Source organism: Mobula birostris, chromosome 24 (assembly GCF_030028105.1).
Source record: "Mobula birostris isolate sMobBir1 chromosome 24, sMobBir1.hap1, whole genome shotgun sequence".
Lineage (NCBI taxonomy): Eukaryota > Metazoa > Chordata > Chondrichthyes > Myliobatiformes > Myliobatidae > Mobula > Mobula birostris.
Window position 1 is genome coordinate 54,181,296 of NC_092393.1, and position 139,895 is coordinate 54,321,190.

Genomic DNA, 139,895 nt, shown 5'->3' on the forward strand with positions numbered 1-139,895 from the left:
GAAGGCAGGTGTATGGGTTGAGCGGGATCCAGGATCAGCCATGATGGAATGGTGGAACAGACTCAATGGGCTGAATGGCCTAACTGTGCTCCTATGTCTTATGGTCATGGTATTTCTTTATTTTCCTGTAAATTATTACAAGAAAATGAATCTCAATGTTCTATACGGTGACATAGATGTACTTTGATAATAAGTTTATTTTGAATTTGCCTTTGGTTTTTGAATGTATTGACTCACACACCCAAAATCATTTAGAAAATGTTAAAAAATGAAGAAAGAAAGCAACGTATCAGGTCAGATAGGCATGGACTCGATGGGCTGAATGGCCTTTTTCTGTGCTTTAGCACTCGGCATGCCACCTTGGCTGAACAGAGGAGCACTTTTAGTAATAGACGAAGACAACTGTGCTGCTCCGAAGAGCGCTATATGAGGACATTCTTACCCTCGGCCATTAGGCTCTATAATGAGTCAACCTATAGCTGGTAATGACCCCATCCTGTGAGACTGTTTGAGCTAACTTATTTTTTATTCTTTCTTACTTCCCTTCTTTTATTTATGCCTGTGCACTTATAATGTTATAGTGATACTGTAATTTCCTTTGGGATCAATAAAATATCTATCTATCAATCTCTATGACTCTATAATTTAAAAATAAAAGGAAAACAATTTGGGAAAATTGAATACCATACCCTGGTAGTTTTTAATTTTACTATCTAGAAATAAACAGTGTCCTCATCAAATGCCAGCACTGACCAGTGCAGGCAGGTGTTCATTGTAGAACTGTCATGTTTGTAACTCCAGAACGTAAAACTGATGGAAAGAACGCGGGATAACTCGTGCATGTTTGTTTTACGTTAGTGAGGTGCACGACTATGACATGGTGACGTAATAGGGTGTGCCATTGACCTACTTTTACACATAACCCATAATGAATATGTAAACAACAACGAATGCTGAATCAAACAATTTTTTATAGGCATCTGTTAGTCTCGTGAGACCATGGATTTGCGCCTTGGAAGGTTTCCAGGGTGCAGGCCTGGGCAATGTTGTATGGAAGACCAGCAGCTGCCCATGCTGCAAGTTTCCCCTCTCCACGCCACCGATGTTGTCCAAGGGAAGGGCACTAGGACCCATACAGCTTGGCACTGGTGTCGCCGCAGAGCAATGTGTGGTTAAGTGCCTTTCTCAAGGACACAGCACGCTGCCTCAGCTGAGGCTCGAACTAGCGACCTTCAGATCACGAGACCGATGCCTTAACCACTTGGTCACACGCCAACACTGAATCAGACAATATATTTACAATATTACTCAAATATTATTTAAATAGTAAATATGCAAAAAAGAACCCATCATAATATGGCCGCCCTGGCACTCTATATAAAATTATGACAGGCTAAAAATGATTGGTTGGTGGGATACCTCTTCCCATAATGGGAAAATCTACAACCAGAGAGCCTAAGTTTACATCTTGATGTCACAATCTACCTCATTGGGATCTTGCACTTTATTGTTCACCTGCACTGCACTCTCTCTCTCTAGTTTTTACACTTTATTCTGAATTGTTATTGTTTTACCTTGTTCCAGCTTAATGCACTGTGTAATGTATGAACAGCATGCAAGACAAACCTTTCACTGTATTTCAGTACCTGTGACAATAATAAGTACCAATTCAATACCAGGCTCTGTGCGTTTGGTTTCTCACTCAGAGTGTGTTTGCAATCTGGACGTCAACATTGCCAGATTTTAGAGGAATACACTGTCGTATATTTAATATTTCAGAAATATTTGAGTAGTCTTGTAAATATATTGTTTGATGAAGCATTGTTTGTTGTTTATATAATTCATTACGGTAATATGTAAAAATACATGAATCGCATACATCATGGTGTCACCAGGTGATACGTGCACACCTTGCTTAAAGTGAGACATGCATTTTGGACGCCCATGACTTCCTTTGAATTAGATTAATGTTTTGAAGTTACAAAACATAATGTACACTTATATGTCTTTAACAAATATGAACATGGACACCCATAACCCCTCTGTAATACGTGCATTTGGGCAATTGAGCTGTGCACTACCTGCCGACCTTCCTTATGCCCGTGAAATTGTTCATAATTTCATAGTTCATATAGAACATGGAACAATTGTACAATAGTTAATTTGTCAAAGACAATGTACTGCTAATGATAATTGGCCAAAATCCTTGGTGGTCTTTTCTCAGTAGGGCAGAGAAACAGGCCCTTCAGCCCAAAATGTCTGTTCTGACCATGGCACCAAATAATTTTTCCTTACAACACAGATCACTCAGCCCATCAAGTCTAAAGCCATCTTACAGAGCAGCCCGAATTTCTGTTACTTATTATCATCACTGTAGCGAAATGCACCCGACTGCACCATCCACTGAGCTACTGAGGTTTAGATACTCCGGCACTCCAGAATATGGATAGCTCCCGTTAAAGGTTCAGGCCCACCCTGCTAATTGCTGCCCGTGTATTGCAGCTGGGATTTTAATATTTAAAAAGCATCTGAAATGGGATTCAGTGCTCAATCGTCAGCTCTACTTCGGTTTCTTGTCTAGCGTCTAATCTAGAAACCTGTCCTTGTTTCAGTCTCGTGTTGTGCCTTGATTCCAGCCTCGGATACTCTAGCACGTGGGTCCTAATCTTCCTTGCCTAGGTCTCAACACAGTCCCACTTCCATCAACTTCTCCCAAATTCCTACCTTCCACTTGGACACGACGGGTAGGTTAACTTACCGAGGCTCGATTCTTTGGGAATGTGGGAGGAAAAATCAAGAGTCCGGGGGAGGTCACAGAGAGGAGGTGAAAACTCCGCGCAGACAGCACTTGAGGTGAGGATTGTGACTGGTTTGCTAAAGCAGTGAGGGTGAAGCTTGGTGTATTGACTCCAGACCCCCAGAAATGTATCTAATGACTTCTGACACCTTTATCCAAAATCTATTGTGGGCAAAGGCTCCTGGCACCATTCCGAGTGGACATAGAGTCACACAACATGGAAACCTTTCCTTTGACCAAACTGATCCATAGCAACAAAGCTGTCCGGGAAAGTTCTTCCTATTTGCCCATGTTTGGCCCATGTCTATTTAAAGCTTCCCTATCCCATCCCCTGAGGAATTCAAGATGAGTTTATTGCCATGTGGACAAGTATGATGAGATACAGTTACAACAAAAACTGTGCTTCCAGCATCATAGGCACAGTTAACACACAGAATCTACACTCTATTGGGTACATTAATGCAAAAAGCATGCAGACGCAGTCAAGAGATTCAGTTGTTCAGACTAGACATCAGAATGGGGAAGAAATGTGATTCTAAATGACTTTGACCATGGAATGATTGTTGGTGTCAAACAGGGTGATTTGAGTAACTGCTAATCTCCTGGAATTTTTATACACAAGAGTCTCTAGAGTTTACAGAGAACAGTGCAAGAAACAAAAAAAAAATCCAGTGAGCAGCAGTTATGTGGGTGAAAGCTCCTTGTTAATGAGAGGTCAGAGGAGAATGGCCAGGCTGGTTCAAGCTGACAGGAAGGATTTGGATTCTGATGTTTTTAATCCAAGGTTCATTCAGAAGTTAGGGAATAGGCACAAAACTTTGTGGCTTCACGAGCACTTTATTAAGAGTTAACAGAACGTAGAAAATCTAAAACAGTAACAGGAGCAGAAGGGAGAGACAATGAAAAAAGACAAAGAAGAAGATGAATCAGCCTGTCAGGAAGCCTATTTTCAAATAATGCAACACCAGAAAAACTTCCAGAGCTTTCCAGAATCATACAAGCATAACTGCTAGGGCACACACCGAACAATTCCACATACATACTATGACCACTAGGAAGCATACTAAGCATTTGCTTGTATATAAATTGTAATATGAAATACAAGCAGTTTATTCATTGTTAAAGCTGCAAAGAAAATAAAAATTAATCAATGGGAGGATTGTCTAATCTGACAATCCTCCCATTGATTCTAAATCACACATTTATAATCATTATATCTGAATATTCAGAGGCAGGAGAACTTATGATATCTACATTTAGATAAAATAATCAAAGACTATCTAAGTTATGGAAATATCAAAAGGTGTATATATACTCCAAAGTATTCATAGAATTATATTACGGTTAGGCAGATTAGTAGGCACACTTAAACGGGTTTGAACTGTTCTATCAATGATTGCTCTGAAACAAGTAAAAAAGATGTAAATTCTGATAAGGCATATTAATATGAATATGACTTGTAATATTGAGTAACCTCAGCTTCCAAGACTTAAACAAATCTACTCGAAGAAAGCCTATACGTCAGATTGATATATTTTAGGTGATTCTTTATGGATATAATCAGCCAAATCAATTACATCTTCAGTAATAGAAGTACAACATTCCTTGCCTATAAATACAGAATTTGCCCTGTTACCTTTGCGCTGTAATGTTGGATCGGGGAGTCTGTCTCATTCTCATGATCCTAAAGGCTGCCAGTTTCTGTGTGTCCCAAATAAAGACCTTGATGAGTTTTGTATCTACCTGCTGCGTCTCTCCGGTGAGTTCGTTCAGTTACAAAATCTGGGGGCTCATCCGGGATATCTCTGTGACCCATCATGTGGCCAGCAATCTCAGCAGTCTAAATGGGTGAGTATTTTTGAAATTAGCATTCACGCTTGGAAATGTTTGGGTCAATTACTATGGGATCATGAGATATCACGAACACGGCAGAGAGCCTGAACCAGCAGATATAAAAGTAGTGTGGTGTGTGTGTGTGTCTATGTAAGAGACTAAACATTTGTATGTTAATCTTGTGATATAGGGCCACCAGTTGCAAAGGATGGTTACTTACCACTTGGGACACCAGTGGAGTGCGTGTACACTCATTCAGATTCTGACATAGCTTTCATGATTCGTTTCGTCACTGTCATTCTCACTTGAGTCGCCATGGGCTGCTGAAGAGTCCATGTCATGTCCATCCTGTAATTCTTTGGAGTTCAGATAGTGTCGCTGTCTGGGGGGAACTGTCCGATGTAGTGGGATTTTCCCAGCATCACTAGCTGGACTGGAGTCCCTGTCCAGCTGTATAAAATTGACTCTGTTTGCATTGAAGCTCCATACTCTGCACATCGAGTATATCACATTGTTTTCTTGCCCGTTCAGTTAATGCAGAGATTTGCTCCTTAGACTTTTAACTGTCCGTATGTTTTGCATTCCTTTCTCAATCGATTAGTAAAAGTTTTTATTCGCCCCGTTAACTTTTTCATTCACTTGCACATTCTATCAAACCAATCACCCAGAACCCATCTCTAAGTCACACGTTCCAGGTCATCCCTTTCCCTCGGGCCTTCTCTGGGTCTTATCGCATTTCTTCTTATTCTGAATAAACTTACCATTGTTACTAAGTTTCATCCAGATTTTTTCATTAATTTGATCAAACTGAGAAAGCTTATTCACAAGTTTGGCCATTGTTTTAATTGTACATACTTTTTATTACTTTGACCGTGATCTCCAAGCATTAATAATAACCGAAATCGCAATAGGTTGTCCTGCAGCCCGAAGTTTTCTCATGCTCTCCACTGGCCTCTGTATTTAATTAACCCTCCACCAGCTTGTATGTATTTAACTTTTTTCTGTGCTCCACTAGCTTGCAATTATCTCATTTTTTCTCCATGCTCCACTGGCTTTTTTGCAAATGGCTCCACCGTTTGTATGTATGTACTAACACTTTACTGGCTACCAATTAGCGCTCTACCAACTTGTACGTGACTCCACCAGCCTGTGCATTTAACTTTTACAGATCCATTTCTTTCAAAATAACAACTCAGTAGTTTCCTCACTCTGAACTCCAATCCAATGATGTATTGAAGGCAGAACAAGGTTTACTTGCAGACAGTTTGCAACAGAGGAAGTTCTTACCCCTTTCATTGTGCACTAAGAATCCTCCACACTTGTGTGCGATTCTTCCAAGTCCTTAAGTCTTTGCAACCATTCTCACCGACCACGCCAAATTGTTTGATTCTGATGTTTATAAGCCAAGGTTCATTTGGAAGACAGGGAAGGGGCACAAAATTTGTTGCTTCATGGTAAGTTTTATTAAGCGTTAACAGAACAAAGGAAATTTAGAATGGTCAGTAACGGGGCAGATGCTGGAAGCAGAAGGGAGCAAACGACAAAGAAGAAGACAAAGGTGGCGCTGCTGCGGGGTAAGCTTTTTTTATACTCACGGATAAGAAACATTCCATTCAAATTCATAGATAAGTCACCCAATCAGGAAGCCCCTATTCAAATAATGCAGCACCAGAGAAGTTTCCAGAGCTTTCCAGAATTATACAAATGTAACCACAAGGGGACAAACTGAACAATTGCATATAAATATGGTGGCCACTGGAAAGCCTACTAAACAGTTACTTGTATATAAGTAGTTATATGAAATACAAACAGATAATTGTTTAGCTGCAAAGAAAATCATCAATTTTCTAATCTAATTATCAATCTAATCCATCAAATAACCACCTATTACAAGTGGTGTGCAGAACAGCCTCTCTGAACCGCGAAGTGGATGGGCTACATCAGAAGACCATGAATGTATACACAGTGGCCACTTTATTAAGTACAGGAGATTAACTAATAAAGTGGTCACTGAGTGTATTTATATTTATTATTTTTTTATTGTGTTCTTTATGCTTATTGCATTTATTTTTGACACATCTGATCTGGAGTAACAATCATTTTGTTCCCCTTTACAGTTGTGCAGTGAAGAATGACGATAAGCAATCTTGAATCTTGAGTCTTGAAGGGGTGGTCTGTGGTGTCCCATGTACTGAGGTAGTTTTAGGGTTGTGCAGCAACTTTGCCTCTAACTTCAGTTATAGCTGCGCAGATCAGCCTTTGCTCTGAGCAGGAAATTTATACATGGTTTGAAAACTGCATGGCACTTTACATTAGCAACATATAAAAGGAAATTCCAGCTGCGTGGCAACAAAGGCTATGTGCGAGGGAGCATTTCGGTTACTGTGCGGCCGCGCAACTTAGAACAGTGTTGAGCAGGCTGGTTCAAGGGTCAATGTGGAAACTACAGACACTTGAATAGTTGGGTTAGGTAGTGATGGATGGGGTGGGCAGGTGGGTGGTTACTGATCTGGTGCACTCTACCCAATATTTACGCCAGCTTACTGTGTGCTGCTGATATGTGGACTTGAGGTTCTCACTCTCACTCAGAGTGCTCTCTCTGCACTTTGAGTACTCACTGGCTTGAGATTCCGGGGATCGGGGGAGTGGAGGAGCTGCTCCCCAGTTTTCCTTGCTTCAGTATCTATTTAAATTTTTATTCTATTTAAAGATTCAGCATGGTACCAGGCCCTTTCAGTCCACTCTGCCCATCTACACCCATGAGACCAATTAGCCTGCACATCTTTGGAAACTGGGAGGAAATCAGAGCACCTGGAGGAAACCATGTAGTCACAAGGAGAACATACGGATTCCTTACAGACAACAGCGGGATTTGAACCTAGATCTCTGCTCTGTGAGTGTTGTACTAACCGCTATGTTACCTTGTCATCCAGAATTGTCCTTGATCAGCAGGGACTTCTGAGGAAGTAGAAGAAAAAAAAATTGCAATAGGGCTAAAGACATCTATCATCTAATGAAGTCATTCTGCAGGTTGCAACTTTTCAATTACAATTATTTCATAAGCTCCCAATACACGTAACCAATCTGTAAGTTTGTTCAAAGAGGGAAAATATTTATTACCGTTTACTATTAACATCTTCAAGTGTCCAGCATTTCGAGTTTTAAATGCCTTTCACATAACTTCGTGTAACAATATTTTCAAGCCAACAATAACAATGCAGATGCTAGAACTCTGAAATAAAACTCTGGAGGGTGTATCACCATGTAGTCCCATCACCCACCACTTGGTGGCAGCACAGGACGTCGGATTGAGCTCCAATGCTTTTAAATGCTTCTTAATGAAACACACACACTTTCAACAAATTGTCCTTCAAAGGCGCTGGCAGGGACAAGAAGGAATGGGTAGCCTCTTTATGCTGTATTAACTTATAAACGATGTAAAAGTTAATTAAATCTGTTTCCCATCCTCCCCATGTATGTATGGTGCAGCCTTCTCGAACTTTAGCCCTTGACCAAGATTCTCAGCCCAGTGGTCCAGCCATAAACATTTCCTCAGGCTGATCTGCGTTAATGGTATCAACCCCGTTATCTTCCACGCCTTCCTGTCACCACATCCCCAAAGGACTGCACAGCCAGAGAGGTCATTTTAAGGCGCTGTCCCTGTTGTGTGTAGTAAGGAATGCAAATCCAATGTTAGCATTCATTTCCAGAGGATTGGAATACAAAAGCAAGGATGCATTTTGAGGCTTTGAAAGGCTGTGGTCAGACTGCACTTGGAGTATTGTGAACAGTTTTGGGCCCCTTATCTAAGGAAGGATGTGCTGACATTGGAGAGGGTCCAGAGGAGGTTCATGAGAATGAAAGGGTTAATGTATGAGGAGCATTCAATGGCTCTTGGCCTGTACTTGCTGGAGGTTAGAAGAATGAGGGGGATCTCATTGAAACCTACCGAACATTGAAAAGTCTAGATCAGGAGTTCCCAACCTTCGGTCCATGGAGCCCTCAGTCAATGGCATAAAAAAGGTGGGAACCCATGTTCTAAACAGAGTGAACATGGAGAGGATGGTTCCAATAGTGGGAGAGTCTAGGACCAGAGGGAACAGCCTCTGAATAGAAGGACATCTCTTTAGAACAGAGATGAGGAGAAATTTATTTAGCCAGAGGGTGGGTCATTGGATATATTTAAAGTGGAGGTTGATATGTTCTTGATTAGTAGGGATGTCAAAAGTTACGGGGAGAAGGCAGGAGAATGGGATTCAGAGGGGTAATAAATCAGTCATGGAGACGATTCAATGGGCCAAATGGCCTAATTCTGCTCCTATATCTTATGGTGTGGGAACATGGCATTCATTATACAGTCAGCCAGCTCCTGTTGTAAACGTTGTGCCCCATAATTAGCTCTTAGACATTTAGCAATTTTCGTCAGTGAAGGTTTGGATCCTGGTAAAGGAGGCATTGATGATAAAAATGCATCACTGCCTTCAGGGTGCTGATACAGCCTCGATCAATAAAGGAAAAAGAAAACTGAAGACAAGGACATAGCATCAGACTCACGGTCTACCAAATGTACGGGCCACACACAGTCAAGTGGGGCTAGCTTCCTGGTCTTCATGGACGAGTCGGACCTGTCTCTGGACCGTGTTGCTCTATAACCCTTGAACGGTAAACTGGGCAGGATTAAGGATGAGCTGTTTTTTGTCACATGTGCATTGAACTATACGGTGAAACGCATCCTCTGTGCCAACCGTCAGCACGATGTAAAGATGTGCTTCCTTAGCCCATACCCACAGTCTGTACACGTTTGGAATATGGAAACCACAGCCCACCCATTCGCGGGGAGAACGTACAAACTCCTTACAGGCAGCGGCGGGAATCGAACCCTGATCTTCTGGTCACTGGCACTGTAAAGTGTTTGTACTCACCGCCGCGCTACTGTAGTGCTGCCCTGATCCGAGACGACCCCTGGTCTCCCGTATGCTTGTGATCCCACAGACACCTGAAGGCTGGGGGGGATGGGTGGTGTGGGAGCATCAGCCACATTCGCTGGGAAGAGAAATGAACCAAGTATCAGTGGCTTCTCCCAGCCAACAACCCAGTGTGGAGACCCTGGTCAACAATGCAGGGTAGGACACAGCTTTCCCATGCCTGGCTCTAGACTCCAGAAACAGGCCCTCGATTCCAAGTGGAGTAAGAATGCACATGCACCGAGCAAGATACAGGAGGAGCCCAACTCTTTCTACACGACATTGACAAATGCATTGGAGATGCTTCAGGCACCCATGCTGAACTCATCAATTTTGCCTCCATTTCACCCTGCCCTTAAATCCACTCAGTCCATTTCTGACTTCTCTCTCCCCTTCTCAATCTCTCCATCCCTGGAGACGGACTGTTTACCGCTATCTTTTAAATCTCCGACAGGAACTCGGTGGGTCAGGCAGCAGCTGTGCGGGAAATGGACAGTTGATGTCTCAGTTTGGACATGGTGGAGGATTACAAATACCTGGGGATATGAATTGACAATAAACTGGACTGGTCAAAGAACACTGAGGCTGTCTACAAGAAGGGTCAGAGCTGTCTCTATTTCCTGAGGAGACTGAGGTCCTTTAACATCTGCTGGACGATGCTGAGGATGTTCTACGAGTCTGTGGTGGCCAGTGCTATCATGTTTTGTTGTTGTGTGCTGGGGCAGCAGACTGAGGGTAGCAGACACCAACAGAATCAACAAACTCATTCGTAATTCCAGTGATGTTGTGGGGATGGAACTGGACTCTCTGAAGGTGGTTTCTGAAAAGAGGATGCTGTCCAAGTTGCATGCCATCTTGGTCAATGTCTCCCATCCACTACATAATGTACTGGGTGGGCACAGGAGTACATTCAGCCAGAGACTCATTCCACTGAGATGCAACACTGAGCGTCATAGGAAGTCATTCCTGCCTGTGGCCATCAAACTTTACAACTCCTCCCTTGGAGGGTCAGACACCCTGAGCCAATAGGCTAGTCCTGGACTTATTTCCTGGCATAATTTACATATTACTATTTAATTATTTATGGTTTTATATTGCTATATTTATTCTCTATTCTTGGTTGGTTCAACTGTAATGAAAACCAATTTCCCTCGGGATCAATAAAGTATGACTACGACCATGAATTGAGGTCTTACATCTGGACTCCCCGACCTCATCTTCCATCTGCCTATCACTCCTTCTCACTTGGATCCACCTGTCACCTGCTGGCTCTTGCTTCAACACTTCCCTTAATCTTCTTACCTGTGTATGGACTATCTCCTCTTTACCTTTCAGTTCAGAAGGTGAAGGTGTTCATAATCAGTATGATGTTCCATCCACAACACTTACTTGAGGTCTTCAGTCCCTGTCTTCCATTTTGGTATCACAACTGTGCATGGATCATCATGGTCAATGTCTGTATCACTGGCTACATGTATGCCCATTGTCTTCCTACTCTTCTCAGAACTTACTTCTTCACTCGGGCAGGGTATTGTCTGCCATCCGTCACGACTCGAGTTTAAGGTCAGCACTGAGTCTACTTCACTCCGAGTACCGGGACTGCTGCCTATCCAGCCTGCACTCCGGTGACCTCACCTTCCCCAGAGAAATGTTTTGCAATAACCCTGTGGTGGAAATGAACCCTGTGCTGAGGCAACATTGCGCACAGCATTTTGTTTCTGTGCCCATGTTGTAAGGAGTCTTCTGAAGGTCCAGTGAGTGCCCAGGACAGTGTACAGCACAGTGCTGCTTCAGGCACGGTACAATTACACATCAGCCTACCACTGTCTTCAATCATGTTACGTAGAATTTCAGGGGACTGTTATGCTCAGGCTGATCTCAGATCCCCCAGCACCAATTGACAATAACCAACAACACCCCCTAACCCTATACACCCCCAAATCCTACACAGCCACTAATCCTAAACACTCCCTTATCCAAAACTCCCTTATCCCTAAACATGCCCTAATCCTAAATATCCCCATAAACCGAAACACCACCAAATCCTAAACACTCCCTAATCCAAAACTCCCCCAACCCTCAACACCCCCAATCTTAAATGCCCCTAATCCTAAACACCCCACGATCCTAAACACTCCCTAATGCTAAACATCCCCCTAATCCAAAATGCCCCCTAATCCTAAACACCCACTGTTCCTAAATATCCCCTAAACCCATCAATAAACACAACTGTGACAATCTTCCCACTGTGTGCAAACTAACACTGCAACCATAGTTTTTGTGGAGCCCAGGTTATGTCTTTCAGACTGAACTGTTCCAGATCTTACTGCTGATAATAAAGACTTCTGGATAAGTGTAACTTCAACATTTATAGACCTCGATCAAATCTCCCCTCATTCTCCGAAACTCCAGGGATTAAGGTCCTAACTTGTTCCACCTTTTCATATAACACAGGACCTCAAGACCTAAAAACATCCTACTTATTTTCTGCTGTACTCTTATTAATATTGATATCTTACCTGTGGACAGGTTACACAATATTCCAAATTTGGCCTCACCAATCTCTTATACAACTTCAATATTACATCCCAAATCCTGTACTCAGGAGGTTGATTTATGAAGGCTAATTTCTAAGTAAATGAAATATGTGCAAGAAGGGGAAGTGGGGGTGTGGGGGGGGGGGTAGTAATTGAACAAAACCCAACTCTTGATCCATCTCCATCCTTCCATAACCCTCCAACTTTCCAAGCTCCAGGCATTCAGGAGCTGCTACGTAAACCCGTTGTGACAGTATCATCATCATTTCAGCATTTTAACCTCAAACATTAAACTGGTAACGGCAATGAATAATAGATTTTGGTTCTTCCAGTCGTGGCCCAAAACCCGAGAGCTGAAAGATAAAATAACTTTAACACAGGAGATTCTGCAAATGCTGGAAATCCAGACCAACACAGACACTAATGCTGGAGGAACTCAGCAGGTCAGGCAGCATCTATGGAAATGAATAAACAGTCGGCGTTTTGGGCTGAGACCCTTCATCGGCACTGGAAAGGAAAGGGGAAGATGCTGGAATAAAAAAAGTGGGGGGGGGGAAGGAGGATAGCTAGAAGGTGATAGGTGAAGCCAGGTGGGTGGGAAAGGCTGGATGGGAAGGAATGATAGGAGAGGAGAGTGGACCATGGGAGAAAGGGAGGGAAGGGGGGACCTGGGGGGAGGTGATAGGCAGGTGAGAAGAGGTAAAAGGCCAGAGTGGGGAATAGAACAAGAGGGGAGGGCGGAGGGAATTATTTTTATTACTGGAAGGAGAAATTGATATTCATGCCATCAGGTTGGAGGCTACCCAGACAGTATGAGGTGTTGCTCCCCCACCCGAAGGGTGGCATCATTATGGGACAAGGGGAGACCATGGACCGACATGTTGGAACAGAAATAGGCTGGTAGGTAAGGACAAGAGGAATTCTATCACTATTAAGGCAGCGGGAGGGATGGGGGCGGGCACAGATATTTGGGAGATGAAGGAGATGTGGGTGAGGACAGCATCAATGGTGGACAAGGGGAAACCCTGTTCTTTGAAGAAAAGGACACCTCTGATGTTTTGGAACTGGAAGTCTCATCCAGGGGACAGATGCGGTGGAGATGAAGGAACTGAGAAATGAGAATAGCATTTTTACTGGAGGTAGTGTGAGACGAGTTATAGTCAAGAAGACTGTGGGAATCAGCATGCCTCTAGCAATGGTGCCAGAGAGATCGAGGAGGGGCAGGGAGATCAGAAAAGCACCAAGTGAATTTAAGGGCAGGTTGGAAGTTAGAGGCAAAGTGGATGAAATTAACGAGCTCGGCATGGGTGCATGAAGCAGCACCAAAGCAGTTGCCAATTTAGTGCAGGAAGGGTTAGGGAGTATTAAGAGTGAGGGCTTAGAACGTGGGCAGGCATAGCTGGCCCATGTGGGTGCCCTGTCTGTCCCTCGAGTCTGGAGAAAGTGTGAGGAGCCAAAGGAAAAATTCTTGAGGGTGAGGACTATTTCGGCCAGGCAGAGGGTGGTTGGTGGAGGGGAAAGAGTACAAGCTAGAAGGTGGTAGGTGAAACCAGGTGAGAGGGATAGGGGTAGGAGGGATGAGGTGAGATGCTGGGAGGTGATTGGTGAAACCAGGTGAGGGCAATGGGGGTAGGAGGGATGAGGTGAGATGCTGGGAGGTGATAGGTGGAAAAAGTAAAGAGCTGCAGAAGAAGGAATCTGATGGGAGACAAGAGTAGGCCATGGGAGAAAGGGAAGGAGGAGGGGAACCAGAGGGAGGTGATAGACAGGTGAGGAGAAGAGTTAAGAGGGGAGCCAAAATGGAGAATGGAAGAAGACAGAAGGGGGAGGGGGAGAAATGATCAGAATGGAGAGACAGAGATGTTCATGCCATCAGGTTGGAGACTGCCCAGGCAGAATGTGAGATGTTGCTCCTCCACCCTGAGGGTGGCCTCAATGTGGCAGTAGAGGAGGCCGTGTTGAAGTGGGAATAGGGAATAAACTGAACCCATACAATCTAGAATTGGGGAGAACCATACTTGCCAGGAGACTTTCCAAGTTCTTTCCAAGAGGAGGAGGAACTGAGGTGAATCAAAGTGACACCGTTATGGGAAACATCTATGCTGGGCATGAAATGAGAGCTGAAAGGAGAATCAGTAACAGACTGAACTCTTCTACGCTTTACAATCGCAAGAAGTGTTGGATCTGACAGCAGCATGTAACGTCTCAAAGTGGTTGTCAGAAGATGATTTTAATTCCATTACAAAAAAAAAACATGCGATTAGGAGACAGTATTTACAATTTATAAAGAAACATATCTAGCTCTCTGCCTGCTTAACACTTATAAATATGATTTACATAATAAAATAAATATGTAAAATTACCAACTCAGCATGGGTTTTAGTTTGTTAAAAAATACACAGCATTATAGTTTGTGGCACTTTTGACCTGAATCCTGCTGTCCCGGTTCTACACTGTTAACGGGTGGGGAAAGGAGTAGGTTTATCTGCATTGCATCTTCTTTGTGTTCTGCTGTCCAATCCATCATGACAACCAGTATTTATTTCGAAAGGCTGCTCGACCTTCTTTCTCCTTTAATTAAACAATCCAGTGCTTTCCACCATTTTTGAATTTTAAATTGTGTCCTTGCAGGTTTTTGTTGTGAGAGGTTGTGAGGTTCCAAAAGATAAAGCCTGCCTGCTTCTGCTCAGTGTGGGCTTTGACTTCTTTTCCTCGTCTAAAGTCTCGTCAGTCCCAAGGTGGGGATGTCTTAGCTCCCGCTGCTTAGCATCCCCAGAAGTTTACTAACCTCCAGCCCCTGCTGCTGGGCCATCTTCTGTATATCGAACCCCATGTGCATCAGGAACTGTATGACAGTCATCTCCTGCCCTGTGTACTGGTCTCTGATGGTGGGGCAGGTCGGGTTACAGTGTGGCCACTGACAGCTGTCCGTCAGGTGGACGGGACATCCCTTCAGGGAACTCTTCCCGTTTCGGGTACTGTCTTGAAGGCTCCGGTCCCAGCAGTGCAGTGCCCGGGGGAGGGAGACTCCCTTCACTTGAAGGTTCAACCAGTAACTGAAAGCAAGAGGAAAACTGGCAGTAAGCATAAAGGCAAATGTCATGTAGGACCGACCGTGAGATAATACGATTGAACGTTTCTACTGAGTTATGTTAGTAACTGTACCCATTGGGAGCTACGACCCAGGCTCGCAGGGACGAAAGAGAAAGGCGCAGGCGCACTCGAAATCCCGCGCAGAAGGGGAGAGCCTTCCGCGCGTAGGAGGCCCGATCAATTCACTGGGTGACCGATCGGCCACATTATCGCAATCGATCCAATATGGCACAGGAAACACTTCGCCATCTGTCAGCCACAACGAGAAGGGTGATTCTCAGTTCCAGCTTCAGGCTCACCCTCCCCCAACACTGTTCCATTCGATGGATGCTGAGTAAACATCTCACACATTTTTAAAGAGATGCTCACCATTGGGCTGGCCTGTGTGTTATAGGTAGGCCTTGTTTCTATGCTGTGGTGCTCAAAAACTAATTTACTAAACAGTCATGGCCCACAGGTTATCTTAACCTCTGGTTATTTTTATACAAGATTCCTGACAACATTTTTTCTCACCTCATTAACATTTCTCTATTTCTTTCTCCCTTACGGACACAGGTCCCTCTTCCATTCTGATGACAGGCCTTGAATTGAGCTGTTAATCCTGTTCCTCTCTCCACAGATGCTGCCTGACCTGTTGAGTGTTTCCAAAATTTTCTACTTTTGCTATGAAAGGGATAGATAAGATAGAGGCAGGAAGGTTGTTTCCACTGGTAGGTGAGAGTTGAACCAGGGAACATAGACTCAAGATTCAGGGGAGTAGATTTAGGATGAAGATGAGGAGGAACTGCTTTTCCCAGAGAGTGGTGAATCTGTGGAATTCTCTTCCCAATCAAGGAATGGAGGCTGCCTCAGCAAATATATCTAAGACAAGGTTGAATCCAGAGTTGGAATTAAGGGTTATGGGGAAAAGGCAGGTAGGTGAAGATGAGTCCATGGCCAGATCAGACATCATCTTATTGAATGGTGGAGCAAGCTTGATGGGCCAGATGGCCCACTCCTGCTCCTATTTCTTATGTTCTTATGTTCAGATTTTCAGAACCTGCAGCTTTTATTATTTTACCCCTTTTCCATTGTTGGCTAATTCAAATCATACTTTCATCAGATCTTACAATACACTCCTCTCTCTTCTTAATATCTCCAGGTATTAACACTTGATGTGGCACGGTAGCGTAGTGTGCTTTATAGTACAGGCGATCCAGATTCAATTCCCACAGCTGCCTGTAAGAAGTTTGTACGTTCTCCCTGTGACCGCGTGGGTTTCCTCCCACAGTCCAAAGATGTACCCGTTGGTAGGTTAATTGGTCAATGTTACTTATCCTGTGATTGGGCTGGGATTAAATTGGTGGATTGCAGAATGGTGCAGCTCGGACTGGAGGGGCCTATTCTGTGCTGTATCTCAATAAGTAAATTAATAATCACGATTTACATCCCCTGATTTTAATTTTATTTAGGGATACAGCATGGCAACGGGTCCTTCAGGTCCAACGAGCCCGGGCCGCCCAAATACACCCATGTGACCAATTAACCTACTAACCAGCACAACTTTTGGAATGTGGGAGGAAACGGGGGCACCCGGAGGAAACCTACGCGGCCTGGGGGAGATGGTACAAACTCCTAACAGACAGTGGCAGGGATTGAACCCGGGTGGCAGGTGCTGTAGTACCGTTAGGCTGACCGCTATGCTGCCATGCTGTCCAGCAGTTTCCTTGACCCTCACAGAGCGCTGAAGAGGCAGAAGTACAATTTACAATAGGACTAAAGACATGAAGTCTTTCAGCGGATAGCAATGGTGCTACGATAGTGTTCTGCTAACATGCCACCCACCGTTTACCTCTGCTCTTATGCCTGTGGGAGGACAAATCTCGGATCTGCATTCCGCATACATACTCTGATAATAAATGTACTTTTAATCCCTGAAGGAATACAATGTGGTCTTTCATCTCTTATTTTTAAATAGAATGCTCCACAGATTCCAGGGAGTGTAAGATGCTGCATAAATCTTCAGGGACGAAGTAAGGTGCCCTGGTCAGCAGAGATGAGTTGGGCCAAAGGGCCTGTTTCTGAGCTCTGTAATTTTGTGCCAACATATTGACCCTAATCTGTACGCTTTAGGATTGTGCGGGGAAACCGGAAAACCAGGAGGGAGGCCACACGATCACGGGGAAGACGTACAAACTCCTTACACTCAGTGGGGGAGTTGAGCCCGGGTCACTGGCGCTGTAACAGCATTAGGCTACCGTGCAGCCCGAATTTTATCTCTGCTTTTATGCAGAAGGAATATAATAACAGAGTGCCCCACTGATTTCCAGGGAGTGTAAGATTCCAGAGCTGCGTAAATCATTAAGAGCAAAGTAACCCACCCTGGTCAGCACGAACACACTGGGCCAAAGGGACTGTTGAGCTCTATAATTTTATGCCTCTATGACAATGATTAATTATATTTCATCCATTTGCTTTTATTTGCTCTCTGGTTGCTCTACTTATTTAATTTGTTTTTAAAATATATAATAAGAAATATATTTTTTTTGGAAATTTATTATCTATTGCACTGTACTGCTGCTGTAAAACACCAGATTTCATGATATACAGTACGCCAGTGTTGTTAAAGCTGATTCTGAACAAGACCCGGCTGTCAGTAGTCTACTTCCCAGCCAAAGCAGTGCAGTCTTAGTCGCGTTGAAGAACGAGAGACTGCTGCAGTGATTGAAAGTTTCGTACTGGAATCATAGAGTCGTAGAGAAGTACGGCATGGAAATAGGCCGTTCAGTCCATCTAGTCCGTGCTGAACCATTTAAAGAGTGAAAGAGTGCCGAATTGTTGCTGGCACACGTTTGAGCAGGATGTTAACTCAGCAAAGTTGATCAAACTCCCTTGTTAATGAAACAGCTCGTTAGGTAAAGGACTTTCCCCTTTCCCCGTCTTACCTTTTTGTGATAACTTCATGAGACAAGCATGCAGGCGCAAAAACAGCCCTAAAACCAAAAAAAAATTTGGAATCAATTACATTATAATATAAATATCCTGCACGTATCATACCATATAAACACACACAGTGTAGTTAGCCTTATGTCCCACGGACCCACAGCTGGACCATTGCCCTCCGTACCCTTCCCATTCAAGTACAAGGGTGATTGATAAGTTCGTGGCCTAAGGTAGAAGGAGTCAATTTTAGAAAACTTAGCACATTTATTTTTCAACATAGTCCCCTCCTACATGCACACACTGAGTCCAGTGGTCGTGGAGCATACAGATCCCTTCTTTGTAGAAGTGGTCCACAGCAGGGGTGATTGATAAGTTCATGGCCTGAGGTAGAAGGAGATGAGTTATTCAAACTTTCTGCATTATCACTCAAAGAGTTAAAATGCTCGTGCATGCAACGAGAGCGTCTTGGACCTCCAGGTGGTCCACAGCAGGGGTGATTGATAAGTTTGTGGCCGAGGGTAGAAGGAGATGAGTTATACAGCTCTCATTACATGCACGTGCAGTTCAACTCTTTGAGTGAAAATGCAGAAAGTTTGAAGTTAATAACTCATCTCCTTCTACCTCAGGCCACAAAATTATCAATCACCCCTGCTGTGGACCACTTCCTGGAGGCCCAAGACACCGACTTCTACAAAGAAGGGAACTGTATGCTCCACGACCGCTGGAATAAGTGTGTAAATGTAGGAAAAATAATGACTCCCTCTACATTAGGCCATGAATTTATCAATCACCCCTCGTATTTATCCACACAACAAGAACGAAAGAAAGAATCTTGCAGCAGGATCTGGACCAGATGAGAAAATGGGATGAAAAATGGCAGATGGAATTTAATGCAGACAAGTGCGAAGTGTTGTGCTTTGGGTGGACAAACCAGGGTAGGATTTACAGTGAATGGTAGGGCACCGAGGAGCACAGTAGAACAAAAGTATTTGGGAAGACAGATCCATTAGTTCCTTAAAAGTGGCATCGCAGGTAGATAGGATCGTAAAGAGAGCTTTTAGCGCATTGGCAGTCATAAATCCAAGTACAGGTACTTAGTACAGGGGTTGGTACATTTTGTTGACATTGGTCAGGCCTAATTTGGAATATCATGTACACCTAGCTACCAGGAAAGTTCAGTAAGATTGCAGAGAAAATTTTCAAGGATGTTGTAGGACTTGAAGACCTGTATTATAGGGAATGATTGAATAGGTTCGGGCTCTTTCCCCCTGGAGCTTAGGTGTAGGAGGGGATATTTGACAGAGGTATAGAAAATTAAGAGCAGAATATAGGATATATGGAAGCAGATTTTTTCCATTTATTTTGAGGAGACAGGAGCTAGAGGTCATACATAGATGAAGAGTGGAGGGTGGAATATAAAAGGGAGAAATTCTTCACTCAGAGTGAGATGACAGAAGAAGTGGTGGATGCAGGTTCATTGGATAAGTACGTGGACGGGAAGAGTATGGAGAGCTATGGTCCAGGCGCAGGTTGGTCGGACTGGGCTGAATAAGTCTGGCGCAGACTAGATGGGCTGAAGAGTCTGTTCCCATGCTGTAGTGTTCCTTTTCTCTTTGTAACAGAGGGATTGTGGGGTGTAGGTCCACATCTCCCTGACAGTGACCACACTAGTAGATAGAGTGGTAAAGAGGGCGCACTGCATACTCGCCTTGATCAGTCGGGGTATTGAGTATAAAAGCTGGCCAGTCACGTTTGGTTAAAACTATGGTTTGGCCACATTTGGAGTATTGTGTGCAGGTCTGGTGGCAGCAGTACAGGAAGAATGTGGAGGCTGGGAGAGGGTGCAGAAGAGTCCCACCAGAATGTGGCCCGGGCTAGAGATGGTGACCTACAATAGACTGGGTGCTCATCTCCTGTGCTGTGCAGTCCTATGATTAAGAGAGCTTTTGGGGAACTCACTGAGGATGCCGGATACAGTAGGTGACCCTGACGGACTTGCAGGTGCTCCCGGTGTGGCCTCCTCTGCATCGGTGAGACCCAACGTAGATTAGGGAACAGCGTCGTCGTTTATGGCCTTCTCTACTGCCACAATCAGGAGCAGCACCTCATATTCAGTCTGGGTAGCCTCCAACCTGATGACGTGATATCGATTTATCTAACGTCCAGTAACAGTTCCCCGCTCCACCTTCTCTCTTTATTCCCCATTCTGTCTTTCCTCTTCTCCTCATCTGTCCATCACCACCCTCCAGTTCCACTCCTCCTTCCCTTTCTCTCATGGTTCACTCTCCTCTCCAATCAGACTCCTTCTTCTTCAGTCCTTTACCATCACTTCCCATTTCCTACTTCTTCCCCCCACCTCACTCACTCACCTTCATTCTCTCTCACCTAGTCTCACCGATCACATGCCAGCTTGTACTCCTCCTACCCGCACCTTCTTATTCTGGCTCCTGTCCCCTTCCTTTCCAGTCCTGGTGAAGGGTCTCGGCCCAACTATTGACTGTCTAGCCCCCTCCACGGATGTTGCCTGACCTACTGAGGTCCTCCAGCATGTTGTTTGCGAAACTGTTTTGAACCATTTACTGAAGCCAACCGCTTCATATGTGGGCTTGGTTCACGCAAACAACTGTGGTGACGACGCAGTGTAGGAGTTTTGGATTATCTCCCTCTATTTGCTAATGTAAGTGATGTTTGTTGGCACAGTCTTCTGCCAAACAAAATTGAGGCTGAAATAACCAACTCGTTTAAGAAGAAGCAAGATAAACACACATTGGGAGTGAATTACAGATGCTGGAGAGGTGTAGGCAGGGAAAGTGGCTCAGTCCTTTACACAACAGCTACCTGGAAATGCCTTCTGGCAGTCTCACCCCAACAGTAGATATAAGTTTAAATTTATATCCCGTGATTAAGCAGTCATTACGAATTTGGTTCCAGTTTCGTAATTTTTTTAATCTTAAAAAATTTAAACTTTTTAGTTTAATTTATCGAAATTATTTATTTAAACCTTCATTAAGTGATCCTACCTTTCTTCTTTGGAGGAATAAAGGAGTTTATTCCTTCATGGATCTGTTCCAAGAAGGTTGATTGATGTCTTTTGAGAAATTAGTTACTAAATATTCTCTCTTGTACTCATATTTCCTGCAATATCTTCAGGTCAGACATTTCTTACAAGAATATTTAAGTAATTTTCCATTTATACAGGATTCTGACCTGTTAGATATTATTTTATTACAAACGGTAAATGAACCCTTTAGTGAAAGGTTTTATTGGGAAAATGTATAATTTATTGTTACAACGGCATAATTAACCTTCATTTAAGATTAAGCAAGATTGGGAGAGAGAGCTTAACATGACCTTGATGACAGAGGATTGGTTGCGGATTTTGAAGTTGGTCAACTCTTCTTCGATCTGTGCCAGTCACTCTTTAATTCAATCTAAAATTGTACATTGTTATTATTTGATGAAGGAGAGATTGTCTAAAATATTTCCTAATGTTGATAGTCAGTGTGATAGATGTAAAACCGAGACAGCTATATTCACACACATGTTTTGGTCCTGTTCTGTATTGAAGCATTTTTGGAAATCTATTTTTTCTACAATTTCTAAAGTTTAAAAAATTTAATTTACAAGCTAATAAATTGACAGTTTTGTTTGGTATAATCCCTCAATATATTCATGGTATCTCTCTATCAGACCAACATGTAATTGCATTTGTTACATTATTGGCCAGAAGGGCTATTTTGTTGAAATGGAAAGATGCCTCTGCTCCCACTTTGATACAATGGTTCTCTCAGGTGATGTTATGTCTTAGTTTGGAGAAAATCGGAAGTCGAACTTTTGATCCTCGATTTGATTTCAAGAAAAGGTGGGGTTCATTTGCCTGCTATTATCATCTGATTTGAGTTAATTAATATGGTTTCCTTCCGATTTTTGTTTAAATGGATTTGAGTTGGTGGATTGATGTTTTTCTTTTATGGAAGCTTGCATGGAGTATAGCTTCAGGGTTGTGCTCCCAATGGGGTTTTTTTTTTTGTTTTTTTTTAGTTAGTAGGGGTTCTTCTTTTCTTCCTTTTTTTCTTTCAAAAAAATATTCTTAACACTTTATTTTTTCTTATTATTATTGATATATTGCTTAACTTTGCTAATTTAATTCTTTATTGTACATATTGACATATTGACTTGATTATCTTAATGTATTTTTGTTGATCTTTAATAATAATTAATAAAAAAGATTTTAAAAATGAGAAATGTAATGGAGCCAAACTCCACTAAAAGCAACTACACCATCCAAGCTCACTGGGATGACCAAGCCCAATACACTCAAAATGGCAGAAGTGATTCACTTTGAAAGGTCACACCTGAAGGCAGAATACAGGGTTAATGGCAGGACTCTTAGCGGTGTGGAGGAACAAGAGGGATCTTGAGTTGTTACGCAAGCTGATAGGGTGGTTAAGAATGCATACGGTGTGTTAGGGGACAGAGTTCAAGAGCCGCGACAGAAATGCTGCAGCTCTATAAAACTCTGGTTAGACCACATTTGGAATATTGTGTTCCTTTCCGGCTGCCTCATTATAGTAAGGAGGTGGAAGCTTTACAGAGGGGGCTGAGAAGATTTACCAGAATGCTGTCTCAATTACAGAGTATTTTTCATGAGGCTGCTGAGCAGCGACTTTTCTCTTTGGATTGAAGGATGAGAAGTGGTTTGACGGACATGTACAAGATGATAAGAGGCATGGATGGAGTGGACAGCTGGCGGTAGGTCGAGAGGGTGCAACAGCTTTTCCAGTTTAAAAGCTCCCTCACAGGCTCCTGTCATCGTTGGACACTACGGATAACCACCATTAATAGCTAATACGGTAGGGGGCATAATTTTAAAGTGATTGGAGGAAAGTATAGAGGGATGTCAGAAGTAGGGTTGTTACACTGAGAGTGGAGGGTTCGTGAAACACTCTGCTGGGTGTGGTGGTAGGGATACATTGAGGACATTTAGGAGGCTCTTAGATAGGCACATGGATAATAGAAAAATGGAGGGCCATGTGTAAGGAAGCATTAGATTGATGTTGCAGAAGGTGACAAAGTTGGCACAACATCTTGGGCCAGATTACTGTACTATACTGTTTAATGGCTCTCAGTGGCTTGAAGACAATTTGTAACGAGAGAGCTATGGGCGGTGGTGAACCCAAGTGCAAAGTAATGCCTAGAATTAACTCAGACTCAGCCTCAACCTCAAACTAAACAAGACCACACAAACAAAATCCAAAGGCGAAATCACAAGTAGTAGTACTAGAAATGCAACTCCTATGATTGAGCACTGAGTGCTCGGTACAATGCCTTTAAGTAGACACTTTCCATGAAGGGATGTGGCAGGCAATAATTGGCCATCTGAGTCTTCAAGGGACAGTAGAAGCAAACCATATTCCGGGGAATTGGAGTGCCAGAACTTGGATGCCTGCCACTGTTCGGTCAGGACCAGGACACAAGTGTCCCGTTAAAAGTCTTGTGCAGGAACTCCCAGTCCTCTGGATCACAGGATATATTACATGCGTACCAACGAAGTCCTACAGCTTCTGAGAGACTCACCAAAACGCTCACCTAGTGCCTGCCCCATTTAGTGGATTACAGGACAAAATCCTACGCCATCCCGCCAACTTCCCCAAAGGCACGGGTGTAAGATCTTGTCCCTCTCCCTTGGAAGTTTAAGTGAGGTTTTAAACAAAACAGACCCTGCTTCCATTTCTCCAACCCAGGAATCTGAAACTCTTAACAAAACACACAAACATTTGGAGGTCAGCAGAGCAGACGGCGCCTATAGAGAGGAATAAACAATAGACATTTGGGACCTGAGACCTTTCATCAGGACCGAAAAAGGAGGAAGAAGCCAGAACAAGATGGTGGTGGAGAGGGGAAGGAGTACAAGCTGGCAGGTGATTGGTGAAGCCAGTTTAGGGGGCAGGGTGGGGGGGGGGTAGAGAAGGATGCTGGGAGGTGAGAGGTGGAAAAGATAAAGGACCGAGAAAGAGGAATGTGATAGGAGAGGAGAGTGGACAATGGGAGAAAGGGAAGGAGGAGTGGAACCAAAGGGATATGATGGGCAGGTGAGGAGAAGAAGGGGTAAGAGGAGGCCAGAATGGGGAATGGAGTAAGAGAGAAGGGTGGGGGAGAGGGGGGAAGAAACTACAGGAAGTTGGGGAAATTGATGTTCATGTTGTCAGGTTGAAAGCAGCCTATGGGATATCCTGTTCTGATTTAATGGGAACATACAAAACTTCTGGAGCTTTACTACCTGCAAAGTGCACAGGTTCATTCAGCAGACAGTAAGATAGATAGAAGCCCCAACCCAAACTCCCACCTCCCACGTCACCCACCATAATGTATGTCTTGCAGTTAGATCAGGAACTGATAAAATAGCCAGTTCTTTCCTCAGATTGAAACCGATGGATCTGGCACAGTCGTAGAACCTCAAAGCTGACTTGAACTTACGGAACGTCCTTAAGCGTGTTCTTCAGCTCACGCCCAAGGTTCTGTATGTAGTTCCACTGGCCTTCTTGAACTGGTTGTCCAGTGAGATGTACGTTATCGACCGTAAGCTGTGCTTCGTCAAAGAGCCACTGAACCACGAACAACGGGCCTGTGGTCACAAAACTTGGTCAGGCTTACTTGGGACTTGACCCCACCTCTCCTCCACCAGACTGCACTGAGTACCTCGCCCTCCATTGGGGAGACAAGGAAAACCCGGGGGAGAGACTGGGCTGAAATCTCACCATCCCCGCTCAAGTGTAATTCAATCTCCACGCATTATTTATAAATATACTGGCTCTCTGCTACCAAATAACCAGATTTCTTGGACTTTGACAACTTTATAACATTTGGAATCATATAAAATAAAATGGGCCAGTCAGCCCATCATACCCATGCTGTCCCCTTCCCCCAACATTGCCTGTATCTTTACAGACTGGATTGGAAAAAAGCTGTAGAAGGGTTGTAAACTCAGCCAGATCCACATTGGCATTGGCCTCCCCACCATCAAGAACATCTTCAAAAGGCGATGGCATCCATCATTAGAGACCTTCGCCATATATCTCCTCTTCTCATCAAGGAGGAGGTACAGGGGCCTGAAGACACACACTCAAATAGCTTCTTCCCCTCACCATCTGACTTCTGAATAGTCCATGAACCCATGAACACTACCTCACTCTTTGCTCTCTTTTTGCACTTTTTAAAATTATATATATATATTTCTTATTATAACTGATTTTATGTATTGCAAAACTGCAGGAAACAAACACATCTCACAATATATGTCAGTGCTAGTAAACCTGATACTGGTTTTGATTTGGAAAGTATAATTGTAAATTTTAATTCTGATTCTGGACCAGTACCGTTTCAGGAAGTATATTCCAGTTTGAAATGTCTCATATATTAATAAAAGACCTAATTCCCCTCTGGTTCCTTTGCTGATTTCAGTATATATATTGTATACATTTCTTTGACATTATAAGTACCTTTGAAACCTTTGGTTATCTGAAATCTCTGCCTTCTGCTGCCAGCCCTCCATTGAAAGCAGTTTAGCATTACGTGCTAAAAAAATGAACTTTTGATCTCAGAATCTACCTCACCGTGGCCTTTGTACTTTATTTGTCTCCCTGCACTGCACACACACTCTCTGTAAGTGTGACGCGATATTCTGCTCTTTGCTTTTCTTCTTACTGCCTTGATGTCCTTGTGCGTGTGATGATCCGTTTGCAAACTAATGTTTTTCTTTGTATTTTGGTATGTGTGACAACGCTAAACCAATTCCAACTCTAATTCCATTAATCTTTATCAGAACCCCTTATCATCTTCAACAATTAACTTACAGGGTCATAGATTACTGCAGTACAAAACAGGCCCTTCGGCCCATCTACGCTGACCTGATCTTCTGCCTTCAGCGGAGACATATACCTCCAAACTGTACCTATATATGTACTTATCCAAACTTCTCTTAAATCTTATCAACAAACCTGCATCCACCTCTTCTTCTGTCAACTCCACACTCACACCACCCTCTGAGTGAAGAAGTTTCACCTCAGCTTCCCCTTAAATATTTCACCTTTCACCCTGAACCTATGACCTCAAGTTCTAGTCTCACCCAACCTGAGGGGGAAAAGCCTCCATGTACTCACTGTCTCTATACCCTTCCTAATTTGTATTCCCCTCTAGAAGATCTCAGTTCATTGCCCTGTGCTATATGGAGTAAAGTCCCCACCTATTCAATCTTTCTCAGTGTCTCAGGTCCTCAAGTGCTGCAACATCCTTGTAAATTTTCTCTGCAATCTGTCCTCAGCTTGAAGATCTGGACCTTCAGGCATCAAGTCATCAAATTAGAGTCCAGAACTTGCGGGCCGTATTAATAGAATCAAGTTTCTACCCATTGCTTGGAATGTTTTCTTTCAATGATGTGGCTATTTAACAGACCTCAAGTCAATCCCATCATACTAACACCAGTCAGGGAACAGGGACAAGAACATTTCTGTCCCCAAAGTAGTTTCATAAACCAGACACATTTCAACGTCAATCCAACATTTCTAATGTTGACCTGCTAGGTTCCTCCAGCATGTTGTGTGTGTTGCTTTGTATTTCTAGCATCTGCAGACTTTCTAGTGTTTATTATTCCTAATCATTGGCCAATTGGTTCAATTTCCAAAGATGGGATTTGAGCTCGCTTGCAGGTTATGAGGTTCCCTAGAGTGAAGGTGTCAATCTGTCTAAACAAAATAGGATGATATATCTGGTTGAATACGACAAAGAGGAAGTTCAAAGCTAGACATATGCCAAAGACGTTTTTCCTCCCTCTCTCTGATTCAAAGTCTAAGGGCCTGCTTTTTATAGGAAGTTCTGGGGCATTTCTGGTCCTTCCTCCAAGAGGACCACAACCTTGTCATGGTTTGGAGGCTGGCGTGCCTCAATGACCCAGAGAGCAATGTTGGCTGGAGTCAGGGCTTCATGCTTCAATTCTTGGTAGGGTCACCAATGCCAAACAGGACAAAACAATAGAACAAGAGTGGTTCACTGGTCCTCCAGGTTCGAGGGCTCAGCTCAGGACTAACAACCCTGGTAAAACAAAATTGTTACAGGAACAACAACGAAGAACCCTTCTATGTCTGAGTGCAATGGTATTCCTGAGTTTCCATCTGGAACTTGCGTGACTGGCAGTAGTGAAAACCGAGAGGAAGTACTGACATGATGAAGGAAGCCCTCAACACCACCAGAGATGGAGGACCTTCATTGCCGCCCTAAACGCCAGTGGCGTCATGGACAGTAAGTAATTCTGGTCCTTCCTACCAGACTTAAGTTACATTTTCTACAGTGGGGTTCAAGGCACGTGAATGTACAGGGAATGGAGGGATATGAATTATGTGGACGCAGAAGGGATTAGTTTTATTTAGCACCATGCTCAGCACAGATACCATATGCAGATGGGCTTGTTTCTCTGCTGTACTGTCCCATGTTCTGTACTCAGTGGCCACCTTGTGTACTAAATGAATTGGCCAATGAGGGTATGTTCATGGTCTTCTGCTGCTGTAGCCCATCCACTTCAAGGTTTGACATCTTTTATGTTCCGAGATGCTCTTCTGCACACCACTGTTGTAACGTGTGGTTACATGAGTTACTGTCCCCTTCCTGTCAGCTTGAACCAGTCTGGCCATTCTCCTCTGACCTCTCTCATTAAAAAGCACCGTTGCCCACAGAACTGCTGCTCACTGGGTGTTTTTGGTACTTTGCACATTTCGCTGTAAACTCTAGAAATAGTTGTTTGTGAAAATCCCAGGAGATCAGCAGTTTCTGAGATACTCAAACCACCCTCTCTGGCACCAATCATTCAATAGTCAAAGTCAATTAAGTCACATTTCCTCCCTTTTCTGATGTTTGGTCTGAACAATTGAACCTCTTGACCTCGTTTGCATGCTTTTATGCATCGAGTTGCTGCCACATGATTGGCTGATTAGATATTTGCGTTAACGAGCAGGTGTACAGGTGTAACTCATAAAGTGGCCACTAAATGTATGTTCTATTCTTGATACTCGAAGTTGGTGCACGGCGTTACATTGATGCTGTTTAATTTCTTAACTTACTTCTTAACGTTGGGTATATTTTGTATCCGAAGAAGCAGTTCCACTCTTCTCCTTCTTTGAACTGTTGCTTGCAACGTTTCGGCACAACTCCGTTCCAATAGCTGAAAGGGTAAAGAGGGTTCTAGTCACTTCGGACCAAAAAGCTCCCATCTTACTGAACCAAGAGGGAAGCAGAGGGCTTTGTGTTTACGTAGTGCTCTACAGAGCCCATTGAGGTCCCAAAGCATGGACTAAAAGAATTCGTAATGTGGGAAGCTCAGTAGGAGGTCTGCACACAGTAAATCCCCAAATTGTCAGAACCAGCCAATCTGTTTTAAACAATACGATATTGACCCTACTCCACCTCACTGTCATGGGTATATCATCATGAGGTAGGTTAAGAGCAGTTGAGAACACCAAAAGACTTTAAAACAGTAAGATATAGGAACAGAATTAGACCAAACGGTCCACCAAGTCTACTCCGCCATTCCATCATGGCTGATTTATTATCCCTCTCAACCCTATTCTCCTGCCTCTACCCATAACCTTCGATACCCTTACTAATCAAGAACCTATCATGTACCCAAAGGCTTGGTGTCCACAGGTTCAGGTGGCCATGAATTCACAGGTTCACCACCCTCGGGGTAGTAAGGTTCCTCCTCATCTTTGAAGAAGCTGGGTTAGGAAGAGGTCCAAAGGACACTGCAATGCCCCGTCAGTACTACACCTAAGTTTATATTGTCCACCTATCACCTCCCAGCTTCTCACATCACCCACCTTACCACCCCGCCTCACAGGGTCTCACTATCACATTCTAGCTTGTACTCCTTCCCCACTCCCCACCTTATAATTCTGGCTCCAGCCCCCTTCCTTTCTAGTCCCAATGAAGGGTCTCAGCCAAAAACTTCATCTCCTGGTTGCCCTCCGCGGATGCTGCCTGGCCTGCTGAGTTTCTCCAGCATTTTCCATGTGTCCCCTGAGTACAGCACTTGGTTTCCTGGGGGTTTCCATGTAGAGCCTTGCACTGTGCTGAGATGCAACTCTTGAAAGCCAATCTCCAAACCAACGCAGCAAATGCATCTCCTGCTATGGTTAGGTCTACGGAGGGATTAGAATGGATATTTGGGGGAGCAGATTTAGGAAAGAGATAATGAGGTATTACTTTTTACGGGTGGCAGTGTGGTGATACTTCCCTACCAAAGATACAACTCTGTAGAAAAATTTGCCAAGGGCAATCATGGTCATGGAAACCATGATCGCCTACGCCATATGACACGGCACATAATGATGATGTCATATGACATGGCGTATAATGATTATGTCACACGACACAGCACATAATGATGATGATGACTTTTCCCAGGGAGTAGTGAATCCATGGAATTCTTTGCCCAGGGTGGCGGTAGAGACTACCTCAGTAAATATATTTAAGACACAGTTGGACAGATCTTTGCATAGCAGGGGAATTAAGGTTTGTGGGGGAAAAGGCAGGTAGGTGGAGCAGAGTCCATACTCAGATCAGACATGATCTTATTGAATGGTGGAGCAGGCTCGACAGCCCAGATGGCCGACTCCTGCTCCTATTTCTAATGTTCTTAAGTTTTTTATATAGCAATTGAAAGAGAATCATCAGAAGTATATATTCATGTTACCTTTGTTCATTAGGAATTTGGAGATTGTATGTGATAACGCTCATTTTTTAGAAGAATCATGTGCTGTAAATCAGACAATCTGATTCATGAGATTGACAGGGGGCCATGAAGCAAAAGGTGCTCAGTTAGATTTGGAATCAAGCCACCATGCACTGGAATAACTCGATATCGAAGATATGTTTCCCCTACAGGTTTCTATGGTAAGTTCAAGCCCGCAACAGAAAAGTGTAAGCAGCGACATGCCTTACCTTATCCCTTTCTTGATCGCTTCTGTGGGAGCGCAAGATATTGTGTCGATGCAGTCCGTCCTCTGGTATTGCTTGTTGTCCAGGAACCAGCCTGAATCAGCCAATCCACGGACCTGCACCCCGTGCAGTCCCAGCTCCTCAAGTTGTCGAGCCACGCGGTCCACGTTCAGCAGGACGCCAGTACCTCCGGCACTAAACAAACACGGTCAGTTACACTGTGAACGCAAGAAACTGTTTACACAGCTTCACAACCTCAGGATGTTCACAGCACTTTATAGCTCAATAAAGTGCTTCAGAAGAGATCAGCTTTGGAATATAGATACCGCAGACAGAGATGTGATCATGTCCAGAGAGACTCTGTCTACATTTCTTACTGCCTCAGTAAAGCAGCCAGCATAATGAAAAACCCCCACTCACCCCATACATTTTCACTTCCCTCTCCCATCAGTCAGAAGATACAAAGCCTGAAAGCATGAACCAACAGGGTCAAGGACAACTTCTAACCCATACGAGAAGATGGACCTCCCCTTGACCTCACAATCTACACCAGTCCTGTGCAAAACCCCAAGGGACATATATATGGCTAGGGTACCCAAGACTTTTGCACAGTAATGTAGTAATTTCATGACGTGTGTGAGTGATGGTAAACCTGATTCTGATATGGGTCTCTATTGTGGACTGAGAGTGGGAAGGGGAGTGGAGAGGGAGTGGGAAGCACCAGAGAGACATTCTGTAATGATCAATAAGCCAGTTGTTTGGAATCAAATGACCTTTTCTGGTGTCTCAGGGCTGGGTGTGTCTGCACGCACACAATCTCCCTGCCCTGGCACTCCTTCTCTACCACCGGTCCGACACCCCTCCCATGGCGCTCCACTCTCGCCATCCCCAACATACTTTGCTCCCACCAGATTTACAAACTTGCTCTGTGCTCCGTGTTGAAAAATACAGTACTGTGCAAAAGCCTTTGGCACCCCAGCTATATATAGACCTAAGACCTTTGCACAGTACTGTACCTCATTGTGATTTTGCAATTTATCGTTTATCTGCAATGCTTTCAGTAAATATTAGAATTTATTCTGCATTGCTATTATTTTACCTTGTTCTGACTTAATGCACCGTGTAATGATTTGATCTATGCACGACAGGCTTTTCACCGTACCTTGGTACACATGAAAACAAGAACCAATTCCAAGATGAATTAAAGCTCAATCACAGACACAAGAGATTCTGCAGATGCTGGAAATCCAGAGCAACACACACAAACTGCCAGAGGAACTCAGCAGATCAGGCAGCATCCATGGAAATGAATGAACAGTTGACGTTTCGGGTCGAGACCCTTCTTCTGGACCGGAAAGGGAGATTTCCTTCACTGAACCAAACGTTTTTTTTACAACACTCCGGAAGTTTCAACATTACTACAGTTGGCCTATTTTTTTCCATGGGTGCTCTGGATTCCTCTCACAGTCCAAAGACGTAGCAGTTAGTAGTTTAATTACTACTACTACTACTACTACTACTACTACGTCGACTCAGGCCTAGGGGGCCGGCGTCGGGCACGATGACAGACTCTCCAATTCTCCCTCATCAGTGTGTTCAGTTCATCTACATTAGCTGCGCCGCTGTCTTCGAGGAACGTGTTGACCATAGTCTTGGGAGGGTGCCCAGGGTTCATCCTCCCGTGCTTGGGTTCCCATATGATGACTAGGCTGGCAGGTAACTCGGGATGGCGTAGACAGTGCCCCACTAGTCTTCTCACCTCGATTTTAGTGGTGAGCATCGGTAGGTTGTTATAAAGCTCGACGTTCATCATGTGCTGTTGCCAACTCATGTCAAGAGTCAAGTAGTTTAACTGGTCATTGTAAATTGTCCCACGATAAGGCTGGGGTTAAATCAGGAGTTGCTGGGTAGCGCGACATGAAGGGCTGGAAGGGCCTATTCCACTCTGTATCTCAATAATTAAATAAATATTTTGATTACTTGAATTTAAAATTTCCCATCTGCTATGGAGGGATTTGAACTCACATCTTCAGATCAATAGACCAGCCTTTGGTCCAGTGCCTCAACCACTCTGCTGGTTTTTATTAAGGATGATTTAATGCTGACATATAGTAATCCTCATATGTCAGAACAGCCTATGGTGATGTACGCAAATGCACAGACCTGTTCTCGATGAGACAGCCAAATGGCTAGATTGACAGAAATAACATATGTCTTTGAGTCATTGTTAAAATTGCTTCTTTTTGGTCGCTCCAGGGATCGCTGGATGTTTCCCCTCCAGAGAATTTTAATTAGGAACAAAGAAGACTGAGGAGAGATTTAATTGAGGTATAAAAAAAAAACTCGAGAGGCCTAGTTGTTGCAGGAAGGAACTGTTTCCCATGGCAAGAATGTCAATAAACAGGAAGCAATGGATCGTCTTCCAGCCACGGGATGGAGGAAATCTGAAGGAACAGGAGAGATGGAACACTCAAGCCGCAAAAAAAAACCCAGCACGTTAACAGGCTTTGCAGACCAACGAGCCCGCGCCACCCAATTACACCCACGTGACCAATTAACCTACCAACCCGTGCAGCTTTCGAATGCGGGAGGAAACCAGTGGTCACGGGGAGAAGGTGCAAACCCCTTAAAGGCAGCAGTGGAATTGAACTCGTGTCACTAGTGCTGTAATGAATGATGCTAACCACTATGTTACGATGCCACCGCAAAATGCTGGCATTGTCGTAGTTTGTAAGGGTACTTAATTATTGCAAAACCACCCCCCCAATTTAATCCTAGCCTAATCACAGGACAATTTACAATGACCAATTAACCAGCCAGTACATCTTTGAACTGTGGGAGGAAACCAGAGCACCTGGAGGAAACCTACACGGTCACAAACTCCTTTATGGGCTGCAGTGGGAGTTGAACCAGGGTCACTAGTACTGTAAAGCGTTGGGCTAAGCACGGCACTACCATACGAATGATGCTCGTAGTGATTCTTTAGCTAGCAGGAATAAGATGGGCCAAGTGGTTTCCTTCTGTCTGCTTAATAATTAAATTAATGGTTAATTAAATACGCCTAAGTGGATCAGATGTGAGCACGTTTGATTTAACTGTCAATTTGATCCGGTCTTGATCCTGAATTGGGATTTGGCAGCCTGTTGGAGCATCAGATGATTTTAAACTCTTGGGCCAGCTGGCTGGCCTTCTCTTGTGAGACATCATAGATATTGCAGGAGACATAAGAGACTGCAGACGCAGGAATCCGGAGCAAAAAACAGTCTGCTGGAGGGGCCCGGTGGGTCGTACAGCATCCGTGGGGTGGGGGGGTGGTGGGGGAACGTGCAGTCGACATTTCTGGTCGAGACTCTTCATCATCCTTGCGGGATCGATGGTAACTCACTAAAGAACTCTATTGTCTATCTACATCAGGGGTTCCCAAACCTTTTTCTGCCACGGACCCTTGCCCTTAAACCGAGGACCCCAGGTTGGGAGCCCCTGGTCTATACAGAAGATGTACAGCCAACGTAAATGTCTTCAGTTGCTAAATTGGTTTATTATTGTCACAGGTACCAAGACACTGCTTGTGTTTTGCATGCCATCCATACACCTCAGTATTCCATCAAGATAATACAATAGAGAATTTATATCATATGTTGTATTTTATATACTTAGATTTACATTTAAAGATACATTGTTGTAAGAAAGCCCTCGTTGTCCAATTATACCCACGTGGTCAATTAATCTACTGATCCTGATGAAGGGTCTCGGCCAGAAACATCGACTGTTTACTTGTCTCTGTAGATGCTGAGTTCCTCCAGCCTTTTGTGTGTGTTCCTCTGAGCTTCCAGCATCTGTAGAATCCCTCGTGTTTATAACCTACTTGCTCGTACATCTTTAAAATGAGGGAGGGAACCAGGGTACCTGTAGGAACCTCTACGAGGTCACAAGGAGACAATCTCTTTGCAGAAAGTGTTGGGTTGCTGGTGCTGTAACAGTGTTACACTAACAGCTATCCTTCTGTTTTGCTCTTCACCTATACAGATCTTTGCTATATTTGTCCGCCACCATCAGGGAGGAGGCTATGTAGCATCCACGCCAGGGCCACAAGACTCAAAAAGAGTTATTCTCCCCACAGGCCGTCAGGCGAATCAACACCTCCTCCCCACCACCACCATCATTAGTTCCTGTCGGTCACCTTACGTACCGTACAGACACTCCTGTGCCTGACGTCCCTTTATGTCCATACAATCAGTCTGTGTAAATATACAAGCTAATCTTACGTATTTACATTTATTGCGTGTGTTAATTGTGGGGTTTATTTTGAGCTTATTGTGCATTGGATTTAGAGTAGCAATCACTTTGTTCTGCTTTACACTGGTGCACTGAAGAATGACCATAAATGACCTTGAATCTTGAGGTGGTACTAGAGAAAAGCAGCAACAAACAGAATGCAGAATAAAGTGTAGTGTTTTCACAGAGCAATGCAATTTACAAGTGTAGAAGGATTATAAGAAGCTGCCCCATCCAGGCCATTCCCTCTTCGTGCTGCTGTCACCTCAGGTCCCACACCACCAGGTTCAGGAGCAGTTATTACCCTTCAACCCTCAGGATCCCAAACCAGAGTGGATCACTTCACAACTTCACTCACCCCAACACTGAATTCGCTCCACAATCTATTGCCTCACTTTCAAGGACTCTGTTCTTAATATTATTTATACAGGAACCCGTTAGTCTCATGAGACCGTGGTTTTGTGCCCTGTAAGGTTTCCGGGGCGCAGGCCTGGGCAAGGTTGTATGGAAGACCAGCAGTTGCCCATGCTGCAAGTCTCCCCTCTCCACGACACCAATGTTGTCCAAGGGAAGGGCACTAGGACCCATACAGCTTGGCACCGGTGCCGTCGCAGAGCAGTGTGTGGTTAAGTGCCTTGCTCAAGGACACAACATGCTGCCTCAGCCAAAGCTCGAACTACAGACCTTCAAATCACTAGACGAACACCTTAACCACTTGGCCACGCGCCAGCACTAATAATATTATTTATTACTTACTTATTAATTATTGTTTGTTTTTTTTGTATTTGGACAGTTTGTCTTCGATTGTATATTGGTCGTTTGCATGTCATTGCTTGTGTGTGGTTTTTCATAGATCCTATTGTGTTTCTTTGTATCTATTGTGAACGCCCACAAGAACATGAATCTCAGAGTACTATATAGTGTGATATATGTAGCATGTACTTTGATAATAAATTTACTTTGATGTTTGAACTTTTAATAGAAGTAATGAGTAGATTGGCAGAGAGCAGCTTGCAATGATTCACCATGAGCTGATTACTTGCAATCCCAACCTGCTTGTATTAGGCCCGAAAGATGTACACTGTGGCCACTTTATTAGGTACACCTGTACACCTGTCATTAATGCAGACACCTAGTCGGCTAATCACATGGCAGCAACTCAATGCATAAAAGCATGCAGCCATGGTGAAGATGTTCTGTTGTTATTCAGACCAAACATCAGAATGGGGAAGAAATGTGATCTAAGTGACTTTGACCATGGAATGGTTGTTGGTGCCAGACTGGGTGGTTTGAGTATTTCAGAAACTGCTGATCACCTGGGCTTTTCACGCACCACAGTCTCTTGAGTTTGCTGAGAATGGTGCGAGAAACAAAAAAAAAATAAATTCAGTGAGTGGCAGTTCTGTGGCTGAAAGTGCCTTGTTAATGAAGAGAGGTCAGTGGAGAATGGCCAGACAGTTCAAGCTGACAGTAACTCTAATAAACACACGTTACAACAGTGGTGTGCAAAGGAGTATCTGAAAGCACAACATGTTGAACATTGAAGTTGATGGACTCGAGCAGCAGACGAGCACAAGCATATATTCACTGGCCACTTTTTTAGGTACAGGAAGTATCTAATAAAGTGGCCACTGGATGTAAAAATATTGCAAACATATTACTTTTAAGGTACAGCCACCATTCTAAAGTCCTAGACTACCTCTCCCTCCTCTCAGCATAATGCCGATAGCTAATGCCGGCTAGTGAAGATGTCACATGCATCAGGACAATTGGCTCTGCCCCTTGAATGGGTGCTACAAAGAGCTGGAATGTCAATTGCTTGGGCGGGAAGAATGGGAGGGAGATGGCGAACAGCTTCAGGCTTCATTCAATTGGACGGCGTTTTCCTTTTAATCCACATCTGGAGACTCAGGGGACCCACAAGGAGGTAATTAGGACCACATGGACCATAAAAGAAAATGGCAACAAAGATACATACACACACACATACATACATACAAACAAACACACATACACACGCACCAGTATGAAAAAGTGTAACTTAAACTATGGACAAGATCGCTATCATTATTTAGGCAGCAAAGAGTTATTTAAATACTACTTATACCACACAGGGAATGCAGTTGGGTAGCACTGCTCAGGGGTTGTAGACTTCATACTCTGTACTAACGTATTCAGCATTAGTTCGTACTGAGTAGCTCCCAATTTGGAAGAGCTATCTTGTGGAGTGCGCTTAAATCTTCAAGCCAGGTTAATGCTCTTGGAGTCTCTGGCTGGCATCACACCATTTGCACGTTATGCTAATGTCCAGAACTGGCACAAAGCAGAGGCTTTGATGAAGATGTGTCTTGTTAGGAGGTCTCACTGTGCAGTTTACCTTGTTCAACGTCTGAGGTGGTGGCCCAATCACAGCTGGACGCAAAGCGGCAAGCTGGACCACAAGTTCTGCCCCCACCGCTCACAGGCCATTAGAAATGGGAGCAGGAGCTGGTTACATGCTCCCTGAACCCACTCCACTGGTCAGGGCAAATCCAATTGTGGCCTCTAATCTCTCCATTCCTGCCAGATGTAGAAGATCCTGGATCCCCTGATAATCTGGAAACCTATTCCATCTCAATAAACTCATTATCCACAGCCCTGTGGGGTAAAGGTTCCGTAAGGTTGTCATAGCCAGGGGTGGTATTGGGGATAAGCTCCCAGTACCTATTAAATGCCCCGAATGGCGAGCGTCTCAGATAGCCTCTGACAACCAACTCCAGCCACTAAGCCTGGCAGAACAATTTCTACTGACAGGAGAAGGGGCAAGGGCGGGTTGCTGGTGCCTTAAAACCAGTTGCTTCGGGCAGATGGGGCTCATCAGCCGTGGTCGGCAGCTCATCTGGGAGAAGGAAAACTCTGACCTCAAACCTCCGCTGCTTTGTGGCTGTACCCACTCATGGAGAAGGCTTCAGGAGTAAACCCCAGGGGAAAATCCCCAAGGCAGTCTAATGTTGAGTTCAACGCTGACAGGCAACTCCTGCGACACCGCTGGTGCCAAACTGTATCGGTCCCTGCCGTTCCTTTGGATTCATCAGCTGTGTGGAGGGGGAGCTTGCTACAAGGGCAACAGATTGCTCTCCGTATCGTACTGCCCTGCCTTGTGCAACACATAGACAGCTAGGACACAATATCCATGGTTGACCCTGACCAATGGAGAAGGAAAGATTTCCAGGCATTTACAACCCTCAGGTGTGAAGTCCCTCTGGGTTCCGGGCCTTCTTGTGGGCGAATCACAAAAAGTTAACAGGGAAAGTTGTGAAAAGGACAAATGACATGTTGGCAAGGTGGTTGGAGTTATAAGGAAATTTTGTTTTGAATTGTAATTGTTGATTATGTTACACCTGTAGTACTCTGCACAAGTTCCCTTTCATGAGCAAGGACGTATAGTCCTGTGTAAAAGTCTGAGGCTCATATATCGCTAGGGTGTCTTTTGCACAGTACTGTAGTAATTTTATGTATTGCACTGTACTGCTGCTGCAAAAATATCAAATTTTGTGACGTACGTGACTGATGATAAACCTGATTCTGATCTGGGTGTGTATTGAGAACAGAGAGTGGGAAGGGGACAGGGAAAGGGCAATCATGGTTGGGAAAAGGGGAGAGGAGAGGGAGCAGGGAGCACCAGGGAGACATTCTGTAATGATCAATAAACCAATTGTTTGGAATCAAATGACCTGGACTGGTGTCTCAGGGTTGGGTGTGTCTGCACCCATGCCATTCCCACCCCGCCCCCCCCCCACCCCTGGCACTCCTTCTCTGCCAACTGTCCCACAACACGGTGCCCCAGCCTCACCACTCCCAACATCCTTTGCTCCCGCTGGATGTACAAGCTCGCTCCCCACTCCACGTTGACAAATACCGCACTGTGCAGAAGTCTAAAGCTTCCTGGCTATGGTCTGTATATACGCCTCTGCACTGTACTGTAGAGTCACTGGAGGCAGACAATAACCTGAAAGCAAGTTATTCCAATTTCTGTTACCCTTTGAAGGGCCCGACTTTGAGAAAAGGTTCTGATTTACAGACTTCATTTGTCCAAAGAATTTAATCATTGAAAAAGTACAACAATTATTAGAAACACGAGGGTCTACATACGCTGGGACTGGGAGTGAGAAACAAACGGCTGGAGGAACAGTGGGTCGGGCAGCATCGGTGGAGGCAGAGGGATGGCTGAGGACATCTTCAAACAGTGACACCTCAGGAAGGTGGCATCCATCCTGAAGGATGCTCCCCATCCGGGACATGCCCTCTTCCCATTGTTACCATCAGGGAGGAGGTACAAGATCCTGAAGACCCACGCTCAGTGTTTTAGGAAAAGCTTCTTCCCCTCCGCCATCAGATTTCTGAACGGTCCATGAACCCATGAACACTACCTCGCTATTTTGCACAGTACTGCTGCCACAAAACAACAAAATTCACAACATATATCAGCTTGTGGGCATGCTCTGATGGTTGTTGGCATCCGACGTTGGCACTGGAAGAGTGGCCACACCTGTGGGCTGGCTATCCAGCACAATCCTCACTGATTTGATTTCAGGCAAACAACACATTTCACTGTGACAAAAAAAAACTAATCTTCAACCTTTATCTAATGTTTTCTTTTTTGATAAACCCAGTTCTGTTTCTGATTCTGGCGATTTGGGTTGAGACCCTACCTCCGTGCTGAGAGTGGAGAGGGAAGACGTCCTCTATTAGCGAGGGAGAAGCTGGCAGGTGATTGGTGGAACCAGAGAAGTGATGGGCAGATGGAACAGGTGAAGGAGGGGGGAAGGGGGAGTGTTGTGACAGGGCTGAGTGCTGATAGGTGGAACCAGATGATTAAGGTGTGATTGACAGATGGGGGAGGGGATAATTCTGTTTGACACTTGACACTGAGTTCTTCCAGCATTTATTTTTAGCAACAATGAATTATTCTGTTCGATAACTATTAGTTTCTTTAAATGAAAGAGGGTATAACCCAGGTGTGCATTTATATAGAGTGCATCACAATATTCCAAGCTGCCACACTGTGATTCCACCGTGGACAGTCTAAATCCCGGCTGCGAAAGGAGGAGGGTTGGGCATGGAGACAGCAACCCCATCCTGTAAAAACCCAGAGCTACAGAAACGCCAACAGAAGTTCCGGAGACCTCATTCCTGGGGAGAGGAAGGATCTTCGAAAATGGGCTCCACCTGGGGACAAGTTGGAAGACTGGCCCAGGACAGTGGACTCTGTTGGCAGCTGATGCCCCAGTGGGGCTGACGGGTTTAAGTAAGTACACAGTCTGTGATGAAGCCTGGACTATAAAAGTGATTATAATTTAAATAGTTGCATTTCTTAGCAATGCAGCGGACGGGGAGGTTCTACAATGGGTAGTTGAAACTGCCCAGTGCATCACTGGCAGCAGCCTACCCCGCCAGCAAGGACATACAGTGTATACAGAAAGGTGCCGGAAAAGGGCCAGTAACTTCAGGAAGGACCCCACCCAACCTCCTCATGGACTGTTTGCCTCACTTCCATCAGGGAAGAGGCTACACAGCATCACGGCAGAACCACCAGACTCAAAAACAGCCACTATCTCCAAGCAGTGAGGCTGATCAACTCCAACATCCACTAACCCACCCCTCCATACCCCCAACCACTTCCACTTATCATTTCCTGTCAGTCACCTTATGTACGGACACTCCTGTGCCTAGTGTCACTTATGGACATACAAGTAATCTATATATATAAGCTATCTTATGTATTTATGTTTATTGTTCTTTAATTATTATTCTGTTCTTCATCTTCAGCTGTTCTTTTGTGCTGAATTGGAGCTGGACTAACAACTATTTTGTTCTCCTTTGTACTGGAAATGACAGCAAATGATCTTGAAGTCTTGAAAAGCAGACTTATTGTATCAAATCCACACCGTCCATCACTCTCCCATCTATATTCCTCACATTTTATTCTCCACACAGTCCTTTCAGATTCTCCCCGAATACAGGGGCCAAATTCACCTCCCAACCAGCACACCTTTGGGATGTGGGAGACACTGTTCCCTCTATGCTGCGTTACCGTGCAGTAACTGAAATGCTCTCATGAACATACCCTTTGGTGCCGTGCAGCTGGAGTTTTCTTTCATGTAATGTTAATATAGTTTTGGAATTATTTTAATTATGAAGTACCCTGTCATTAATTATGTGTTAATGAATATAATCCACATTTCTTAATTTGAAACATTTTAAAGCTCCAACGAATAGTATTTAAATTGTCAGTTTTCAAGTTACAACACTGTTACAAATTGTGACAATAAACACAGAATGGAAGTCAGAAGCTCATTCTTAATAAACCACCGGCCTGCTGAACACCGACACCATCCAGTCAATATTCATACTATGCATTTTACAAAAAAAAATTTTTAAGTGCCATGTAATTTTCAGGCTGGGCAAAAATGTCATGCTCAGACCAATCAACACACATCAAGGTTGCTGGTGAATGCAGCAGGCCAGGCAGCATCTCTAGGAAGAGGTACAGTCGACGTTTCAGGCCGACGACTGTACCTCTTCCTAGAGATGCTGCCTGGCCTGCTGTGTTCACCAGCAATTTTGATCTGTGTTGCTTGAATTTCCAGCATCTGCAGAATTCCTGTTGTTTATGCTCAGAGCAATGGTTGGTCCGTGCAGCTGTTAAAAAAAAAATCAGAGGGAACATTGGTGGGAGGAGACCCCAGCACCTATGGGAAACACACAGAGTCTCAGGAAGAATGTGAAAACTCCACACAGACAGCACCCAAGGTCAGGATCAAACCCAGGTTGCTGGAGTTTTGAGGTAGGGCTCAAACCACTGAGCCACAGTGCTGCCCCATGGTTCTATGTACCGTGAAAGGTGATGAAAGTTACCGTTTCAATGCATGCTTTTATTTTTCAACGGAAGCAAGTTTACAAATAGTAATTACTTGGCAAAAGTTCTTTTCTCAGAGCTTTGTAAATAAAAATCTCAAAGGATATACTTTGCTACCTTAGATTTCCTAGATTAGTTGTGGGTACTTATTTATTTATTTAGAGATATCGTGCAGAACAGGCTATTCCCGTACAATAGGCCCCACTGCCTAGCAACCCACCTAATTAACACTAACCCAATCACAGGACAATTTCCAATAACCAACCTAGTAACCGGTACATCCTTGGACCGTTGGAGTAAACTGGAGCACCCAGATGAAACTTAGGGACTCACGGGGAAAACGTAGAAACTTCTTACGGGGTACTGGAATTAAACTCCGAACTCCGGGACGCACCAACCTGTAACTGCATTGCGCTAACCGCCATGCTACTGCAGGATTGGCTGGGAAAGTGAAGGTGAGGTACAGGATTAACCGTCATCTCACTGAAGGATAAAACAGGCTCAAGGGATGAAACAACCCAATCGTGTTTCTGCTTCACATGATCTAATAAAACACAGGCACAGTCCCAGCTTTTGGCACCAGCAAGACACATCCACCAACCGTACCGTCTTCCGAGCGCATCAAAGCGGCAGGGCCCGAGTCTGAGAGCGAGGAATGACCCGAGGGTTGGACGATTAAACGCCAGGCCAGATTGAAAACATAGGGGCCAGAGGTGAGGATGGGTCAGTTCCGTTCACTGCTCAATGAAGTTTACTCATCTTTGCACTGAACTAAGGCAACTTATGGGCTTCTGTGGGCTCACCTTTGTGAAATTCAGCTCGGAGTGCTATTTTGCTTACTTTTACTGTTCGCACGATTTGTTTTTTATTTTTCTCTGTGCACACTGGGTGTTTGACAGTTCCTCATTTTCAATATGGGGCCTACAGGGTTTCTTTGTTTTGTGGCTACCTTTCAAGAGACGAGTCTCAAGATTGTATAAAATTTACACACTTTGATAACAAATCTAATTTGAACTCTCCTCAGTCCAAGCACTTCTCTTCCCAAAGTATTTCAGAGTAATAATAGCTGCAAATTAAAAGTAAATTTATTGTTGAAGAACATATGTCACCAAATACTACCCTGAGATTGACTTATGTGTGTTCCTGGTGTATCTTCTCTGCATTCTTTAAAGCTTCCACATCCTTCCAATGAGGCGATCAGAACTGAACACAATATTCCATGTGTCTAACCAGAGCCTTATAGAGCCCCAACATTACCTCATGGCTCTTGAACTCAGTCCCCTGACTAATAAAAGCCAGCACACCATGATCTTTCTTAACAACCCTATCAACTTGCACAGCAACTTTGAGAGATCTATGGACACTGGGCCCAAGATCACTCTGTTCCTCCACACTTCAAAGTTCAAAGTAAATTTATTATCAAAGTACATACGTCACCATTTACAACCCTGAGAGTCATTTCCTTGTGGGCATTCTCAATAAATCCATAATCGAATCAATGAAAGATCGGACCAACTTGGGTGTTAGACAATAGACAATAGGTGCAGGAGTAGGCCATTTGGCCCTTTGAGCCAGCACTGCCATTCACTGTGATCATGGCTGATCATCCACAATCAGTATCCAGTTCCTGCCTTATCCCCATAAACTGTGATTCCGCTATCTTTAAGAACTCTATCCGTCTCTTTCTTGAAAACATCCAGAGACTTGGCCTCCACAGCCTTCTGGGGCAGAGCATTCCATATATCCACCACTCTCTGGGTGAAAAAGCTTTTCCTCAACTCCGTTCTAAATGGCCTACCCCTTATTCTTAAACTGTAGCCTCTGGTTCTGGACCCACCCATCAGTGAGAACATGCTTCCTGCCTCCAGCGTGTCCAATCCCTTAATAATCTTATATGTTTCAATCAGATCCCCTCTCATCCTTCTAAATTCCAGTATATACAAGCCCAGTCGCTTCAATCTTTCAACATATGACAGTCCCGCCATCCCAGATTAACCTTGTGAACCTACGCTGCACTCCCTCAATAGCAAGAATGTCCTTCCTCAAATTTGGAGACCAAAACTGCACACAGTACTCCAGGTGTGGTCTCACCAGGGCCCTGCATTGCAAAACAAAAAAAAGACTGTGCAAGTACAAAAAGAAAGAAAGAATAGTAACAAATAAATAAGTGAAAAATATTGAAAACGTGAGATGCAGGATCTTTGAAAGTGAGTCCATAGGTTGTGGGAACATTTCAATAATGAGGCAAGTGAAGTTGAGTAAAGTTATCCTCTTTGGTTCAAGAGCCTGATGGTTGAGGGGTAAAAATTGTTGCTGAACCCAGGTGTGAGTCCTAAGGATCCTATACCTTCTTCCTGATGGCAGCAGCGAGAAGAGAGCATTACCTGGTGATGGGGGCCTTGTTGATGGATGCGGCGTTCCTGTGACGACATTTCCTCTAGGTGTGCTCAGTGGTGGGAGGGGCTTTACCCACAGTGTTCTGGGCTTATCCACTACTTTTTGTAGGATTTTCCGTTCAAGGGCGATCGGTGTTTCGACACCAGGCTGCGATGCAACCAGTCAGTGTCCTCTCCACGACACATCTTTAAAAGCTTGGCAAAGTTTTAGATGTCAAATGTTTGCCAGGAAGTAGAGACACTGTAATGCTTTCTCCGTAACTGCACTTGCGTGCCAGGCCCAGAACAGGTCCTCTGAATCCTGCCGTTAGCGACTTTTCTTACATCTTTAGGTGAGTGTTCTTGTTCAGTCGTTAAGTCGTGTCCCACTCTTCGAGACCTCATGGACCATAGGGTTTTCATGGCAAGGTACAGAAGTAGATTGCCAGGACTTTCTTCCACTGCTGCTGCCCAGGTTGGGACCCTGGCTGGATTTGAACTCAAGACCATCTGCCTTGAAGCCCGGTGCTGATGCCACTACACCACCAAACCGGCCTACGTGAGTGTGTCTTTGATGAAATACAATTATGCGAAAACGATGAGATACATGCAGCAATAGAGCAGAAAGGGAGGGTCAATGGATACTGTACGAACAACCAGACGGCCAATGTCTGCCGGGAAAACGATCAGTCAAAGTGGGATGCATTGTTGTTGAGTGATCACCACAAGGTTATGCATGTTTCGATGTAGGTGTGATAAGTAAACCTGAATCTGAATATGAATCTCCATTTTTTTTAAAATGCTCATTTGACATGACTCAGTGACTGGATGTTCTTGATTGCATGACGCCATCATAGTTGCTAGAGAAAATGAAAGGCTGTGCAATAAAAGGGGAGAAGAATGAAAAACAGCTGAGGTACGTTCCCAGTAGTTGAAGGAAGGGCTCGAGCACTGTAATGAAAAGAATGACAACTGCTGTGCACCAGTTCCCCCTTCCAAGAAATATCAAAACAGCTCGCCTGGCTTCCTTTCAACGTGTGTGAACCAGCTGTTGTGGCAAGCATTCGACTGGAAAATCGACGCCAACATCAATCAGTTGCTGGAATGATGTCACGTATTGCATGCGCACGTGGAAATCCCATCACGCAGGATTAAAATATTTTATGCGTTCTGCGATGATTTTTTAAAAAATCTGAATCTAAGGAAGACTACAGGACCATGGGATGGAGCTCAGGCTGGTGTTGCAGGGACAAACCTTCCCTTTCAACAACTTGTTGCCTTCTGCTCTGGATGAAATCAAAGTGGTCCTCCTGTGTGCCTCTCACTTTCCTCAGTGCTTTTACTTATTATTGAAGTGCTGAATGTTAAATAACAGAGATTTCCCAGGATCTTCATGAAAGTTTACCCCAGTGTAAACACTTCAAATCACACTTTATAGAGCTGTTTACATTGTTAATACATATGGTATTTCTGTATTTATACACATTTTTATTCCATATCCATACTTTTCACTTAGACACGCTCTCTTCTCGCTGCTCCCGTCCGGAAGAAGTTACAGGAGCCTTAGGTCCCACCAGGGTCAGGAACAGTTATTACCCGTGAATCATCAGGTTCCCGAATTGGTGTGGATAACTTCACTCACCTCAATGCTGAACTGATTCCACAACCTACAGACTCACATTAAAGGTCTCTAGGATCCCTGCTATCAGTATTATCTATCTATCTATCTATCTGTTTACCTATTTATGTTATTTGCATGGTTTGTCCTCTTGTACACATTGTTTGTCAATCTTTGTGTGCATTTCTTCATTTTACTGAGAACGCTTGCAAGAAAATAAATCTCAAGGCATTGACATATACGTACTTTGACAATAAATTTCCTTCGAACTCTGAACTTTATTTTACTTTATTCTTTTTTCTTCATAATTGTTGAAGATTGCTACTCCTAAAGAGTAGTTCTGGTCTTACACAGGACGAGAGGGAACAGAAATTCCATTGATAACACTTAACCAATAAGATAGCCAGATTCAAGTAATGTGATACCTACTACTAAAACTGTAGACTTTCAAGAAAAATACTAAGGATTAAAGACCAACTTTATTCACCATATACATTTACATGTATTTGGAATTTGCTGTGGGTCTGTTGGTCAGGTTGCAAAATGCAACTTCAAGATCATAAGACATAGGAGCAAAATTTAGATCATTTACTTATCTTGTTGGTTAATTGCTATCAATGGAATTTCCACCATCTCTGGTCCAGAATGAGAAGGTTACCCTAATTTTTAATCTGCTCTTTGTTCTCCTCCAAGAGGACCACAACCTTGTCATTGGACTTTGAGGCTTGTGTGCCTCAATGACCCGGAGAGCTATCTTGGCTGGAGTCAGGGCTTTATGTTTCGGCTCTTGGTAGGGTCACCCATATCAAACAGGTCAAAGGGTAGAGGCCAGAATAAGAGTGGTCCACCAGTCCTCCAGGTTTGGGGGTTCAGCTCAAGGCTAACAACCCCAAATGGCAAAACAAAACTGTTATAAAAACAACAATGAAGAATCCTTCTACATCTGAGTGCGATGGTATTCCTGAATCTTCATTTGGGACTTGCGTGACCGACGGTACTGAAAACTGAGGGGAAGCTACCGACATGACGAAGGAAGCCTTGAACACCACCAGAAATGGAGAACCTTCATTGCTGCCCCAAATGACAGTGGCGTAATGGGAAAAAAGTAAGTTCTTTAAATTCTCTCAACACTTCTTCTTCTTTGCTCTCGAAACACTTAATAAAACATCCGTTCTTGAGTCTTTGGTTCGTAGAGTGCAACACTTCCCAACTGCATGTCTGTAACTGTGCGTGTCACTGCTCTACGTGCTTATCCAACTTTACGGTAATAGGACCCACAGTGAGCCAAGGATGCAATCAGGGCCTTCAGTGACTTCAACTAGACAAGGCGATCAGAACATCAATGTAATGGAAGCTATTCTATTCTGGCTATTAGTACCATAGAATACTACAACACAGAAAGAGGCCCTTTGGCCCATCTACTCTGTCCCATCCTGGTCTTATCCCTAGTCCCATCTATCTGCACCTGCACCTGGACATAGCCCACCATTCCCCTCTCATCCATGCACCGATCCAAACTTTTCTTACACGTTACAAATGAACATACATCTATCACTTCTGCTGGCAGCCCGTTCCACACTCACACCACCCTCTGAGTGAACAGATTTCCCATCGGATTCTCCTTAGATATTCCACCTTTTATCCTAAACCAATGACCTCAAGTTGTAGTCTCACCCAACCTCAGTGGAAAAAGCTTGCTTGCATTCACCTTTATCTCTACCCGTCATAATTTTGCACAAGATCTCTTCTCATTCCCTTATGCTCCAGAGAATTAAGTCCTGACCAATTCAGCCTTTCCCCAGAACTCAGCTCCCTGTGTCAGCAACATCCTTGCAATCTTTTGTGCACTCTTTTAAAGTCATCAGTATATTTCCTGTAGGTAGGTGACCAGAACTACACATGAAGCTCCCAATTCGCCTTTACCAATATCATGTACAACTACAATATAACATCCTAACTCCAGTACAAGATTTCCGTGTGGTCACCCATTTCAATTCAGCTTCCCATTCCTATTCTGACATGTCGGTCCTTGGACTCCTGTCACGATGAAGCCACACTCAGGTTGGAAAAGCAACACCTCACAGTCCAACCTGATGGCATGAACATCAATTTCTCTAAACTTCCTCGTCCGTTCTCCATTCCGGCTCCTCTCTTCTCCCCACTTGCCCATCACCTCCCTCTGGTGCTCCTCCTCCTCCTCCTTCCCTTTCTCCCATGGTCCGCACTCCTCTCCTATCAGATTCCTTCTTCTTCAGCCCTTGACCTCTTCCACTGATCACCTCTTAGCTTCTTACTTCATCCCCGGCAACCCACCTTCCCCCTCACCTAGTCCCACCTATCACCTGCCAACTATGCTCCTTGCCCTCCCCTCACCTTCTTGTTCCGGCTTCTGCCCACTTCATCTCCAGTACTAATGAGGGTTTCAAAACATTGACTGTTTATTCCCCTCCAAAGACGCTGCCTGACTTGCTGAGTTCCTCCAGCATTTGTGTGTGTGCTCCTCAAGATTTTCAATGTCTGCAGAATCTCTTTTGTGTGTATGAACTCCTGTACTCAATGCCTTGATTTATGAAGGCCAATGTGCCGAAAAACTTCCATTACCACCCGATCTACCTATGATGCCTTTCTTTAACATAAGGAGGCTCCTGCCTCCATCACCCTTTCACGTCATGAGTTCCAGACCCCCCTTGCCTCGTTGAGTGGAATATTTTCTCAAATCCCCTCTAATCCTTCGTCTAATTATGTTCAATGTATGCCCTCCAGCCATCGACTTCTCTGCCAGGCCTCTCATAACTTTAATGAACAAAACCATTCTGTACTATTTCAAAAGCCTTTGTATGCGAAGTGTGTAATAATAGTGATTTTCAGCACAGCCACATAAAGCAACATTTACACATTGAAAGGATAAGCAGAACGTAAGTGGCAATTCCACAATAAAAGCATATATAATCCGAGACTGGGTAGCAGAAATTCCTTTAATCTCCAAGACCTCACTTTGAAGCAAGCCCACAATACAGGAGCAGCTCCTCATTCAAGGTCCCATAGGAAACCTGAGGGGCCTGAAGAAATCACCTCCCAACTTATGAAGGGTGATTTTTGATAAGTTCATGGCCTAAGGTAGAAGGAGTCAATTTTAGAAAACCTAGCACATTTATTTTTCAACATAGTCCCCTCCTACATTTACACACTGAGTCCAGCGGTCGTGGAGCATACGGATCTTGGACCTCCAGAAAGTTTCCACAGCAGGGTTGATCAATAAGTTCGTGGCCTAAGGTAGAAGATGAGTTATTAACTTCAAATTTTCTGCATAATCACACAAAGGGTTGACCTGCACGTGCATGTAACAAGAGCTGTATAACTCATCTCCTTCTACCTTAGGCCACAAACTTATCAATGGAGGTCCAAGATCCATATGCTCCATGACCGCTGGACTAAGTGTGTAAGTGTAGGAGGGGACTATGTTGAAAAATAAATGTGCTAGGTTTTCTAAAATTGGCTCCTTCTACCTTAGGCCATGAACATATCATTCACCCCTCGTATGTCATTTCAGCTATGGTCAAACCAGTCAACATCAAGGTCAAAGTAAAATTTATTATCAAAGTATGTGTATGTTACCATTTACTACCAAGAGATTCATTTTCTTATGGGTTTTTGCAAAAGAAATAAAGAAATACAATAGAATTTATGAAAAACTATAAATAAAGACCGACAAATAACCAATGTGCAAGATAAACCAAAGAGCACAAAGATAATATGAGAACATGAGTTGTAGAGTCCTTGAAAGTGAATCTGTAGGTTGCAGAATCAGTTCAGTGTTGAGGTGAGTGAAGTTATCCACACTGGTTCGGGAGCCTGACGGGTGAAGGGTAATAACTGTTCCTGAACCTGGTAGTGTGGGACCTAAGGCTCCTGTTCTTCCTTCCCAATGGTAGTAGTAAGAAGAGGGTATTGCTCTACCAGATGCTTGCAGTTTTGATGGACTGAATGCTTCCCTTCTGTGTAGTGACAAGAGGCCAGTTTATTAGGTACACCTGTACACCCGCTCGTTAATGCAAATATCTAATCAGCCAATCATGTGGCAACAACTCAATGCAGAAGAGCATGCAGACACAGTCAAGAGGTTCAGTTGTTGTTCAGATTAAATGTCAGAACGGGGAAGAAATCTGATTTAAGTGGCTTTGACTGGGGAATGATTGCTGGTGCTAGATAGGGAGCTTCGAACATCTCAGAAACTACTGATTTCCTGAGATTTTCATGCACAACTGTCTCTGGAGTTTACAGAGAGTGGTGCACAAAGCAAAAGCAGCCAGTGAGTGTCAGTTCTGTGGGTGAAAATGGCTTGTTAATAAGAGAGGTCAGAGGAAAATGGCCAGGGCCAGGCTAGTCAAGCTGACAGGAAAATGACAGTAACTCAAATAACCATGCATTATCACAGTACATCTCTGTAGAAGAGCGTCTCTGAATGAACATGCCGTACAGTAGGTACCTAATAAAGTGGTCACTGGGTGTAACTAAAATTCTGAAAACAGCTAAGTCAGGTGTTTGTGAAACTGCAAAGGGAAGGTGGGATTCACATCTCCAGACCACAAACTTTCATTATAACTGACTTCCAACACCTGCAGTAATTCGCTTTTTATGATTGTCTTAAAAGGATAAAGCATTCATTGTCCACAGTGAAACCCAACAAAGCTCCCTGTAATGAGGAGGGGGAGTCAAGGACTAGAGGGCACAGCATCAGAATACAAGGACAATGATTCAGAGCAGAGATGAGGAGAATTTCTTTAGCCAGAGGGTGGTGAATCTGTGGAATTCATTGCCATGGGCGGCTGTGGAACCCATGTCATCGGGTATATTCAAAAGCGGAGGTTGATAGGTTCTTGATTAGTAAGGGCATGAAAGGCTACAAGGAGAAGGCAGGAAAATGGAGTTGAGAGGGATATTAAATCCGCCATGATTGAATGGCAGAGCAGACTCGATGGGCTGAATGGCCTATTCTGCTCCTGTGTCTTATGGTCACACTCCAATTGCTAGTTGAATTTTGAAGAGTTTCAGGATCTAACCCTTTTATTGAACCCATTAAGTGAATTAATCAGGATTGCTTTGATGTGTTGGCTGAAGTTTCATATCAGGGATAAAAAGGATCAGTTATTTCCACTCAGGTGCTGGTACCTCAGAAGACATACCAAGCAGAAAGGTAACGAGGTGGATTCCCTGACACATGACCATTTAGCACCAACACCATCCTCCCCCTCGCTCGGGAACTAGAACTGCTTTTCCATAGCAGATTTCACACTTTCAGGACCTCTTCCAAAGCACTTGAAACACAGCAAGAGGTAGCACAGTTATGCTGGTGCCTGTCTGTGCAAAGCAAGCTCCCAAAAACAGCAGTGTCTCTGCAAATTTGTGGGAGATGCAAATCTGGTAATGGATGTAGGGGAGAACCCTTCCCCACACCTCCCTCCCCACACTTCTTCAAACACTCCATAGGATGTTTTGCTCTTCTGAGAGGGCGCTGTCTCGAAACAAAACCATTGCATTCTGTAAGACTATAAGACAATCAGACATAGGAACAGAATTAGGCCATTCGGTCTATCTAATCTGTTCCACCATTCCATCATGACTGATTTATTATCCCTCTCAACTCCATTCTCCTGCCTCCTCCCCGTAACCTTTGACACCCTGATTAATCAAGAACCTGTCAACCTCCACTTTAAAAATACTCGATGACTTGTCCTTCACAGCCACCTGGGGCAATGAATTCCACAGATTCATCACCATCTGGCGAAAAACATGGCTCCTCATCTTCATTCCAGAGGGGCGTCCTTCTATTCTAAGACCCTGTAGACACCCCCATTATAGGACTCAACCTCTCAATGTCCACCCTATCTTGGCCTTTCAGTAATCGATAGGTTTCAATGAGTTTCCGACTCATTCTGAAACTCTAGCGAATACAGGACCGGAGCCATCAAACGCTTCACATACACTTTTCATTTCTGGGATCATTCTTGTGTTCCTCTTCTGGACCCCCTCCTTTTCTGATAAGAGGCCGAAAACTGCTCACAATGTTCCAAGTGTGGTCTGACCAATGCCGTACAAAGCCTCAGCATTACCTCCTTCATTTTATGTTCTAGTCCTCTCGAAATTAATGTTAACATTGCATTTGCCTTCCTCACCACCAACTCAACTTGTAGGTTAAGCTTCAGGAAATCCTGTATGAAGACTCCCAAGTCCCTATGCACCTCTGTTTTCTGAATTTGTTCTCCGTTTATACAATAGTTTGCACCTTTATTCCTTCTGAGACACTCTGTGCAATCAGGCAACCAAACAGAACATCATTCCCATCTCCAGTTCCCCTAATGGCTCGATCATTCCACTACCCAAACACCACCATCACTCATATGGGCACTTAATATAGATACACACCCTCTTGAACTTTTTCATCTTTTGTACTGCAGGATCGTACATTACTTATACTCCCTCTCTGCATTCCATTTCAGAGAGTCAGAACAGTTGGGAATGGACATCAAAAAGCGGGTAGATCTATTTTCCTGTCTTCAAGCTCAAACTCGCCTGGACTGGACAAGCTATTTTGCTCCCAATTTTATCTAAGAATCATTGTTGACAATTGTTCATTGTGTTACCATAGAAACTATATTTCCTCATTTCCATTCATAGTCCCATTCATGTACAGGCAGCTATCTTGACCACCATAGCTCAAAGAGTTCCAACATGATGAAGGCCGAATTAGGACTTCTCCCTGTTGCTAACTTGTAAATATCTCGGTTCAAAACTTCCTTTGTTTGGTGTGACAGCATGAACATAAAGAACGTGTTTACCACTCCAATAAAAATAGTCAGCAGGCAAACCCTACATGAGCGTGTTTATGGTATTGCTACAACACTCTAACACGAGATTTCCCACTTCAGTGATGCACAGAATAGGACAAAACCCAGGTTGCACGCGCTTGGGACACTGTGTTCAGTTCTGGTCACCTCGTTATAGGAAGGATGTGGAAGCTTTAGAGAGGATGCAAAGGAGATTTACCAGGATGCTGCCCGGAATAGAGAGCATGTCTCTTGAGGATCAGTTGAGTGAACTAAGGTTTGGAGTGAAAGAGGGAGGGAGAGAGGTGATTTGATAGGGGTGACAAGAGGCATGGATAGAGTGGACACTGCGCGACTTTTGTTCCCAGGGCAGAAATGGCTAATGTGAAGGGACAACATTTGAGGGTGATTGAAGGAAAGTATAGGGGGGCTAGCTGTCAGAGGCAGGTTTATTTACACAGAGAGTGGTGGGTGTGTGCTAGGGATCATGGTTAGGGACATTTAAGAGACCCTTAGACAGGCACATAGAGAGAAAAATGGAGGGTTGTGTAGGAAGGAAGCATTGGATTGGTACTGGTTGCTCTAGGCTTCGTGTCTATGGACTCACTTTTGTTCTGTGTGCTATTTGCTTACTTTTATTGTTTGCATGATTTATTTCTCTCTCTCTCTGCACACCGGGTGTTTGACAGTCTTTTTTGGGTCGTTTTTTATGGGTTCTTTTGGGGTTTCTTTGTTTTGTGGAGACAAATCTTAAGGTTGTTTAATGTACTTTGAACTTCGAACTTAAAGGTCAGTACACCAGCGTGGGCTGAAGGGCCTGTACTGTGCTGTATTGTTCTCTGTTATGTTCTATGTTCTAAATACAATCTGACAACTTATCGTCCCATCGTCCAGCCTCTCATGGACAATACAGAGCAAGGTGTGTTGATGGTGCCAACAACCTTCAGCCATTCACCAGCCGAGTTCACCAGAGGTTTTGGTGAGGCCTCTTGGCTCCATAAGTCACTACAAACATGATAAGGAGCCAAATTCCAGAGATAAGGCCAAAGTGTCAAAGAAAATGAAAATGAAGTCAGCTGAGAGAATGGGAGAGAGACTCTCCACTGGCCAAACACAAAGGAAGATGGTTAGTTTGAGTAACACACACAAAGTGCTGGAGGACGACAACAGGTCACTCAGCATCTACAGTGGGGTAGAAACAAACAGTTGAGGTTTCAGGCAGAGAAATGGGGCAGAGGCCAGAATAAGAAGGTGGGGAGCGGGATGTGGGGAAGGAGTACAAGTGATAGGTGAGACCTTGGGAGTGGGATGGTGGTTAGGTCGGTGAGGAGGGTTGGGGATGAAGTAAGAAGCAGGGAGGGGATAGGTGGAACAGGTAAAGGGCTGAGGAAGACATAATCTTTGTCACCCCAGTTACCAACAGTGATGACTAGGGCTGAAAGAATTTTAGTCTCCACAGATTCCACCAGTCATCTACACACTAGTCAAAAGCACCCAAGGGCAGGAATGAGTCGAGGTCTCATGCACTATGAGAGAGTGTCTCTGCAAGCTGTGCCATTGTATTACTCCTATAGTCCAATTAGGAATGAGATAGGTGATGCACTTCAAATATAATTCCCCAAAATTGGTTCGGAAGGTAAGTTAAACCAGAGATCAGAAGGGCAGGAAACTTGTTTTTTAATGTTCCCATTTTTTTTTGGAGTAAACACTTACTGTCAGATATTAAACATAAGGGATTTTGCAGATGCCAGAAATCCAGAGGAAAGCACACAAAATGCTGGAAGAACTCCACAGGTCAGGCAGTGTCTATGGAAATGAATTGACAGTTGACGTTTCGGACCAAGACCCTTCTTCGGGACTGGAAAGGGAGGGGAAAGCTGCCAGAATAAAACAGTAAGGGAAGGGGAAGGAGCACAATATAGAAGGTGATAGGCGAAGCCAAGTGGTTGGGAAGGGTACAGGGCTGGAGACGAAGGAATCTGATAGGAGAGGAGAACGGACCATGGGAGAAAGGGAAGGAGGAAGGACACCAAATGGTCAGCAGGTGAGAAGAAGAGATAAGAGGCTGGAGTGGGGAATAGAAGAGGGCAGGGGAGGGAAAAAGAATTACCAGAAGGAGAAATCCATCCCATCAGGTTGGAGGCTGCCCAGATGGAATATGAGATGTTGTTCCTCCTCCCTGTCAGTGGCCTCATCGTGGCAAAAAAGGAGGTCATGGACGGACATGTCGGAGTAGGGAATAGGGATAGGAATTAAAATGGTCAGTTATTTCCTGGTTTTATTTGTCCATACAGGAACCAGCCCAATTCTACAGCACAACAGAAGTGCTTGCAACGCTCCAGAAAGGCAGCTCAGCATCACCCTCGCAGAAGGAAAGATAAGCAGCATACACAAAGCCTCACTGGCAAACCACAGAATGAATAAAGAAAATAAAAAACATTAAAACAATTTACCAGAGGAAGTGGTTGAGGCAGATACAATAGTATCATCTAAGAGGGGCTTGGATAGGTACATGGAAAGGAGAGGTCTGGAGGGATATGGGTTGAAATTGCGATGAGCTCTGTGGGCGCCATGGTCAGCAAAGACTCGATGGGCCAAATGGCCTATACCTTTGCTGCACTGTTCTGTGATTCTGTGAATTCTCTTGTGCTGCTACCTACATTTACCCTTGCACCTTCTCGTTAAAGTTCATATTGACATCAATGGATCTGGGGTTGAGAGGGTGAATAGCTTTAAGTTCCTTGGCATACACATCATCAAAGACCTCACTTGGTCTGTACGTACTGGCTGTGTGGTGAAAAAGGCACAACAGCGGCTCTTTCACCTCAGACGGTTGAGGAAGTTTGATGTGGGCCCCCAGATCCTAAGAACTTCCTACAGGGGCACAATTGAGAGCATCCTGACTGGCTGCATCACTGCCTGGTATGGGAACGGTACCTCCCTCAATCGCAGGACTCTGCAGAGAGTGGTGTGGACAGCCTAGTGCATCTGTAGATGTGAACTTCCCACTATTCGGGACATTTACAAAGACTGGTGTGTTAAAAGGGCTCGACGGATCACTGGGGACCCGAGCCACCCCAACCACAAACTGTTCCAGCTGCAACCATTCGGGAAACGGTATTGCAGCATAAAAGCCCGAACCAACAGGCTCCTGGACAGCTTCTTCCACCAGGCTATCAGACTGCTTAATTCATGCTGATACAATTGTATTTCTATTTTATATTGACTGTCCGGTTGGGTGTGAAAATCCCAGGAGATTGATCAGTTTCTGAAGTACTCTAACCACCCGTCTGGTACCAACAATCATTCCAGGGTCAAAGTCACTTAGATCACATTTCTTACCCATTCTGATGATTGGTCTGAACAACTGAATCTCCTGACCATGTCTGCATGCTTTTATGCATTGAGTTGCTGTCACATGATTGGCTGATTAGAATCTTGCATTAACAAGGTGTACCTAAAAAGTGGCCACTGCCTGCATAGTCCTGTACTTTACTTTCTACTGTTTGTACTGGGTCCACCATTTATTCCCCTTTTTGTGTCTATCAGGAAATTCCAGTCTGCTATGCTCTGTTCCTGACACATTTGAGTTCGTTCTGTAAAGCAGGGCACACCATGTGGAACATATCTTAGCATGTTTTACCAGTTACGGAAACTTCCCTTTTACCTGCCCCCCACTCTCCTCTTCTTGACTGGTTGCCCTGTTCCTGTGAATCCAAGCCAATTACTTCAATGTGTCAACATCGTTGCCGTAGATCTCCATGCTTTCATGGAAATTCACATGAACTATGTTCGCTGCATTTCCTGAAGCTAATCTATCTGCCGCTTCTTCAAAGAGTTCTGTACATTGCCAAGGATAATCAGTCACTCGTGGTTCTGACCTGAGTGGTATTGAATGTCTATCCAGTATCTAATAAGGGCAGCTGGTAGAGCCGCAGCCTCACAGTGCCAGAGACCTGGGTTCATTTCTGGCCTCCGGTGCAGTCTGAGCCCACTCGGGTTTTCTCCGGATGTTCCGGTTTCCGCCCAAATCCGAAAGGCACACAGGTCGGTCAGAACATAGAACAATATTCCACAGGGACAGGTTCATCACTGACCATGACATTGTTCTTAACCAGTTCATCTCGCTGCACAGGCTCTGCATCCCTTCATTCCCTGCCTGAAATTGCACCTGTCTAAATGCCTCCTCTATTTACCAGGACGCTGCTGCCTGGGTTAGAGAGCACATCTTATAAGGACAGGATGAGTGAGCTAGGGCTTTTCTCTTTGGAGCAAAGGAGGGTGAGAGGTGACTTGGAGGTGCACAAGATGATAAGAAGCATCGATTGAGTGGGTAGCCTGGGACACTTTCCCAGGGTGGAAATGGCTAACACAACAGGGCATAATTTTCAGGAGATTGGAGGATAGTATAGGGCAGGGGTCCCCAACCTTTTTTGCACTGCGGACCGGTTTAATATTGACAATATTCTTGCAGACCAGCCGACCATGGGGGGGGGGTGGTGTTCAAGTAGGGTTAAACTTACCTCAACATGTCTTTCACAGTTAGGGTTGCCAACTTTCTCACTCCCAAATAAGGGACAAAAGTACCAGTCAAATCCCGGGACACTTTACCCCAGGAAAGACTACCATGACCATGAAGCCTTGCGCAGGCACCTGTGTCTGCATGCATGCTGTGCGCATGTGATGTGCGCATGCGCATATGTGCTCATTTTTCCCCCCACAAATCGGTTTTGTCTTCATCTTCCTGACTATACTGTACATACATTATTTCTACTTTATACAGGTTGTGTATTTATCATATCATTCCTGCTTTTACTATATGTTAGTGTTATTTATTTTTGGTTTTATGTGTTATTTGGTATGATTTGTTAGGTTATTTTTTGGGTCTGGGAACGCTCAAAAAATTTTCCCATATAAATTAATGGTAATTGCTTCTTCGCTTCACGCCATTTCGGCACGAAAGGCTTCATAGGAATGCTCTACCTTAGCGGGGGAAATACGGGACAAATTAATTTAGCCCAATATACGGGATGTCCCAGCAAATACGGGACAGTTGGCAACCCTATGTTCAAGTTCAACAGTGCGTGACAGGGGATGAGGAAAGGTGCAGCTGACTCATATCGTTTCCTCACAGCCCGGTAGCGCATGCTTTGCAGCCCGGTACCGGTCCGCGGCCCGGTGGTTGGGAACCGCTGGTATAGGGGGTTGCAGGGGTAAGATTTTTACACAGAGAGTGGTGGGATGTGGAGCACGGTGTCATAGAGGCAGATACATTAGAAGCTCTTAGATAGGCACGTGGATGACAGACAAATGGAGGGCTATGTAGGAAAGAAGGGTTAGATTGATCTTAGAGTAGGTTAAAAGGTCAGCACAGCATTGTGGGCTGAAGGGCCTATACTGTGATGTAATGTCCTATGTTCTAAACACTGCTATATCGTACCCATTTCTAGAACCTCCCCTAGCAATGCATTCCAGAACCCACCACTCTCCATGCAAAAAATACCCTGCCTCACATGGAAGGTGAGGGACAAAGAAATGGCAGATGAACTTAACAAGTATTTTGTGTCATTCTTCACTGTGAAAGACACTAGCAGTGTGCCAGAAATCTGAGTGTGTCAGGGGGCAGAAGTGAGTACCAAGGAGAAGTTGCTTGGGAAGTTGAAAGGTCTGAAGGTAGAGAAGTCACGGGGACCAGATGGACCACACCCCAGGGTACTAACTGAGGTGGCTGAAGAGATTGTGGAGGCATTAGTAATTATCTTTCAAGAATCACTAGACTCTGGAATGGTTCCAGAGGACTGGAAATTTGCAAATGTCACTCCATTCTTTCAGAAGGGAGGGAGGAAGAGGAAAGGAAATTATAAGCCAGTTGGGAAGGTGTTGGAGTCTATTATTAAGGAAGAGGTTTCGGGGTACTTGGAAGTGCACGATAAAATAGCCAAAGTCAACATGGTTTCCTTCAGGACAAATCTGTTGGAATTCTTTGAGGAAATAACAGACAGGGTAGACAAAGGAGAATCAGTGAATGTTGTTTATTTGGATTTTCAGAAGGTCTTTGACAAGGTGCCACACGTGAGGCAGCTTAGCAAGATAAGAGCCTCTGATACTACAGGAAGCATACCAGCATAGATAGAAGATTGGCAGGAGCCAAAGAATCAGAATAAAGGGGGTTGCAGGTGACTAATGGTGCTCCACTGTAAACTGCCCCTGGAATGAAGATAAGCGATAATATACGTGGGAAGTTGATGAAACGAAATGGGATTAAAGTGGGACGAGTGGCAGGTGTGTGGCACACACTCAGGGGGCTGAACCTGGTGGTGTGGGATTAATCGTCAATATCTTTCCTTTTTCCCTTGCTGCTTTCTGTTTAGTTTTGCTGTTAAGGACAGTCCTGTTTGCCAATTGTTCACACCCTTTAATCTAGACAAGGTCCTTTTTCATCTCTCAGTATAAGTAGCTATTTCCAGTCAAATGAACATGCCTCTCGCTTTTCTTGTTCCTTGCTATTCTTACATTGAGCGTAATTATGTTGTAGTCACTGTTTCCGAAGTGTTCCCCTAATTTAAAATGACTTGCACGTTCCAATTCAAAAGCAGCAAGAAATAAAATAGCTCTTTGCTGCGTCAAATTAGCAATGTACTCCCTGTATAAACCAAGCTGTAAACTGCCCGTTCACACTCAGATTTATTTATCACACGGACGAAACGCACAGTGAAACACATTGTTTGCTTTAGCAACCAGCATGCCCAAGGACGTGCTGGGGACAGCCCGCAAGAGTCGCTACACATTCCGGCGCCTACATAGCACGCTCAGAATATTCGGCAGAACAACACAGACACAACAAGCAACAAAACAGTCCCTATTCTTCCCTACCACTCACTCACACATGTGGGCAGCCCTCCATTCTCCAGTCTCCAGGCCCCAGGTGTTTCCACTATCACATCAAACCCCCCCCACCCTACTTTAGGGAAACACCGATACTGTTGCTACAAACAACAGATTTCCTGTCGTATGTCAGTGAAAACAAATGTGATTTTGGTTCTGATTCTGACAACCAAAACCTCCAACTCTTCTACACTTCTAGGAGTTTAAGGAGATTTGACATGTCACCTGGATGGCAGGGTGGAGATACGTCCCTACCAAAGGAGGGGTAAGGCATCCCTCCCTCCGCAAGCCTGCAGGTCACCCTTGGGCAAGGTGAAGCATCTGCTTAGACCCCGCCCCCACCCCCACCCCTTGATCAGGGTCATATCAATCACGGGATCAGGTAGTGGACGGCCGTATGAGTAGCCGGTGCATATCACAAGTCCTGGTTATGTGACCACTGACACCAGACAGTCAATCTCTGACCAGTATTGATAATGGCTGGGGTCACCAGTCTTGTAAAGATCCTGCCCAGAAGAAGGCAATGGCAAACCATTTCCGTAGAAAAATTTGCCAAGAACAATCAATCACGGTCATGGATATGTCACACCACACGATACTTAACGAACGAATGCTATGTCACCAAAGACTAACGATTTTTTACAGGTGAACGATGGAGAGCATTCTGACTGGTTACTTCACAGCCTGGTATGGTGGCACCAGTGTTGCTGAGGGTTGCAGTATCAACCAGCCCCATCACAGGCACAACCCTCCCCATCACCACCAGCATTTTCTAGAGGTGAAGCGTCAATGAGGCAGCATCCATCGTTAAGGATCCTCACCATCTGTGACATGCCCCTCTCCTCATTACTCCCATCAGGGAGGAGGTACAGGAGCCTGGAGACACACACTCAATGATTCAGGATCAGCTTCTTCCCCTCTGCCATCAGATTTCTGAACAGACACTGAACCCATCAACATGATCAATATTTCTCTTTTGCACCATTGATTTATTCATTTGTACTTTGTAGAGCAGCAAATTTCACGGCCCACGTCGGTGATAATAGACCTGATTGTGATTCTGACGTTGCAGTACATCGACTCGTATGCATCTGTGTCAGTAATCTACGCGAGGGTAATGGTTTCCATGCAAAGGAATCGGAATAAGAATCAAGTTTAATTTTGTGAAATTTGTCGTCTTTGTGGCAGCAGCACAATGCAATATATGATAAATGTAGAAATAAATAAATAAAAACAACAGTAAGGTATATATGTATATTAACTAGTTAAATTTAAAATAGTGCAAAAACAGAAATAATAAAAAAAGTGAGGTGGTGTTCGAGGGTTGAATGTCCATTTAGGAATTGGATAGCGGAGAGGAAGAAGCGGTTCCTGAATCACCTAGTGTGTGCCTCCTTCCTGATGGTAACAATGAACAGGGGGCGCGTTTGGGGTGATGGGGGTCCTTAATAATGGAGCCACCTTTCTGAGACGTTGCTCCTTGAAGATGTCTTGGATACTACGGAGGCTAGTACTAATTTTGCAACTTTCTGTAGCTTCTTTCAGTCCTGTGCAGTTGCACCCCGCCCCCATACCAGGCAGTGATGCAGCCTGTCTGCAGAAGTTTCCGAGGGTTTTCAGTGACAAACCAAATCTCCTGAAACTCCGAATGACAATCTGTATAGCCACTGTCTTGCCTTCTTTAGGAAGAAAGGATTCTGAGTTTAGCAAATGTGATAGAAGGACTAAAATATCTGTGACAGTGGTGATGTTGAACAACCAAACTCATTAATACAGTGATGGGGGTTGTAAGTGGCAGATCTCCACAGAAAAACAAATATTACTCTTTCTATTCTCCCCTTATTCTTATGCTTTCCCTGGCAGTTTAGCATTCAAGGTATATTTAGTTACTGGTCCTCAAATTTCCACACTCAAATTTCAGGTCCCGGTTCACGCCTATTTTAATCTGTGAAGTTTGTTTCCCAATTTTATACTTGGCCAGGCAGTCAGTAACTGATCTCACATAGCAATGAACATTCCAACTCTCCAAAGAATTACCATCTTACCGACCTGTATTCTGACCAATCACAGGCTGAGGAGTACACAACAAAATCACATCTTGAAATATAAGAAAATTATATAGAATATAACATGTGTTTCCTGTGTTTGGGCCATGAAACCTATGGACAATACCTCACTTTTTGCTGTTTTTGTTGCACTACTTTTTTAAAATATATATTTCAGAATTCAGAATTAGGTTTAATCGGGTTTAATATCGCCAGTATATGCCATTATTGTAACTTACTGTAATTCTTATGTTCTGCTCTGTACTTCTGCCCCAAAGCAAATTTCACAACATAGCCACTTTTTTGGGTACAGGCATGGAGCCCAGTGTGGTCTTCTGTTGCTCTACCCCTTCCACTTCAAGGTGCAACGCGTTGTGTGTTCAGAGATGCTCTTCTGCACACCACTGTTGTAACGTGTGGTTATTTGAGTTACTGTCATCTTCCTGTCAGCCTGAACCAGACTGGCCATCCTCCTCTGACCTCTCTCAGAACTGCCACTCACTGAATGTTGTTTTTTCCCCACACCGTTCTCTGTAAACTCTGAAGACTGTTGTGTGTGAAAATCCCCGGAGATCAGCAGTTTCTGAGATACTCAAACCACCCCATCTGGCACCAACAATCATTCCACGGTCAAAGTCACTTAGATCACATTCCTTCCCCATTCTGATGTTTGGTCGGAACAACAACCGAACCTCTTGACTGTGTCTGAATGCATTGAGTTGCTGCCACATGACTGGCTGATTATATAACAATCTGATGTACAAGTGTATCTAATAAAATATCCATTGAGTGGATGTCCGTGGTAATAAACCTAGTTCTGATTCTGACACTGAGCAAGACAGTTTGGGGCAATGTTCAAGACAAAGATTAGATTACTTTTATTTGTCACATGTACATTAAAACATTGAAACGTAGACTGATGTGCATCATTTGAGTCAGCGACCAACACAGTCTGAGGACGTGCTGGGGACAGCCTGCAAGTATTGCCGCTCTTCCCACGCCAACATACTAACCATGGTATGTCTTTGGAATATGAGAGGAAACCCACACTGTCATGGGGAGAATGTACAAACTCCTTGCAGACAGTGGCAAGAACTGAGCCCCTATCACTGGCGTTGTAAAGCATTGCACTAACTGCTGTGCCACCAAGCCGTCAGACACTGCATTATCTTTCCACTTTCTACAATTAAAAAAATACTGCAATTTGTTGTAGTCTGATGGCAGTGTCACACACAATTACATTCTTTAATTTCAATAGCTCCTTTAAGTTGTCTTCTGCTTCATTTTGTACATGTGCATCAAACCATAACGTGCTTGGCCATAGTGTACAAACATATTGAGGTTTTGAAACGCTCCCTTTTCCTCTGACGTAGCAGAGAACATAAAACAGCACAGCCCATGATGTTGTGCCGACCTTTTAACCTACTCTAAGATCAATCTACACCTTCCCTCCTACATAGCCCTCCATCTTCCTATCACCTATATGCTATCTAAGAGTCTCTGAAATGTCCGGAGTGTATCTGCCCCCTCCATCACCCCTGGCAGGGTGTTCCATGCACCCACCACTCTGTGTGTAAAATACTAACTACCTCTGACATCCCCCTACACTTTAAAATTATGCCTTCTTGTATTTGACCTTTTGGCCCTGGGAACAAGTCTCCGGCTGTCCACTCGATCTGTCTCCTGCCATCTTGTACAACTCCCCGAAGTCACTTCTCATTCTCCTCTTCTCCTCGCAGAAAACCTCTAGCTTGCCCAACCTATCCACGTAAGACATGCTCCCGAAGCGGGTCAGGACAAAGGTTGCATATTCCTCTCCACGGATGCTGCCTGACCTGCTGAGTTCCTCCGGCTTTGTGTGTGTGTGTGTGTGTGTGTGTGTGTGTGTGTGTGTGTGTGTGTGTGTGTGTGTGTGCGTGTGTGTGTTGTCAGAAATCAGCTGTGGAGCCCCGACGTCACGGCGTGTGGCCAGGAGCAATGAGTCAGTGTTTCTGCTGCACTTCCCGAACGCAGTTGGCTGAGCCAGCTCAATCCTGGTCGGCATTAGAGACCAGCTGGCAATCGGGACTCAGGCAGCAGACCATAAACATGCTCCAGGCCCAGAGAGTGAACGCAAGAGTACAGGACGTCAACTGTATTGCATGCGCAATTGGCTGGTTGAGTGGTGTCCCAACGGCAACCGTGCACCCAATGTCAGCTACACCAAGGAATTGACCGTGAACTTCAGAAAGGGGAAGTCAGAAGAGCGCATTCCAGTCCATATTGAGGGGTCAGCAGTGGAAAGAGTGAGCAGCTTCAAGCTCAGGGATGTCAGTAGATCTGTGCTGGGCCCAACACATTGATGCAATTATGAAGAGTTTACACCAGCGGCTATACTTCAATAGGAGATTGAGGTGATTTGGTCTGTTACCAAAGACCTGGCAGATTTCCACAGATGCACTGTAGAGAGCTTTCTAACTGGTTGTATCGCGCTCTGGTACAGAGACTCGAATACACAGGGTCAGAAAGAGGCTCCACAAGGTTGTAGACTCAGTTGGCCAAATCACGGGCCCAACCCTCCCAACCATCGATGACATCTTCAGAATGAGCATCATTTTGAGCACCCTCACCAACCAGGACACGCTCTCTTCTCATTACTACCAGCAGGGGCGAGGTTCAGGAGCCTGAAGACCCACCATCACCATTTCAGGAACAGCCTCTTCCCATCCGCCATCAGATTTCTGAACGGACAGTGAACCTCACTCTTCCCCTTTTCTACTATTTATCTATTTTTTGAGTATTTGCTTATTGTAAAATATAGTAAAGTTTTATGTCCTGCACTGGTCAACTGCCACAAAATAACAAACTTTATGGCACAGGTCAGTGACAATAAACCTGATTCTGATTCATAAACAAACAGTAAGGTATAGTGAAACCCTATCATAGTTAAAATACTTTTCTTGGGAAAGTTGCTTAAGAAATGACTTTTGCTGGACTAATGAGCAGAGTTCACACTCTTAAACATGCACCCTGAGCTTTGATCCCCTGTGTCCATTCTGTCTCAACTATTAAACACCAGATACGCAAATGAAACTGTGGGCAGTGCAGATGAGGCCGAAGCAGCCTTTGAGCTTTGATCTCTCAGTTCTTCCTGATCACAGGAAAGCTGTAACCCACCTCGTGGCTGGCGCGGTCACAGCACTAGAGTATTGCACGATGACCCCTGCGTGGTTCAAAGGTGCTGAGAGAACACATTTCAAATGCCAAGAAACAGGAGAAGGCTTGCAAGCTCTTATCTCTGAGCCAGAGAAGGAGAAACCAGTCGACTCCCCTGCTACTTAATTCCATCTGATTTCAACTTTGCGAGGCGCGCTGACCTTCTGGGTATTTTCAGCATTTTCTGCTCTGACGGGGGCAACTTGAAAGTTCCAAAAATGAAGTGAAAATGCCTCAACTGAAGGGCATTTTCAACAAAAGCTGTCCAAACTCAACAAATATTTCTGTAGAACTAACAGCTCTTACGTTTCACATATCCGGCATTCACACCTCACTTGCCCATAAGTTCAAATTTGATTCAACCTGTGCTGCTCATTCCTCCCCTGGACTCCTCAGAAAGTTAAACACAAAGCACTCAGCAGGTCAGACAACATCGGCGGACAGGAGTAGACAGCCAAGGCTTCAGGCTGAGACTCTTCGCCAGGCCTGGCCCAAAATGTTCCTTTCCTTATTCCTTTCTGTAGATGCTACCTGACCTGCTGAGTTCCTTCAGCATTTTGTGGGTGTTGCATCTGCAGAATCTTATGATATGATATTATTTATTTTTAAATTTATTTATTGAGATGCAGCGCAGCATAGACCCTCGAGCCACTCTGCCCAGCATTCCCCCAGTTTAATCCTAGCCTAATCACGGGACAATTCACTTACCAACCGGGACGTCTTTGGACTGTGGGAGGAAACTGTAGCGACTGGAGGAAACCGACACGGTCACGGGGAGAACATACAAAACTCCTTACAGGCAGCAGTGGGAATTGAACCCGTGTCGCTGGTATTGTAAAGCATTGTGATAACCACTGTGCTACCGTGCTGCCCACTTGTACTTGTAACAAGGTATGGTCATGAAACAGTGAAATGTGTTGTCTTTACATCAACGATCAACATGGTCCAAGATGTGCTAGGGATACGCATCCAATGCCAAACAGCATGCACCTAACCTACTATCCCTAACTTGTACATCTTTGGAAACCAAAGGAAACCCGCGTGGTCTCTGGGAGAACGTACAAACTCCTTACAAACAGCAGCAGGAATCGAACCTTGATCTTACAACTGGCTCTGTAAAGTGTTACACTAAATGCTACATACTTGTACATGTCACAAAGTAACAAAGTAACACTTGTGACAAAGTTCCACCCTTTCCCTAATTTGCTGAATGATTCTTCAGCATTTCGTGTCTAGGTTTGAGAATGAGGAACTCTAATTAGACTCTGAAACTTTAAAAAAAATCTAAATGCTTTCATTCTGAGGCAACAACTGCAAACAGTTTAGTCGATTTGAAGCAAAGATTAATTAATCCACACCATCGTTTGATTTTATCAAATTGCAGGTGAGAGAGAGTGGAATTTAATCTTTAAGGACCGTGGGCAGTATTTAAGATCCAGAATAAGATTTGATTGTAACCAGGATAATTTCCCCAGCAGGAGCTGGGCACTGTACTCTGCATGGAATTTGCTTTTATCTGTGAGAAACATTTGATCTTATCTCAGAAGGTGGTGAGGGCCTCAGCGCTGGGGCCCCACAAACTCAAAAAAAACGTACCTGGTGCCTGCCAACAGAAGGATCTTGGCATTTTCAAGGCCTTTCGTCAACAGCTCTTTGACAACCTCTTGTATTATCAGTGCTCCCATGAAAGCATAATCACCTTCAACAAAGAACAAGGAGAGAAATTTGAGAGAAGACAGAATGGTGCTTAGAAAAAAATCATTTCATTGTTTAGGATGGAGAAATGCAGCAAAGAGCAGACCCTTCGGCGCGTCGTGTCTATAGAGACCATCCATTTACACTTACTCGGCACTGAACCATCATATTCCAATTTCATTTCCATCAACTCTCGCCAGAAGCTATGCCTCACCCACATATTAGGTACAAGTTACAGCGGCCAATTTACCTACCAACCCTCGCGTTCTTGAAACATAGAACACAGAAGTTGTTGTGTATTTAATATTTCGGCAATAAGAAACAGGAGCAGAATTAGGTCATTTGGCCCATTGAGTCTGCTCTGCCATTCCATCGTGGCTGATTTATTATCACTCTCAATCCCATTCCCCTGCCTTCACCCTGTAACTTCTGGTGCCCTTCCTGATCAAAAACGTATCAATTTCCGCTTTAAGTGTATCTAGTGACAGTCGTCCAAGGCAACAAATGTCACAGATTCCCCACCCTCTGGCAGAAACAATTCCTCCTCCAAGATATCTGAGTAATATTGTAAATATATTGTTTGTTAAGCGTTCTTTGTTGTTTACATAATTCATTACGGATTACATGTAAAAGTACGTGAATGGCATACGTCATCATGCCACTACGTCATGTGAGCACGCTTCGCTAAAGTAAAAACAAAAGTAGACTCGAGCCATCCCCGGCTCTACCGTGTTTTTCCTTTGACTAATCTCTGGAGTTACAAAACAGAACAGAACAGTATAATACAGGACAGGCCATTCAGCCCGCAATGTTGTACCAATGTTGATGCCAGCTTATACTAAATGTACTCTTCTTGTACATCATCCATATGTCTCCATTGCCCTCACATATGCGTCTATCTAAAAGCTTCTTAAACCCCACTAAATTGTCTGCTTCCACTACTATCCCGGGTAAAACCTTACCGATCTCTTTGTAAAGAACTTACCCCTCACATTGCCTTAAACTTCCCCTCGCTAACTTTAAAAGTATATCTTCTAGTATTCTAGCATATCTTCTGAGAGGGGTAAGTGTAAAGGAGTTGGGGACTTGCTGTTCTGGTTAACAACGGATGGTGCAATCCTGGTCATATTACGATCGAGGAACGTGTTTGTAGACCAGATATTGAACTTTTTGCTTTTGGATTCCGGCCATATTCCACCGAGATACAACACTGGGTGTCACGGGAGGTTGTTCCTGCCTGTGGCCATCGAACTTTGCAGCTCCTCCCGTGGAGGGTCAGACACCCTGAGCCAATAGGCTGGTCCTGGACTTATTTCCATCTGGCATAGTTTGCATATTGTTGTTTGATTGTTTGTGGTTTTTGTATCGCTATATTTATGCTCCATTCTAGGTTGGTGCGGCTGTAACGAAACCCAATTTCCCTCGGGATCAATAAAGTATATCTATCTATTTATTTAACCTTTCTATCCTTAAAAGATCCTGGCTACCCAGCCTACTTGGGCCTCTGATCATTTTAAACCTGATGGGAAACCCACGTGGTCACAAGGAGAGCATGCAAATTTCTCAAAGGCAGCACTGGAGGTCAGGATTGCTATATTTATACCCTATTCTTGGTTGGGGCAACTGGAACAAAAAAATTTCCCTTGGGATCAATAAAGTATGACTATGACTATGACTAGGATCAAGCACGGGTCCCTGGCACAGTGTTGCCACTGCTCTATCAGCCGGCCACCCCGGGAACCGTCGCCTAATGCTGGGCCTGTAGGTCCACTGGGAAAGTCAAAGGCCCAGTATCTGCAGGCCCACGGGTCTGCCGGAGGCCCCGAGCTGGGGTTAGTGGACCCTGTGCGGGGGAGGTTGTCTTCCCCTGTCCTTTCCAGCTTGAGGAAGGGTCTCGGTGCGAAACATTGACTGCTTATTCATTTTCATGGACGCTGCCTGTCCTGCTGTGTTCCTCCAGCATTGTGTGTGTACTGCACTGGATTTCCAGCATCTGCAGAATCTTATGATATGATATTAATTACTTTTAAATTTATTTACTGAATGTTACCTCTTTTTGTTGTCGTTGCTTGTATGAACTGCGAACATGATGTTGACACTTCTGGGGGCAGCCCACAATGCGTGGCAGTGCTTGGGGGCTGCTCCCAGAACATCGCCAGGCTGTGTTAGCCTGTTCATCCAAATGACATATTTCACTCTACCTTTCGATGTTCGGGCGACAGGTAAATGAAACTGAGTTTGAACCAAATGTCGAAGTGGGGATTGCTACAGAGAAGGATCTGTGCCACGTGTGTCAAGAGCCAGGTGCAATGCTCACATGCACGGGAAATTCTGATAAGCACCAAGGGGTAGAAAACAGGACAGGAATCGTTGACTACATGTACACAACACCCTCTGGAACACAGGACTGGTGACTTGCTGCAGCTAATTATACAGTTGAAAGGTTCTGGTGGAAGAAAGGAGAAAAGACTATTTACAACTGTTAGTGCGAGAGTGGGAAGAGAGGTTAGGCGTTGGTCACTGAGTCATTACTTTGCCACAGGGAGTTGTTCAGACAGAGGCTTCTTAAAGGATTGCACACTCAGTGGCCACTTCATTAGTTACATCCTGAACCTAACTGAGTCACAGAGTCACAGAACACCACGAGCACAGAAACCAGAGTCTTCGGCCCATCTGGTCCGTGCCAAACTACTAATCTGCCTCATCCCACAGACCTGCACCCGGACTGTAGCCCTCCGTACCCAGCTCATCCACATTTCTCCTAAATGTTGAAATCAAACCCATACCCACCAGTTCTGCTGGCAGCCCGTTCCACACTCTTACCACCCTCTGAGTGAGAAAGTTCCCCCTCATGTTCCCCTTAAACATTTCACCTTTCACCCTTAACCCATGACCTCTAATTCCAGTCTCACTCAAATTCAGTGGAAAGAGCTTGCTTGCATTTACACTTTCTACACCCCTCATAATTCTGTATACCTCTATTAAATCTCTCCTCATTCTGTGCTCTAGGGAATAAAGCCCTAACCTACTGAATTTTTCCCTGTAACTCAGGTTCTCGACATCTGAGCTACATCCTTGTAAGTTTTCTCTGTACTCGTTCAATCTTATCTACATCTTTCTTGTAAGTAGGTGCACACAATACACCAAATTAGGCCTCAGCAACGTCTTATACAAATTCAACATAACATCCCATCTCCTGTACTTTTGATTTATGAATGAAAGCCAATTTGCCAACAGCCTTCTTTACAGCCCTATCCACCTGTGAGGTCAAGTTCAACGAGTTATAGATCTGTGCTCCTCGGTGCATAACCTTCGTTGGTCCTTCTGACATGCAAAACCTGGCACTTGTCTACATTAGATTCCATCTGCCATTTCTCAGCCTGTTTTTCCAGCTGATGCAGATCCCACTGAAAGCAATGGTAGCCTTTTCACTTTCTACTACGCCCCCAGTTTTGGTGTCATCCGCAAATTTGCTGATCCAGTTCACCACATTATCATCCAGATCATTGATACAGACGACAAACAACAACAGACTCAGCACTGATCCCTGCAGCACACCTCCAGTTGCAGGCCTCAAGTCAGAGGGGCAACCACCTAGAACTGCTCTCTGGCTTCTCCTGTGAAGTCCATGTCTAATCCAATTCACTACCTCATCTTGAATGCCGAGCAACTGAATCTACTTAGCCAGCTTCCCTTGCAGGGCCTTGTCAAACCCCTTACTGAAGTCCATATCGACAACATCCACTGCCTTGCTTTCATCAGCTTTCCTGGTAACTTGCTCAAAAATCTCTGATTGGTTAGACAAGGTCTACTACACTCAAGGCAACCTGAGTCCTGACGAAGGGTCTCGGCCCGAAACGTGGACTGTACCTCTTCCTAGAGATGCTGCCTGGCCTGCTGCATTCACCAGCAACTTTTATGTGTGTTGCTTGAAATTCCAGCATCTGCAGATTTCCTTGTGTTGACTATCCCTAATCAGTTCCTGTCTATCCAAATATTCATTTATTTGGTCCCACAGAATACTTCCCGATAACTTACCCACTGCTGATGTCAGGCTCACTGGTCTATAGGCTCCTCTTACACAACGGAACAGTAGCAATCCTCCAATCCATTGGCACCTCGCCCATAGTTAAGGATGTTTTAAATATCGTCACTGGGGCCCCTACAATTTCTGCACGGGCCTCCCACAGTGTCCCAAGAAACACCCTGGCAGGCGCTGGGGATTTATCCACCCTAATTTGCCTCAAGAGAGCAAACAACTCCTCTTTTAGATACAGTCCAGAACCTCACTGCTGCTTTGCCTCACTTCTATAGACTTGGAGTCCATCTCCTGAGTAAGTACAGATGCAAAAAATCCATTTAAGATCTCCCCAAATCTTTCGGCTAGATGACCACATTGATCTTCCAGAGAACCAATTTTGTCCCTTGCTGTTCCTTTGCTCTTAATATACGTGTAAAAGCCCATAGGATTCTCCTTCACCTTGTCTGCTAGGTCAACCTCATTCCTTCTTCTAGCCCTCCTCACTTCCTTTTTAAGTGTTCTCTTGCATTTCTTATACTTCTCAAATACCTCATCTGCTCCTTCCTGCCTAAACCTGCTTTGCACCACCTTCTTTTTGAGAGCCTCAGTATCTCTCAAAAACCAAGGTTCCCAAACCCTGTTATTCTAGCCTTTCATTCTGACAGAAACATACAAACTCAGTACTCTCAAAAGTTCATATTTGAAGGCCTCCCACTTACCAAGTGCACCTTTGCCAGAAAATCACCTGATCCAATCCACACTTGCCAGATCCTTTCTGATACCATCAAAAGTGGCGTTTCTCCAATTTAGAATCTCGAAAAGAGAACCAGACCTAACCTCATCCATAATTATCTTGAAAATAATGACACCTGATCACTAGATGGGAAGTGTTCCCCTTCACAAACTTGCCCTGTCTCATTCCCTACTAGCAAATCAAGTATCGCACACTCTCTCGTTGGAACATCGACCTACTTCTACATACTGATTAACAAGCTGTCCCTGAACATATTTGACAAACTCTTTCCAATCTTGTCCTTTTACAGTCTGGGAGTCACAGTGAATATGTTGCAAGTTAAAATCACCAGCTATCACAACCTTCTGTTTCTTGCTACAGCCTATGAACTCGGCTCCTTTAAATTCCATGGACTGTTGGGTGGTCTATAATATAATCCCATTAACATTATCATCCTCTTCTCCTTCCTCAATTCCACCCATATAGCCTCAGTAGACAAGATCTCAAGTCTGTCCTGTCTGAGCCCTGCTGGGACATTTTCCCTGACAACGGAACCCTGCAGCATTGAGCTGCCAGTCCTGCCTCACCCGCAACAAGTCTCACCAGTAGCTACAGTGTCAAAATTCCATGTGCTGATCCAGCATACCCTAATCTCATCTGCCATTCCTCCAATACTCCCTGCCCTGAAATCTACACAACGTTAGCCCCACCATGCTCGACCTTATGAGTCCTGACTTTTTTATGTAGGCTGAGCAACGTCTTTCCCCAAAACCACTTCACTATCTGCTCCTGCGCCCACGCTGAGCTGCTCGATTTCATCAACTTTGCCTCCAACTTCCACCCTGCCCTCAAATTTACCTGATCTATTTCCGACACCTCTCCTCCCCTTTCTCGATCTCTCTGCCTCTAACTCTGGAGACAGTTTTTTTCCACCGATATCTTTTATAAACCCACTGATTCTTGCAGCTACCTGGACTATACCTCTTCCCACCCTGTCACTTGTAAAGATGCCACCCCCTTTCTCTCAATTCCTCTGTCTCCACTGCAATATGCTCTCAGGATGAGGTTTTTCATTCCAGAACTAATGAGATGTCCTCCTTCTTCGAAGAAAGGAGCCTTCCTTCCTCCACCATCGACGCTGCCTCTCCTGCATCTTTTCCATTTCACGCACGTCTGCCCTTGCCCCATCCACCCACCGCCCCACCAGTTGGCATGAACACTGATTTCTCGAGCTTCCAGTACTGCCCCACTCCCACAACATTCCTCATTCCCACTTTCCTCTCTCACCTTCTCTCCTTTCTGCCTATCACCTCCCCCTGGTGCTCCTCCCATCTCTCCCACTGCCTTCTGTCCTCTCCTATCAGATTCCCCCTTCTCCAGCCCTTTATCTCTTTCACCAATCGACTTCCCAGCTCTTCACTTCACCCCTCCCCTTCTCCCAGTTTCACCTCTCATCCACTACCTCGTACCTCTTCCTCCCTTTGCCCACCTCCTTACTCTGACTTCTCGTCCCTCATTTCCAGTCTCGGCCCAAAGCGTCGACCGTTTGCTCTTTTCCATGGATGCTGTCTGGCCTGCTAAGCTCCTCCCACATTTTGTTTGTACCCCTATCTGGCTCCCATCCATCCACAACTCTAGTTTAACCCCCCGCCCCCCGTGCAGCACTAGCAAACCTTTCCGTTAGGATACTAGTACACCTCCAGTTCAGATGCAAACCGCCCCTTCTGTACGGGCCCCACCTTCCCTGGAAGGCAGCCCCATGATCCAAACATCTTACGCCCTCCCTCCTGCACCAACTCCTTAGCCACGTGTTGAACCGTATGATCTTCCTCTTTCTAGCCTCACTCGCGCGTGAGGCTAGTAATCCTCCCACTCCGTTGTCGTTCTTGCTCCGCGCAAACGTCACCACAAACCTTGACCCTACACATGCTGCCACAAGCTGAACAGCGATCAAGGGTTGAAACCCTAACTACAGAGCCCTCTGCGTAAATGCAAGACCCTCGCCTTTCCTGGGGGTGATCAGCTGACTGAACTCAGATCAGACACCGACCCTCCGAGGTCCTGCAACACAACACCATTCCTGACAGTGTGTTAACCCAATAAGTCATTTGATCATCGCCGATTACGCCATTCAAAGATGAGTTCTGCTTAAAACAGAGAAGAGCTTACCTTTCTCAGACTTCTGGGACGCTCCACTCCAGACGTCACTTGAACAGTAAGGAATGAAGCTGAAATGGAAAACAGAAACCCAATTCACAGACATGCTCAACACAATCAAGTGGAAATGGTCCGCCAAGTCAATATAGGGGATTACAAGTTGCTTACGGGTGGAACATACCCTCATGCCTCTGCTGTTTATATTCACGGTTGCATCACGGCTGGAATGGGAAAACCAATGCCCAAGAATGGGAAAAATTGCAAAAAGTAGCGGATACAGCCCAGGCCATCTCAGGAAAAGCCCTCGCCACCACTGAGCACATCTACAAGGCGCGTTGCCACAAGAAAGCAGTGTCCATCAGTAAGGACTACCACCATCCAGGACATGCCATCTTCTCACCGCTACCATGGGAAGGAGGTTCAGAAACCTCAGGTCCTACACCACCAGGTTGAGGAACAGTTGTCAAAATCCATCAGACTCCTGAACCAGTATCAACCAGTATAACCAGCGTCTCCTCAACCACTGATCAACTCTGAACTGATTCCACAGACCGTGGTCTCTCTTTCAAGGACCTTACAACTTCTGTTCTCTGCATTATTTATTGGTACGATGTCTGTTCAGTTTATTTTTCAATCTTTAATTGTGTATAGTATTTTATTGATTCCATTGTATTTCATTGCTTTAATGTGAAAACCTGCAAGAAAATCAGTTCTAGGGTACGTGGTGGCATAAATGAACTCTGATAATAAATTTACCTTGAATTTTGAACTTTATTGATCCATTAGCTAAATCACTCATGATGGCATCGCGGTTCATGGGATTTTGCTGTGCGCAATTCTGCACTTCTAATTCTGAAGTTGCAGCAGTGACTGAACTTCACAAGAGCTCCGCTGACTGTGAAATGCTCTGGGATGGCCCCGGGGCGAGGAAAGGTATAAACAGAAGTCTTTCCTTCTGTAATAACCCAGGGAGCCTGTCTCAGATTTCAGCTGTGGTTACGACGAGCCAATAAAAAACAGACCTCGGGCACTTCAGCAGAGGTCGGGAATAAAAGCCCAGTGGGACCTTCACCCTGGTAATCGCGTTCTTAAGCCTCTCCAAGTCACCAAAGCAAGAGTGAGCGAGGTCAAGGAGCCTGTCAAGGAGCCTCCTGCCCCACACACGCTAAGTGGTGAAGACAGAGGCTGAAAAATTACTTTGAAATCAGAGAAACTGACGCGTTTATAGTTCCCAGCATCTGCCTGCTCTATTTATACACTCCGTGTGGCTTCCAACAGCAGTTGGAATCACTTCAGCTCCTGTGCTTGGTGTCCGCTCTACCTTCCTACAGATGACCCTGTCACATCACCACAAGCAAAAACACAAGCTGGAAAATACTCCGAGTATCAAACAGCCTCTGTGGTGAGTTCGGAATTCAACTTGATAAACTGGGATGCATTTACACCCACACGTCCTGCCTGAGGATTGTAAGACATTGTAAAGTGTCTCATAGGTACACGTGTACTTGTACCTATGACAACAATCTCTACTTTGACTTCCAGCATTATTTCAAATTTATTGAAGAAGAAAGCCCTTAACTCCTAGTGGAGTCATCAGGTCGCCGCCATGACGGCGTTTTTTTTTAGCAGGCTTTCTTATTTTTACCAGGCCGAGTTGCTAGCTCGACACTCAACCCAGCACGGATGGAAAGCGTGCAAGGAAGCCGGCTGGATTCGAACTCGGGAGCCTTCGCTCTGAAGTCCGGCGCTGATGCCACTGCGCCACCAGCTGACTATTTCAAATTTATAGCACCCAGTATTTTATTTACTTTGAAATACAATTATTATGACATTCTCTGGCCATGTTGTAACTTATTCCCATTGTAAGAAGTCAAATGTTAGGCCTCAATGTGAATGCAAGCAAATTTATAGAGAGCCCAGGCAAGAGTTGTATTAACATTTCTTATTGATACAACTGCTGTTGGGTTTGTTTCTGTAGCTCAGTTCAATTTAATAGAATCTTTATTAGGCATTTTTCTTAATTCTTACCCATTCCCTCAACTGGTCTCATCCTATCCGATATTCTACCCAGGAATGAAAGGGTTAATGTACAGTACTGTGAAGAAGTCTTAGGCACATATACAGTATAAAGCTAGGGAGCCTAAGACTTTTGCACAGTACTGTATTTGTTAACGTGGAGCGGAGAGTGAGTTTGCAAATTTGACAGGAGCAAAGGATGTTGGGAATGATGAGGGTGGAGCATCGAGGGAGGGGTGTCGGACATGAGCCAGAGAATTAGCGGCAGGGATAGGGGGCGGGTGGGGGGCGGTGCAGACACACCCAGCCCTAATAAGACACCGGCCAAGGACATTTGATTCCAAACAACTGGTTTCTTGATCATTACAGAATGTCTCTCTGGTGCTTCCCGCTCCCTCCCCTCTCCCCAACCATGATTCCCCTCTCCCTGCCCTCTTCCCACTTTCAATCAATAGAGACCCATTATCAGAATCAGGCTTATCATCACTCATATAACCATATAGCCATATAACAATTACAGCACGGAAACAGGCCATCTCGGCCCTTCTAGTCCGTGCTGAACTTCATGTTGAGCGTGCTGGGGCTTTTCTCTTTGGATAAAAGGAAGGTGAGAGGAGACTTGATAAAGGAATACAAGATGATAAGACGCATAGATCTAACAGATAGGCAGAGTCCTTATCCCAGGCCAGGAACGGCTAATATGAAAGGGCATAATTTTATGGTGATAAGAATAGGGTGGAAATCAGAGGTAGAGCATGGAACATATTGCCAGGAGTGGTGGTAAAGGCATACGTGTCATGAAATTTGTTTTTGGGCAATACATGAAGTTACTGCAGTACTCTAGCTATATACATGTGCCTAAGATCTTAGCACAGCACTGTACCTAAAATTAACTTTTATTTATTTTACTTTCTAGAGTTAGAACAGGGTAACTCGATCTTCCTGCCCAATGAACCCGCACCACCCAGGTGACCAACTGACCCACCAACCTACACATCTTTGGAACGTGGGAGGAAACCAAAGAACCCAGATGAATCCCACGTGATCATGGGGAGAACGTACAAACTCCTTACAGGCAGTGGTGGGAATTGAGCTCAAGTTGCTAGATCTGTAATAGCATTACGCTAACTGCTACGATAATGTACCGCCCCGAATTTATATTCTCTCTTTCCCTGTTCTGATGAAGGATCCCCCAATGCCAAGTGCACTATCTGTTTCTCTTTCCACAGATGCTGCCTGACTTGCTGAGAGCTTCTAGCACTTTTAATTTCATTTCAGCTTCCCAACGTCTGCAGGATTTTGTTTTTTATTCGCAGCGCCTTTATATTACTATGTACATGGTGCCAACCTTCCTTTTCTACTGCATTCCCATATAATAGAGTTGACAAAACTTACACTATGTTAGCATTCCACCAGTAAGGGTTCTCCTCGGGCTGTGCAGATAACATTCCAGTTCCTATTAAAAGAAAATCCCAAGAGGTCATGTCCATGTCTCTGACTTTGCCAATATAACACACTTCGTTGGGAGTCAGTATTACAAATCATCACAAACATTACAAAGCTATAATGCATTTTGGGTGAGTTGGGATGAATTCAGCAGGTCAGGTAGCATCTATGGAGGGGAATAAACAGTTGACATTTCAGGCAGACATGCTCCATTAGGACTGGAATAAACCATAGGACCATCAGATATGCGAGCGGAGTTAGGCCATTCAGCCCATTGAGTCTGTTCCACCACTCAATCATGGCTGATTTATTATCCTTCTCAACCTCACTCTCCTCTGCCTTCATCTTTTGGTGCCCTTACCAAACAAGAATCTCCACTTTAAACATATCCAACCTCCACAGCCGGCTTCTTCCTCCCTCCTCTACAGTCCCGATGAAGGCTCTCGGCCCGAAAGGTCACCTGTTTATCCCTCTCCACAGAAGCTGCCTGACTTGCCGGATTCCTCCAGCATTTTTCCTCCAGCATCTGCTGCCGAAGATTTCCAGTGTCTACAGAACCTCTTGTCTTTATGCACAGTGCATGAGGAATTTCCAATCACTAATCAAAGCAATTGGAAAATCAGGCCGGGAATCTGAGCATTCTCATCTTGGGATATAATGTGTTGAATGCTGAGTTTAAATTACAAGTCATGACACCCACGCAGAGGCCATTTTCTGCCTGAGTTATTTGTTGTAACAGATCATATAGTGTATAACAAATTACTTACGCAAACCTGTATTAAATCATGCAACTCTTACATTACAACTGATGTTCGGATGACAACAGTAAACACAGAACACAGAACATAAAAATCTACAGCACGTTACAGGTCCCTTGTCCCACAATGTTGTGCCGACCATGTAGAAACTGCCCAGAATTTCCCTAGCGCATAGCCCCCTATCTTTCTAAGCTCCATGTACCTATCTCAGAGGCTCTTAAAAGACCCTATTGTATCCACTTCCACCACCGCTACCAGCAGTGCACTCCACACACCCACCAGACTATGTGAAAAACTTACCCCTGACATCCCCTCAGTACCTAGTTCCAAGCACCTTAAAACTATGTCCCCTCGTGTTAGCCATTTAAGCCTGGGAAAAAGCCTCTGGCTATCCACACGATCAATCCCTCTCATCATCTTATACACCTCTATCAGGTACTATCTATCTTATAATCCTTATTGATCTTGGAGCTACACAGACAGGGAACGCATGAGAGAAGAGAATAGGAAAGCAAGAGATCTTATCGACATAAATAAAATGAGAAGGGACCCTGGTTACACGTTATGTCTGATTTTGTATGATTCTCAATGAGTTGTGTTATGACTGCATTGACAGCTTGTTAAGGAACCAAATCAAAATCAGAATCAGGTTTATTATCACCAACATATGTCGTGGAGTTTGCTATTTTGTGGCAGCAGTACTGTACAATGCATGAAAAATTACTGTAAGTTATGGAAATAACTCGGAAAAGGTGCAGCTCATGCAGCTAAATGTTGGGTTGGGTTGTTCTCTGATCTTGGCCATTTACTTGCAAACGTCTCCTCACATCGTGACAAAACATTTGCAAAGCCAAGTTAATTGCAAAGCTTGGAGAACAACTCAACCCAGCCACTATAAGTCATGACAAGAAAACTACACAAAATTAAATAATACCAAAATGGAACAAAATAATACAGTAGTGTTTCATGGGTTCATAGACCATTCAGAAATCCGAAGCAGGTGCCCCATCCAATAATAACTTTTACCTATTTCATTAGGATTTATTAATTTGATTTATTAATCAATTATGGTATAATTTATGTATAATTTGTATTCTAACCTACATGCCTGTGATGCTTTGGGAGGCAATTACTTCATTGTACCAGTACCTCGCTGTACTTGGACACATGACAATAATCTTTGGTGTTAACTACACCATATACATCTCTACCACCACCCACTCTCAGCTTCTGCAGGGGTCGCTCGCTCCATGATTCCCTTGTCCATTCGTCCCTCCCCACTAACCTCCCGGTTGGCATTCCCCCCGCAAGCAGAGGAAGTGCGGCACCTGCCCATTCACCTCCTCCCTCACCTCCGTTCGGGGACCCAACGGCCCTTCCAGGTGAGGCAACACTTCACCTGTGAGTCTGCCGGGGTTGTCCACTCCCGATGCGGCCTCCTCTACATCGGTCAGATCGACGTAGGTTGAGGGAACCGCTTTGTCGAGCACCTTCGCTCCCCCCGCAAGAAGCAGGATTTCCCGGTGGCCAACCATTTTCATTCTAATCCTCATTCTCATTCCGACATGTCGGTCTGCGGCCTACTCTACTGCCATAAAGAGGACATTCTCAGGTTGGTGGAGCAATGCCTTATTCCTCCAACTTGATGGCATGAACATTGATTTCTCCAGGCTGGTAATTTATCCCCCTCCCCTTCCTCTTCTATTCCCTATTCTGGACCCCCTCTTACCTCTTTCCTTCTCCTCACCTGCCTATCATCTTCCCCTGGTGCCCCTCCTATTTCCCCTTCTCCCATGGTCCACTCTCCTCTCCTATCAGATTCCATCTTCTTCAGCCCTTTACCTTTTCCACCTATCACCTCCCAGCTTCTTAATTCATCCTCCCTCCCCCACCACCTGGCTTCACCTATCACTTTCGAGCCTGTGCTCCTTCTCCTCCCCCCACCTTCTTATTCCAGCTTCTTCTCCCTCTCTTTCCAGTCCTGATGGAGGGCCTTGACCCGAAATATTGACTGTTTATTCCTCTCCACAGATGCTGCCTGACCTTTTGAGTTCCCCCAGCATTTTGTCTATGCTGCTCTGGATTTCCAGCATCTGCAGAATCTGGTGTTTATAATCTGATTACCTGAGACATTTAATAACATTTCAGGAATAGCACCATCACCTCTGCCATCAGATTTCTGAACGGCCAATGAGCCCATGAACCTCGCTGTATCTCCATCCCTCTTTCGCATTATTTATTTATTTTTTTAGCTGTAATATGTAGTAATTTTTTATGCTTTCCACAAAACTGCAAATTTCACAACATATGTCAGTGGTAACAATCTTGATTCTGAAGAGATTTTTGTATCAAAAGTTCACGAAAGCTATTATGGAGGGACCTTGTGCAGCTGGATCCCAGACATCCTATCGGATCGCCAGCAGGTGAGGTGAGGATGGGCACCCTCACCTCTGCCCCTCTGACCCTCAACACAGGAGCCCACCCACCTCCATGTTCTGACCCCGTCCCTCTACTCCCTATACAGCCATGATCGTGTTGCCACACACAGCTGCAATCTGCTGATCAAATTCCCACATGACTCGACATCGATCGGCCTTATTTCCAACAACGATGAGACAGCCTACAGAGGAGAATTCAGCGCCCTGACACAGTGGTGCCAAGAAAACAACCTCTCCCTCAAAGTTGAAAAAACGAAGGAAATGATCATGGATTACAGGAGTAACAGACAGGCTAGCCCCTGTTGACATCCACGGGACTGGAGTTGAAGGGGTGAGTAGTTTCAAGTTCCTCGGCATACACATCACCGAGGATCTCACCTGGACCCTACATACCGGATGTGAGGTGATAAAAGCACAACAGTGCCTCTTTCACCTCAGACGGCTGAAGAAGTTCAGCATGAGTCCCCAAATCCTCAGGTCTTTCTACAGGGACACTGTCGAGAGCATCCTGACTGGCTGTCATCGCCTGGTACACGAACTGTCCTACCCTCAAACGCAGGGCATGGCAGAGAGTGGTACGGACAGCCCAGCGCACCTGTGGGTGTGAACTTTCCTCCATTCAGGACATTTACAGCAGCAGGTGCGTAAAAAGGGCCCAGAGGGTCATCGGGGACTCCAGCCACCCCAACCACAAACTGTTTCAGCTGCTACTGTCTACCGCAGCATCATTCACCAGGCCATCAGATTTTTCTGACTGTATATTGTATCTGTCTGTACATACATGTATACAACCTTAGCGTTTCAGACATCCCACCCTGCAAAAACTCATTTCAGGGAGGTAGCACCATCAATTTGCGGGAGACTCCCGGAACTCCTGGGAGAGGTTGGATGTCTGCAATAGAGCAGCTAGCCAGCTAGTTTAAATAACGTTAGCTATGCTAATGAACGAATGACACCTGTTAATCTCACCTCAACATGTTTTTACAGTCTTAACCCACCATGGGCAATAGAAAAGTCACTGTTGCAAACAGCGCAGTGAGCAACACTGTCATAATTTTTGACCCCTATTAGGCAGGGGTACACTTTAGTGTAGTCTGGGGTGAAGTACGTTTTATATTTTCGTTTTTTGAAACACTCTGCCATAGCAGTGCAGGATGCTAAACTGAACTGATGGAGAGACAGAGATCGACTGTAAAGCCCGCCCACAGAGAAAACTGATAGGTCTACTTAGCATAAAGAGAGACCAATCAGGATGCCCGCTCCCGCTCATTTCCGGGATTTTGTATATAATTTGCGGGCGTCAAGGAGCTGCTATTAATATGCGGGAGACTCCCGGAACTTCCGGGAGAGGTGGGATGTCTGGCATTTGGGTGATATCCTCCCACATTTCCCCTCTTTATTGCTTGTACATCGAGACAGAGACGCAACATAAAGATTTTTACTCCCTCAAGTTGTGAGATGGATGTAAGAAATAAAATAAATTCTAATCCTATTTCTAATTCTCGGGATCGACCACCTGAGGCCTAGTCGTCCATCAGGCCCTGTTCTATTGCATGTGGTAGCTATGGCAACCAGGTCTCAAGGTCATTAGAACCATGGGGCTACAAAACAAATATTTTTGACATGATTCTATTGCTTTTCTGTAATATATTTCAGAAAGTATCAATATCTATCTTTTTAATGCTTCACTGATTTCCTTTATAACTTACCTCAACTGTTGCATAAAAGAACTGCCATTAGGCAGAGCGTGAGGGCTGAATGCAGACCCGTTGTTCAAACTAATAACATGAGGACCCAACATTCAAAATAAGCTCAAGGACCAGCACTCCATTTTTCAGAGTCGCTCCACAGGTTTCTAGATTCACCAAGGAGTTTGACCACCTTGGATGATGTTGCACTATTCCCATTAACACTTCCTCAATTACCATCTTCTGGTTCTTTACTTATCCCACCGTTATCCTCCAGGAAGAAGGAACAAGGATAGGTTCTCTGTCTCCTTAGAATTGTTCCTCCATTCACTAAGATCTTCGTTGATCAGATCATGGCCTCACCAATTTGTGTTTGGTTTCCCTAGCTCTATTTTCCTCAAAACCTAAAAGTCTATTGATCACAGCTTAGGAATAGATTTAATGTCTTGGCAATGTAGCTCTTTGGCATGGAGAATTTTTCAGACCTTGGAGAAGAACTTTTCCGTATCTCATATTGGCTCCAAATCCTACAATATCTCCTCACCCTACCCCACCTGGCTCAATCTCCACCCCACCACCCTCACATCTGCTTCCATTTATCACCTCTGCCCCCCCCCACCTCCCACTTCCATATATTTAGTGATCTTTGCTCTGCAACCTCAGACCTAACTCATGGTCTCCCTCAGGGTCCCTTTGCTTCCAGACCAGCTGAATTCCACCATGGGTTGTTTTTGGTCCTTAGTCTCAACTTCTTCTCTGAGGAACAGCATTTTCTCAGCAGCAATCTTTCTTAAGACTCTACCCATTTGAAACAGTTCCCCTGTCAATCTTTTACACACCAGAGGCTGTCATCCCAACCTACTTCATCTTCGGATTCCATCTAGGGAATCTTCTCTGCACAGTCATCTTAAGACACAAGACACAGACAACACACATCGAAGTTCTGGTGAACGCAGCAGGCCAGGAAGCATCTCTAGGAAGAGGTACAGTCGCCAATTAGACACAGGAGCAGAATTAGGCCCTTTGGCCCATCAAGTCTTCTCCACCATATGATCTTGGCTGATTTACTTCCCCCTCCCAATCCCATTCTTCCCGTAACCATCGATGCCTTTACTAATAAAAAAAATCAACCTTCGCTTTAAATATACCCAATAACTTGGCCCCCATAGCCGCCTGTGGCACTGAATTCCACACATTCACCACCCTCTGGCTATATAAAAATTCCTCCTCGTCCCTATTCTAAAGGGACATCCTTCTATTTTGAGGCGTGCCCTCTGGTCCTAGACTTCCCCACTGTAGGAAACATCCTCTCCATGGTCACTCCATCTGGGCCACTTAATATTCAATAGATTTCAATGGGATGCCCCCCTCATTCTACTAAACACTAATGAATATAGGCCCACAGCCATCAAACACTCCTCATGTATTAACTCTTTCAATCCCAGGATTATTCTCGTGAACCTCATGTGGCTCTTCTCCAATGCCAGCACAACCTTTCTTAGATAAAGTGCCCAAAACGCACACAATACTCTGACCAATGGCTTTAGAAAGCCTCAGCATTACATCCTTGCTTTTATAATCTAGTCCTCATGAAATGAATGCTACTAATGCATTTGCCTTCCTCCCCACCGACTCGACCTGCAAATTAACCTTTAGGGAATCCTGCACAAGTGCTCCCAGGTCCCTATGCACCTTTGATTCCTGAATTCTCTCCCCATTTAGAAAATAGTCTACACCTTTATTTCTTCTATCAAAATGCATGACCATTCATTTCCCCATTCTGCTCTTTGATGTCTTGCACCATCAAATCTTCTACCTCTTCTGTCCACCTTCTCCCAGATCTTCCCTTTCATTCTTTATTCCTGCCCAAACATTCCATCTTCTCCTTGCCTCTGACCTTGCTGAAAATAACCTCTCTGATTGAGAAAATATAAATCAACTCCAACTGCTGTCCTGGCAAAGGGCTTCCTCCTGTGGAAGGAGAAAAGTTTCAGGTTCTCCATCCTCAGATGCTGCCTGACCTGCCAAGCCTTTGCAGCTTTCCCAGAATCTACAGGTTTCCGGCAGCGACAGGATTTTTTTGGAGTCACCGACGGACACACACCTGTCCTACTGCGAGGCCAGTTGGTGGAACTCATCAGCCAATGCATGGTATCGTATCGGTTGTCACAGTTCTCCTTGCTGAAACAGTACCAGCCCCCTGGGAGAATAGAAAAAGGAACAGTCAATATAAGATCATAAGACATAGGAGCAGAATTAGGCCATTCAGCCCATCGAGTCTGCTCTGCCATTCTATCATGGCTGATTTATTATCCCTCTCAATCCCATTCTCCCCGCAATACTCTTTGACAGCCTTACTAATCAAGAAACTACCAACATCCACTTGAAATACACCCAATGACTTGGCCTCCACAGTCCTCTGTGGCAATGAATCCCATAGATTCAGGTTAAAGAAATTCCTCCTCATCTCTGTTCTGAAAGTAATATCCTTCTATTCTGAGGCTGGGCCCTCAGGTCCTAGACTCCCCTCCCCCACATGATATAAAAATGAAAGGAAATGTAAGAGGGAAGGGTTAGATTGATTTTCGAGTAGGTTATAAAGCCACCACAACACCACGGGCCAAAGGCCCTGTAAAATGCCAAAACGTTCTATGTCCTTTGTCCTATCATCCGCACATCCACTCTATCTGGGCCTTTCGATATTCTATAGATTACAATGAGATCCCTTTCATTCCTCTAAACTCCAATGAGTATGGGCCCAGAGCTATCAAGCACTCTGTAAACATTAACCCTTTCATTCCTGCGGTCACTTGTAAACCTACTCACAAGACTCTAAGCGTGGTGTGAACAATGCCTTATAAAACCTCGGCATTATAATATGGACCGGCTATGCCTGGAGATTAACATTGGCATAAATAACATGATATGTACAAATAGGACAAGTTGTCATGAAGTTACAAAGATATGCAGCCTGGAAAGGGCTCTTTGGCCCATCGAGTCTGTGCCGACCATCAGCCACTCATTTACACCAACCCTACAGTGATCCCATTTCTTTTTCTCATCAGCTCCCTGCAGGTCTACTGCTCAGGTGCAAACCCGAGGTGCTTTACAGCAGCCAATTTACCCGACGTGTGGAAGAGGAGGGGGTCCACCACAAATAATGCAACATGGAGTCCAAGGCAGAACACTGTCCACATATAACAAGCAGAACAGACCGGTGTTGTTTAAGTTGCTTTTAATATTGTAAGCCTTGGGATTATTTTATTCTGACATCACTTACATAATTGGACTTGTTGGAATACTGACCAAGAATCAGTAAGCTTTTGGACTACCGGCCTCCAATCAATCAGCCACCATGCCATCCAATGGGATCTCACAAAACATAGAATGGGTGGGGATTCCATTTCTTCATCGAGATAAGGATGGCTGTGTCAAGTGGAGGTGTGTGTGCAACCCACCAGGAAGGGACCCTCATGCTGTGGGTTTATCTTAAAAAGTGATTCCTCCATTTTTTCCCTATGAGATCCAGCTCCACTGAGGGATCTTGAGGTCTCTAGATCAACAGATGTTTGTCCATAGATCCCTCTGAGTAACTGTGCAAGTTGATGGGCTGGTTAAGAAGGTGTGTTGGCCCTCATTAGTCAGGGGATTGAGTTCAAGACTCATGAGGTAATGTTGCAGCTCAAAAAACCCTGGTTAGATCACACTTGGAATATTGTGTTCAGGTCTGGTCACCTCATTATAGGAAGGATGTGGGTGCAGAGGAGATTCACCAGGATGCCGCCTGGATTAGAGATCATGTCTTATGAAGATAGGTTGAGTGAGCTAGGGATTTCCTCTTTGGAGTGAAGGAGGATGAAAGATGACATGATTAATGCCGAGCTAATTTGACTACAGATACCTAGACCCTTCGCCTGCTCATTGTCCAGATCCTTCCATTTTCTGTTGTACGTAGATAGCTAGAACCTGTGTATTAATAATACTCAGACACCTGTTTGTATTTAATGGTATTTAAGGCAGAGGTTGATCGATTCTTGATTGGTCAGGGCATGAAGAGATATGAGGAGAAGGTAGGAAATTGGATGTTGCATCGTAGCTGTCTAGATACACAAGCCAGGGCAGTACAATATGGAGAGCAAGCTGTTGTCCATGTAGCAAGCTCCCTCTTTCCGAGTATCTAATGATCCCAAAGGAACGGCAGAGACCGATACAGTTTGGCACCAGCAGCGTCGCAGGAGTTGCCTGTCAGCATCGACCCCCAGCATAGGACTGTCTCAGAGACTCCAGCTCCAGATTTTTCCCTCAGGGTTTACTCCCGAAACCTTCTCCATGAGTGGGTATAGCCGCAAAGCAGCAGAGGGTTTGAGATCAGAGTTTTCCTTCTCATGTACGAACTGCCAACCACAGCTGACCAGACCCATCCACCAGAAGCCATTGGTTTTAAGGCGCCAGTCGCCTGCCTTTGCCCCTTCTCCTGTCAGTAGAAACAGTTCCGCAGGGCTTGGTAGCTAAGCCACACGTGAAGGCCAGGAGCTGGACTTGGTTCTCACAGGCTGTTTGAGGTGCACACCATTGGAAGCATTTAATAGGTCGTGGGAGCTTGTCCCCACTAAAACCCCCTCCCTGGCTATGACAACCTACAACAACCACATGCATTCCTGTAGTACTTTAATCATAATAGATCAAGGGCTGCAGTCAGACTGGATTGGACATCAAGGTTTTGAAAGGAGGTCAGGGTGTGCTGCTTGCATCGAGTCGGGCAGTGCATGAAGACGTTGAAGGAAATGATTTTGGAAGGTAGAGCAATAACAGCTGAAGGCACAGCGGTCAATAATATAAGTAAAAATAAAAATGAAAACAGGCTTTTCCTTGATGGTGGCACAGCAGCAGAGTAGTTAGCACAATGCTTTAACAGGGCCACTGACCAGGGTTCAATTTCCACTGCTGTCTAAGTAATCCCCATGACTGCATCTTTTCCTCACACATTCCAAAAATGTAGGGGTTGGTAGGTCAATTAGTCATATGGGTCTAATTGGACAACATGGGCTCCTTGTGGCGTCAGGGCTAACACCCTTCATCAGGACGACGATGTCCAAAACTTCGACTGCTTATTCTCCTGCATTGATGCTGCATGACCTGCTGAGTTCCTCCAGCATTTTGAGTGCCACCACAAGTTTCCAGCATCTGCAGAATCTCGTAGTTTATCGCTTGAACCCATGATTTATACCTGCGACTCTGTTAATGAGTTGTCCGCCCTGTCGGGCACCACCTGCCCCATCTGCAAAAGGATCTGCGTTCCCCCCACACTGAATTAAACAGCTGCCTCAGAATCCGCCAATCCATCCAGAGTGGAAGTAAGTTGCTCTTGATCTGCAGGACGGCAGCATGTTAGCGTGGTGGTTAGCACGATGCTTTACAGCGCCAGGGGTTCAATTCCCTCCGCTGTCTGTAAAGAGTTTGTCCCCCCCCTGACTGCATGTGTTCCCTCTGGGTGTCCTGGTTTCCTCCCACATTCCAAAGACATATGGGTTAACGTTAGTAGGTTGTGGGCATGCTATGTTGGCACTGGAAGCGTGGTGACACTTGTGTGCGATGCCCCCAGTACATTCTCGGACTGCGTTGGTCATTGATGCAATTGACACGTTTCATTGTTTGTCTCAGTGTTTCAATGTACATGTGACAAATAACGCCAATCTTTAGTCTCAGGAAGTGCTATAAAGGGCACGATGACCTTCTCTACATCTATATCTTATAGAAACTTTTCCACTGATATCGTAAAATTCCGGACCTCAGTTGGGACCTGCACTTAATGCACATCCCTAGTGGTGTTGTTTGGATGTAACCGATTGCAAGTGGCTTGTTAGGCTGCAGAGAGCATTTAAGAGCCAACTACATGGGGTGGTCCAGGGTTGTATATGGAGCTCACCAGGTGCGGATGCCAAATGCCCTCCCTTGAAGAACGCCAGTGAACTGGGTGGGCCTTTGCAGCATTATTCAGGTTCATATCACAATACCAAGCCTCCTCTCCTGATCGGGGCGGGGGGGGGGGGTGACCTAAGCAGATGTACACCTTGCCCAAGAGTGATCTGCAGGCTAGTGGAGAGAAAGGGTGCCTTCCACCTCCTTTGGTAGAGACGGATCTCCACCCCACCACTCACTGGGCTGAAGATACAAAAGCCTAAAAGTACATCCCACAAGGCTTAAGGGACACTTTCTATCTCACTGTTCTAAGTTTACTGAATGGACATCTTGTACCATAAACCAGCTTCCTGAACTCATAATCTAGCTCATCATGAGCTTGCACCTTATTGTCTACCTAAAATGCACTTTCTCCTCAACCATGACCATAAGAGATAGCACAGTATAAAGCCATTCAGCTCATCAAGTCTGCACCACCATTCAAACACAGCTGATCGATTTTTCCTCTCAACCCCATTCTTCCACCTTCTCCCCGTAACATTTGACGCCCTTACCAATCAAGAACTGTAGATTACAAAATTTACATGCTGCTGGGATTTGAGGATGTGAATTATAGGGGAAAGTTGAATAGGTTGGGATTTTATTCCATGGAGCATTGGAGAATGAGGGGAGACTTGACAGAGGTATACAAAATTATGAGGGGTCTAGATAGGGTAAATGCAGCAGGCTTTTTCCACTGAGGTTGGGTAAGATGAGAACAAGAGGTCATGGGTTAAGGATGAAAGGTGAAAAGTTGAAGGGGAACATGAAGGGGCACCTCTTCACTCAAATGGCGCATAATACAGTACAGTAGTTATTGATTTTCCCTTTTACTCTCTTAATGTACTGGCCTGATGAAATGACCCATCTAGATGGCATGCAGAACATTTTTGACTGTAGCTCTGTACACAGGACAATATAAACGAATCACCAATTACTTGATTCCAGTGTTAACTAAATTTGAGTTCCAGAGTGGCGGTGGGAGGATCAAAATATAGATAAAACATCAGTTATTTTGGTTATCCTATCAAATATTCTCGAATTGCGTCCTTGGAAATGGCTCGCTTTCACTCTGAAACAGAAATTCGGACCCTGGAAAGGTAAATCTGGGTTGGATTCGTGGCAGGCAATCCGGGGCTGTTGGGAGCCATTTGAATACCTGCAGCTGGAGTGTCCTAACTCAGCCCCAGCCTCACTCCGCCCTGCCCGAAGGAGGACAGTACAGATGCCTGCAACCTGCATCTAAACAAAACGTTGCCGATGTTTGCCAGGGTTTAGGCAGCACCCTTCCCGAGATAAAACACGGGGACAGCTGGCACGGTCGGGCACAGTGCCTCACCCGGGTGATTTGTCCTAGGAAAAGGCACGTCTCAGGCTTGGGTACAAGGATGTGCAGACTTGATGGGCCAAATTCTGCACCTATGCCATAAAAGTAGGTGCTGAGGTCAACGGGTGGTCAGCACGGAACTGAGGGGCTGAAGAGCCTGTAGATACTGGAACCAAATCAATGAAAATGGGACAAGGTTTTCATAACTAAGTAGTTTAACTTCTAGTTTAGAGATCCAGCACTGTGACAAACTCTTCCGACCCAGCCTGCCTGGTGCCCAGTTGTCCATGTGACCAACTAACCTCATAACCTGCGCATCCTAGGGATGTGAGAAGAAACGGGAGCATCCAGAGGGAATCCACACAGTCAATGGTTCCTTAATGTCGTCATAGATGGGGGCTGGCGATCGAGGGGTGTCGAGGGGATGAGCTTCCACTACCTATTAAATAGCCTCTGACAACCAAGTCCAGCTCCTGTTCTCCACGTCTGGCTTACGGAGCCTGGCGGAACCGTTTCTACTGTCAGGAGAAGAGGCAAAGGCGAGTTACCGGCGCCTTAAAACCAGTCCTTTAGGGCAGATGAGGCCGTGGTTGGCAGCTCCTCTGGAAGGAAAGCTCTGATCTCAAACCTCCCTGCCTTGCACTCCTGAGGAAGGCTTCCGCAGTAAACCCGGAGGGAAGACCCCGGAGCTGGAGTCCCCTAAGACAGTTCTACGTCGAGTTCAATGCTGACCGGCAATTTTTGCGATGCATCTGGTGGGTCTCTGCCGTTCCTTTGGGTTCATCAGCTGCGTAGAGAGGGGGAGCTTGCTCCAGAATCGCCAACTTGCTCCCCATATTGTACCTCCCTGGTTTGCGTTTCATGGAGACAGCTAGGACACAATGTCCACGGTCGACTCAACAATAACGGGAGAAAGTAGAAACTCATTACAGACAGTCGCTGGTGCTGTAATCGCGATAAGCTAGGATGCCTCTGGTGAGCTAGAGTTGCCGTGAGTGGAGTCTGGAGAGAGTGGGGCAACTAAACAGCGGTCTGAAAACATGACCTCGGGCACGGAGACCTCGTTGAAAATTCTGCGGAAAAGGTCGGTACATATCTTTGCATATAGTCCCATCAGCACACCCAAACTCACCTTCTAAGAAGATAAGCCATCGCCTGCTGCCTTTAGACTCTTTAATGTAGTATCTGTGAAGACAAACCCAGAAATACCAGTTAGCAGGTTGGACGGTAATGAAAGGGGGTCTGGTCCAGTCGCGTACGTTTGACCGGTGTGCGAGGTAGTGGAACTCCCTGGGAAATCGGGACGTGAGATTCTCGTGTCGGTCAGGACACGGTTGTTACTGGTGTTCTACGGACCCGGAGAGTTCAACGTCCGCAGCCTTGAACCTGGAGTGGGAGCGGCCACCGCGACCCCGACCTCAGCCAGACCTTCCGGGCGACTCTGCGCGGATAAGTGCTTGCTATGAACTGTCCCACGTTCCAACATACTCAACGAGGGAGGATGCGCGTATGTCTGATTATACAGACGCCTTATGGGGTTAAATCTTGGCCGACCCCCTTGGATGAAACATAGTTTGGGGGAACCGGGGGGGAAGTTAAATGTTCGGTGCTTAGACCGCTCTGAAAATCGTGGGCAAATAACTCGAAAATGCATTGTACTCTGGAAACTTTTAGATCCTGCCGGTTATCCTTCAGAGCAGCAAAGGGGGCTTCTTAGTTTGCAAATTGAGTTAGATTCTGAGGTGAGTTAACACTTGAGTCCCCAACAACAGTTCGCTAACTTCTCTTTTAACTCGCGGTTCCGACGACCTGCGACGTTAACCCTTTTCCTCTGCCCGCCGATGCTGCTTGAGTTTCCAATGTTTACCGATTTTATTTCAGATTTCCAGCGCCTGCAGTTTATTTATTTTTTGTTCCATCGACAACTTTCAGCGCTCACCAGGCATCCCAACGTACTCATTAGGCGTTAGTGTTGCGGTTAGGGCGACGCTGTTACAGTTCAGGGTGTTCCGGAGTTCTCCGGCGCCGTCAACAGTCTGCACTCCGGCCCTGTTGGGTGCGCGGGTTTCCCCAGGTGCTGCGGTGTCCAAACACCGACCGGGTCGGTTAATAGGTTATTTTGGGTTTGTCGGTGGTTACTGGGCCGCCGTGGCTCAAAGGAAGGATTACTAGTTCGCGCTGCGTCGCCAAATAAATAAATAATACGACACAGGAGCAGAATTAGGCCATTCGGCCCATTGGGTCTGTTCTGCCTTTCCATCATGGCTGATTTATTATCCCTCTCAATCCCATTCCCCTGCCATAACCTTTGACACCCTTACTGAGCAAAAACCTGTCAATCCCCGCTTTATGTATATCCAAATGACTTGGTCTTCACAGTTGTCCGTGGCAATGAATTTCACAGATTCACCACCATCTGAATGAAACAATTCCTCCTCCTCTCTCTCTTGGCATTCTGCGGCTGTGCCCTCTAGTCCTAGACTTCCCCCATTATGGGAAACGTCCTTTCTACGTCCGGTCAGTCTTGGCCTTTCAATATTCGGTAGGTTTCAATTCCCAACCCACTCCTTCATTCTTCCTAAACCCGGCGAGTATAGGCCCAGAAATGCATCCATTTGCTGCTGGATGTACACCGGGTGTCTGAAACTGACCAAGGTCTCCGATTCACGAAGGGCAGCGGGTCAAAACTGCAGAGTCCACGCACGCTGGGATAGAGTTCCCACGACGTGAGTATCGGATAACTAAAGGCAAGCCAGCTCCTTCGCACCCGTTCCACAGCCCTGCTAAACCTAGCTGGCAAGCCCGCAGTCAAAGTTCAAAGTAAATGCATCATCAAAGTACATCTAGCTATGTCTGAGGTTCATGTTCTTGCGGGCATACACAGTAAATCCAAGATGCACAATGGAATCAACGAAAGACTGCGTCCAAAAGGACGGGCAAACAACCAGCGTGCAAAAATCAACAAACTGCGCGAATGAAAAAAAGAGGGAAAATAATAATAAATAAATGAATGAGCAATAAATATCGAGAGCATGAGATGAAGAGTTCTTGAAAGTGAATCCATAGGTTGTGGGAGCAGTTCAGTGATGGGGTGAGCGAAGTTCAAGAGCCTGGTGGTTGAGGGGTAGTAACTGTTTCTGAACCTGTTGGAGCAGGTCCTGAACGGAGCAGCGAGATGGCCAGGGATCGGGAGTGCATTCACGTGTAATGAGAGGAGCTCACTTCTGGGCTCCGGGACTGTCTCCGAGCGGGTTCAAACGCCCTGAGAACATACAACATTTTATTGCTAGGAGAGTGAGATGCGAGGGTGCATTCCCCTTACTAAGAGTTCAGAAGCCGGGGTGGGACGTAGATTTAAGGTGACTGGCATTAAAATTAAAGATTGTAATTTATATAGAATGTTGCGCGGTCTGGCGGTCGCCCCTTGACAAAGTCTTCCTCGTCACCCTTAAACTTTTACTCGGTAACTCTCTGGTAGCAGTTTCGAGTATTCTGGAGAGATAGATAGCACGGGGTCAGTGCGCCGAATAGACGTCTGCGGTGGTTGGGGTGGGGAGGGGTGGTCTGCGAGATATCTACGGGTCTGTAACAAGTGGCGGCGAGGCCGAGGGAGGGTTTGAGCAACGTGACGGGCGCCAGTCAGACTGAGGTGATACATACCCGGCCGGGGTGCCGTCATTGCAGGTAACGGAGGTATTGGCCAGAAAGTGAAGTTTCATGTCGTCGTTCAGCTTCTGGGAGGAGCACGGGTAGAGAGACTGAGCCAGGCTCTTGATCTGAGCCATGAAGTTGTCGATGTTGCCCTCGACGGCGGTGAAATCCAGGGTAAAACTTTCCTCGGTGGCCGCCGTGCCGGGCTGCTGCTGCTGCTGGTTCCAGCCGGGCGCCTGGTTCCTGTCGCGGGCGGCCAAGCCCTGCGCCCGGCGGTAGTGCGGGTTCTGGCGACCGGCCTTCCAGCTCTTCCTGGCGTCGGAGAAGCCGCCGAACTGGAGCAAGACGACGGTAAAAAGTAGCGGGCGCCACAGTCCAGTGCTGGCTTGCCACTTCAGGTCAGATCCCATTCTCTCGCTGGAATATGTTGTACCAACTCCCGCTATCCCGGTGCAACCGAGGATGAAAAGTGAGGTTAAAGTATAGAACAACCGCCTAAAGTTAAAATAGGGAAAAGTACCACTCAAATATTTTAATCTACAAGACACAGTAAACTTCTCCCAATTAAATAAGGGGTTCCTGCGTTCAAATATCTCTCTTCAGATATAGTTAACACAAGAAGCTCCGTACAAATGCTAAGCTAAGCCTCTGGGGTCTGTTCCGGAACTTTGTTCAGCTTGGGCTGGGGTCTAGCACTCTGCCTTGCTGCTTACCTCCGCCTCGTTAAATACTCATCTTGAAGTCCAGTGCATTTAGATAACTAATATGGGACGGAGGATTTTAGCTCCCTCTCTCTCCCTCTCTCACTTATTTCATTATCCCTCTGACTCCCTGCCAATGAAGGCGCTGTGAAATCCCTAGCTTGAAAATGGGCGTACTTTATTTATACCGTTTGCAGATGCAGATATTTTTCCCCCGAGGGCGAGGTGCTTCCACGTATACCGTTTGATGTTTTTGAAGAGTGAGAGAGAGAGAGAGCGAGAGAGAGGGAGAAAGACAGAGAGACGGGGGGGAGGGAGGGAGGAGGGGTGAGGGTTCTTTCTGTGAGTCCGTGTTTCTTTTCGTCGTCCAGTTACGGCAGCGCAACTCTTCCCCCCCCCCCCCACACACACCATCCTGCTTACCACCTCCCCGAAACCGACACACTACGGAGTATTGAACCTTGCAAGGAGAAATGCCTTTGATATCGCCGCTCCCAGAGATCGGACGCGGCGGGGCGTTGATAGGGAAGGCAGGTCGGGGGGGGGGAGCAAACAAAAATCCTACCTGCTCGTTTCCCCAGCGATTTCTATAAAAAAACAGCCCCCCGCCCCCGTCTGCAGATAAGCGGATTTCATTGAACGGGAGTAGTGGATAGTTATCGGAATTGATCCCGCTGGTGGCGTTGGCACCAGTGCACGGTGCAATGGTGTTTAAATCATGTTGCCGTTAGTTTGAACCGACTGCAATCACTTCCAGACTTAATCTGCAATCAGCCTTTGCAATCAAGTTATTCCACGACCGTCTCCCTCAGTGCGGCAGATGAGCTTTATCAGTCTGGCGGTACTTGGGCATCATCGTACCCAGATGGTGGATATTTTCTTGCGGGCTAGAGGACGGAGACGCTGGGCGATGCACCGTTGGTGAAGTGCTTTGAAATGGATTTGATTTCCCCCACCCCACACACGCACAAAACAGGCGGCTTCTTCAATAACCCAGCTACCCAGGCAGTCTCAGGCTGTCTTTCCCGTTGCATTCAATCACATCCCGCTATTATTTTTCAGTCGTGACTTGTTTACATACAGTTTAGAAAACAATATCAAAGGAAATAATGTGTAATGAGAACTCTTAAATCGTCTGCGCTTGGCCGGCGCGGAAACTTCGTTCTAAAGCAAACAGGTTGTGGGCTCTCTGCTTTCAATTAACAATGAAACGTGTCCTTTTGAAGTGATTGATTCAGTAAAGGGATGCGGACTCGAGATAAGGTGTGTTTATTCACGAAACAACCACGGGCGCAGAGAGAGAGAAAAGAAATTAACGTTAACGCGTTTGATTGTGCGCGGCAGAGAAGGTCCGCTCTGGCAACGGGCGAGTAGCCGAGAGGTCGACGAGACGCGGCGGGGGAGGCGGGCGGAGTGGACCGGGGGAGAGATGTGCAAGAGAGCGGGAGCGCAAAGAGAGGGGAGGATAAGTGTGAACGGATGGGAAACGAAGAGGGAGAGAGCTTGGACGGTGAAGGAAGAGAGAATGAGGGTGAAAGCAGGAGAAGGGAGGTAGCGGAATGGAGTGGAGGCCGAAGTAGAGGGAATGTAGAGGAATAGGTGAAGGGGAGAATGTAGACAGGATAGAGGTGAGGAGATAGTTGAAATCAAGTGGAGAGGGAGCTGTCAAAAGGAGGGAGTCATACAGGAGGGTTTCTGGCCCTTCAACCCAACTCATCCATGCTGACCAAGATGTTTATCTGAGTTAGTCCCACCTGCCTGCATTTGGCCCTTTCCTATCTGAATGCCTTTCAATCATTGTGATGGTACCTACTTTTACAGCAGGGGTTTCCAACTTGGGGTCCATAGACCCCTCGGATAATGGTAGGGGTCCATGAAATTAAAAAAAGTTGGGAACCCCTGCTCGACAGGTTTGACTGACAGCTCGTTCCATATACCCATCACCCTCTTGAGTGGAAAACTTGTCCCTCTAATCTTCCCCTTCACACCTTAAGTCTATGCTCTTTATTTTTAGGCTCCCCCTCTCCCGGGAAAAGTAAGGAGTGTGAATGTGTGGGGGTGGGATGGAGGGATTGAAGTGGATGGAGAAGAGGAGAGGTGGGGCAACGAAGCGAGGGAAGGAGGTGTGCAGGGCTGGAAGAATGTGATGCAGATTAGTCGAAGGTGGCGACTGTTTCTCCTTTAGGATTCGATTATAGTCATAGTCATAGTCATACTTTATTGATCTGGGGGGAAATTGGTTTTCATAAATAGTTGCACCATAAATAATTAAATAGTAATATGTAAATTATGCCAGGAAATAAGTCCAGGACCAGCCTATTGGCTCAGGGTGTCTGACCCTCCAAGGGAGGAGTTGTAAAGTTTGATGGCCACAGGCAGGAATGACTTCCTATGATGCTCTGTGTTGCATCTCGGTGGAATGAGTCTCTGGCTGAATGTACTCCTGTGCCCAACCAGTACATTATGTAGTGGATGGGAGACATTGACCAAGATGGCATGCAACTTGGACAGCATCCTCTTTTCAGACACCACCGTCAGACAGTCCAGTTCCATCCCTACAACATCACTGGCCTTACGAATGAGTCTGTTGATTCTGTTGGTGTCTGCCACCCTCAGCCTGCTGCCCCAGCACACAACAGCAAACATGATAGCACTGGCCACCGCAGACTCACAGAACATCCTCAGCATCGTCCGGCAGATGTTAAAGGACCTCAGTCTCCTCAGGAAATAGAGATGGCGCTGACTCTTCTTGTAGACAGCCTCAGTGTTCTTTGACCAGTCCAGTTTATTGTCAATTCATATCCCCAGGTATTTGTAACCCTCCACCATGTCCACACTGACCCCCTGGATGGAAACAGGGGTCACCGGTACCTTAGCTCTCCTCAGGTCTACCACCAGCTCCTTAGTCTTTTTCACATTAAGCTGCAGATAATTCTGCTCACACCATGTGACAAAGTTTCCTACCATAGCCCTGTACTCAGCCTCATCTCCCTTGCTGATGCATCCAACTATGGCAGAGTCATCGGAAAACTTCTGAAGATGACAAGACTCTGTGCAGTAGTTGAAGTCCGAGGTGTAAATGGTGAAGAGAAAGGGAGACAAGACAGTCCCCTGTGGAGCCCTGGTGCTGCTGATTAAAATAAAGGTTGCAGTGTGCCTGGTCCAAGAAGTTTACATTAATGATGACTGAATTACTCTGAGCTGTGTCCAGGCCAATGAACGTCAGGAGAGTTGTAGTCAGGACCATTCTCAACAATTCATTAAAATATGAAGCATCCCTCCACTCAATGGAGAACTGGTCCGGACTCCTGGAGCTTTCAGTCTCTTGGAAGGGAGGATGCAGAAGACCGGCATAAACTATAGAAGGGACCCTCCATCGCCGAAACATAGAAACACTATAGAAAGCATCCTATCCAGATTAATATTTAAAGTGGAAATAGGTTCTTGATTAATCACAGCATCAGAGGTTGCAGGGTGATGGTGGGAGAATGGAATGAGAGGGGAAATAAATCAGCTGTGATTAAATGGTGAAACAGGTTCAATGGGCTGAATGGTCTAATTCTGTTCCCATGACTTAAGCTTATGCTCATAATGGCCTGTACGTAGAACATCACAGCACAGTACAGGTGCTTTGGCCACAATGTTGTCGCCCCTTTAACCAACTCCAAGATCAATCTAGCCTTCACCTCTTTGATACAATGGTTCTCTCAGATGATGTTATGTCTTAGTTTGGAAAAAATTAGAAGTCGAACTTTTGATCCTAAATTTGACTTCGAGAAAAGGCGGGGTTCTTTTGCCCATTATTATCATTTGACTTGAGTTAATAAAGATGGTCCTTTTCTGATGCTTGGGTATATGGATTTGGTTGGTGGTTTGATGTCTTTTTTTTTATGGAAGCTTGTATGGTGCATCGCTCTGGGTTTGTGCTCCAAATGTTTTTTTTTCCCCTTTTGTTTTAGTTAGTAGGGGTTCTTTTTTTTCTTTCTTTCTTTCTTTCTTTCTTTCCTTTTTTTCCATAAAAAAAGAAAAAAAAACCTTCCCCTCTCACATAGCCCTCCAGTTTTCAATCATCCACACGTGTGTCTTAAATGTCTCTAATGTATCTGCCCCTACCATCATCCCTGGCAGTATAATGTTCTATGCACCCACCACTCTCTGTGTAAAAAAATGACCTCTGACATCTCCCTTATACTTTCCTCCAATCACCGTAAAGTTATACCTCCCTTGCATTAGCCATTTCTGCACTGGGAAAAGGTCTCCAGCCGTCTGCTCTATTTTCCTTTTCACCTTGCACACCTCTGTCAAGTACCACGTAGTTCTTCTCCCCTTCCTCTACCTTCTTCCCTCCATCTCACCCCCACACATTCACCTTCATTTTAGATGGAGGGTTGTCATGGCAACCGTTCTGCCCGTGACTGCAAGAAACTACAGGGAGTTTGGGCGCAGCTCAACACATGGCGGATACCAGCTCCCCCCGCCACCACCATAGACACTGTAGACAGTGTTCACAATTCTTGCTGCCTCAGTAAGACAGCTAGCGTAATCAAAGACCCCACCCACCAAGGACAATCTCTCTTCAGACAAAGATATAAAAGTCCGAAAGCATGTATCTTCAGGCTGAAGGACAGCTTCTACCACCCTGTTATCAGACTATTGAGAGGTTCCTGAGCATGAAAAGATGGACTCTTGACCTCACAGTCTACTTCGTCTTGGCCTTGTGCCTTACCTGCCTGCACTACACTTTCTCTGTAACCGTAACTCTATGATCTGCGTTCCGTTATTGTTTCTGTTTTACTTTCTTACTGCCCATTACGCCGCTGGTCTTTAGGGCAACAATGAAGGTCCTCCATCTCCAGCAGTGTTCAGGGCTTCCTTCATCGTGTCAGTAGTTTCAGTACAGTCAGTCACGCAGGTCCCGGGTGGAGACTCAGGAATACCGACCGTCGCACTCAGATGTAGAAGGATTCTTCATTGCTGCTTCTGTAGCAATTTCGTTTTACTTCAGGGTTGTTGGCCCTGAGCTGAACCCCTGAACCTGGAGAACCGGTGGACCACTCTTAGTCTGGCCTCTACCCTTTGACCTGTTTGGCATGGGTGACCCAACAAAGAGCCAAAGTATAAAGCCCTGACTCCAGCCAAATTAGTTCTCCGGGTCACTGAGGCACACAGGCCTCCAAACCCAATGGCAAGGTTGTGGTCCTCTTGGAGTACTGCTTTTTTAATTTGTGCAATTTGTCTTTTCTTTTGCACATTGGTTGTTTGTCAGTCTTTAGTAATGCATAGATTTTCATAAATTCTACCGTATTTCCTTATTTTCCTTTAAATGCTTGCAAGAGGATGAATCTCGGGGTGGTATACGGTGACATATACATACTTTGACCATAAATTTACTTTGATTTTTCCTGTATGATCTCGATGTACTGCTGTGATGAAATGATCAGTATGGATGGCATGCAAACCAAAGCTTTTCACCGTATCTTGGTACACGTGACAACAATAAGCCAAACTACCAATCTAAATTTACCAATATACCACCCATCCCATCAAGTGCCTCCTGCCACACCCAAGGCAGGTTACATGGGTCTCAAGCAACCTCAGCACCCAAAGAATCTGCATAGTAGGAGGTCATCCTCAATCCTGAGGGTCTGTCCAAGGAGATTTAAGATATGAATATAGACCATAGCTTCAGTCTGCAATGCTGTGCCAACCTTTTAACCAGCTCTAAAACCAATCTAATCCTTCCTTCCCACACAGCCCTCCATTTTGCTATCATCCATGTGCCTCTCTAAGAATTTCTTAAATGCCTCTAATGTATCTGCGTCTACCACCACTCCTAGCATTGTGTTCCATGTACCCACCATTCTGTGTTATAAACTTACCTCTGACATCTCCCCTATACAGTTCTTTCTTTATTTTTGATCTCTCCCTCTCCCAGTGTAGAGTGCCCTCCTGCTTCAAAACATCCACCATTGTCCCTGTGCCTAAAAAGACCAAGGCAAGATGTCTGAACGACTGGCGTCCTGTCGCACTCACCTCAATAATAAGCAAATGCTTTGAGAGGCCGGTCAAGGACTACGTCTGCAGCTTGCTACCACCCACACTGGACCCCCTACGATTCGCCTACCAACACAACCGATCGACAGATGACGCAATAACCACAGCTCTACACACCTGGAGAAGAGGGATGCATATGTGAGAATGCTGGTCTTGGACTATTGTTCAGCACTCAACACCAAAATTCCCTCCAGGCTCAACAAGAAGCTCAGAGACCTCGGACTTGACCCTGCTTTGTGTAGCTGGATCCTGGACTTCCTATCAGATCGCCAGCAGGTGGCAAGAGTGGGTTCCCTCACCTCTGCCCCTCTGACCCTCAACACAGGTGCCCCTCAGGGCTGTATACCCTGATTGTGTCGCCACCCACAGCTCCAATTCTGTTAATTAAATTTGCTGATGCACTACACTGATTGGCCTAATCGCAAATAATAATGAGGCAGCCTACAGAGAGGAAGGCATCACCCTGACACAGTCGTGTCAAGAAAACAACCTCTCCCTCAATGTCGCAAAAACAAAGGAGCTGGTTGTGGACTACAGGAGGAATGGAGACAGACTAACCCCTATTGACATCAATGGATCTGGGGTTGAGAAGGTGAACAGCTTTAAGTTCCTCAGCATCCACATCACTGAGGATCACTATCACCTCAGATAGTTGAAGAAGTTTGATATGACCCCCCCATATTCTAAGAATTTTCTACAGGGTCACAACTGAGAGCATCCTGAGTGGCTGCATCACTGCCTGGTATGGGAACTGTACCTCCCTCAATCGCAGGACTCTGCAGAGAGTGGTGCGGGCAACCCAGCGCATCTGTAGTTGTGAACTTCGCACTATTCAGAACATTTACAAAGACAGGTGTGTAAAAAGGGCACGACGGATTATTGGAGATCCAAGACACCCCAACCACAAACTGTTCCAGCAGCTGCCATCCGGGAAATGGTACCGCAGCATAAAAGCCAGCACCAACAGGTTCCGGGACAGCTTCTTCCACCAGGCCATCAGACTGTTTAATTCATGCTGACACAACTGTATTTCTATGTTATATTAACTGTCCTGTTGTGCATAATATTTATTATAAATTGCTATAATTGCACATTGCACATTTGAACAGAGACGTAACGTAAAGATTTTTACTCATGTATATGAAGGATGGAGCGATAAAGTCAACTCAATGGTCTTAAAATTATGCTTTCACATATCAGCTATTTCCACCCTGGGAAAAAGTGTCAGGCTGTCAACTCAATCTATGCCTCTTACCAACTTACACACATCTACCGAATCACCTCTCATCCTCCTTCGTTCCAGATAGAAAAGCCCTAGCTCGCTCAAGACGTGCTCTGTAATCCCAGGCATCGTCCCGGTAAATCTCATCTGTACCTCTCTAAAGCTTCCACATCTTTCCAATGATGAGCTGGCCAGAACGGATCACAATACTCCAAGTGTAATCTTATCTACCATAATCATATAAGCTATAAATTGTAGATATCAGAATCAGTTTCATTATCACCAGCAAGTGCTGTGAAATTTGTTAACTTAGTAGCAACAGTTCAATGCGATGTGATAATAAAGAGAAAAAAAATTAAGTAAATCCATTATAGTAAATCTATACTGTATATGTATATTAAATAGATTAAAATAGTGCAAAACAGAAATAATGTACTAAAAAGTGAGGTGGTGTTCATGGGTTCAGTGTGCATTTGGGAATCGGATGGCAGAGGGGAAGAAGCTGTTCCTGAATTGCAGAGTCTGTGCCTTCAGGCTTCTGTACCTCCTTCCTGACGGTAACAATGAGAAGAGGGCATGTCCTGGGTGATGGGGTCCTTAATAATGGACACTGCCTTTCCGAAGCACCGCTCCTTGAAGATGTCTTGGATACTACAGCGTTTAGTACCCTACATGGAGTTGATTAATTTTACAACTTTCTGTAGCCTGTTTTCAGTCCTGTGCAGTACAACCCCCCCCCCCCCAAAACCAGACAGTGATGCTGCTTGTCAGAATGCTCCCCACAGTACATCTATAGAAGTTTTCGAGTGTTTTAGATGACAAACCAAATCTCTTCAAACGCCGAATGAAATATAGCCACTGTCTTGCCTTTTTTATAGCCGCATCGATATGTTGGGACCAGGTTAGGTCCTCAGAGATCTTGACATTCAGGAACGAAATTGCTCACTCTCTCCTCTTCTGATTTCTCTGTGAGGATTGGTTCACGTTCCCTTGTCTTACCCTTCCTGAAGTCCACAATCAGCTTTTTCGTCTTACTGACGTTGAGTGCAAGGTTTTTGCTGAGGTACCACTCAACTATCCGGTATATCTCACTCCTGTATCCCCTCTCATCTCCATCCGGGATTCTTCCAGTGATGGTTATATCATCAGCAAATTGATATATGGCATATATGATATGCAAACTTAAGAATACTAGGTCCAGTGGATTCAAGGGAGCATGTGATTGCTATAAAAGCATAAACCTGTATCATAAAGATGTAAAAAATAAAGTTCATCAGCATCACAGAGATAAAACAGACTACAAATGCTTAGTGAGGTCGTATCTGTCACGTGGAGGGTGCCAAGAGTGAATTGGTAAATTGGTTTATGGTAGTCACTGTCATGGTGTGTGCAGGCAATGGTGAAAGCCTAGTCCAGAGGAAAGACAGACTCCCATTTAGACAAGCCAGACAGTGTTTATATATAGGAATTCCAACGGAATGTTGGTGGCTCAACTGAGAGACTCTGCGAGATGAAAACATTCTCGAAACTAGGACCCCGTGATAAACGCTAAGGAGCATCCACTTAAGTAACACAGGTGAGTGACCCGGAACCCCCGTAAATAAACTTAACAAGGTTAAACACTTAATGATATCAGTTGAACCACAATTAACCAGGTAAGGTGCTCAGGAAAGATTAGAGCCCACTGCTCTCTGAATTCCCACACAGGCCCGGAGATCTCATTACAATCATGTGTACCAAGGTAGGTTATGTAGGACTAGGTGTTAATATCCCTTATTTTCACTCCTGAGACTTGCTGCTTAGACTCTGTGGGGTGGCCAAGTGGGTGGTGGCACCTTCTGGGTAATCAAGTGGGCGACCTCTTTCCTCAGTGTTTCGCTGATTGGCCCACGACACCTCCGGAGGGTTCAGCAGTGAATCCCGGCGCCCCGGGCCCACCCCCTAGATGCCTTTCACTCATTTGGGGGCCCAGACGGAATCCTTTCTCTTCATCCAGAACCACTGACTACCCTTTTCAGCAGCTCTGGAGAGGGCTTTGACTGCTTGTCGGTGTGTCCTCCCTCGCACTCCCAACTCCCAGAGTAGTCTAGATGTTGATGTGGCTACAAACCCTCTGCGGCCTACTTCGACCGGTCGGACCCTTGCTTTCCAGCCGCGTTGTTGCGCGTCGGCTGCAAGCTCAGCATACCTCAGCTTCTTGCTCTCGTAGGCCTCCTCCACTGCATCCTCCCAAGGATACAATGAAGAACCTTGTTTCGTATGCTATCCATACAGATCATTTCGTGAAGTCAGTGTATTGAGGTTGAACTAGGGAAAATGCATAACATAATGCAGAATAAACAGTTACAGTTACAGGGAAAGTGCAGAGCAGTGCAGGCAATAAGGTGCAAAGCCATGTTGAGGTTGATTATGAGGTCAAAGCTCCATCATATTATGCAAGAGGTCCATGGAATAGAATTGTAACAGTGGGATAGAAGGTGTACCTGGTGATGAATATATACATCGACGCAGACAATGAAATGTATCCAAAATGCTGGAGGAACTCAGCAGGACCTGAAGAAAGGTCTCGACCTGAAACGTTGGCAGTTTATTCACTTCCATAGATTTTGCCCGACCTGCTGAGTTCTTCCTACATTTTGTGTGTGTTGCTTTGGATTTCCAGCACCTGCAGAATTTATTGTGTTTGTGAAATGCTTTGTTTGCGTCAGCAAGCAGCAGACTCAAGGATGCGCAAGGGTCGCGCGCACGCGCACACACACACACACACACACACACATAAACACACACACACACACACACACACACTACAATCTGACGATCAGCCATGATCACAGTGAATGGTGGTGCTGGCTCGAAGGGCCAAATGGCCTACTCCTGCACCTATTGCCTATTGTCTATTGTCAATTGCACACACATACACACACACAAAATCGCACACGCACACACACACACACCACACATGCATACATACACACACACACAAGATCACACACGCACACACACACACACACAGGCACACACACACACACACATTCGCACCCGCACACACATACACACACACAGACACCACACAGAGACACACACACACACACCCACTCCTACCCATCGAGACACTCACAGAGACAGCCTCCAACCCCAGGACAGGCCACCTCTGGGCTTCTGGTCCTCGTCCCTGGATACTCTGACCCATTCTATGTGTTCTTCTTACCACTTTGTACACCTCTATCAGTCCCCTCACATCCTCCTTCACTCCAAAGGAGAAAGTATAATTTAATTCCAAGGCTTTGCCGTTACCCCAGTGGGGGGAGGAGTTGGTTGGTGTCTTTAGCCTACGGACAGTATATACGGCCCAGATGGGATTGGCAGGTGTTGATGGCCCACTCCGGGACCCTTCATTCTAGACACGCCCTCCCCCTGATCTGTCAAAGACCTTTGAAATAAATGAGGCATCAATTCCCAGATTAGCTCCAGGCCGTCTATCTGTCCCAATGTGACTTGAATTTGGCTCACTTTTACTTCAGCCGACGAGGATTATTCAGTTCCGCTGTTCCCATGGTTCATTTATTTCCGGATTGTGGCCCTGACAATCAGCCCAGGGCATGGTCTTCCCCATCTGCAGGAGGAACAGAAAGAACAATTCACCCCACACCGGGCTAGAAATGGGTCTGAGCTGGCTTATTGTACCCTGTCAAAAGAAAACAGAACCTCACTGGGAAGTGAAGGACACAGCAATAGTATACACAACCATCAAAGCCTTGCAGGGAGATTCAGCAAGACCTGACGTGGGTTTTGAAGTCTTACCAACATGTCTTCACGTTGCAGACCTTCTCTGTAGGCTCAATGACAGGAACCAAGTTCCTTCCGTAGAGATACAACAGCGTTATCGAGTACCATATGAAGGATGGAAATCAACATGAAGCTACAAATGAGTGAAAATCTGAAAGAATCTCTCAGCAGGTCGGGCAGCATCTGTGTGGTGCATCGGGATGAAGTTCTGATGTAGGATCCCAGACCTGAAACGATAAATTGGCTGAGGTGGAGGATCTCAACCCGATAATTTATTCCTCCCCCACAGATGCTGCTCGGCCCACTGAGTCTCTCCAGTAGATTATTCTTACTCCTAAAGAGTTAATGTTGCTTCTCTTTCCACAGCTGCTGCCTTGTGTGCTTCTATCGTCTTCCGCTGATATGGAGGACGGGTTTAGACCATAAGACATAGGAGCAGAATTTGGCCATTTGGCCCATCAAGTCTGCTCTACCATTCAATCATGGCTGAATCTTTTTCTCCCTTCCTCAGCCCCACTCCCTGGTCTTCTCCCCATAAGCCTTGATGCCATGTCCTATCAAGAACCTATCAATCTCTGCCTTAAATACACCAAACAACCTGGCCTCCACAGTTGCCTGTGGTAACAAATTCCACAAATCTATCACCCTCTGGCTGAAGAAATGTCTCAGCATCTCTGTTTTAAATGGACACCCCCTCTATCCTGAGGTTGTGCCCTCTTGTCCTAAACTCACCCACCATGCAAAACATCCCTCCCATATCTACTCTGTCTAGGCCTTTCAACCTTTGAAAGATTTCAATGAGAACCGCCCCCCACAATCCTTCTAAAGTCTAGTGAGTACAGACCCAGAGCCATCAAACGTTCCTTGCATGATAACCCTTTCATTCCTGGAATCATCCCTGTGAAACTCCTCTGAACCCTCTCCCTTTACTCAGAGTACTGGTGTTGTCGGAAGCCCAGAGGGAAATAAAAAAGCGCACTTGCCCAGATCATGTCAATATCCCCTCCTCTACTTTCCTAGATTTGTTTTCCTTTCATCGATCTTAACCCTGCCCACCCTGTCTACCTATTGCTGTGTTCCTGGTCAGTCTCAACCCTTGTCATGGTGCTCAATGTTACATTACAACTGCCTGGGCTGGACTATTTTGCCCTAAAATGCAACAGCAAAGTGTTAGTAGCACACACACAAGGTGCTGGAGGAACTCAGCAAGTCAGGTTGCATCTGTGGAGGGGTTTCCGGCTGAGACCCAATGCCAGGACTGGTTTTAGATACGTGTTGGAGCACTAGACACGCATGAACCATTAGAACATGGTGACCAACAAGGAAGCTAGTGGTGTTTCAACAGTAACACACTTGTTCAAAGTGACACCCTATAATAATCTGTCCCATCTGTTTTCACTGGCATTTAGATCCAACACATTGTTCAGACCCAGTATCAATTGGTTCAATCCTGCTCCATGAATGTGGAGGGGATGTTTCCTATGATGGGGGAGTCTAGGACCAAAGGGCACAGTCTCAGAATAGAGGGATGTCCATTTAGAACAGAGATGAGGGAAGAATTTCTTTAGTCCGAGGATGGTGAATCTGTGGAATTCATTGCTACGGACGGCGGTGAAGTCATTGGGTATATTTAAAGTGGAAGTTGATGGGTTCTTTATTAGCAAGGACGTCAAAGGTTACAGGAGAAGACAGAAGAATGGGGTTGAAAGGGATAGTAAATTAGCCAGAATGGAATGGCTGAACAGACTTAATGGGACAATAGGCCAATTTCAGCTCCTACGTCTTATGGTCAATAGGGAGTTAAAATTCAATCCTTCCTGCCAACCCAGGTCACCATAGGTCCTCACTCGTGAAACAGCAATGGGAGAACTCCTGAATGTGAGGCTTGAAAGGACATAACCTTAGATAGGAACATGGATAATAGGAAAATGGAGGGCTGTGAAGGAGGGAATGGTTAGCTTGATCTTCGAGTAGATTAAAAGCTCAACACAACATCATGAGCTGAAGGTCCTGTACTGTGCTGTAATATTCTATGTCCTGAATTCTTTAACTTATTGCTCAGAGCAATGCCTTCTTCAGGAATAGAGCAGAATTACACCTGAAGAGAAATTTGAGTTTCTCAGTGTCTGGCATTGTGAGGCATTCCCCCACTCATATTGGCGCATGTTTCTACCTGAGGGTGACCAGTTCAAGGCTCCATGTTAAAATGCAATGTCCTGTGCTACACCAATGCTCCCTCAGCCTGGCTTTGAGAAAGGGTACTCACTGTACTGGAACGGTGTGGAGTGGGAGATGTTAGTCATTGGCTATTTATGACTAATTCACATCAGGTGGGCCCAAGGACCCAGAAGGTGGAAGGGTTCAGAATTGTTATTTTTTCTCATATTTTTCTTCTTTAATTTCTCTGCTTGTATTTTATTTTTAATTTATATTATTTTATTTAGAAATGCAGGCTTTTCCGGCCCAGCAATGCACCTGTTTAAACCTGGCCTAATCACAGGACGATTTACAATGACCAATTAGTAGTAACTGGAAACCAGAGCACCCAGAGGAAACCCACGTGCTCGCGGGATCTTCTTACGGACGGTGCCGGAATTGAACTCCGAACTCCAACGTCCCGAGCCGTAATGGCGTCACGCTAACTGCTGTACTACCATGGTGTGTATTGTTCAGTGAATTTTCCAGGCATTGTGCTACAGCTGGTTCTGTATTTTTCTAGAAGCTTCTTAGTGTTCAGTAGCAGGTGTCACACACTTGAGTCTGGCTATTTTAGAGGTTAATTGTTATCACTGGAATTTTGTTATCTGTAGTCTGAGAATGAGATAGTGAGATGACTCAGCTGCTTTTTTTTTTGTCCTCCACCATCCAGGCCATGCTCTCTTGTCGCTTCTGCTACCAGGAGGAAGGTACACGAGCCTCAGGACCCACACCACCAAGCTCAGGGACAGTAATTACCCCTCAACCATCAGACTCTTGAACCAGAGGAGACAACTTCACTTGCCTCGTTACTGAACTGTTCCAACAACCTATAGACTCACTTTCAAGCAATCTCAATATTTATTACTAATTTATTTATTTGTTTATTATTATTTCCTTTTTTTCTTTCCTTCTTTTTGTATTTGCACATTGGTTGTTTGTCTGTCCTGTTGGTTGCGGTCTTCCATTGATTCTATTTGCTTATTTACTACGAATGATCGCAAGAAAATGAACCTGTGGTGACATATATGTACTTTGATAATAAATTTACTTTGAACTTTGTTCTCTTGGCTCTTCTTCTTTGTTTCTTCTGGTTTAAGGTGACACTACTGAAGTCAGGTGACAACTTACTGGTAGTTCAAAAGGCAAGAAATACATTTAAATACTTCATTAATAACACTTTCTCTGTGGTAAACTATCACCGCAAACAATGAAGGGACAATAGGTGCAGGAATAGGCCATTCAGCCCTTCGAGCCAGCACCACCATTCACTGTGATCATGGCTGATTATCCAAAAGAGGCATCGAAGGCAAGGCTGACTTGAGGTTGAGCTGTGCAGGTGCGATGCAAAGGTAGAGCGTGGCATGGTTGAGGAGAAGTGAGGTCGAGACATGTTCGAGATGGTGTCAGAGCCTAAGATGGAGTTGGAGTGAGTGAATCGGAGAGGAGTTGGTGAGGAGGAGGTTCAGAACCCATCCAACTAAACCAGGAGTGAGGTTCAGTTGATCTAAGTGCTGAGCCAATTTGGGAAGGTTGAGAACAGCCTCAGGTTGGGTGGCGATGTCTGGGCCCGGGTCCTAGTGCACAGCATGCTCTAGTATTTGGATGATTTAAACGCCGGTCCAGTTAGACTGAAAAAGCAGGGTTATCAGGACCAGAGGTGAGGATCAGGCTGATTCCACTCGGTTTTCCGCGATGTTCATTCCACTCTCTGCAGCGCTGAGGCTGTGAGACTATTTCGGCTGTTACGTGCTTCATGTCTGCAAGCTTTGTGGCAATTTGTCCCCCTGTGTGATGAACTGAGACCAAGTCTATGGGCCTACACTGGCTGCTCTGGGATTTGGGTCAATGGTTTGGAGAGCTGTTGCCTGATGAAGGGTCTCGGCCCGAAACGTCGACTGTACCTCTTCCTAGAGATGCTGCCTGGCCTGATTTGTTCACCAGCAACTTTTATGTGTGTTGCTTGCTTTTACTGTTTACATGATTTGTGTGTTTTTTTCTCTTACCCTGCACATTGGGTGTTTGTTGGTCTTTTTTAATTGGTTTCTTTCTGGTTTCTCGCTCTGTGGCTGCCTGTAAGCAGACGAATCTCAAGGTTGCATAATTTATACATTCTCCTTGATAATAAATATACTTTAAATCCTTTGAATCTTAGTTCTTGTAACAGTTAATAAAACAGCCGTAAGAGCAAGTTTTATGCCTCATTCTTGACTTCTGAAGAACAAAAGTACCAGAATCCAACTTAGTTTTCATGCCATTGACTTTTGATGGGCTTGGCATCAGACAACCGAAGTATTTCAGCACCGTGTTAACCTTCTATATAATGCTTTCCCATATCCAGACTGCTTCAACAGGAGCTACAGGTGTCAGAGCCAGTGGAGATAATAGTAAGGGACTCCAAACATTCAGAACTTTTATACCATCGGTTTTATTCTTAACGCTTCAGCTTATTAAAAAAAGTAATAGCAGCTCACAAACAGGCTGTTCGGCCCATCCAGTCCATGCAGAACTGTTTTCTTGCTGAGTCCCATTGATCCGCACTTGTTCCATAGTCCTCTGTACCGCTCCCATCACCCAAACCACTTGTAAACATGGCAATCAGGCCACTTTTTCTGGAAGCTTGTTCCACAGCATCCCCATCCTCTGAGCGAAGAGCTCCCCTTAGACATTTCAACTTTTACCCTTAGCCTCGAGTCTCACCCAACTTCAGTGGAAAGAAGCCTGCTTGCATTTTCCCTGTCTACACCCCTCATAACTTTGCATGCCTCAATCAGATCTTCCCTCATTCTCCTACGTTCAAGCGAATGCAAAATGAAATGCAGTTACTTGCACTGGCTGCCATTCCGACCTTGGAGGATATTCAGACGAGACATTTCACATTGCACGCTGTGTCGTTGACGGTTGGCAGGTACAACACAGGAGCTCCGCTATCTTCAACAGTGCAAAATCTTCTTAATATTCCAGCTTTAAACTTCTTCTTATGCATTTCAATGATGTCACTATCACCTGCAATTAATCCAAGACTACTAATACTTCCATCTTATAAATCGTAAGCACAGCCTGGAATACATAAGTGTTGTGTAACACAAGAATATTCTGGAAGAATGTTAACTGTCGCCATTGGATGTCTTGAGTCCCATGATACTATGTGCAATATGTTTTATGGCCGGTCTTCGATGGCTGAAGAAAAACATTTACCAGGCATTCCCTCCTAATGTAGCTCTGCCAATGTTACAGTCCTGGCACCAGATCTCTGAACCATAACAGAACTGCATGCAATTTGTCAGCTGTGGTCTGGACACGCCTGTCTTTAATCTCAAATTAATGTTATTATGTGTATTTATATATTATTATTTTATTATTTAGATCATTAAAATAAAACAAAACCCAAAGTTTAAAAAAAATTGCTGTATATACATAAACACAAGAGATTCTGCAGAAGCAGGAAATCTCGAGCAACACACTCAAACTGCTGGAGGAACTCAGCAGGTCAGGCTGCGTCTGCTGGAGAGAAGTAAACAGTTGACGTTTCGGGCTTGGACCGTTCATCAGGATCTGAGGGTCTCAAGGACGAAGGGTCTCAGCCTGACGAAGATATTACTGAGATATTTGATTAAACAAACATTCAAAGTCAATTTTATTGTCATACACACAAGTACATGTAGGTACAGATCAGAATCAGGTTTACTATCACTGGCAGACTGTATTTTGTTAAATTTGTTGCTTTGCAGCAGTGGTACATTGCAAAACATAATAATAAAAACTATAAAGTACAATTAAAAGTACATATAAAGAATTAAATTCAATAAGTATTGCAAAAAGAGAGGAAACTAAAAATAGTGAGGGAGTGTTCATGGGTTGGTTCATTGTCCATTATGAAATCTGGTGGTGTGAGGGGAAGAAGCTGTTTCTGAAATGTTGAGTGTGTGTCATCAGGTTTCTGTACCTTCTCCCAATGGGTAGCAATGTCTTGGGTGATAGGGGTCCTTAATGATAGATGCCATCTTTTTGAGGCATTGCTTTCTCAAAGTTCAAAGTAAATTTATTATCAAAGTACATATATATCACCAAATACAACCCTGCAATTCAATTTCTTGTAGGCATATTCACCTCCAACCCTCTGCCTCTCAACACAGGAGCTCCTCAGGGCTGCGTACTGAGTCCCCTCCTTTACTCCCTGTATACCCATGACTGTATCGCCACCCACAGCTCCAATCCGCTAATTAAATTTGCTGACGACACTACATTGATTGGCCTTATCTCAAACAATAACAAGGTGGCCCATAGGGAAGAAGTCATCTCGCTAACACAGCGGTGTCAAGAAAACAACCTCTCCCTCAATGTCGCAAAAACAAAGGAGCTGGTTGTGGATTACAGGAGGAATGGAGATGGGCTAATCCCTATTGACATCAATGGATCTGGGGTTGAGAGGGTAAACAGCTTCAAGTTCCTCAGCATCCACATCACCGAGGACCTCAAGTGGTCTGTACACACCAGCTGTGTGGTGAAAAAGGCACAACAGCGCCTCTTTCACCTGAGATGGTTGAGGAAGTTTGGTATGGGCCTCCAGGTCCTCAGAACCACCATCTATTCCAGCTGCTACCATCTGGGAAGCAGTACCGCAGCATAAGAGCCAGGACCAACAGGCTCCGTGACAGTTTCTTCCACCAGGCCATCAGACTGACGAACTCATGCTAACTTGAGTGTACTCTATATTACATTGACTGTTCTATTTATTATAAATTACTATGATTGCACATGGCACATTTAGATGGAGATGTAACATAAAGATTTTTACTCCTTATGTATGTGAAGCGTGTTAGAAATAAAGTCAATTCAATACATTTATAGAATAATACCCAAAACAGAATCAATGAAAGACTGCCCAACTAGAGTGCAGAAGACAACAAGCTGATCAAGTAGAAAGAGAAGACATAATAGTAACAAGCATTAAGTATTGAGAACATGAGATAAGAGTGATTCCATTGGTAGTGGGAACATTTCAATGATGGGGCAAGTGAAGTTATCCTCTTTGGTTCATGAGCCCGATGGTTGAGGGGTGGTAACTGCTCTTAAACATGATGGTTTGAGACCTGAGGCTCCTGTACCACCTTCCTGATGGCAGCAGTGAGAAGACAGCATGTCCTGGGTGGTGGTGCTCTCTGATATTGGATGCTGCTTTCCTGCGAGAACATTTCACGTAGACGTGCTCAATAGTTGGAAGGGCTTTACCCGTGATGGACTGGGCCATACCCATTACTTTTTGTGGGATTTTCCATGCAAGGGCATTAGTGTTTCCATACCAGGCTGTGATGCAAACAGTCAATATACTCTCCATTATACATCTATAGAAGTTTGTCAAAGTTGTAGATGTCATGCTGAATCTCTACAAACCCCTAAGGAAGTAAAGGCACTGCCATGTCTTCTGTGTAATTGCACTTACATGCTGGAGGCAGGACAGGTCTTATGAAATAATAACACCAGGGAATTTAAAGTTGTTGACCATCTTCTCCTCTGATCCTCCAAAAAGGACTGCCTCACGGACCTCTGGTTTCCTTCTCCTGAAGTCTATAATCAGCCTCTTGGTCTTGCTGACGTTGAGTAAGAAGCTGTTGTTGCAGCACCACTCAGCCAGATTTTCAATCCTCCCTCGATGTGCTGACTCATCACCACTTTTGATTTGGCCTATGACAGTGGCGTCTTTTGAAGGCATCCTGGCTGCTGGGGAGGTGAGTGCCAATGATGGAACTGGCAGAGTTTACAACTTTCTGCATCTTTTCCCGATCTTATGCTGCGGCTCCTCCATACTAGACGGTGATGCAACCAGTTAGAATGCAGCATCTGTAAAAACTTGTGAGTTTCTTTGGTGACATACCAGTTCTCCTCAAACTCCTAATGAAATATAGCTGCTGTCATGTCTTTGTAATTGTATCAATATTTTTGGCTCAGGGTTGATCCTCAGAGATGTTGACACCCAAGAACTTAAAACCGCTCAACTTTTCCCACTGCTGATCCCTTGATGAGGGTTGGTGTGTGTCCCCTTGACTTCCCCTTCCTGAATCAATTCCTGGTCTTACACTGAATGCACTCAATTCCTGGTCTTACACCACTCAACCAGCTGATCTCTCTTGCTCCTGTATGACCCCTTGTTACCATCTGAAATTCTGCCAACAATAGTTGTGTCATCAGCAAATTTATAGATGGTATTTGAACTGTGCCTAGCCGCAGTCATGGGCGTAGGGAGAGTACAGCGGTGGGGTAAGCACACATTCTTGAATTGCATTTGTGTTGATTGTCAGCGAGAGGGAGGTATTATTTCTGTGTGCAATGAGGACGAAGGGTCTCAGCCTGAAATGTCAACTATTTACTCCCCTCCATAGACGCTGTCTGACCTGCTGAGCATTTTGTGCGTGTTGCATGTATATCCTGTTTTGGTTTTGTTCAGCTGGAAAAAACTCTTCTCTTTGAGTCAGAAGGCTGAGCGTCCAAACCAACATTCCAAAATCCAAGTTCGTAATCTGGATTCGTGCATTAACATTAGGGAGGGTTACTCTGGAGTTAAGAGAACATAGCAATCAGTTGAAATATAAACTGAGGTCTTGCCTGCTTGATTAGTTGGATTTAGAACTAAATGGCAAAACTCTCTTTGAAAATAAATGGAATTTTGATTTCTTTGTGAAACGAAGGATAGCATCTGGAAAAAGGCGGATTGGGTATGACATGCATTGGTGAAGTTGATTGTAAATCTTGACTGTTCAGAGACCAGTTGCGAGGTGTAACATGAAATTAACTTTTTAAGGTTTTTCAATGTACTTCTAATGTAATTCAACATTCTAATGTACCACTGACGAGAGCATTGCAGGAGTGGAGTAAGTATTTTGTGATCATATTGGACAGCAGAGTATTGAGGTGTACATTCCATAGCCTCTTTATTAGGTACACCTGCACCCCTGCTCATTAATGCAAACATATGTGTGTTGATAGGCATCCGTTAGTCTCATGAGACCATGGATTTGCACCTTGGAAGGTTTCCAGGGGCGCAGGCCTGGGCAAGGTTGTATGGAAGACCGGCAGTTGCCCATGCTGCAAGTCTCCCCTCTCCATGCCACCGATGTTGTCCAAGGGAAGGGCATTAGGACCCACACAGCTTGGCACCGGTGTCGTCGCAGAGCAATGTGTGGTTAAGTGCCTTGCTCAAGGACACAACACGCTGCCTCAGCCAAGGCTTGAACTAGCAACCTTCAGATCACTAGACGAATGCCTTAAGCACTTGGCCATGCGCCAACACATGTGTGTTATATATTTGTACATAACATAGCATATATATTATATATCATTAAATATATTGTATATTTTATAGCCAAGCATGAGGCAGCAACTTAATGTATAAAAGCATGCAGGCATGGTCAAGAGGTTCGGTTGTTGATCAGACCAAACATCAGAATGGGGAAGAAATGTGATCTAAGTGACTTTGACCATGGAATGATTGTTGGTGCCAGATGGGGTGGTTTGGGTATCTCAGAAACTGCTGATCTTCTGGGATTTTCACACTCAACAGTCTCTAGAGTTTACAGAGAATGGTGCGAGAAACAAAAAAAACATCCAGTGAGCAGCAGTTCTGTGGGCAAAAATACCTTGTTAATGAGAGAGCTCAGAGGAGAATTGCCAGACTGATTCAAGCTGACAGGAAGGTGACAGTAACTCAAATAACCACACGTTATAGCCAGTGCCTCTTCCCCAGGGCACCACTGCTCAATACAAGAGGACATGGCTTTAAGGTAAGGGGTGGGAAGTTCAAGGGGGATATTAGAGGAAGATTTTTTACTCAGAGAGAGGTTGGTGTGTGGAATGCACTGCCTGAGTCAGTGGTGGAGGCAGATATACTAGTGAAGTTTAAGAGACTACTAGACAGGTATATGGAGGAATTTAAGGTGGGGGCTTATATGGGAGGCAGGGTTTGAGGGTCGGCACAACATTGTGGGCCGAAGGGCCTGTACTGTGCTGTACTATTCTATGTCTATGTTACAACAGTGGTGTGCAGAAGAACATCTCTGAATGCACAACACATTGAACTATGAAGTACCTAGGTCACAGCAGCAGAAGGCCACAATCATACACTCAGTGGCCACTTTATTAGGTACAGTTGGTATCCAATAAGTGGTTACTGATTGGCAACCAGGTAGGGTAGAACTTCATTTGAAGCAATGAGTCCGTGAAAACCATGCGTCTATTGGCCAAATTCTAAAGAACAGTGATTAATATCAGGGAAACATATTTTGCTGTGTATTTTAAGTCAGACACTTCAATTAATACAACTAAATAAATTATGAGATATTAAAGAAGAAAAATGAGCTTACTTTTACTGACCAATGCATCTTTAGCTGGAGGAGACAGACACTGGGATTAGGACCAATTTAATGTAGTATTGGCTAATTATTTCCATGCAGAGAAATGTAAAGCCATGAGATTCCATCCCACAAGCAGGATCAACAATAACTGTTAAAAAGAAGTACTGAGGTAAAAGAAAAAGTGGCAGTTCGAATCACTGCTGTTGGAGGGGTTGCTGGTTTGAGTCGGGGCCGCTGGGTCCCGATGCTCTTGGAGATATTATCAAAATTCTGAGATTTATGGATTGGACTGTAGTTCATATTGTCCTCTTTCAGTTCTTTGTTTTTTTTTGTGCTCTCGCCTTTTCTTTCTTGTTGACGATTGGCGGGCTAGGGGTTTGGGTGATCTGTTAGTTTTTATGCGAGGGAGGTGTTGGGGCAATTCGGGGTTTGTGAGTTTTAGTTTTCCTTTTCGTGCAGGGGGGATTGATGTCTTTCTTTCGACTACTTATATGGCTTTCAGTACTCTATTGCTATCTGGAGAAGACAAATTTCAGAGTTGTATTCTGCATACATGAAATGAACGTTTGAACATTGCTCGGCTGCAGCAGCATCTCAGGCATGGAGCATAAGTAGCAATCACCAGAAACACAAATTAAGTGTAAGTTATACATGATTTTTATAATAACCAACACAATTAGAAAAAAATTGAAGTGCATTGTAGTGCAAATTGATCAAAGTGTTATAGCGTTGGTAAAGTAGTGCGATCGCCCAAATTTCCTAAAGGGTTGTCTATTGGTGGGTCCTCAGGGCTGTAGAGGACCCACATATCCTGGTGCCGTGTGGACAAGTGGAGGCTGTGGTTAGTAGTTGGGTCTTTTGGTTGTTCAGTCTCTCCTTTCGGAGATGCCCCTCGTTCTCTGCAGCACAGCGGAGGTCATTCTCGTGTAGTACAGCTCCCCTTTGAACTGATACCTTCCAGGTGTACCTATTGAGTGCGCTGCCTTCCCAGTTTTTAGCTGTAATGCTCAATTTCTTCAGGCTGATTTTGATGTTATCTTCAAAACATTTCCACAAAACATAGGAGCAGAATCAGGCCATTCAGCCCATTCAGTCTGCTCTGCCATCCCATCATGGCTGACTGGTTATCCATCTCAACGCCATTTTCCTGCCTTCTCCCCATAACCTCTGTCACCCTGACTAATCAAGAACCAATCAATCTCTGTGTTAAATATACCGAGTGATTTGGACGCCACAGCTGTCTGTGGCAATGAATTCCACAGATCAACTGCCCCCTGGCTAAAGAAATTCCTCCTCATCTCTGTTCCAAATGGATTTTCCTCTATTCTGAGGCTGTGCCCTCTGGTCCTAGGTTCCTCCACTATTGGAAACATCCCATATATCTACTCTACCTAGGCCCTTCAATATTCAATAGGTTTCACTGAGATCTCCCCTCATTCTTCTAAACTCCAGTGAGTACAAGTCCAGAGCCATCAAACGCTCCTCACATGTCAACCCGTTTATTCCTGAAATCATTCCTGTGAGCCTCTCCTTTCTTAGATAAGGGGCCTAAAACTGCTCACAACACTCCCAGTGTGGTCTGACCAATGCCTTATAAAACTTTAGCATTAACTCCTTGCTTTTATATCCTAGTCCTCTTGAAATAAATAAATCCTGCACAAGGATTTCCAAGTCCTTTGATTTTTGAATTTTCTCCCCATTTAGAAAATAATCTATGTTTTTATTCCTTCTACCAAAGTGCATGACCACACACTTCTCTGCACTACATTCTATCTTCCACTTCTCTGCCCCTTCTCCCAGTCTAAGTCCTTCTACAGAATCCCTGACACTCCACTTATTGTTGTATTGTCCACAAATTTGGTCACAAAGCCATCAATTTCATCATCTAAATCATTGACATAAAACGTGAAAAGAAGCAGTCCCAACACCCGACTCCTGTGGAGCACCATTAGTCACCGGCAGCTAATTGAAAAGCACCCCACTCCCCATTCCCATTCTTTGCCTCCTGCCAGTCAGCCAATCATCTACCCATGTTGGTATCCTGGCTCTTGTCAACGGCCTTCTGAAAATCCAAGTACACAGCATCCACTGGTTCCTTTGTCAATCCTGCTTGTTATTTTCTCAAAAAATGCCAACAGATTTGCCCACCAGGGTCTCATTGACCTAGCTTCAACTGGGAGCAAAGGATCTCGCGTCTTTGGAGAGACATGAGTTAGGCATCCCGATGATGTGATCTATCCGTCGAAGTTGGTATCGCAGTGGATGCTGGTCATGCTAGCCTCTTCCAGAGTACTGGAGCATTGAGGTAGTGATTAGGGTTTTGCTGGTTGGTTCAAGAACTGAATGTTTGAAGATGTTTTTGAACTTGGTGGTGTGGGACTGCAGGCTTCGGTACCTTCTGCCTGATGGTAGCTGCTAAAAGATGGTTTATAGAGAGTAGGAACTTGGATGGTTTATAGATAGTAGGAATTTGGATGGTTTTTATCAAACCTGACTGGTCAAATGGATTCCTGCTGCATCATTGTCTTTATGATCCTTAGAATAAAAGTTGCCTGAAGCAAGGCAATGCGATGGATTGAGACCAGAATTAGTCCTTCACCTTCTTCTGTCCTCTATACACATGGTAGGCAGGCATCTGCCCACTGAGGAACTGAAAACTGTTTTGTTCCATATAGTATGTACTTTCTGCCTGTTACGCCGCAGGCATTTAGGACAGCAATGGAGGTCCTCCATCTCTGATTGTATGGAAGGATACAGTCCTGATCGATAAGCTACAAAACCTGTGGGCCTCTGTACCTCCCTCTGCAATTTGATCCTCGGCTTCTGAACCAGAAGACTACAATCTGTGCAGATTGGTAATAATATCTCCGGGGTGTATGCTTAGCCCACTGCTCTACTCTATCTATACCCAGGACCGTGTGGGTAGGCATAGCTCAAATGCCATCTATAAGTTTGCTGATGACATAACCATTGTTGGCAGTATCTCAGATGGAGAAAAGAGGGTGTATCGGAGTGAGATAGACCAGCTCGTTGAGTGGTGTCACAGAAACAACTTGTATTCAATGTCAGTAAGGCGCAAGAGCTGATTGTGGACTTCCTGAAGGGTAAGACGAAGGAACACATACCAATCCTCATAGGGGGATCAGAAAGTGGAGAGAGTGAGCAGCTTCAAGTTCCTGGGTGTCCGTGTCTAACCTGGTCCCAACATATCGATGCAGCTACAAAGAGGGCAAGACAATGGCTATATTTCATGAGGAGTTTGAGGAGATTTGGTTTGTCACATAAAACATTCAAAAGCTTTTACAGATGTACCATGGAGAGCATTCTTACAGACTGCATCGCTGTCTGGTATGGGGGGATGGGGGACTACAACACAGGATCGAAAGAAGCTACAGAAAGTTGTAAAATTAGTCTGATCCATCTTGGGTACTAGCTTCAGTAGTATCCAAGACATCTTCAAGGAGCGGTGCCTCAGAAAGGCAGCGTCCATTATTAAGGACCCCATCACCCAGGACATGCCCTCTTCTCATTGCTAGCATCAGGAAGGAGGTACAGAAGCCTGAAGGCGCACACTCAGTTATTCAGGAACAGCTTCTTCCCCTCTGCCATATGATCCCTAAATGGACATTGAATCCATGAACACTACCTCACTTTTTTATATATTATTTCTGTTTCTGCACTATTTCTAATTTAGCTATTTAATACGTACATATATACTTACAGTTGCCGGCTGGTGGCATAGTGCCATCAGCGCTGGACTTCGGAGCAAAGGCTCCCGAGTTCGAATCCAGCCGGCTCCTGAGTTCGAATCCAGCCAGCTCCCTTCATGCTTTCCATCCGTGCTGGGTTGAGCGTTGAGCTAGCAACTCGGCCTCGTAAAAATAAGAAAGCCTGCTAAAAAAATGCCGTCATGACGGTGTTCCCTTACTGTAATTGACTTACTTATTTTTTCTATATTATCATGCATTACATTGTACTGCTGCTGCTAAGTTAACAAATTTCACAACATATGCTGGTGATATTAAACCTAATTCCAATTCATTGCTGTTTCAGTGACAATTACATTTTGGCCAGCCAGCATTGTTAGCCCTGAGCAGAAGTCCCGAACCTGGAGGACTCTTAGTCTGGCCTCTCCTCTTTGGTCTGTTTGGCAGGGGTGACCCTCCCAAGAGCCAAAGCACAAAGCCCTACAGAAGCACTGGCCAGCATAGCTCTCTGGGTCGTTGAGGCGTGCCAGCCTGCAAACCTTTTGACCAGGTGGTGGTCCTCCTGCAGGTTCCATTCAGATTCAGAATCAGGTTTCATGTTACTGGCACGTGTTGTGAAATGTGTGAACTGTGTGGCAGCGGTACAATGCGGCGGGAGGAGAGAGAGCAGCGCGCCACGTGTGCGCAGCCCTCCGGTGAAAAATGATATCGTATCCGCTAAATAGGGGCCATGGACAATTCTGATTTGATGGAGGCAGACATGAAAGCACAGAGGAACATCTGGAGAAATTTCTGAAACGCCAGTTCACTGCTGTTGTTACTGCACGATCGGGAATCTTCCGGAGGGAAGGCCTCAAAATCCCCGGCTTTGCCTGCTGTTGGTGACCGAGAATGAGGTTGAATCGTTTGGATAGAGATGGCGTTCAGTACTCGGTGTCGGAGAGCTGATCGGAGGCTCGAAGTTTTCGGATGACTCAGAGTCGAACTGTGGTCGGGTATGGCAGGGAGAGTTTTTCTTCCTTCTCCCGTCTGCGCGAGATGTGGGACATTTGAGAGACTTTGAACTTTTAACTGTGCTCATGGACTTCTTCATCAAGTTATGGTATTGTTGCACTGTTGTAACTATATGTTATAATTATGTGGTTTTGTTAGTTTTTTCAGTCTTGGCCTGTCCTGTGTTTTGTGATATCACACCGGAGGAAATATTGTGTCATTTCTTAATGCATGCATTACTAAATGACAATAAAAGAGGAGTGCATGTCCTCATAATCTGATGTGATACATGATAATATAGGAAAAACTACGAATTATAGTACATATATCAAATAGTTTAATTAAACAAGCAGTGCAAAAGCATAAAAAAAGTAGTAAGATAGTGTTCATGGTTTCAATGTCCATTTAGGAATTGGATGGCGGAGGGGAAGGAGCTGTTCCTGAATCACTGAGTGTGTGCCTTCAGGCTTCTGTACCTCCTACCTGATGGTAACAGTGAGAAAAGGGCATGTCCTGGGTGATGCCACCTTTCTGAGGCACTGCTCCTTGAAGATGTCCTGGTTACTACGGAGACTAGTGCCCATGATGGAGCTGACTGATTTTATATCTCTCTGCAGGTTACTTCCATCCTGAGCAGTAGCCCCTCCACGAGGCCCCCCACCCATACCAGATGTAGCTGATAATTAATCCACAGCACTTTCAAACATTCAGCCTTTATCTCAATCTTCATAGATTCATATCATTCAATGATTCCAGTACAATAAGCGCTGAATGTGGCCCTGGAAACCTCAGTGGAAACCTAGGGGTCAGCTGAACCATGGGATATGGCGACGTGTCATCCACACACTTCCATCAAAACAGTAAAAAAAAAACAAAGTCATTTCCTAATTTGTACAAAATACTCACCTCTGAGTGAATGTGAACTTCACAAGCCACATGCTAATGTGACCTGCTCGGTCTTGCTCAAATCGAGTGATTTGTGACTTCCTGTGCCACATTGTGATTTTTTACATCCATTTGCAATGTTATTTTGTGTCCCAGTAACACTAATTTTATAGGGCAAAAAACCCCAGCATCATTGGGAATTAGATCAAATTGACAAAGCATTGTATAAATTATTGGTCTATATTATAAATTGTACCTTCTACACTGAGTGACGTGTGCATTTTACTTTGAGTATATCTGCTTTACTTCATTGTATATATTCAGAACTATATTTTATTTTTTTCTAACTTTGATGATTGTGAATTCAGCACGTAAAGAAGTCTGTGAGGATGCTGGAGCTGTGGCAAATCCTGGCAGAGATCATCTATATGCAGGGGTTCCCAAGCTGGGGCCCATGAATCCCTTGCTTAACAGTGTTGGTCCATGGCATAAAGAAGGTTGGAAACTCCTGATCTATCATCATCATCAGGTGCCATGCCCAGTTTGAGCTTTGACTGCCATGACCCACACACTCCTGTTTCGGGTCAAGTGGATCAATTCATTGGTATTCATTTCCAGTTCTCTGGCTGCTGTCTCCATCATCATTTGTCTTTGTCTTCCTCTTGCTTTCTTCCCTTCAATCTTTCCCATAATTACCGTGCATTCTAACTCCTTTTTCCTAATCACATGTCCAATGAAGGTACGTTGCCTTTTCATGATTTCATACATTATTTCTCTTTTTGTGCTTGCTCTGTTCATGACATCCTCATTAGATATTCGTTTTGTCCATGATATTCTTTGCATCCTCCTCAAAAACCACATCTCTGCTGCTTCAATTCGTTTCCTCATGTTACTAGATATTGTCCAACATTTCGAGCCATATAACATAACTGGATAAACATAACATTTCAGTGCCCTGAGGCCGGGTAGTCATGCCTAGTTTAGTGTTGGTCAGTATACTCTTCATTCTCGTAAAGGTGCCTTTTGCCATCCCTATTCTTCTTTTGATGTCCATGTCGCACCTGCCATCTGATGTCACCCAGCTTCCTAAGTAGCAAAAGTTCTGTACTTGTTTTATTTCTTCCCTGTTTATTCTCAGCCTGCAGATAGGATTTTCCTTCTTTTTGGATATCACCGTACATTCTGTCTTTTTGCAATTGATAGAAAGATCCATTTTTGCACTTTCTTCAACAATTATATCAATTAAGTTTTGTAGTTCTTCCTCCGTATTTGCAATTAACACAGTGTCATCCGCATATCTGAAATTATTGATGTTTTCACCGCCAACTTTGATACCCAAGATGTCTCTTATTTTTTGTAATATTGTTTCACTGTACACATTAAACAAATCAGGAGAGAAAACGTATTCTTGTCTAACGCCTCCCTTGATTTTCGTAAACTGACTCACTGCTCCATCTATTCTTACAGCGGCAGTTTGTTCCCAGTACAGATTTCCGATTAGGTTACCCTGATCTATAGGTAAGGTAAAAGATAAAGCTCCTCTCTGTGCCTTGTTTGGCTCATCGGGCAACAACCTTGCTGCTTCTTTAGTGTTTGTCTGTTTCATGAGGCTGAGTAGCTAGCTTGACATTCAACCCAGCATGGATGGAAGGCGTGCAAGGCCGGATTTGAACCCGGGACCACTTGCCCCAAAGTCCGGTGTGGACACCACTGGTCAGCCTCTGATCTATTGGAACACACTCAAAGTGAAGGAGGAATGCAACAGGTCAGGTGGCATCTATGGAGGGGAATGAACAGTTGATGTTTCAGACCGAGACCCTTCATCAGGACTTGAAAGCAAAGGGGAAGAAAAAAGAATAGGAAGGTGAGGGGAGGGGAAGACATACAAGTTGGCAGGTGATAGATGAGACCATGGGTGGGATGGAGGCGAAGTAAGAAGTTGGGAAGTGATAGGTGGGAGAGGTGAAGTGCTGAAGAAGAAGGAATCTGATAGGATAGGACAGTAGACAAAGGAAAGGAAGAGGGGCAGCAGAGGGAGGTGATAGGCAAGTGATTCTGGTGCTCCTCCTCCTTCCTTTTTGAATAGCTTTACATAAATAGTTACGCTCTCATAACTCCTGGTTTCAGACAACATGGTGTAAACAAAACCAGAAAATATAAAAAGGCTCTTCCCAACATTTTCTGATTTTATTTCAGATTTTGCAGCATCTGCACAATTTTATTTGCTTTTCATGTTACTTTCCAGTTTTTCTCCCTCTGTCCTTGAAGGGGAAAACTGCTTGTCTATCTTGGCCCCATCAGGTCCCCCATCCTAATGGCAATTCCTCATTCAATGGCAATAGAGAATTGAGGTTTTGTGTTCTGTTCGGAAATAAAGATCATTGACATGAAATGTTGAAATTCCGTTTAATCCTCCACAGATGCTGCCTGACCTTCCGACCATTCCCAACAATTTTTAGATAGATAGATTACTGATTTCAAAGGAAATTACAGTGTCACTGTAGCATTACAAGCACAAATATTAGAAGAGAAGTAAGAAAGAATAAAAAGATAAGTTACTTCAAATAATCTAACAGGAGAGGTCATCACTTCCCTGGCTATAGGTTGACTCATTATAGAGCCTAATGTCCGAGGATAAGATTAACCTCACGTAACGCTGTTTGGAGAGGCGCAGTTGTCTTAGTCTACTACTAAAGCGCTCCTCTGTTCAGCCAAGGTGGCATGCAGAGGGTGAGAAACATTGACCAGAATTGCCAGGGTTTTCCGTAGGGTCCATTGTTCTACCACAGCTTCCACTGTGTCCAGTTTGATTCCTACAACAGAGCCTGCCTTTCTAATCAGTTTATTGAGGCTGTTGGCATCATCTGTGTTGATGCCATTGCCCCAGCACATCACTGCATGGAAGATTGTACTGCTGACTGGTAGAACATGTGAGGGAGAGGCCTGCATACTCCAAAGGGCCTCAGTCTCCTCAGGCAGTAGAGTGACTCTGGTCCTTCTTGTACACAGCCTCTATGTCGGTGCTCCACTCAAGTCTGTCATCCAGGTGCACCCCCAGGGACTTGTAGGTCCTCACCACATCCATGTCCTGAACATCAATAGTAACAGGGAGCAGTGCAGGCTCAGTCTTCCTAAAGCCCATCACCATCTCCTTTGCCTTACTGATGTTGAGCTGCAGATGATTCAACTTGCACCATTTGGCAAAATCCTCCACCAAGGCCCAATATTTACCTTCCTGTCTCCCCTTTGTACACCCAACTATTGCTGAGTCATCAGTGAATTTCTACAGATGACATGACTCAGTGTTGTATCTAAAGTCGCACAAACTGTGATCTGCCAGTCAGGTAGTCCATTATCCAGAATACAATGGAAGTGCCAACCTGCATTGAACGGAGCTTTTCCCCCAGCAATGAGGTCTGTATGGTATTGAAGTGATGCCCTGCTTATCTAAATGGGAGCAGGCAATGGCAAACCACTTCTGCAGGAAAAAATTGCAGAGAACAATCAGGGTCATGGATAGAGGAAAGAATAAGCAGATTAATGACAGAAGGAAGACAATGATGATCCATATCATATGACGCATCACGTAATGACAATGATGATTGATTTACCTGATTCTAGCTCAATTCACTGTGTAATTATTGGACCTGTACAAACAACAGGCAAGACAAGATTTCATTGCATCTTGGTACAGTGGAGTGAAAGGGTTAACAGATGAGGAGTCATTGAAAGTGGGCATGCAGGTACAGCAGGCGGTGAAAAAGGCGAATGGTATGCTGGCATTTATAGCGAGAGGATTCGAGTACAGGAGCAGAGAGGTACTACTGCAGTTGTACAAGGCCTTGGTGAGACCACACCTGGACTATTGTGTGCAGTTTTGGTCCCCTAATCTGAGGAAAGACATCCTTGCCATTGAGGGAGTACAAAGAAGGTTCACCAGATTGATTCCTGGGATGGCAGGACTTTCATATGAAGAAAGACTGGATGAACTGGGCTTGTACTCGTTGGAATTTAGAAGATTGAGCGGGGATCTGATTGAAACGTATAAAATCCTAAAGGGATTGGACAGGCTAGATGCAGGAAGATTGTTCCCGATGTTGGGGAAGTCCAGAACAAAGGGTCACAGTTTGAGGATAAAGGGGAAGCCTTTTAGGACCGAGATTAGGAAAAACTTCTTCACACAGAGAGTGGTGAATCTGTGGAATTCTCTGCCACAGGAAACAGTTGAGGCCAGTTCATTGGCTATATTTAAGAGGGAGTTAGATATGGCCCTTGTGGCTATGGGGATCAGGGGGTATGGAGGGAAGGCTGGGGCAGTGTTCTGAGTTGGATGATCAGCCATGATCATAATAAATGGCGGTGCAGGCTCGAAGGGCCGAATGGCCTACTCCTGCACCTATTTTCTATGTTTCTATGTTTCTATTTGATGGCTCTGGGCTTGCACTCACTGGAGTTTAGAAGAATGAGGTGGGATCTCATTGAAACCTTTCAGATATTGGAAGGCTTGCATAGAGTGGATGTGAAAAGGATGTTTCTTATGGTGGGACAGCCTAAGTCCAGAGGGCACAACCTCAGAATAGAGGGACATCCATTTGGAACAGAGTTGAGGAGGAATTTCCTTAGCCAGAGTGTGGTGAATCTGAGGAATTTGTTGCCACAGAGGACTGTGAAGTCATACTTAAAGCAGAGGTTGATAGGTTCTTGATTAGTCAGTGCACCAAAGGTCACGGGGAGAAGGCATGAAAATAGAGGGGGATAATAAACCAACCATGATCGAATGGTAGAGCAGAATGGATGGACCAAATGGCTCCTATGTCTGATAGTCTTATGGTCTTATGTGTGATACTACTAAATCAAACCAAAAACCATCTAGGCATAGCAGGTACTCAGTAATAAAGCTGCACTTTTGTTTTCTTCTACCACTCCTGAGCATTTCTCCATTCTCCCATCTCAACTATACAATTGTGCCCATCCTGTGTCCTCTCTGACCGTGAACTCCCACATTTTCAATATTTTATATCTCTGCTTGGGTATCTCTAATAAGGTTAGATATGTCTAAGCCCTATTGTCAATGATATTCCTGACAACATCTCTGGAATCTGCAACCTCTTCTAGTTTAAGGTGATTGGAGGAAAGTACGGGGTGGGGATTGTCATAGATAATTTTTTTTACACAGAGAGTGGTGGGTGTGGATTATACATGGCCAGGGATACATTAAGAAGATTTTGGATTAATTTTAAAGTTCTCAATTGTCTGACACAGGAGAACATCATAGAATTGCTTTTGTATTATAATCCTGCTCGAGGCTCTCTGGTCTTCTGCCAGTCTCTTAAATTTAAACAATCTCCCTCAGAAGATAGTTGGCAGGTCAGCTTTTTCAAATTAGGTTCCTAAACTGTGGAACTCAATACCCCAAACTACAAGAACTTGCTTTTAACTAGCATCCTTTTGTCTTTTGTTTTCATGTTCGCACTTTATCCCATTGTAAAGCACTTTGAAGTACATTGTATAAAAGTACTATATAAATAAGATTATTAATATTATTATTGAAGAAACTCTTAGTTGGCATATGAATGATAGAAAAATGGAGGGCTGAGCAAGAAGGCAGTGTTGATCTTAGAGAATGTTAAAATGCCAGCTCAGCATTGTGTCACCAACTTTTGGGCCCCAACATAGCATGTCCACAACTTGCTAACCCTAACTTGTACATCTTTGGAATACAGGAGAAAACCAAAGCATCCAAAGGGATGCAGTGACAGGGAGAATCATGGACTCTTTGCAGACAGCAATGGATAGATAGATAGATGGATAGATAGATGGTCAGTGTAAAGAGGTGAGAGAGGGTGGTGAGGCAGCAGCCGGCAAATGACAGGTAGATCCAGGTGAGGAGCAGTTAATAGAACCAGAAGAAAGAGGGAATGTAGATCAGGTGAGGAGAGGTTGATGGAACCAGATGAAGATGGAAGGTGGATCCAGGTGAGGAGGGGTTGATAGAACCAGATGGAAAAGAGAAGGTGGATCCAGGTGAGGAGCGGTTGATGGAACCAGATGAAGAGGGAAGGTGGATCTAAGTGAGGAGGGGTTGATGGAACCAGATGGAAGAGGGAAGGTGGATCTAAGTAAGGAGAAGTTGATGGAACCAGATGGAAGCTGGAAGGTGGATCTGAGTGAGGAGGGGTTGATGGAACCAGATGAAGAGGGAAGGTGGATCTAAGTGAGTAGGGGTTGATGGAACCAGATGGGAGAGGGAAGGTGGATCTAAGTGAGGAGGGGTTGATGGAACCAGATGAAGAAGGAAGATGGATCTGTGAGGAGGGGTTGATGGAACCAGATGAAGAGGGAAGGTGGATCTAAGTGAGTAGGGGTTGATGGAACCAGATGGGAGAGGGAAGGTGGATCTAAGTGAGGAGGGGTTGATGGAACCAGATGAAGAAGGAAGATGGATCTGTGAGGAGGGGTTGATGGAATCAGATGGAAGAGGGAAGGTGAATCCAGGTGAGGAGAGGTCGATAGAACCAGGTAAGTGGTAGAAGGGTGGAGATTGTAATAGAGTGTTGGAGGTGATTATGGAGACAACAAAGGGCTGCACATTGTTAAGAAAGCAAGGTGGGGATAAAGAATAAAGGATATTTTGGTTTGATTTCTTACTGCTCATGGATGTTGAGCAATTTCAGCACCAATCTCAATGCTCACGCCAGTGCAGTTCAACAACCCACTAACAACCTCCTTTGTGACAAAAGCACAGGATTAAAAATTCAAGTTTATTTATCACATGAACAATGCGACAAAGGACAAGTCTTTCAGGCAGTTCATGAAAATACTTACTTTACTCCTTTTACTTCTTCTTTCAAATGTGATCCTGCTCCTATTGGAACCTGTGATTTACAGTTTTCAGGCTGATCGAGCAATACAGTGTTTTGCTGCCTCCAAGTGAGTTCAGTCAGGTTTCGAGCAGAGTGTGCACCCTCAAAGCCAAGAAGACTGGAGACGGGCTCGAGCCTATGATTAACTCAATTTCTCACCAATATCGCCAATTAAAGTGTTGAGCGAGATTGAAATCAAGGAGGACGAGAGCAGAAGGCGAACTGGTGTTCAGCGCCGTCTGCCTACATTTGACCGGTCCCTCTCTCCCTCTGACTGCTGCTGGAGGAAGGTGCCTGCGTGTGACCAGTCTCTCTCCCCCTCTAGCTCGATATTGCTGGAGGACGGCGCCAGAGTCTTGGTTCTTGGGCAAGGTTTAGTTGACGCAGTTTGTGGATCGGACTCTACAGTTCATATTCTGATGTATTTCTTGGATCTGGTTACTTTTTTTATTGCTATTGTGTGCTACTTTGACCAGGGTGGACTGACTCTGTGGCCTGCATTCAACAAACGACACAGCGCCATACTGACCTGAACTGAACCAAATTGAAAATTCTTAGACTGTTTCAATGACTCTGTGCTTTGGTATTTCACATCCTGTGTTTCTCACTCCCTTTTTTGCCGTTTGCGTGATTTGTTCTTTTTTTAACGCATTGGGTGATTGATGTTTTTCTTTGAACCGGTTCCAAGGTGTTGCTTTGTGTCATGACTGTCTGTGGGAAGATGGATCTCTGGTTGCATATTGCATGCATACTTTGATAATAGATGCACAGATACTTTGAATCTTTCAACCTTTGGCTGAAGAAATTCCTCCTCTTCTCTGTTCTAAATGGAAGTCCCTCTATTCTGAGGCTGTGCCCTCTGGTCCTTTCCTCTTCCACTGCAGGAAACATCTTCTCCAGAACCACTCTACCTAGTCCTTCCAATATTCAATGGGTTTCAATGAGGTTCCCCCCTCATTCTTCTAAACTCCACAGAGTATATGTCCACAGCCATCAAACACTCCTCATATATTAAAACTTTCATTCGTGAGATTATTCTCATGAACTTCCTCTGGACCATCTCCAGTGCCGGCATATCCTTTCTTAGAAAAGAGACCCCCAAAGTCCTCACAGTACTCCAAGTATGGTCTGAACAACGCCTTTAAAAACACCTAAGCATTACATCCTTGCCTTTATATTGTAGTTGTCTCAAAATGAATGTTAACATTGCACTTGCTTTTCTTGCTACCAACTCAACTTGCAAGTTAACTTTTAGGGAATCCTGCACTAGGAATCTCTTTGCACCTCCAATTTCTGACTGTGCTAGCAACCAGGTCAGGTCAGAAGTCAGGAGAACAAAGATGGTGGGGTTACAAAAACCCACAAAAGGGTGTCTACACCCAGCTTTAACCTCTTGCCCTGTAACTACGGCATTCGGTTTGTTTGAATTTAATCCAGAACTGTAATTAAACAAATATGGAGCAGGGTCTCCAGGCTACAGTTAATAACTTTTAGCACTGAGATCACAGGAGACACCTGGAGGGCACACGGGTGACCCTTAACCTTTGAGTTCAAGCCTTATACTGCTCTCTTCGTTGTTCCTGTGATCCCAGGGCAACAGCTTACAGCTACAGTCTTCAAAACCAGCACAGCGTGCGCCTATAGATCAATTTCAGGTATACATTGCAACTTGGAGCCGTTGACATATTTGAAGGAACGGGATCACGTGTAAATATGGTGCAAAGGCCCCTGACTGGAACATGCACAGGTTGGGGAAAGGAGCAGGTGGATGCTGTAAGCTGTAAAGCAACGTTCTACTGCTGTGCGGATGGATGCCGACTGAACTTGTCTGGCAGGAAACTGGCTGCTGCGTCAGGAGTGGGGTGAGCGATTGACAGGTGCTCGATCAAATCTGGAAGGATTCTTGTGAAGAAGTTTGCATTAAAGTGCCACTACTGTTCCCTCTAAGCTGCATGGGTGCGTGGCTGCACAGTGACTGAAATGCTCCCACACACATAGCCTTTGTTGCCACACAACTGGAATTTCTTTTACGTAATGTTTTATTAAAGCGCCATGCAGTTTTCAGGCCATATAAAGATTTCTTGCTCAGCTGTAAAAAATAATTAGAGGGAACACTGAGTCTCTCTCTCTCACACACACACACACACACACACACACACACACACACACACACACACACACACAAAATGTTGGAGGAACTCAGTAAGTCAGGCAGCATCTATGGAGAGAAATAAACAGGTGATATTTCAAGCTGATACCCTTCATCAGGGTTTGGAAAAGGAGGGGAGAAGGAGCCAGAATAAAATGATCCCTTTTTACTAATTCTTTCACAAGAGAACAAAGATGGCTAAAAGCCCCATAAAAGGGAACAGCATAGTAACATAATGGTTAGCACAATCACCTTTGAGCACCAGAGATTACTGATCTGGGTTCAATTCCTGCCGCTGTCTGTAAGGAATTTGTACGTTCTCCCTGTGGACTGCGTGGGTTTCCTCCAGGTGCTCTGGTTTCCTCCCACAGTCCAAAGGTGTACTGGTCAGGGTTGCTGAGTTGTGGGCATGCTATGTTGACACTGGAAGCACGGCGACACTTGTGGGCTGCCCTCAGCACGTCCTCACTGATTTGATTTAATGCAAATCACTCATACCAACCTTTGAGTGAAGAAGTTTCCCCTCAGGTACTCCTAACTATTTCACCTTTCACCCTAAACCTTTGCCTTCTTGATCTAGTGTCATCCAACCCGTGGTGAAATAGCTTCATGTGTATAGCCCTCATAATTTTGTCTACCTTTGTCAACTCTCCCTCGTTCTCCTGCGCTCCAGGGATTAAGACTCTGATTTATTCAACCTTCAATGTTCAAAAAGTTCAAAGTTCAAAATAAACTTATTATCAAAATACATTCAATTTTAAGATGTCACCATATACAAGCCTGAGATTCATTTTCTTGCGGGCATTCACGGTAAATACAAGAAACTCAAGAGAATTAGATTATGAGGACACTCAGTCCTCATTTATTGTCATTTAGAAATGCATGCATTAAAAAACGATACAACGTTCCTCCAGAACATCATCACAAGACAACACAGGACAAACCAAGACTAAAACTGACAAAACCACATAATTATAACATAAAGTTACAACAGTGCAAAGCAATATCATAATTTGATAAGGAGCAGACCATGGGCACGGTAAAAAAAAGTCTCAAAGTCCCGATAGACTCATCATCTCACGCAGGCGGCAGAAGGGAGAAACTCTCCCTGCCGTGAACTTCCAAGCGCCGCAAGCTTGCCGATGCAGCACCATCGGAAACACCCGACCGCAGCGGACTCTGAGTCCGTCCGAAAACTTTGAGCCTCCGACCAGCCCCTCCAAGCACCATCCCCTGCTGAGCGCTTTGACTCCGCCCTGGTCGTTGAGCAACAAGCAAAGCCAAGGACTCGGGGCCTTCTCCTCCAGAAATTCTGGGCCACACAGTAGCAGCAGCAGCGAAGCAGGCATTTCAGAAGTTTCACCAGATGTTCCTCCGTGCTCTCACGTCCGTCTCCATCAAATCAGGTTTGGGTACGGCACCCTACTTGACAAATAACAGACATCACCACCAGAGTGGCCGCTGCGAGCTGTGTCGCGCCGCCATCTTCCCTACAGAATCAATGAAAGACTGCATCCAGGACGGACAAACAATCGATGTGCAAAAGAGAACGAACTGCGCAAATACAAAAATAAATAATAATAATAATAAATAAATAAGCAATACATATTAGGAACATGAAGAGTCCTTGAAAGTGACTCCATAGTTGTGCGCGCAGACCAGTGATGGGGCGAATGAAATTGAATGAAGTTATCCCCTCTGGTTCAGGAGCCAGAGGGGTTATAACTGTCCTTATAACTCAGGCTCTCAAGTCCTGACAATGTCCCTGTAAATTTTCTCTGCACTCTTTCAAGCTTATTGACATCTTTCCTGTACGTAGGTGACCAGAACTGCACACCATACTCCAAATTAGATTTCCCTAACACCTTGTACAACTGCAGCATAATATTCTAACTCCTGTACTGTACAATGTGCTGATTTATGAAGATCAATAGGCTAAAATCTCTCATTACAATCTTATTTAGCTGTGATATTATTTTCAAGGAATTATGGATCTGTCTTCCCAGGTCCCTTTGTTCTAACAGCACACCTCAGAGACCTACCATTCACTGTGTCAGACATACTCAGGTTCGTCCTCCCAAAGTGAAACTCCTCACACATGTCTGCCCTAAATTCCACCTGCCATTTTTAGCCCACTTTTCCAGTTGGTCCAGGTCACACTGCAATGCTTTGATAGCTTTCCTTGCTGTCCACTCCGCCCTCAATCTTGGTGTCATCCGCAATGAGTTGAGGACACGTTCGGAAAAATGTCCAATTTCATTCAAAACCTCGTAGTTGACATCACCAAATCCAAGTGTTAGATCATCAGCTTCTATTGCTCTCTATGTGAATGTTATATGCAAATTGTTGTATTTTTTACTGTGACTATAATTTTTTTTTAAAATCTTGCCTGTGAAGTGTATTTTTGAATACCCAAGGTTGTACATGGGCATAAATTCTGGCATCTGAATGTCAGATTGTTTCAGCTCTTTTTGGGATCCTCAGATTCAGAATTATTTATCACATATACACGGAAATATAGAGTACCAGCAACCCGGATTCGATTCCCACTGCTGCCTGTAAGGAGGTCCTACATTCTCCCTGTGACCGTGTGGGCTTCCTCCCACAGTTCCAGGATGTACTGGTCGGTAGATTCATTAGTTGTTGTAGATTGACCTGTGACTAGGCCGGGGTTAAATCGGGGGTTGCTAGGCGACGTGGCGTGAAGGGCTGGAAGGGCCTATTATGCACCATATCTCTATAAATAAATAAATAACACACTGTTTGCTTTGGAAGCCAACACACCCAAGGATGTGCTGGGAGCAGGACACAACAAACAACAAAACAACACCGGCAAAGCAAGCCCCGTTCCTCTCTCCCACCCTCCCAGACACACGGACAGGCTTCTGGGCCTCCAGTTTCCAGTCTTCAGCAATCGGGTTTCGACTTCGGGACGTCAGACCGTACTCCTCAAAAGATACACAGTACAATTCTGCACTAAATTTCCTTCGTGTTTTAGCTCCCAAGTTTATCAGGCAGCACCAAAATAACTGAAGAGTAAGAGTGATAGGTCTGCTGCCTTCCATATAACAACAAATGACAGTCAAAGTCAAGTTTACCATCAGAAACATAAGTACCTGTAAGCACAGGTGCAAAGAAAAACTTACTTGCAGCAGTATTGCAGGCACAGAGCATCATATAAGTAGGATTCACAAAATAGGCATAAATTAAACACAAGTTAGACATCATTTTTACAAGGAAGGGCACAATTAAGAGAAAAAAAACATAGCCGATTTAGTGCAAAGTGATCGAAGTGGTCATAGTGTTGTTAAACCGTACTGCTTAGGGTTTTGCCAGTTGGTTCACGAACCAAATGGTTGGAAGGAAGTTGCGAGGGAGTTGTGGGGCTGCTACGTTGGCGCCAGAAGCGTGGAGACACTTGTGGGCTGCCCAGCGCGATCCTCATGCAAGCAACACATTTCACTGTGTGCTTCGACGTACATGTGAGAGATAAAGCTAACCTTCTCCTCAGAGGTTCAAAGGGAGCAACTTGGTAGCTGCAAAAAGTTGCCATGGCCTGGACGGTTGACATAGCCTTGTTAGGTCAGCACCTCTTATAGATAACCCCAGTAGTGGGGAGGCAATCTAATAATCTATCATTCCTGTGCTAACATAAAACAAATCGTATCCTGTCACTTCCCTGTGAAGTAAATTACCTACTTACTTTTTTTTATATATACTATCATGTTTTGCAATGTACTGTTGTTGCTAATTTAACAAATTTCACGACATATACCGGTGATATTAAACCTTATTCTGATTCTAAATAGACAGTTGACAACAGTCTTATAAATAGGAATCCAGGAAAAGTAGAAAACAGTGTCACACCACAGATCTGTTTAGATAATAACTGATGTCGATCCTAAATATTCACTCTGTCAATCACACAGAGCTGTGTACCGCATACCGAATGTGTTACAGCACTCACACAGACTAGTCTGACGTCACTTCCCTGTGCTCTGCCACCGAGCACAAGGGTTGCTGATATGTGACGACGCCACCACTTTCAGGTTCCACTTCAAGTCACGCACTGATTTGGAAATACATTGCTGTTCCTTCGACACTCATCATCATCAAACTGCGCTGTGTTTTATGACATCATCATTATGTACCATGTCATATGGTAATAGACAATAGACAATAGGTGCAGGAGTAAGCCATTCGGCCCTTCAAGCCAGCACTGCCATTCACTGTGATCAATGCTGATTATCCACAATCAGTATCCCGTTCCTGCCTTATCCCCATATCGCTTGATTCCGCTATCATTAAGAGCTCTATCAAACCCTTTCTTCCAGAGAATTGGCCTCCACTGCCTTCTGAGGCAGAGCATTCCACAGATCCACAACACTCTGGATGAAAAAGTTTTTCCTCAGCTCCGTTCTAAATGGCCTACCCCTTACTCTCAAACTGTGACCTCTGGTTCTGGACTCCCCCAACATCGGGAACATGTTTCCTGCCTCTAGCCCGCCCAATCTCTTAATAATCCTCATAATAATCCCTAATAATATGGCATGGGCGATCATTGTCTTTGAAAATGACTGTTCTTGGCAAATTTTTCTACAGAAGTGGTTTGCCATTGCCTTCTTCTGGGCAGGGTCTTTACAAGACGGGCGATCTCCAGCCATTATCAATACTCTTCAGCAATTGTCTGCCTGGCGTCAGTGGTCCCATAACCAGGACTTGTGATATGCACCAGCTGTTCATATGACTGTCCACCACCTGCTCCCATGGCTAAGCAGGTGCCACACCTTGCCCAAGGGTGACCTGCAGGCTAGCAGAGGGAAGGAGCGCCTTATATCTCCTCTGGTAGAGATGTACCTCCACCCTGCCACCCTTCTACACTACTGCATCCAAATTCTGCGAATCCCTCCTCAGCAGAATAGCGGAAGCATCTTCGTCAGAGGGAATGCGATGGGTCAAGATGGCACCCCCTCAGATTCAGATTTATTTGTCACGGGTAGATCAAAACATACAGTGAAATGTATCGTTTGTATTAACAACCAACACACACAAGGATATTCAGGGGCAGCCCGTAAGTGTTGCCATGCATTCTGGCACTCAAGAGCATCTAGTGACAGATCATAAATACCAACCTTGCCAGTGGGATCAAATTCCATAGATAAACATAAAAGAAACTAGCTGGGAAAATATTAGCAATCAGAACTTCAGTGATTAGTAAAGTCAAAATGCATTGCTAGTTAAACAAATCAAAAAAATATTACATTGGTTCTGAAAGACTTGTCGAAATCCTGATTGATGATCAGAATCAGAATCAGGTTTAATATCATTGACTATGTCGTGAAATTTGATGTTTTGCATCAGCAGCACAATGAAATACATTAAAAACTATAAATGACACTAAGGAATATGCATAAGATATTAAATTAAGTAAGTAGTGCCAAAAAAGAGTAAAAATAGTGAGATAGTATTCATGGGTTGGTTCAAAGTTCAAAGGGATTCGTCTCCCTCTAGGCAGCCACTAAACAAGTTCATTGTCCACTTAGAAATCTGGTGGTGGAGAACAAGAAACTGTTCCTAAAACATTGAGTGTGTGTCTCAGGCTCCTGGAAATCCTTTCTGATGGTAGTAATAAGAAGAGAGCATGTCTTGGCTTTAAAAGAACCGACAAATTATCTTAACAATATATCAAACGGGAGTGAGATTTAAGTTCTATCAATAAAATTGAATTGCTATTTATTTCAGTGCAATTAATCATGCTGTGTACGTGATATAAAATTCTGCTGTAATCCCTGGGAGATTGTAGTTTATGGATTTGTTTTAATAATTCCAATTCTAGTGGCACTCATTGTGGAAAGATACCTTCAGCAGGGTATTTATCATGGATTAACAGGTGTAGTCTGTCAGTGAGTAGTCTGCACAGAAAGAGGCTGACACCGACAACCCTAGGGATTTAGCAGTGTAAGTGATGGCCAGTAGGGTGTCTAGTCGTATTCATCTAGAAAGATCTATTTTGCTTGCACATTGACGACTTGCTGGAAATACCTCGGAAATGTTTCAGATGACTCTTTGGATACATTTGAACCAGTTTGGAAGTGTGACATCCGTCTGCAGGCGAGGATGTTTTTAATATCTGGTCAGGAAGTTGATATATTTGGATCTCTTGTAGTAACTTCTCTAAGTACCCGGGTTATTGTTTGATCTTGTGGCCAATCATTGCTTAATGTTATAAGGGCAATGACTTAAGCATCATTCCTCTGCCTTATTCAGTGAGCTTCACAGCTTAACAACTTTAACAAAGCGATAACCATGTCTTGTGACCAACACCGAGCTACTAGGTTAATCTTTAACTCTTCTTAAAGGCAGATTCTGATTAGTCAGCTAACTTGAAATCTAAGTCTATAATTACTTTTAATTGACTAACGATTAAAACTCTGGTTAGATGCCACTTGGAGTATTGTGTTCCGTTCTGATTACCTCATTATTGGAAGGATGTGGAAGCTTTAGAGAGGATGTAGAAGAGATTTGCCAGGATGCTGCCTGGATTAGAGAGCATATCTTATGAAATAGGTTCAGTGAGCTTGGGCATTTCTCTTTGAAGAGAAGGACAATGAGAGGTGACTGTAACTTGATAGAGGCATGTAAGATGATAAGAGGCACAGAAAGAGTGGATAGCCAGTGACTTTTTTCCCAGAGAGTGAATGCCTAGTATGAGTGGGCATAATTTTAAGGTGTTGGAGGAATATTTAAGGGGGATATAGTTTTTTTTTACAGAGAGTGGTGGGTGGATGTAACATGCTGCCAGGGGTGGTGGTAAAGACAGATACATTAGAAACATTTATGAGATTCTTAGAGAGGCACATGGATGCAAGAAAAATGGAAGGCTATATTGGGGAGAGGGTGGCGAGGTGGAGATACGTCTCTACAAAGGAAGTATAAGGCGCTCCTTCCCTCTGCTAGCCAGCAAGTCACCCTTGGGCAAGGTGTGGCACCTGCTTATCACCCTAGCTGGTGCAAATCACAAATCCTGGTTCCGCCACCACTGATGCCAGGCAGACAATCTCCAAAGAGTATTGATAATGGCTGGGGTCACCCATTTTGTAAAGACATTGCCCAGAAGAAGGCAATAGCAAACCAATTCTGTAGAAAAATTTACTAAGAACTATCATAAGTCATACGACATGGCACATAATGATTAGGAGAGGAGAAGATGGCAGCGCGACGCAGCTCGCAGCAGCCACTCTGGTGGTGATGTCTGTTATTTGTCAAGTAGGGTGCCGTGCACAATCCTGATTTGATGGAGACGGACGTGAGAGCACGGAGGAACATCTGGAGAAACTTCTGCAATGCCTGCTTCGCTGCCGTTGCTACTGTGTGGTCCAGAATCTTCAGAGGGGAAGGCCCCGAGTCCTTGGCTTTACTTGTTGCTCGGCGGTCAGGGTGGGGTCGAAGCGCTCGGCAGAGGATGGTGCTCGGTGCTCGGTGTCGAAGGGCTGATCAGAGGCTCGAAGTTTTCGGACAGACTCAGAGTCCGCTGCGGTCGGGTGCTTCCAGGATGCTGCATTGGCAAGTTGGCAGCGCTTGGAGGTTCATGGCAGGGAGAGTTTCTCCCTTCTGCCGTCTGCATGAGATGATGAGGCTATCGGGACTTTGAGAATTTTTTTTACCGTGCCCGTGGTCTGCTCTTTATCAAATTACGGTATTGCTTTCCACTGTTGTAACTATTTGTTATAATTATGTGGTTTTGTCAGTTTTAGTCTTGGTTTGTCCTGTGTTTCTTGTGATATCATTCTGGAGGAACATTGTATCATTTTTTAATGCATGCATTTCTAAATGACGATAAACGAGGACTGAGTGTCCTCATAATCTAATCTAATGATGATGTGGGAAGAGGAATTAGGTTGATTTTGCAGTAGGTTAATGGATCAGTACAACATTATGGGCTGAAGGGCTTGTACTGTGCTGTTTAGTTCTCTGTCGTATGTTTTTTGTTTAACATCTTTTTTGCTGAGATCTGTAATACTTGAACAGGTTGAGAAGAGATTTGACAAAGGTGCAGCAGATTCTGGTGGATACACAGAGGACGGGCAGTGGAAGCTGGGTGATTAGCAGATGGTTTAAGGGCTGTGGACTGGAGACATAAAATTCAAACTTTAAGACAAAGATACAGGCTGAGTGTGATAATTTTTTCATTATACAGAGAGTGATTATCATTTGGAGTTCACTACTTGTAAAGGTGGCAGAAATTTTCTCTTCATTTGTCACATTTATATCGAAACATACAGTGAAACATGACGCTTCTTCCAGCTGAGTGTCTGGGGTTTTGATGCAAACCACATTGCAGGGTGGAAGTGCACAACCTCTCCCAGTTCTACTTTGAAGGTGGAGAGAGTCAGAGATAAAGTCATCAGTCTTCTGTCACTACATGGTAGTGTAGTGGTTAGCACAACGGTTTACAGTAAAGGTGATCCGGGTTCAATTCCCACCTCTGCCTGTACATTCTCCCATGGTTTCCTCGAGGTGCTCTGGCTTCCTCCCTCAATCCAAAGACTTACAGGTTGGTACGTTGTAAATTGTCCCATAATTAGGCTAGTACATTGGGGGATTGCTGGGCGGTGTGGCGCAAAGGGATGGAAGAGCCTTTTCCATGCTGTTACTCAATAAGTCAATTACAACAATGGCAATTCCTCAACAGTTCCAACAAGTTGCCCCCATTGAACCTCAGAGCAGAAGATTATAAGAGAATTTTTGCTTTATTAGTCTCATGTACACAGTGAAATGCATGGTTTGCATCAACGAGCTGCACAGCTCAAGGATGTGCTGGGGGCAGCCTGGGCCGTATAGCATCCCCACAATTTACTCACCGTAACCAATAGGTCTTTGGAATGTGGGAGGAAACAGGAGAAGCTGGAGGAAACCCACAGGGTGTTCCAGGGTTTGGAGTTCAATTCCAGCACTGTTATTAAGGAGTTTGAACGCTCTCCCTGTGAACTGCGTGGGTTTCCTCCGGGTGCTCCGATTTCCTCCCGCAGTCCAGTTAGTAAACTAATTTATCCTTGTAAATTGTTCTGTGATTGGGCTAGGGTTAAATTGGGGGGCTGCTGGGTGGTGTGTCTCCTGGGCCTGGAAAATCACTTTATCAGAATCAGAATTCTCTTCATAAATAAATAAATAAACCCCATTCTGTACTTCCCAACATCCCTCCTACACTAGTCTAATCTCAGCCTCGATCTCCACTCCAGTCATGTCAATGGGTGTAACAGGAAATGAATAAGCATTGCCAAGGTGCTTTGTGTAACCTCAAGAATTCTTAATGCCAACAGCTCTGCTGGGGACAGGGGTTCCCAGACGGGGGATAACAGACCCCTTGGGTAACAGCAGGGATCCGTGGCATGAAAAGGTTGTGAACCTCGCTGGGGAGCAAACAGGGCAGAACGTCTCGTATTTCGTGAGGAAAACGTTGGGAAAGGACTGAACTTGGGAGGTCAGAGGCATGATGCCTGCGAGTGTGTGAGTACATTGAAGGCTGGAGGCCAGGAAATGGCCTGTTTTAGGTTTGGTGGACTATGTCTGGGTGGGAGTGGGAAGGAAGAAAGGGCTTGTTTTGCTGTTTTTGTTCCGATGTTGTTGTTGACGCTCACGCATTCTGGACACAGTATGTTGGCGCTGGAATGTGTGATGGCCCTTGCAGGCTGCCCCCAGCGCATCCACAAGTTATGTCGGTTATTAATGCAAAAGACACATTTTACTGTATGTCTCAGTGTACATGTGAGTCTGAATCTGAGTCTAAACACTAGAAGTTCTGCAGATGCTGTAAATCTTGGGCAAAACACATAAAATACTGGAGGACCTTCCTGACAAGTGCTACACCTGCACTTTCACCTCCCCTCACCACCATTTAGGATCCCAAACCCCCCTTCCAGGTGAGGCAGCACTTCACCTGCAGGTCTGCCGGGGTCTCCTATTGTATCCATCGCTCCCGGTGCGGTCTCCTCTACATCGGTGAGACCTGGTGTAGCTTTGGGGACCACTTCTTCGAGCACGTTTGCTCTGTCTGCTGCAGAAGGCAAGATTTCCCAGTTGAGTGTTCCTTTGACAACAGCATCTGCAGATATTTTGTGTTTGAGATTTCCCAGTGCCCACACCCATTTCAATCCCACTTCCCATTCCCATTCTGACAAGTCTGTCCTCTACTACCGCAAAGAACCCACCCTCAGGTAGGAGGGCAGCACCTGATATTGTGCCTCCAACTCGATGGCATGAACGTTAGTATCTCAAATTTCTAAGAACTTCTCCCCACTTGCCCTTCTCTCTTTCCCCCCTGCCATTCCGGTTCATCTCTCACCCCTTCTCTTCTCCTCACCGGCCCAAGTCCTCCCTCTGCCCCAGTATTTTTACATCCTCCAGCAGATTGTAGTTAAGATATTGTTGCTTCTTTAACTTCAGTCCCTGAAACAAACGACGCATTTCACTGTATGTTTCGATGTACATGCAACAAAGAAATTAATCTGAGTCTAAACAGAATTGTTTCACCTTTGGTGGCTGTGGAAGCCCTTACTACTCTCCTTCTCTGCCTCTCCAATGCTGACGTGATGCACCTCAAACTTCAAGATTGCTTATGGTCACTCATCAATACACAAGTGTAAAGGAGAACAAAGTGATTGCTACTCCAGATCTGATGCTGCAGAAAAAATGCCATTAGCCTGAAGGACACGATACATACAAATACATAGATGAGCTTGTAAAAATAGACTGGTTGTATGTACATAAAGTGACACTGGGTGATGTGTGGGGTGGGTTAATGGCTAGAGGTGTTGATGAGCCTTACTTGGGGGAAGTAACTGTTCTTGAATCTGATGG

General features: G+C 44.8%; 1 protein-coding gene across 2 annotated transcripts; it reads right to left on the reverse strand.

Moving 5' to 3' along the window:
- Positions 1 to 14,405: 14,405 nt before the first annotated feature.
- On the reverse strand, positions 14,406 to 93,084 carry notum1a (notum, palmitoleoyl-protein carboxylesterase a). Of its 2 annotated transcripts, XM_072242471.1 has the most exons (12): positions 92,848 to 93,084; positions 92,144 to 92,629; positions 89,616 to 89,668; positions 83,303 to 83,398; positions 76,264 to 76,324; positions 72,865 to 72,923; positions 65,843 to 65,945; positions 30,135 to 30,326; positions 28,256 to 28,356; positions 24,624 to 24,771; positions 18,149 to 18,196; positions 14,406 to 15,187 (listed from the first exon to the last, which is right to left on the reverse strand). In XM_072242471.1, the coding sequence occupies exons 2-12, from the start codon at positions 92,542 to 92,544 to the stop codon at positions 14,881 to 14,883; spliced, it is 1,569 nt and encodes a 522-aa protein (XP_072098572.1). In that variant the 5' UTR covers positions 92,545 to 92,629; positions 92,848 to 93,084; the 3' UTR covers positions 14,406 to 14,880. The 2 variants fall into 2 exon arrangements, with proteins under 2 accessions (XP_072098572.1, XP_072098571.1); XM_072242470.1 differs by having other exon boundaries at positions 92,144 to 93,084.
- Positions 93,085 to 139,895: the final 46,811 nt, after the last annotated feature.

What these genes read in the sequence shown, in the direction of transcription:
- notum1a (XM_072242471.1), bottom strand. Translation starts at nt 92,544, where the DNA reads ATGGGATCTGACCTGAAGTGGCAAGCCAGCACTGGACTGTGGCGCCCG. An exon ending in CTGGCCTCGCAGTAGGACAG is followed by an intron (nt 76,325 to 83,302) that starts GTGTGTGTCCGT and finishes TTCTTTTAATAG; the next exon opens with GAACTGGAATGTTATCTGCA. An exon ending in TGGTGGAATGCTAACATAGT is followed by an intron (nt 72,924 to 76,263) that starts GTAAGTTTTGTC and finishes TTTCCATTTCAG; the next exon opens with CTTCATTCCTTACTGTTCAA.